This window comes from Schistocerca cancellata, chromosome 6 (genome assembly GCF_023864275.1).
Source record: "Schistocerca cancellata isolate TAMUIC-IGC-003103 chromosome 6, iqSchCanc2.1, whole genome shotgun sequence".
Classification (NCBI taxonomy): Eukaryota; Metazoa; Arthropoda; class Insecta; order Orthoptera; family Acrididae; genus Schistocerca; species Schistocerca cancellata.
Window position 1 is genome coordinate 181,023,143 of NC_064631.1, and position 121,764 is coordinate 181,144,906.

Sequence of the window (121,764 nt, forward strand, 5' to 3'; positions counted from 1 at the left end):
GTCTCATCCATCGTCACAACCTGAGAGGTGGCATGAGCCCCGTCTCATTTTCTATCTTACAATTTTCCTCTCTAATTGCATGCAGTGAAAAGTCGCTATTCCTTCACACGCGGACTTCCCACGCAGCGTCTCTCGTCACCCGGGTGGTCCGGTGACAGGCGGGCTCTGTTGATCTGGAAAGGGTTAAGCCGACAGGTGTGAGGAAGTCGAGTGAATGCTTTGCAGACGCCGACATTGTCAAAAGACACGCCCGGAAGAGTCTGAAGTAGCAGCTGGGCTAGAGGTTCCGTTACTTCGCAGAAACTTAGCGAAAACACTTTCTGGCGGGCTACCAGCGAGGCGTGGGAATGACTTGTGTACCCAGGCAGTTGTGGCGGGAAAACTGCCGCGCTTTCTGCAAAATAGTAACTGTGATTGGCTTGCTCAGGGCATAGCTCCGTGACGTAGCAAAATCAGCGCAGAAATTGGCGCCAAGAATCTCCATTGGTGGAATGGTAGTGCTCCGGCAATAGAGTGGAATTTTACGCTGGTTTTCGCGTTGCTGATTGGAACGTTTAACCACGGCCACTGTCGTGGGGGCGGGGATGTTGTGTGTTCGGCCTGTACGGGTGCTCGGGGTAGTCGGCTCTCGCCTTTCGGTCGAGGACGTCGAAGCAACCAGCCATCGCCTCCGGTACGCCAAATCGTGTTCTTGCAGTTAAGAAGACAGATTGGTAAGGTATGTCCGCACCACCGGCAGACAGGGATTTTCCTAGGTGATAATCAGAGCTCAGCAGAGCGCGCCTGTTCGTCTTTTTCTAACTTTCTTCTGTCTTGGGCTGCAGCAATTAATGTTGGGTTGGCTATGTGTTTTCTCTTAAGATTTGAGTTGCAAGGAATTGGCTCCACATACCACTTCGTCATAATCCTCACAATCTAGTTTAGGGACAACTTCACATTCACAGCGTTTGTTTGATTATCCAATTTGAGCCAGTTTGATGTATTGTAAATGTTTCATGTGTTTTTGTTTATTATTTTGTGTTTAGTCTTAATAAATCATATTGTTATTTTGGACAGAACTTTCATTCTGTTAATCGGTAAAGCAACCCTATCATTCCTCACTATGTTAATGAAACCTTCGTTTATTTAACTTATTTATCAAATTAAATTATTGCAGGTGCCAAACTCTCTTCTACTCCACTGGCAGGGTTGATTAGAGTCAGTTCGAGTATTTTTTTTTTAATCCTTGTGCAACAGCAAAAGTCGGAGTTGGAATAGGGGGGGCTTAGAGCATCATTTACATATGTAGATTCTAGAAGAATTTAGTGTTAAATACACTGCTAGCCCCGGCACCTCGCAAACCGACGAAAAGAAAGTCCCATTCATGCTGTCGTTGCCCATCAACATTGCTTGGCAACATGCCACACGGGCAGCCATGTGGTCGTCCGTCAGCATTCGTGGCACCCACCTGGATGACACTTTTCGCATATTCAGGTCGTCATGCAGAATTGTGTGCACAGAACCCACATAAATGCCAACTCTGGAGGCGATCTGTTCAACAGTCATTCAGCGATCCCCCAAAACAATTCTCTCCACTTTCTCGATCATGTCGTCAGACCGGCTTGTGCAAGCCCGAGGTTGTTTCGGTTTGTTGTCAGACGATGTTCTGCCTTCATTAAACTGTCACACCCACGAACACACTTTCGACATACCCATAACTCCATCACCACATGTCTCCTTCAACTGTCTATGAATTTCAATTGGTTTCACACCACGCAAATTCAGAAAACGAATGATTGCATGCTGTTCAAGTAAGGAAAACGTCGCCATTTTAAGTATTTAAAACAGTTCTCATTCTCGCCGCTGGCGGTAAAATTCCATCTACCGTACGGTGCTGCCATCTCTGGGATGTATTGACAATGAATGCGGCCTCATTTTAAAACAATGCGCATGCTTCTATCTCTTTCCAGTCTGGAGAAAAAAAATCAGAGGCCTTAGAACCTGAATGCACCTCATATTTTTCCTTTCAGTAATAGGAAACATTAAGTAAGTGCTTTCCCTGTAATCTAGAAGACAACCATCTACATAAAGAAAGCATACAAAGAACATTAAACATTTACAGACGTGACTTGTCATACTTTTCACTTGTTTGCAACAGAAAGAAAATTATAGTTATTGTTGATCAGCAGTAAATCACTAACGCATTCCGGATTTAATTGGCTGCGGCGATTGGTCAGTAATATACCACCTTTACTAAAGCATCATTCACGAGGTGCGCTTGTTGCTGGGGTACATAAAATACATCTTGCAACTGCAGCCAGGCTTGGCAGTTCTGTTTCATGTCTGCTCCACCACTTTAAGATGTCATCATCATCTCCGGGGTGCATTAAAATGTAGAGATCTACTTCATCTGCTGCGGATGATCTGCTGTTCCTCCATTCCTTGAAACGATCTCTCTTTCTGGGTGGTGATGCCACAGTACTTGAAGGACCTATGATAATAAACAAAAGAGACAAGTAATACAGAACTGATGTGTAAATCAACGAAACGTTTCCGTAAAAACGAGGTGTTTTACGTTAATGAAATATTATTCGAATTATTACATTCCTGTTTCTCTGTAATACACTATCCACTAACCATGCAAAAACGATTATGTTAATGATTGCATGTTGTACCTGCGTAAGTAGCACACATTTGTCGCACATTGCTAAGAATTTCCTGCTTTTCATTTATTTCAAGCATATTAAGATCACAGGACGACGGCCAAAGGAACATAGCAATTTTATGTCCAGAAGTGATCACAATCTTCTCATAAACGAAAGTCAAGGCTCGATTTTTAATCCTTTGTACCTCCTGTTAAAATATACGTATCTGTTAGTACACATCAGTTACACTAGTTAATTATAAATCTATCGCGTATCATAATGAAACAGTGCTTTTAACTGCAGTAATTGTTCAACTGACAGTCAGTGTCACTGACACTGCAGATTTGTTGCAGTTTGTGAAACCAAAGAAGAACTAACTGGATTGTCGGTTCTTTTTCGCCTTCAGTTTCATCTGCGGTCTCTTTAAATGGTCTCAGAAAATGCGCAATTTTTCCTGCAAGCACATTATCATATCCTTGCAATCTGTAAGCGGAGTCCTTTTTCGTCAGCAAAGCAGCAACTTCGTTATACTGAGTGTGTAAGGATTCCAGCATAGTGTACAAGCTGTTCCAGTGTGTGCAAACCTCTTGTTTCAACTATGATTTCAAAGACGAGCAGAGGCCACTTTTCTTAATGTACCTTACAATGCTTTTTGTAGTATTTATTGTTGATGCAATGTTCGGGGCATGATTTAACAACAAGTTATCTTTATCGAATATAGGTCTAAGTGCTGTGTTTATACAATGAGCAGCACAAGGAATCCTTTTGTGATTTTCCAAAGCCTTTATTGCATTGGCACCCTGGTCAGAGACAAAGACAAAACCGTGCAACATGTCTTGCGAAATGTCCCAATCAGCCATCCTCTCTTCAATTTCTTTCTTAATATTTACTCCTGTACTCTTAACGTTCGGGAATTTTGTTGTAAATAAAACATAGTTCACAAGAGACCAGTCTGTGTCAATTTAATGTGTTGTAAGCATCAAAAGTGCACCTGATTATGAGAATCAGTCCATATATCAATTGTTGAAGCTCATGTTTTATTAATAACTTCCGAATTAACAGAAGGCTTTATACTGTTCTGTGTTACATCAGCTTGTTCTTTGACATGTCTGCTTATAGTGGAGGGATGTGGCATGACATCTGCCACGTTAACTTCTCCATAATACGCATCTAGATGTATTAATTCTTGGCCTAGTTTAAAAGGTCTCATATCTTTAGCACACATTGCAACACACTTTTCTGTAATACTATTTTTTATTACTGCTGGTATCCCTGAAGGAGCTGTTATCTTTGTGAGGTTTCTTGCAACTGTGTTTCTTTAAATGAGTAGTGCTCGACTGGAAGCACAATAATGTGGAGCAGCTTATACACGATTCATACCCAGTAGACGTACTGTTTTCGTCTACAACCAACAGAAATGTACTCCACACTTGGCTTTTTAGACCTTCCCGTAAACATTCGTTTCAATCTTATGTCTTACTGCACTGGCTTCTTCGCGCTGCAGGATTACAGAGAGAGACACACCACAAATGAGAAGCCCGTACTGGCTGCAGTCTCACACGGATAATGACATGTGTAATGTGTTTGTAGTTACGTGCTATGTACTCGGTCATGGCATCTATGCTCGGTCACTAGAACTAGTGTGGGCAGCCTATCCAGTTAGGGTGTGCTCGCCCTATCCCATATTTTGTGCTCACTTACTCGGTTATGCAGGACTCTAATTTATACATACTCGTTCTCTAATTACCAAACGAATATTTTACACCACATCCAAGCCTGTTGATAAAATTTAACGTTTCTTCACTTAATTCACAAGTTACCTCTAGATTGTTTGTTAGTTGAAATATCATTAACGATTCTCTTAATAAATCATCACTCATTTGAGGTATTTCAGTTGTTGATAGGATATCCAAATAACGAAAATCAAATAAACATTTTAATGTATAATCTTTATCATAGTTAATTACTGTTTTCACAAACAACAATAGTAGAAGTAACTTCATTTATATACACATGAAATATTATAAAACATACGAAAATTAATCAATGAGATTAAAAAAACTAATAAAAAATTCGGTTAATTTGAATTTAATAATAGACATCATCCACAACACACTTACATGCAATAATAAACAAGGAGTAATGATTATTGATGAAAAAAATAATCTATGGTTGTATGGAAATGAAGCAGCTGATATTTCAGGATATGAACGTCCTTGAGATGCCATAAAACTTCAGGTTAATCAAAAATATTGTAAAAATACGGAAATTTCAGTAGTGGTAAAACGACACTACCTAAATATGTACAAAATTCAACAAAATCAACCAGGTCTATATTCTTTATTTATGAGGCCTATGATGCCTTTTGCAGAAGATTCTCTGGGTTTTTGAACAAGTTTTACCATGAATTCGAAAACATGGAGAATATCAATTAAAAAAGAAATAAAAGAGATATATAAATGTCAAATAACTCATTTAGAAAATTTAAACAGGATTCGAGAAGATCACATTCAAAATTTAAATGGAGTAGTTGATAGCGCTAGACAAATTTTACATGAAAAAATGAAGAAGGAGAGCTTCTGTAAAGTTTGGAAGGTAGGAGACGAGGTACTGGCAGAAGTAAAGCTGTGAGTACCGGACGTGAGTCGTGCTTCGGTAGCTCAGTTGGTAGAGCACTTGCCCGCGAAAGGCAAAGGTCCCGAGTTCGAGTCTCGGTCGGGCACACAGTTTTAATCTGCCAGGAAGTTTCAAGAAATAAATAGTTTGTTACCTCTTGTTCTGCCTCAAACAGTTAATGAAAAATTAAGAGCAACTTTCATTCTTTTAAAATTATTCGAGTGCAACTGTGAATATAATTATTGTCATTAGAACACAAAGGAATTAATATAGAATGAAGACAGAGATGCAAATTGTGAACAGATGTTAAGTCTTAATTATAATCCTAATTCAGTAAATTTATATCAGTGAATAAAAGAAACTTTAAGAATTATATGTTGGCATACTCAGTTTTATATTTTAAATGAATATACACAAGTGCAAATTTTTAATGATATAATTACTCTTCATCAAAAGTATGCAACTACAGCAGCAGTCTTTGGACAGTGTCTGCCTGTAGTTTATATTCTTTTAATAATTTATCTACACAAATACATTTATTTTTTTCCTTTAACTATTCATCAATACACTTTATGAAAAATGTGATCATAGTTTTTTTTAATTGACGAGTTTCATAACTTAAACATATAGAACAATCATTATCTTCAGATTGGTTGTTTTTAGACTGCGTATGTTCCAGTATTTGATAAGATTTAAATATTTTCTGTATGAATGATACTGATAAATTTTTATACATAAAAACTCAATCCCACATAATTTTATTTTGAAATTATATAATAAAATTTAAATAATAAAATTTTCTATCAAATACTGTTATTTAGATATTCTTCCCAATCCAATCTGTCCTGAAGCTCTGTAATAAAATCTTCAGACACTGTTTGCTTCCAAGCTATATTAGCCCAAACAAATATGTCCCGAAATTCTTTCATATCGAATTCAGATAATTTTTGAGTCATTGCTATACATATCCAATCTATTTTACCCTCAGATTCTCTCATAATGTATTCAGATTTGTTTTATTATCTTATTTCCACTTCAAGTTTCGTAGGACCAAATTGAGGAGCAGATCTCTAAGGTCATGGAACGTGTCAGCACGTGAAATTACAACACATAAGTAATAAAAAATAAAAATAAAAGTCTAGGAACCCCAAAATAGTCAAACCGTAAGTTTAAGTAAACGCAACCAACAATATAACATAAGAATCAGCTTAATTTTTCAATGAACTCCTCAACAGAATAGAAAGAGTGACCCATGAGGAAATTCTTCAGTTTCGATTTGAAAGGACGTGGATTATTGCTAAGATTTTTGAATTCTTGTGGTAGCATATTGAAAATGGATGCAGCAATACACTCCACATCCTTACTGCACAAGGAAGTCTGATCCCATTGCAAGTTTGATTTTTGCCGAGTATAAACTGAGTGAAAGCTGCTTATTCTTGGTAATAAACTGACATTGTTATTAAGAAACGACAGTACAGAATATATATATTGAGAGGCCAATGTCAAAATACCCAGACTAGTGAACAGGGGTCGACAAGAGGTTCTCGATCTAACATCACATATTGTCCAAACTGCCTGTTTCTGAGCCAAAAATATCCTTTAAGAATGGGAAGATATACCCCAAAGTATAATACCATAAGACATAACTGACTGAAAATAAGCAAAGTAGACTAATTTTCGTGTTGAAAGATCACTCACTTCAGATACTGTTCGAATAGTAAAAATCGCAGCATTAAGTCTTTGAACAAGATCCTGAACATGGGCTTTCCAGGACAGTTGATTATCTACATGAATACCTAGTAATTTGAACTGTTGGGTGTCACTATCATATGCCCATTCTGTGAAATTAAAACATCGGATTTTGTTGAATTGTATGTTAGAAACTGTAGTAACTGAGTCTTATGCTGATTTAGCATTAGTTTATTTTCTGCCACCTTAAACTTATCTCATGAAGTGCACTATTTGAAACCAAGCCATTGTTGCACACAACATCCTTTACCACCAAGCTAATGTCATCAGCAAACAGAAGTATTTTAGAGTTACCTGTAATACTAGAGAGCATATTATTTATACAAATGAGGACAGGAGTGGACACGACACTGATCGATGGACACTTCCCATTACACCATGGCCCACTCAGATCCCACATCCTCAACGCTGTGAATAATGATCCTGTTGTTAAAATACAAATCTTTACATACACAGCTTTTTCAATAACTTTAGCAAACACTGATTGCATATAAATTGGTCTAAAATTGTCTACATTATTCCTTTCTCCCTTTTTTATAAAGCAACTTTACTAGGAAACTGACCATTCGTAAAGGAAAATTACAAATATGACTAAATACAGGATTAACATGTGCAGCACAGTACTTCAATATTCTGCTAGACACTCCATCATAACCTTCAGAGTCCTTAGTCTTCAGTGATTTAACTGTTGACTCTATCTCTCCCATGTCAGTATCAAAGAGGTGTATTTCAGACTTCAATCTCGGAAGGCATTTTCAAAGAGAGTTATATGATACCCTGTAGAAACTAAATTTTTATTTAATTCACCAGCAGTGCTCAGAAAACGATGGTTAAACACTATCTGGTTTATCAGTAACAGAAATATTTTTATTACAAACTCACAATATATTGTCGACCTTGTGATACTGACCAGACACTTCCTTCACAACTGACAATATGGCTTTAATTTTATCCTGTGAAGTAGCTTTTCTTTTTGCACACTACATACTCTTTGCCATCCTAGTAATATTTTTAAGCCCCTTACAATACTATTTGTAAGACGCCACTGTAACTTGATTGTGACTACTTGTAACATTTTGATATAATTCCTGCTTTGTTCTTCATTATATCCTTATCTCACTAGTCAGTCACCCAGCCTGCATTTTAATGCTAGTACCTTGTGTAGAGCGTTCTAATGGAAAGCAACTCAAAGAGCACGAGAAATGGATTAAAAAATGCATTATATTTAATTCATCTTTGTTAATGGCACTATGAACATCCTGCCATTCTTGTTCATTGATGAGGTTTAAAAAACTCTCTATTGCCATTGAATTAGCCTTCCTACATAGTTTGCAGTTATATGTTACATTTGTTTGCGTACAATAGCCTTTTAATGTTAAAATTTGTGCATCTTGATCTGAAAGGCCATTTGCCCTTTTACTAACAGAATTCCCATCTAGTAATGAAGAATGTATCAAAATATTGTCTATGGCTGTGCTACTGTTCCCTTGCACCCTAGTTGGAAAAAACAGAATCTGCATCAGATCATATGAGTTTTGGATATCTACCACCATCCGTTTTCTTGAACAATCAGATACAAAATCAATATTGAACCCACCACATATAATTAATTTCTGGTACTTCCTATAAAGTGAATCAAGAAGCCCCTCTACATTGAGCAAAAATGCTCAATTAATATATATGTCCGATTTATTTTATCCTGAAATGCTCTTAAAAATTTTTCAGATACTTTTTTTGACTTGATACTCCATTCCAATTTAACTGACCTTTAAATTGTCTCATAAAGACAACAGGTAATGCATAATGTCCTGATATATATATTCATCCAGATTCACCATATGGGTCATGATTTCAATATGTTCAACAATTTCATTATTATATTTTCGATTGTTGTCGAATACAATTTATATACACTCCTGGAAATTGAAATAAGAATACCGTGAATTCATTGTCCTAGGAAGGGGAAACTTTATTGACACATTCCTGGGGTCAGATACATCACATGATCACACTGACAGAACCACAGGCACATAGACACAGGCAACAGAGCATGCACAATGTCGGCACTAGTACAGTGTATATCCACCTTTCGCAGCAATGCAGGCTGCTATTCTCCCATGGAGACGATCGTAGAGATGCTGGATGTAGTCCTGTGGAACGGCTTGCCATGCCATTTCCACCTGGCGCCTCAGTTGGACCAGCGTTCGTGCTGGACGTGCAGACCGCGTGAGACGACGCTTCATCCAGTCCCAAACATGCTCAATGGGGGACAGATCCGGAGATCTTGCTGGCCAGGGTAGTTGACTTACACCTTCTAGAGCACGTTGGGTGGCACGGGATACATGCGGACGTGCATTGTCCTGTTGGAACAGCAAGTTCCCTTGCCGGTCTAGGAATGGTAGAACGATGGGTTCGATGACGGTTTGGATGTACCGTGCACTATTCAGTGTCCCCTCGACGATCACCAGTGGTGTACGGCCAGTGTAGGAGATCGCTCCCCACACCATGATGCCGGGTGTTGGCCCTGTGTGCCTCGGTCGTATGCAGTCCTGATTGTGGCGCTCACCTGCAAGGCGCCAAACACGCATACGACCATCATTGGCACCAAGGCAGAAGCGACTCTCATCGCTGAAGACGACACATCTCCATTCGTCCCTCCATTCACGCCTGTCGCGACACCACTGGAGGCGGGCTGCACGATGTTGGGGCGTGAGCGCAAGACGGCCTAACGGTGTGCGGGACCGTAGCCCAGCTTCATGGAGACGGTTGCGAATGGTCCTCGCCGATACCCCAGGAGCAACAGTGTCCCTAATTTGCTGGGAAGTGGCGGTGCGGTCCCTACGGCACTGCGTAGGATCCTACGGTCTTGGCGTGCATCCGTGCGTCGCTGCGGTCCGGTCCCAGGTCGACGGGCACATGCACCTTCCGCCGACCACTGGCGACAACATCGATGTACTGTGGAGACCTCACGCCCCACGTGTTGAGCAATTCGGCGGTACGTCCACCCGGCCTCCCGCATGCCCACTATACGCCCTCGCTCAAAGTCCGTCAACTGCACATACGGTTCACGTCCATGCTGTCGCAGCATGCTACCAGTGTTAAAGACTGCGATGGAGCTCCGTATGCCACGGCAAACTGGCTGACACTGAAGGCGGCGGTGCACAAATGCTGCGCAGCTAGCGCCATTCGACGGCCAACACCGCGGTTCCTGGTGTGTCCGCTGTGCCGTGCGTGTGATCATTGCTTGTACAGCCCTCTCGCAGTGTCCGGAGCAAGTATGGTGGGTCTGACAAACCGGTGTTAATGTGTTCTTTTTTCCATTTCCAGGAGTGTATTTCCTTAAAATGTAAATTTTCAAAATTATAATTAATCAATGCAATAAGATTTTCCTTGTCCATTTAAAAATTGCCTTTGATTCCTATTTCTTTTGTTTTACCTTTTAATTCCTTTATAGTTTAATTTTTCATTTCATTGTTATTGTTATTTATTTCATTGTTAATAGTATTGTTGATAAGTTCAATAAGTTGTTGTTTTCTCAATTTTGAATAACCTTTAACTCCCAGCTCTTTTGCTCTAGTTTTTAATTTGTTGACTTGTGGAATATTTGACTTACCATTTATTAGACATAAAATTTATAGATTTATAAATAAACAGATATTCAGAAAAGTCATATTTTTTTTTAAATTTACTCCACCCCTTGAACAATGAAATACATTGATTACCAAAGAAATGTAAGCCTCTCTGTATGGGACTCCAGTGATTAAAAATTTTATCCCTCTAGATCTTAAACTAAAGATGATTAACTATGTTCAATTTGTTAACTACAATGATGTAATAGGACGTTTTCTAAAGTAAACAAATAGAATACAAATTTCTTCTTCATTTAGGTTGTGTGAATAGTTTACATTTTCGTCAGATTATTTATGAATCTAGATATACTTTCATTATCAAGATATTATAGAGATAGAAAATATGAAAGCCATAATTTTGTTAGTCATACTGTTTGATACATTAATACATAAAAACTATATTTGATGATTATAAAACAATTTTATTATCCAACTATTATGTGAATTATTGAAATCTAGCCATTTAACATAAGACTTATCTTCTTTCTTTTTCAAAACTTTTTTAGTGTGATGTACATAAGAAAATTTTTTCTGTAATTCATACTTATAAAAATTTACTTTTATTTTTTCTGCATCCAATGCCTTCAATATACATATGATTTATGTGGAATGAATAACAGTTTCAACTTCAAAAATTTCTGTTCAGCAATTGCTTAAATCTCCTGTCTCTGACATTCTGATAATTTACTACTTCTGTCTTTATATTCTTCTTTAAATTTCAGCTTGTAATTACTTTTCATTAACTTCTGTTGGTTTCGTTTTTATTGTTGAATGCTTTGTGTTATTGCATTGAACAACTAGTTCTGAAACCATATTAGTTGATTTGTACATTCCTTGTTAGTCAAATTTTTTTGCACAGCTTTTCTTTGCTTTGTATTAAATCTTTCAATAACGGATGCATTTAATTAAGTAAAAGTGGAATAATTAATAATATTATAGTTTTTCATTAATCCTTGAAATTCCTTATTATAAAATTGTTTACCATTATCTGTTTGTAAATTTCTTGGTTTTCTAGACTTGGATATTTTTTCAGTAGCATCAGCTACATTTTTACAAGTTTTATTTTCATCTGGAACAGCCGAAGCAAAATTTGAGGAAAAACATCGATACCAGTCAATAAATATTTATATCCATTATTAATTTTGTAAATTCCTTTCAAATCACCTGAATCCATTTGGACTAAATCAGCTTGCCATAAATCATCAGTACTAAGAAAAATTACAATTTTTCATTCAAAATTTTTTCTCATCAGTTGATTTAATTCATTAATATTTTACCAAGTGAGGTGCCATAGTAGTTAGCTCTCTGGACCTACATTTAAGAGGACGACAGTTCAAACCCATCTCCAGCCATCTTGTTGCAGGTTTTCAGTGATTTCCCTAAATAATTTCAGGCAAATGCCAGGATAGTTCCTTTGGAAGGGCACAGCGAATTTCCTTTCACATCCTTCACTAATCCGAGCTTGTGCTCCATCTGTAGTGACCTCATTGTTAGTGGGATGTTCAATACTAATCTCCTCATTCTCATTAATATTTTCTTCAGGTATATTAACAATCTTCGAACTATTCCTACAAAAATTTTTAACGAATTTACAATTTTTGGTTTTACATACTGCACAAAGGCCTTCAATTCTTTATCTTTCATTTTGTGGTTGTCACTCTGCGAGAATTATGTGGTACAGTAAATTTTTTACACTTCAAACAGTAAATATGGTTATACATTTATACTGATAAAAATTTAATAAGATTTAAAATATTGTTCCATTATATCATTATCATTTGAGTCTAAAATAAGTTCACCAAATATGAGTAACTCACCTGGAACAACTAGAGTGTGAACTGATTGATTTAGAGTTACAAATATTGTATCTTTCATCTTCATTTCAATTACTGGATTATTGAGCCGAGTTGGATATAAAGTTTACAATTCTTCAACATTATGTCTTTTAATCTCTATTTTAAAATCAGTAAGTGACAAATCACCATCTGTTTTGGAACAAATAAAATAATTCTCATGATTTTTACAACGTATTCAAATGTATAGTTTAATATTTCATCACCCTAACAAAATGAAATTTCATTTTTTGTTGGTCATGCGTTCTTTTCTCAAGATTACTTAATTCACTTAGGTACAGTGTTAAACCTGCCTTTGAAAAGTAACCTGCAAAAGCTTTCTCTACCTCCTTTTCCATAAACTAATTAGTTAGATTAGTTGAGTAGTCTCTTAAGTTGATTAATTTTTTCATTAAAATGTGATGCAGTGACACAGTTACTAAGATGCATATTCTTTTAAATCTACTAAACTTCTATCTTTAAAATCAATATAGCATTCCTTTACTTTAAAAATGTTGCGTATTTCCTGATGAAATTGTTTAATCAGACTTTCTACTGTTTGATCAGTTTTTATTCTAATTCATTTTTTATGTTTTCTAACTCTCGCTGGCAAATATGAAATAAGTTGGACTACAATGTAAATAATTTTACTTATGTTTCATTTTATGTTATGCTCATGCAAATTTGAAGTGGTTTACTTCCCTTGAATTTTATAAACGTAGTACATGTAGATGGCGCCATGTAACCAACAGACATGTTCTCTCTACAGCCTGCCTTCCATAAACAGTAGTATTCAATGAACTGTGGATGAAGCCCGATCAACAGAGACTTACATGCTTTGAGTGAAAATAACAGTGATATGTGTTATACAAACCATATGAATTTAGCCAATACTTTTAAATTTTTACGACATCATCTGACTATATACTTCTTGTATTCTTAGCACTGAGAATGGCTACCTTGTAGGCGAAATCTAGATCTGATAATAAAATTATTTGATAAAGTTGTACTACAGAATATATATACCTGGAAAAGGAAGAAACGAAAATTACCCACAGGAGATGTGGAATATTGATCCACCCAATAACTTTCTCAAAGAATATGATATATTTCTCCATTTTAAACGAGTTACACTACTGAAAGGAGATGTAGATATTAGTCCATGTAATTTATATCGAATTACCCTCTTTATGTCATCAATAGATAAATACAGAAAAAAAATATTGTAACTTCACAGAAAACGACTATGAAACTTTGTGCAACTTGTGATGATAAAGTTGTTAATGACACACTTGCTTATACAGTTACACCTGGTAAAAAAATTTAACTTACAATTTACAACACAGAATACTTAATAACACTTTTTAATTATATAAATGTGTAAAACATTAGAAAAGCTATAGAAGTGTTAACTTCATGTTCACATTTCCATTTGAAGATTAACAAAAAGACAGAAGAAATAAAAACTGAAGAATTTAGTATGTCAGCTAGAAGATGATATCTAATTTTTTCATTATATTTTTCCAGATACCGGTAGCACTTGTTATGTCTATTATGTTAGCATTTTGAATTTTCAAAATCGGTTAACATTTGACTGAAAAACCAACAAAAAAGATTTTGCTCCTTGCCCCTACCTGTTATGTAACCAAACTCACTTCCGTGTGTTGCAGGTAGCTGTTTTTCAGGAATAAAGGTCCTAACTAAAATGCAATAAGAATTCAATTATCTTTAAAAATAAAAATCTTTAACAAAAATCAGTACCATAGATGCATTTTACAAGTATTAACTGTACAACTGTTCCATATAATATCTGTCAAACTGTACAGTTAATTCATTTTACTTGTGTCAGACAGTTCATCACTTATAAACTCTGTCAACAGATGGCACTGAAGTTTGTGCCATTTAACTTAACAGAGGAATACTTTTGATTTTAAATTTGAATTATTTTTTCTAATGTTTATTTGAGTATTTTAATTATCATTTCATGTTAGTTACAGATCATCCCACCAAATAAAATACATTACTGCGAAAAAATAATTTATTTATATAAAAATAAACATATGAAAATGACTAAATTTGAATCAGCTTTGTCTATCGAATATCAGCTTCTTATACGAATGCTTCTACATCAGCCAGACTTCACACAAGGTTGGCTGAAGGTAGTGCCCATTATTGGGAGTCATTAAAACGCAAATGTGCGAAGAGAGCTAGCCATTTGGCTAAACCAGTCGACACACTCGTCGGTGTGACCCAAATATATGAAGAGGTTCTGTTAACTCAGAACTTACTCTTCGTATGTGCCATATCTGTAGGGTCAGAGGAGTCCGAAAAAACCCAAGCTATGTTGAGGACAATCAGTTGGTTGTTTTGCAGTATTTTTATAGAAAATAAAATTTTTATTTTCTTATGTTCACTTTTTATAATAAAATACACTGAACTAGTGAAGCAGTATATTTTATTAATTTTGTGTGAACTATAATCCATTTATTTTTTTCTTACATGCACTTTTTGTAGAAAAAATACTTTTTCTTATCTTTATCTTTTGTGAGGCAAAAAAAGTGAACACGATAAAAAATATTCAGTTTTCCTTAATTCTGTAAGTAATTTATAATAAACTAGACACTAATAAGTGAGTTAGATTTGAAACTCCGACTATGGTAGAAGATAAGTGCCGGTTCTGGGTAAGCTTTCCTAGCCTGGCAAAACTGAGCCAGAGCTTACACTTATCTTCTCACAATTTTTCGGACGCTATACAGCTATAAATGATAATCACGCTACTTTTCGGGAATTTACTATGGTTATTGTTCAGATATGTCACCAGATGTTTGTGGGAAGTGAACAGACATCTAATCCTGTAAAAAATTACGTATGTCTAGCCGTAAAGGAAGGATAGATTTGATGTGGGGAATTGCGATTTCTACTCATTGGCGAGTCTATCCGTCATTAAGGGGTGATATACAAGTGCAAGGGTTCAACTGCATCTGCTGTAGTGTACAAATATGGCAATATGGGTGTAACATCACCGATGCACAAAACGTCCTCCCATCGACTCCCCTTAGCAGATCCTCACATGTTCTTTGTCGCACTGTCGAGTGCGATGTGTATTACAGTACACCAACCGTTATCAGTGATGTCTTTCCAATCCTTTCGTCCGCGGTAATGGTGTTGATTATCACCTAGTGCCAGACACATGTACTTTGCAGCACTTGTTTGATAGAGTCTGGGTGTGAAGAAGCAACTTCTGGAAGTGCTGACTCAAAGTATCTGCGGTCTGTTTTCGAATCTTATTGGCTGCAAGACCTAAATGTGGTACGAATGTGCAGATGACCTAACTGTGGCGCCCTCTGGGCACGTGGATAGCGAACTAATACTCAGTGTGTGTTGGGCAGCCTTCGTGATCGCGTGTATTGTGAGCATTCTCTGATTTTTACATCGAAATTTGAGATGATTTGATATCACAACTGTCAGTCAGTAAGTCACTGCTTGGTGGTCAAGACGGCAATCTCTGCAGCATCTGGTATGACTGCCGTGTGGAAGCCGGGAAATGTGGCGAGCATTGACGACTGGCAGCGGTGGCCTACGGATGTTTTAGTGAATTCCAACATCTAAACACGGCAACTACTGTGGAATGGATGGTGGTTTAAGTGTATGTGTTGACGAAGTGTCCTGGCCATATGGTGACGGCTGCTGTGTGTGGCGCTGATTGTTTCTCAGTGCTTCTCTGTCTTGCAGCAGCAAGATGGAGTAGTATTTGTTTAAATAAAAGTGGATTTGTTGCTGTTATTATCTTATCACGTGGTAGCCCGTTGCAAATCCTCCTCCTTCCTGATGTAGATGAGAGGAAGATCTTGGGAATTTTATATCGCTTTAAAAAGAACACCTAGCAGGTCTGTAGGTGCTCGGGAATTACGCAAACATGGCGGCATAAATACCCGCCGAAATCTGAAATTACAATTATATTTTGTACAGCATCGCTTTCAATCACGACTCTAAATTCCCAATTGATCAGTTTATTGTTTCCGATAGTGGCGTTGCGAGCACACTCCAGTCAAACCAATGCCCTGTCCCTTGCAGATTGTTTAAGGGTATAGCACAACTGAGTTGAAATTTGAAATCCCCAGTAGCAATTTCAGCTATCTCCAACGTAACGGATTGTGCCATGTGGTTGATATCCAAAACAGTAGCGTAAATGGTCCGATATTCCGACATACCATGTGAAAATACATGAAATTCTGGATAATTTCAACACAAAAGTCTTAAACATTTCGTCGTTTTTTGGCTCGTAAAATCGTATATTGCAGCTGATATCGGTTTCGAGACCGGAAAATTAATTACCGATTGACAAAGCGTTTCTCATCGACAGAGCTCAGAAAGTAGATATTCTTGGAATGTGAAGATAGTAGCAACTCGTTGCAGAAACCACTCAGCAAGGAGACTCTACCAGAAACAGTGCTGTTAGCGGTCGCCCTTGTGCTAGAGGAACCAGCCCAGCCTTTCTACACCAGTTTGGACAGTGTCCACTGTCCACAGAAGGTGCCCCGATCATGCATCAGACCAGCGCGTGTGAGGGTAGTTCCCTCTTGACACCTGTCCATGGTGAATGACCAACCTTGTGGGCGATATCTAGCAGTGGAGATAGTAGCAACTCGTTGCAGAAACCACTCAGCAAGCAGACTCTACCAGAAACAGTGCTGTTAGCGGTCGCCTTTGTGCATGTGCTTCCGGTTTTTGGGATCTATGTGTCTTTGCAGCATACGTAGGAGTATCTGGCGGTCGATAGCTACATGCAGGATGTGGAAGTGATGATTTTGTATGAAGAAGAATACGAATTGTGTTTAGTACAGCGACGTAGCGAATTGGTATGGTGGTATCATCGTTTGTGGTAATACAGCCTGGTTTCACATCGAAAAATTATAGCTTTTCTCGACAGTAGCAGAACAGTGTAATTGACTAAGTTTTTTTGGCAATAGTTTCCATATTTCATGATCTGTAGATGATGATTACGATGATTTGAAGTGAGGACCCTTAACACCATGGTCATCAGCACCTTGACGAAAAGTCAGCATGCCAGTCTCATTGATGGTCCCACGTGCAGAGCGGTTGATAATACATCGGAGTGTGCCTCCTTTCCCCACCAATTTAGGGATGAGGGCTGACAGTTCACAAAATTTCACCACTCTTGTAACACTGGAATCAGTATCAGTGAGGTTGGTGGGCAGATCTCCATTGAGACTGAGAGCTGCCTGAACGTCAGTATATAGGACACACACCGGCAAAATATGCTTAATTGAAAGTGGCATACTGCAAACCTCACAGAGTGGTGTATCCTCCCACTGGAGGAGGAAACCATGTATTAAAGGGCTATGTCAACAGTGCAGCCTCGTAAGCAGAACCTCTTTCCAATGGTGAGGCTGACATGAAATCCGCCATGCCACTGTGGTCGATTTGAGCAACCACAGTTTGTTTTCTCTCACCTGCAACCGTTCAGTCTCTCACTGAGGCATGTTGCATCTGTCAGAAAATGAGACAATGGCGTGCAATGGCATAGGACATTGACAGACAACACCATCACGATATGCTTCCTTGGCTGCTTTGTCAGTCATGTTGTTTCCCTGTAACCCAATGTGGCCAGGTGCCATGGTGTTGAGGCTACTGTAAGGAGTCATGGATGAACTGAATCAGTTGGCCTATTGGATACATTTGATGAAGTGCTTGTAGTGCACTAAGCGAATGGGAACAGACAAGAAACCTTATACAGTGATGTCTGTGAATCCTCTCCAATGCCATCATAATGTCGTATAACTCCACAGCATTATTTTTAAATTAATCTGGAAACGCATTTTGAAAACCCTATCATGGAAAACAGCGGAACAGTCGAGGACATTCTCTTACTGGAATCCATCTGTATAATAAACGATAAAACTGTGGTACCCACTTAAAATGGAAGAAAACAAAGTTATAAAAACCTAATCTGGATTACAAGTTTTCTTGTACTGTGTCAAGCTTAAAATCACTTTGGACCTCTGAAGACACCAAGGTGGCAACGTGTTCCACCCCTAGCTGCGTATTTAGTGGTCTGCTAGATCCAGATGCTGGAGACAGTCAGTAGCATGTATCCCGAATGGCCTGGTCACATGAGGCCGATTTGTGAACAGACAGTCAAAGTTAGATTGGACCACAGCACTAAATGCCAAAAAGATATGTCGCCATATCCAGAGTGATGGTTCACCAACGAACAGAATCTGAACTGGTCTGGTCCAAAAATCTGCAGTCGATATCCAAATGCCCTCATGGTGGACAGCGTCTAACATCATGAGATAGGAAATGTGGGATGATCCATAGACCGTGCTGCCATTATCTAAACGTCATCGAACAAATGCCCTATAAAACTGCAGGAGGCGGCATATGTCAGCTCCCAAGGCTTAAACGCTAATGCATTTCAAAATATTCAGTGACTGGAAGCTCTTTGTTCATAGATCTTTCAAGTGTGGGAGCCAAGTTAATTTAGAGTCAAATAATAACCCCAAAAAGCGCACAGTTTCCTGAAAACGTTAAGTATTGACCCCCATTGTGAGCACTGGTTGGTTAAAACTTAGACGAGCGTGGTTCATGTTTTTCAGCTTCCTAATCGTCAGCTATAGCTGCCTCTTCGATACTGTAAGATTGGAGGAAGAGTAGAACAGTTCGAAGTCATCCACAAACAAAGAGTATTTGACAGGGCTCCTGACTGTGGAGGAAATGCCATTGATATCAGTGGCAAACAATGTGACACTGAGTACACTGCCTTGGAGGCCACATTATTTTGAACGCAGCAATCAGACAAGGCATCGCCAACGCGATGTCCAACAGCTGGTCCTCGAGAAAGGATTGGATAAGAAGTAGCAGGCATCCACATTGTCGTCATTCATGAAGTTAGTGAAGGATGTTGTACCTTCAAGTAGTGTCATACGCTTTTTTTGAGGTCAAAAAACACAGAAACCAAATGATTTCACAGTAACAAGGACTCCTGTTTCGTCGTCTCCAATGGAATTAAGCTGTCAAGAGTGGAACGGTAATACCTGAAACTGCACTGGGAGCAGCTCAGGTAATCTCAGAATTCGAGCAGCCAGGCGAGCTGGCAGTTGACCATGCATTCAAGACTCTTACCCATACAACTGGTAAGGGCTACGCTCTGGTAATTGTTAGGGGCGCTAGAGTCCTTACCTCGTTTCCAATATGGAATTAATGTCTCCTTCCAAGTCGTGGTGTAGTGTCCATCAAACCAGATCTGATTGAAATAAGAGAGGAACTATCCTTTCACTTCAGGGCACAGATGACGAAGCAAGGCGTAGTGAATCTCATCAGATTCTGGACCAGTGTTTCTAACCATAGACAGAGCTGATTCCACTTCACAGTTTTAGAGTGGAAGATTGTAGACCTCCTCATTATGCAAGAAGAAATGGAGCTTTTTCATCTCCGCAGTCCTATGGAACACCTGAGACACAGGAGCTTGTCTAGATGATACAGTGACTGCAAAAAAGTTTTCAGTTAAAACCTGAGCTACGTCTTCAGGCATGTCTTCCAAGACCCCATTTCTTGACAACGCAGTAAGGAGACGTTTACTGCCCTTGCCTGAAATCCGCCTTACTGATTCCCAAACTTACGCAGTGGAAATGGAACGATTAACAGAAGTCATGAATTCCTTCCAGGAATCCCTCTTCCTTTCTTTTATCACTTGCCTCTAATGTGCTCTCGCAGATCTGAAGGCATGAAGGTTTTTTGTAGTTGGATGGTGTTTGAAGTTCCACAGAGCTGCTCAGCTGGCTTTGATTGCCAGGCGACAGTCGTCATTCCACCAAGGAACAGGCTGTTATTTGAGGTTGTTACTAGACCAATAGACAGACTCTGCAGCAGCCCGTTGGATCTCACAGGCGATATGGGCCGCCATGTCCAATACACAGTCCTTTTCTTCAAAAATAGCCTGTCGACTGTACTGTAGCCATTTAGCCCTTTGAAGCATCCACCTTTGTGGTCTCCTATCAACCGCCATTCAAGTCGGCAGACAGATCCACACTGGGAAGCGGTCACTAGAATGTAAATCTGTAGTAAATTCCCACTGAACTGATTCTACAAGAGCTGGGAAGCAGAAACAAAGGTCAATGACTGGAAAAGACCCTGTAGCTGAGGAAAAATGTGTCATCTGACCTGAGGAGTTCAAAAGGCATATATTCTCAGAATGGATGAGTCGCTTGATCATTCGACGCCAGGAGCAAGTGGTAGCCAAGGCCCATGGCAGACTGTATGCATTGAAGTCTCCCACGAGGAGGAATGGGAGGGGAGGGCCTGGAAGAGTTCTGTCAGTGTGTCTGCATCCAAAGCATCATGAGGTGGAAGATATAAAGATCACACTGTGATGTTAAATGGTGCTAGAACATTAACGGTAATTGCTTGTATGGCCATGATAAGAGGAACAGGAGAGAAGTGGCGTCTGGCATCAATGAAAACAGCCACTCCACTTTTAGACCTGTCTCCAGTAATATCGTCCTTCCTGTAAGGGTGTAAAGCAGATGCAGAATGGTTTCTCCTAGACCAGGAGCTATAATTCTTCCAAATGTGATGGTATCCATTTAAATTACTCTGCAACATAGAAGTCCCTGTGGGGGCCATTGATTAGTGATGGTTGGTGTTGTATTTCTCCCTGGGAGTTCGTGATTTACCCATGAGGTCAGGGGGAAAATTAGCCAGTTCCTGGCTCTCTTGTTTCCCCTATTGGAAGTCAATATCCTCAACAACATAGTATCTATCTGAGAGGGAGAGAGCTTGCCAGTCTGAAGACTTAATCGACACTGTCTTCGACTTTGAATTACTTTTTGAAAGATATTGTTCCTTACTTATGGGAGGAGTTGGTTGCTTGGGTTGAATGGACGGTTTAGTAGGATTCTGATGGTGAGCATCAGTTTGTGGCTTAGGTGGGAATCCCATCGCCAACAGCTTCCGAATGATTTCGGATGCCTTGTTGTGCTATCTGTCAGATAGGGGGAAGCAAATTATTATTTGTGGGGACTTCAGTGTTGATTTACTGAAAGAGTGTAATACGAAGAATGTCCTGGAAGTCTTGCTCGGTTCTTTCAGTTTGACATCTGTCATTAATTTTCCAACTCGGGTAATAAAGTACAGTAGCACATTGATAGATGACACTTTTATAGACCAAGATAGGTTTAAAAACATAAATTCTTGTGCTGTTGAGAATGGCCTTTCTGATCATGATGCTCAGCTAGTTACAGTATATGACATAGCTCCATTCAGTAATTCAAAACTACCCACCAAAGTTGGGCGTTCAATTAATGACTCAACAAAGAGAAATTTCAGAGAAAATCTTCAGCCGTTAGACTGGGATGAGGTGTACAAGGAACCTGATGCTAATTTAAAATATAACTTATTTCATGATACACTTGTAAGAGAATTTGAAAACTGTTTCTCCAAGAAAGTGGTTAAATCTAATAGTAAGAAGACATGCAAAAAACCTTGGCTTACTAAAGGAATAAAAATATCTTCTAACCACAAAAGGGAACTGTATCTAACAACAAGAAAGAATAATGACCCAGAAACAGCCAAATATTATAAAAACCACTGTGCTACATTAAGAAAGGTTATTAAAAAGCCCAGAAGCATGTGCATCATGTCTGAGATTAATACCTCTGATAACAAAATCAAAACAATTTGGAATATTATTACTGGGGAGACAGGGCAACCAAGAGTACAGGATGATGGCATCACCATTAAAGCGAATGGAAACTTGATAAACAACAAGCCGGAACTCTAAAACATTTTGAATAATCATTTTTTTAAATGTTGTAGAGAAAATAGGATCTAAATGTTCATTAGAAGAAACAAGACAGTTAATGGAAGAGGCCTTACCCACACCATTTGATACAACTGAAGTTCCGCCCACCTCTCCTTCTGAAATTAGGAAGATAACAAACTCTCTGAAGAACAAAAGCTCACATGGAATTGATGGCATTTCCAGCAGGGTAATAAAAGTTTGTTCCCAAGAAATAAATGGGATTCTTAGTCACATATGTAATAGCTCTCTGAAGCAGGGTGTTTTCCCAGATAGACTGAAGTATGCCATTGTTAAACCACTGCATAAAAAAGGGGATACGTCTGATGTCAACCACTACTGCCCAATCTCTCTTCTGACTGCCTTATCCCAAATTCTTGAAAAATTAATGTATTGTAGAGTAGCTTCACACCTTTGTAAAAATATAGTTTTAACAAAATGTCAGTTTGGTTTCCAGAAGGGTTTCTCAACGGAAAATGTTATATATACTTTAACTAATGAAATATTATATGCTCTGAGTAACTGGAAGTCACCCGTTGGGATTTTTTGTGATTTATCAAAGGCTTTTGATTGTGTAAATCATGGAATACTTCTAGATAAGCTCAAGTACTGTGGTATGAATGGGACAGTGCTCAAATGGTTTAAATCATATCTAACTGGAAGAGTGCAGAAAGTTGAAATAAGCAGCTCACATAATATGCAAAAAACTGGTGATTTCTCAAACTGCGGAACAATCAAGAATGGGGTGCCGCAAGGTTCGGTCTTCATTCCTCTGCTGTTCTTAATATAGATTAATGACTTGCCATTCTATATTCACAAAGATGCAAAGCTGGTACTTTTTGCTGATGATACAAGTATAGCTATCACACCGAACAGACAAGAATTAACTGGTGAAATTGTAAACAATGTTTTTCAGAAAATCATTAAGTGGTTCTCTGCAAATGGGCTCTCATTAAACTTTGACAAAACACAGGATATACAGTTCCACACAGTAAATGGAATGACACCATTAATAAATATAGACTTCGATCAGAAATCGATAGCTAAGGTAGAATATTCAAAATTTCTAGGTGTATGCATTGATGAGGGGTTGAACTGGAAAAAACACACTGAGGATCTGCTGAAACGTTTGAGTTCAGCTACTTATGCTATTAGGGTCATTGCAAATTTTGGCGATGTACATCTCAGTAAATTAGCTTACCACGCCTATTTTCATTCTCTGCTTTCATATGGCATCATATTCTGGGGTAACTCATCATTGAGTAAAAGAGTGTTCATTGCACAAAAGCGTGTAATCAGAATAATTGCTGGAGCTCATCCAAGATCATCCTGCAGACACTTATTTAAAGAGCTAGAGATCTTCACTCTAGCCTCACAATTTATATATATTCACTTACGAAATTTGTTATTAACAATCCGAACGAATTCAAAAGTAATAGCAGTGTACATGGCTACAAGACTAGGAGAAAGGATGATCTTCAATACTCAAGGTTAAATCTAACTTTGGCTCAGAAGGGGGTAAATTATGCTGCCACAAAAGTCTTTGGTCACTTACCTAATAGCATCAAAAATCTGACAGATAGCCATATAGCATTTAAAAGGAAATTCAAAGAATTTCTTAATGGCAGCTCCTTCTACTCATTAGTGAATTTTTGGATGTACTAAGTGGGTAATTTCCACAACCCCCACAAAAAATTAAAAATATTAGGTGTCATGTAATATTTTGTGTAATGTAATATCTTGTATAGACACCTTTTATTAACTTGACTAATTCCACATCATTACGAAGTGACGTATTCATGATCCATGGAGCTAGTACTAATCTAATCTTGTTCAAGTGTAGTGTTTCCCCCACAGGTGCACCGAGATGTGCGTGTGCTTGAATCTATTGTCTGAGTTTGTGTGGAGGCATCACACTTGGTGATTGGCTTGTTAAGGGGCAATGCAAAAGAAGTAGCAAAAACTGTGACTTTCAACTCCCGATTTTCTTTTCCTCAGTGTAAACTTAAAGCTTTCTCCTCCATACTCGGTGATTCCTGGAGCAGTTTATACATTTTGGAGGAAGTGTATAAGAATTGCCAGGTTCGTGAGCTGAACCTCCACAATTGCCACATGTAACCTTCCCATTACATCCCAAAGTGGTATGGCCCAATCTTTGACATCTGAAGTATCACATTGGGTTAGGAACGAACAGATGAACCTTAATACGGATATAGCCAGCAAGGACGTATTCAGGTGATTCTGGAGTACCAAATGTAAGAAGAAATTTTGCAGATTTTTCTGTTGCGGCACTGACACTCCTCATAAGTTCTGCATTTCCATGACCCCCTTATTTTTCCATTCTTTGAAACAGCACATGTTGTCCTGTTCCATATTTTTCTCAATAAATTCCGGTACAGGAGAATTATTGCGAGAGTGTTTTTACTCTGCAGAAGTAAGTCTGTGAGTAACAAGCAGAAGAGAATGGACCAAGCGGTGTTTATTTATTTATTGATTTTTTATTTCGTGTGTGCCACGTTTCCTTGCATCCTTTCCCCTATGCGGCCTTGGACTGTATGAATGAGATACTACGACAAGTAACAGAAAGCTTTGGTCAGAGGTAGTAGCACTGCATGAGTAGAGTAGTTCTGTAGTAGGACAGTACCAACCCCTAAAAGCGAACAAGTATGGCAAAAATAGTGTGCAAGTCAGGTCAGAGAGGTCGCGAAGGCACGAGTATTGGCTCTGTCAGGTTTGCAAACCATCCCCTCCACCATGTTTTGAACGAACAACGGTTAGGTGAGGTGTTTGCAGGCCCACTTGTTCCTGGGTAGCGGCGCTGGAAAGATGTGGAGACGCAACTCTCGATTTTGGTAATGTTAACAAAGGTATCAGAATGTCACAAAACTGCTAATAATAAAGTCCAGATGTTGAAATCAGGTGTGAGATTACCACCAAACCCCCCATAAGGGAGTTTAATTTCATAATTTAGTCAAATTTCAGTAAGAGCTTTGCATTTGTGCCTTGGTCAGGCCATGTGCCATGGGCCTTAAGCTCATGGTCATATTAATACTCTGTGTTTAACGTAAGTGCACTCATTTAATGTATTTTAATGTGGTCTTTCTTTTACAGTAAAATTTTGAGGGATTTTTATTTATTTTTCATATGTTCTCTTTGTGAACTTGCTTTCCCGCCATGTGGTTGGTTGGAGCAACCGCCACATTGGTTAAGTGCAGTTTCGGTCTGAAAGTGTATAGTAGACGAGTGAATAACCAGAGGTAGTGGGCAAGTGTAAGATAGGGAAGGAATAATCTCGTGTGTCCCTATTGTTTTGCATTTCTGTTGGCTAGCGCAACTTGGCAAAGTGTGTGGAATAGTGTTAATGTGATAATTAGTTAATGTTTCTTGTGCTCCCATAACTATTTGATTTGCTGGAAATGTTGCATGTTACATAAAATATATGGGTTAAACTCTTGTATCCCTAATGCCTATCGATGGAATAAAGACTTGCAAAGTTTTCCCGCCATTTGATAGTAAATGTTCTCCCCCCCAAAGCTCAGTAACGTGGTGCTGTTTCTCATAGCAAGATTCATTCATAGTTAGATGCACCACTTGCTACCCATTCTTCAGCGTATGTTTTAACGAAAATTGAAATATGTAGGCAAATATTCTTCCGCCCTGACCGAGTTCGCTTGTAGTGTCTTTGCTGAACTTGTTCTGCGTGACCTTTAGTAATTGGTTGTAATAAGAATTGGTTTGGATACAACTGTGCACCCACATAAAATTACATTGAAGCCAGGTCTGCGTTCTCTTCTCGCTTTCCACAATTGCGAGGTGAAAGTAAATCACGTTAACTAGAGAGACCAATTGTGATTATGTATATTCCAACAAACACACAGCTAGTTATTCAAATGCCATCGGTATAAAATTAATATCAATTAACCTATACCCTGTGACTGATTATGTCCTCTCTTCATCATAAAGCATAGGTGAAAGTCAGTACCACAGTTCAACGCTGGGTCATGAAAGTAAACAATGGCTCTGTACTCCCTATTAAGCGCTGCATAGGTGCCTTCTGTAGTGGTTAAAAAAAAATTGCGTTAACCGTGGCATTGAAATTTTTACTGGTTGGTTAAACCCACCCCCTAGAAATTATTTATAAGCCAGCAGTAACTCGCAGGGGCATCGTGGACCACACGAATTTGTTTAACCATTACTACAGAGGGTAGCTTGCAGGAGCTGTAGGACATGACTAGCGATGGTAACCTTCATACCAGGTTGAGTTCTAACTTTAACTATACCACCACCAGTACATATGTTGCATTGCATCTTCACGTAACTCTGCGGGTTCCAGAAGCAGATAACCATTGTTGTTGTGGTCTTCAGTCCTGAGACTGGTTTGATGCAGCTCTCCATGCTACTCTATCCTGTGCAAGCTTCTTCATCTCCCAGTACCTAATGCAACCTACATCCTTCAGAATCTGCTTAGTGTATTCATCTCTTGGCCTCCCCCTACGATTTTTACCCTCCTCGCTGCCCTCCAATACTAAATTGGTGATCCCTTGATGCCTCAGAACATGTCCTACGAACCGATCCCTTCTTCTGGTCAAGTTGTGCCACAAATTTCTCTTCTCCCCAATCCTATTCAATACTTCCTCATTAGTTATGTGATCTACCCATCTAATCTTCAGCATTCTTCTGTAGCACCACATTTCAAAAGCTTCTATTCTCTTCTTGTCCAAACTATTTACCGTCCATGTTTCACTTCCATACATGACTACACTCCATATAAATACTTTCAGAAATGACTTCCTGACACTTAAATCTATAGTCGATGTTAACAAATTTCTCTTCTTCAGAAACGCTTTCCTTGCCATTGCCAGTGTACATTTTATATCCTCTCTACTTCGACCATCATCAGTTATTTTGCTCCCCAAATAGCAAAACTCGTTTACTACTTTAAGTGTCTCATTTCCTAATCTAAATCCCTCAGCATCAACCGACTTAATTCGACTACATTCCATTATCCTCGTTTTGCTTTTGTTGATGTTCATCTTATATTCTCCTTCAAGATACCATCCATTCCGTTCAACTGCTCTTCCAAGTCCTTTGCTGTCTCTGACAGAATTACAATGTCATCGGCGAACCTCAAAGTTTTTATTTCTTCTCCATGGATTTTAATATCTACTCCGAATTTTTCTTTTGTTTCCTTTACTGCTTGCTCAATATACAGATTGAATAACATCGGGGAGAGGCTACAACCCTGTCTTACTCCCTTCCCAACCGCTGCTTCCCTTTCATGTCCCTCGACTCTTATAACTGCCATCTGGTTTCTGTACAAATTGTAAATAGACTTTCGCTCCCTGTATTTTACCCCTGCCACCTTTAGAATTTGAAAGAGAGTATTCCAGTCAACATTCTCAAAAGCTTTCTCTAAGTCTACAAATGCTAGAAACGTAGGTTTGCCTTTCCTTAATCTTTCTTCTAAGATAAGTCGTAAGGTCAGTATTGCCTCACGTGTTCCTTTATTTCTACGGAATCCAAACTGATCTTCCCCGAGGTTGGCTTCTACTAGTTTTTCCATTCGTCTGTAAAGAATTCGTGTTAGTATTTTGCAGCAGTGGCTTATTAAACTGATTGTTCGGTAATTTTCACATCTGTCAGCACCTGCTTTCTTTGGGATTGGAATTATTATATTCTTCTTGAAGTCTGAGGGTATTACACCTGTTTCATACATCTTGCTCACCAGATGGTAGAGTTTTGTCAGGACTGGCTCTCCCAAGGCCGTCAGTAGTTCCAATGGAATGTTGTCTACTCCGGGGGCCTTGTTTCGACTCAGGTCTTTCAGTGCTCTGTCAAACTCTTCACGCAGTATCGTATCTCCCATTTCATCTTCATCTACATCCTCTTCCATTTCCATAATACTGTCCTCAAGTACATCGCCCTTGTATAGACCCTCTATATACTCCTTCCACCTTTCTGCTTTCCCTTCTTTGCTTAGAACTGGGTTTCCATCTGAGCTCTTGATGTTCATACAAGTGGTTCTCTTATCTCCAAAGGTCTCTTTAATTTTCCTGTAGGCAGTATCTATCTTACCCCTAGTGAGATAAGCCTCTACATCCTTACATTTGTCCTCTAGCCATCCCTGCTTAGCCATTTTGCACTTCCTGTCGATCTCATTTTTGAGACGTTTGTATTCCTTTTTGCCTGCTTCATTTACTGCATTTTTATATTTTCTCCTTTCATCAATTAAATTCAATATTTCTTCTGTTACCCAAGGATTTCTACTAGCCCTCGTCTTTTTACCTACTTGATCCTCTGCTGCCTTCACTACTTCATCCCTCAAAGCTACCCATTCCTCTTCTACTGTATTTCTTTGCCCCATTCCTGTCAATTGTTCCCTTATGCTCTCACTGAAACTCTGTACAACCTCTGGTTCTTTCAGTTTATCCAGGTCCCATCTCCTTAAATTCCCACCTTTTTGCAGTTTCTTCAGTTTTAATCTTCAGGTCATAACCAATAGATTGTGGTCAGAGTCCACATCTGCCCCTGGAAATGTCTTACAATTTAAAACCTGGTTCCTAAATCTCTGTCTTACCATTATATAATCTATCTGATACCTTTTAGTATCTCCAGGTTCTTCCATGTATACAACCCTCTACCATGTTTCTTAAACCAAGTGTTAGCTATGATTAAGTTGTGCTCTGTGCAAAATTCTACCAGACGGCTTCCTCTTTCATTTCTTAGCCCCAATCCATATTCACCTACTACGTTTCCGTCTCTCCCTTTTCCTACACTCGAATTCCAGTCACCCATGAGTATTAAATTTTCGTCTCCCTTCACTATCTGAATAATTTCTTTTATTTCATCATACATTTCTTCAATTTCTTCGTCATCTGCAGGGCTAGTTGGCATATAAACTTGTACTACTGTAGTAGGTGTGGGCTTCGTATCTATCTTGGCCACAATAATGCGTTCACTATGCTGTTTGTAGTAGCTTACCCGCATTCCTATTTTCCTATTCATTATTAAACCTATTCCTGCATTACCCCTATTTGACTTTGTGTTTATAACCCTGTAGTCACCTGACCAGAAGTCTTGTTCCTCCTGCCACCAAACTTCACTAATTCCCACTATATCTAACTTTAACCTATCCATTTCCCTTTTTAAATTTTCTAACCTACCTGCCCGATTCCCTGCCTTTACTAAAATTATGGGTGTATGCAACTCAGCCTCAACTGGGTAGTCACCTAAGGCATTACATCCCAGAAGTTTATATACTTGATTTCAATTAGCAGTTTCAACTAGAAATGTTCCTTTACCATGTCGTTTGACAAATTTTAGGGACTCAGCAACACTATCCAACGCCTTGTGAATATAGAAAGGGGAGACCTTCTCAAAGGTTCCCCCTGCTCTCTTAATTATAGTGAAAGTGTTATAGCACTGTTACTATGACTCTGAGACTTCTTCTCAAGAGGACTGACTAACGGAGCTATCTTAGATAAGTGGGTGTAGGTACCACCTGACAGTACACCCATCCCACCATGACTAGCAGTTTGATTAGACCGTTTCATGGAAATCCAACATGGCATTAGGGAAACAAGGGTCGAGTCCTGCAACTTGAACAAGCCTTATACAGCTGGGTGGGGAGAGGGGTGGCAGGTGCCCCAGAGCTTACCTGCTAGAGACTTTTTTACCTCAACCACAATTCACCTTACTTTGAAGTTGAGAGGTTCTTCATAGATGTATGTACCTTCTTGCAGTCCAGGCGGCAAAGCCAAGGCCCCTGTTCCCTACAACGCAGAATGTTTCACAGCTGTGTCACATGGTTGTCACTGAAGCTTGCCTGGGATTTACAGTAACATAGCACTGGTAGCAGTTACCAGCCCCCTGCTCAGGAACCCGGGGTCACCATGCACATACCAACATACCAGCGAACGAAGCTGAGCCCCTGCGGGGGGGGGGGGTGTGTGACCTGTAGACCACTTGCATGGTTTAAATGTCAGTGCAATATGATTTCTGCACGTTTTTCGATCTGATCTCTAAAAAATCGTCTTCCGCTGAAATCCTCGTAATTTGTCCGCCTCTACATAGTGGTGAATACTACTTCCACACCACTAGCAGCTCTTTGGCAGTTAACTTCAGTAAAAACAATCTGGATGCTCCATTTGCAGAAGGTTCCATGGCGTTGGAGAGTGACAAGACATCCTTTGTGTGTGTGGCAGGGGGGGGGGGGGCTAAGAGTTTCTACAGACTGTTTTGAACAAGACAGGGGCAGAACAAGGCATCTACAGAAAGTTTCGTGACGTCATAGAGCCAAGTGATGTCTTCTTTGTTCGAGTGTTCAGAGAAAAGTCCAGGAAGACCAACCTCCACTGGTTCGGACAAGTGGGATGCTGTCCCCCACCTGCCACTGTGGCTTTAGAGGATCTTCAGACCAGCAATTGTAGAATATCGAAAATTCACCGGAAATTCCACCCATTTCTGTAGGACGAATTGTAGGAGAATCTTTTAGACATCTGATATGATGTGTCTGTATTTTTTTTTTCGTGGTATGTTGTGGGGTTTCGAAATAAGTATGAACTTTTAGATACGTAATTGTTCAGATATTCCCATCTGTATTTAGACACCAGTATGAGTTTCCCGTTGTAGAACTGTGCTTCGAAAAGTGAGGAAAATAAATAAGTGTCTTAACATCTCTGATTCCAGCGGCGAAAATAGACTAAGGCACTCAGCATGTCAGAAAAGTATTGAACACCACAGTATTATCGTAGAACTCTGAAATTTTTCTCTCTCAGATGGTTCCTCCAAACAAACATCTGAAACTCGAAAAGTGCGGGGAAGGGGTGGCAGAAAGTGGAGGACGGGGGGGGGGGGGGGGCGATGGAGTAGACACAAAATAAATAAAGTACACTAATGTAGCCTTTTCCCCAGATTTGCCCTCCAACACACAATGACCTGAAACTCTGAGTGGATGTATCTCCCCCCCCCCCCACTACAACAACGAATGGCAGATGGTACATAACAACAGAAAAAGCCATTTCACTGGATGAAGACCAACCCCACACCTCCTTCAGAGACCCAGGACTAATAGCTCACAAATCTGCGACATCGGATCCCCCACTCCATAAATCAGACTACTTCCAACACCTCAGGTGCTCTACCAACCAAAGAACACCTGGAAGACAGAAGGACCATGACCCTCATGACCTACTTATTTAAAACCTTCCTGAAAGTGCCAGCTACAAGAGTCTGCCACTCCAAATCAGGGACCTCATTTGTAACGGCTCACTACATGGCTCACTAGTAGGACCACAAAATTCACCGCAGACGGATACTGAAACATCAACTGCCTCAACTACCTCCAAGCGCAGCCCCGTAGGTTTCTATCCACGAAAGCGGTTGTAAAACGAAAAATAAACAGGTTGGTCTCCTGTCCACCACAAAGACCCAAAAGATCGACATTCAGCACATTGCTCAAAGACGTTTAGAACGATGTTGGAAAAGACAAACTCATGGTAGAACTTAAAACCAAAGGTCTCACCATCATTAATGCATGACAGATTCAATCCTCCAAGACCGGCAGATTTGTCCCGATGTTCATATCAAACAACCAGCAGTACATAGGTCACATGCTGGAAAACAGTGTAGACATTTTCCTTGCACACAACAGCGATGAACCCTCAAAGCCCCCAATCCACAGCTGGTCTAATGCCAAAGGTGCCAGACATTCAACCAACATATGGATAAATGCACCACCATACCAAAATGTAGCTGCTGTGGACAAGACCATCACCTCACCCAATGCAAACTAGATGCACAATCCACTCACATCTGCGCTAATTGCAGAGGACTACACCTGGCCTTTCAAATGCAAGGACCGCTCACAATCAGCACAAAACAGCCTGCTACAAGACCCCCTACAGCTTGCAGACACTTCCACACTTCAAGATGAACATCTAAACATCAACGAATTCCTGACCTGACTACTACAATGACGCAAAACAGAGATAAAAAACAGAAACAAGCAGGCGTCCCAGCGCTTCTTCTACATTGATCTCATGTAGAATCAGACCAGTCAACAGGTGACGATAATCATCACTGAATGTTCCTACTGACAAGCACTAAGGATCAACCTCCGCCCCCCCCCCCCCACACACCACTCACAGACTATAACAGCACCCCCACAAACAGATACCACCAAACTCCTGTTTGTAAATGCAGGAGGTTTTAGATCAATAAAACCCCCACTGAAGGACATAATGAGTAGACATGACATATCATTGGAATAGCCAAGAACTGGACAAAGCCAACCAGTAACACGAACATCAACAGAGACAATGTAAGCTACGCTACTAGATTTGCAATATATGCCAAAAACTCCATATCAGCACAGGAAACTCCACTCCTCATTCAATTCCAAAACATAGAAGCAGTCATGATTATAATTCCAAGACCCAGCCCATGATAACTACTAATCGTCTGTTTATAAGGCACCCCCAACTCAGAAATACCTTGAGCATTTTTCAAGTATGTAGCCACATTCCATGAGTGTATGTTAATGGGCGATCTAAACAGATGGCATGCTCTGCTAGTGGACCTAAATGGAGAGGCTGTAATAAACTTTCTAACCATAGAAAACATGACAAGACTACCAACAGCAACTTATACCTTCCTAGAGCACATTGTCAACTCCCTACCCAACCACATCCTAATAAGTCCCAGCCTGCCTGCGCCAAGACTAAAGCGAGAGGAGACAGAATTACGAGGCAGCACCTCTCCCATCCTCCTCTGCACAACCTCATTAAACCCTCCATCACCTCCATAAAATCCGTGCACCGTCCAGCTATACACCAAAGCTGATTGGTACAAATACTAAGAGACGATCAACAACGAACACGAGGTCTCCTAACAATCACGAATTACATTGAGCTGAACAGGATTAATGACAAAATCGATAACATTCTAAAGACAGCCACCGACTACCCCATCCCAACCATAGCAGTCCAAAGCTGGAAACCACACCTACTACCAGACTACTAATCAGGCAAAAAAGACTGTTACACACGGAAAGAGCAATGACTAACAGTTGAGAACTTAAACCCATATGGAACAGACTGAACACAAAAATAAAATGACTAGTCTCAGAACACTGACAAAACCAATGGATCGAAACTCGTGAACAAATCGACTACAGACAAAGACGTAAATTCTGGACTAAATTCGCACTCACCGGCCAAAACAGCACAGAAAATACAAAATGATAATTGACAGCATCCCAACCTCCAACCCAAAAGAAATAGTAGAATCTTTCAGAGACGTACTTAGTGATGTACACAGCTTCCCACAAGACGTCTCTTTGTCGAGTACTTCTGGCAAACAATCTCTGACGAACTCCCCAACCTCCTCAAGATGGCTTTAATGTACACAAACATGACCAAGAGCTGACCAGGGAAATAACGGAAGATGATGCTGCAGACACTATCATGACAGGCAAAAACACAGCCCTAGGGCAGAACGGTATCCAAAGGCTTCATCTCAGAAAATGCCCCGCACAAATCATCTACCCCTCCTAACGCTACTGTTCAACTACTGCCTGATGAACAACACAATCCCTTTAGTGTGAACAAAAATAAAACAATTATCATATCCAAATTAGGCAAAACAAAGACTGATCCCAAATCCTACTGCCTCATTTCTGTAACACACGTACTCAGGAAAACCTTTGAAAGAATACTAACACACAGAGTAACTAACTCTGCAGACAAACTACAAATAATCCGTCATCTGTAGTCCGGCTTCTGTAAAAACCACTCTACTAATGGCCCACTCCTCAGACTCACCACTGACACAACCAAACATGTAAATCATAGACAATGTAGGCTCACTGTTTTCTGGACATGAGTGTGCATTCAATAATATATGACATGACAGACTACTCTATAAACTACTGATGATAAGGACTCCCTCCAAAAACAGTAAAACTTATAAAAGCACTATTTAATTATTTAAACATTCATTTATTTTTTATTTATTTATACATTACCATTACAAAATGCCTCATTCTAAACAATTCCTTGTATGCATCACTATAAAATGCAAGTTCAGATTATTCTTTTAGCATCATTATGTTACTTTATTATACATAAGTTATACAACAAGGAAACAAATCTCAAATGTCTTAATATATCCACATTGCGAAGAAATTAATGACATGAACAGCACATGTAATAATAAAACTAGACATCAGTTTGTCCTAAGAAATCTCATAATGTAATCAAGAGCCATAGTTAAAGTTGAATTTAAGGATTATAAGTAAGGGAATATCAAATAAAGTGAAAGAATAAAAATAACCCTGTTAATCTAAGGCCCTAATAGAACAAACACTCTCCATTGACCTGCCCATATCCCTCAGGCATGGGAATGAAAAGTATAAAAAAAATTAAAAAACCACATTTTGTGGCCTACCACAGAGACCACAAGTACCGTCATGAGTGGTGCAGATGAATGCAAATAGGGGCATCACAGTGGCTTCCCAGGTAGAAGGCTGCACTCTACAACATCAAGAGATGCAGACTCTCCTACCGGACAGCCGCCAGAGTCAGCCTGAGATGACAAAGAAGAAGATAACCAAGAATACGGTTGTCAATAGAGAGGCACAGACGACGCCAGTCGTCGAGCACAGTCAATGACCAGAGCAGTCTGACCAAGGTGTGAAGACCATAATAGCCATCTATGTAAGTAGGCTGATGATCATCCACGAGAGCTCCAAATATGAGGACAGTCTGAATGGACAGTGAGACAGCAAGGCCTACCACAGATGGTAAGAGACTGTCCAAAAGATGGAAACACCAACACTTCTGGTTAGGGTTTTTTGAGGTTTCCCTGCAGCTGTAAGTCAAATGACAGAACAGCCCCTTCCAATTCCTCTTACTGCTGCAATTGGGAGACACTAGTAACTATTCCCTCCCCCAAATACCCCTTCCAGACATGACTGCAATCACAATAAATATGCAAAACAGAACAACCTTAGCTTAAGACATTGGCTGATAAATTGCAAACATGCATGCATTAGTAGGAATGGGATATGCCAGAAAAAAACCACACATAGCGGAAAAGCGTGGGTTGTACACAGCTGGATGGTGAGCTGATCTTTAAAAGCAAATGTCATGTTGGAATATGAGACTTGGAAAAATACCAGCACATAACAGCTCACTGACAGCCTAACTGCACCCTGTGCAATGTCCATACTAATAGCAAACCCTGCTGCTGCCAGCTTAGGTTTGCACCACCGAGTGATCCAGCCCACTCCTGTTACATCCACTCCCATTGCCGGCCAGCCTCTGACTGCAGCCAGTGCTGAGAGCCAACTCTACCACCTGCAGTGCCATAGGACGATTACTCGCAGAGTCACAGCTGCCATCTGGGCGCACTGCTGTTAGATGCTGCACTTGACCCTACGAGGCGAAAGCCATGCATCTAGTGGAATATCATCATTGCCCACTGCAGCAGAGCTCCCTCCCTGCTCCCTCCAATCAAATTAGGCCCTATACTCCTTCAGGGCCATGTCTCTGGCTTCATACTTTTCGAAGATGCAATAGGGAAAACCAAGGTGCGGCACAGTAAAAACAGTACACAGAATGTTCTCGATGAGAGATAGTAAAATAGCAGACCAGAGAGACTATTACCAACTAAGACACACCAAAGATGAGGAAATGCACGACCCACAACGGATACAGTCCCAACAAACAAACTCCATAATTAATAGAGCTATGACATCAACACCCTCAGAGTCTTACTACATGAATCCTTCCCCCACCCCCTCGCCACAGATGAGAGGTAACCACCTAAACACACAGTCCCTTCTCATTCTCCCAGAAGGATGCCACTCAAAAAGCTAGCACTCAGCATCAGCAGTCAGACGAGAGATACAGACAGCAAAAGCATCAATGGGGAACGAATAGACAGCATTCCTAAAATGCCCAAATGCACATGATCCCATGGCTCTGCAGTCCCAGTTCATGAAGTGCATAAGCCCTAATGTAATAGCCGAGACATAATACCAACCAAAACCTCGACTAAACTTACATGAAAGACGACCACCACCACTCAATACAGTTATCTCAGAAGTCGAATTTGGCATCACCAAAGAAGATGTAATGGACACTGTAGAAAAGGAGGGGCAGAAGGCACACAAACCTTGGCGCACCTGGTCTAGGAAAACAAACGCTGAAGCCCCACTCTTCCAAGTGCTAACATCACATGACCAAAAAATCCTAGATTATATGTTCCAACATGGAGTTAAAATTTTCCTGCTTGCACGTAAAGCGAAGCCACGATACTCCCCTTCAGTCAATCCAATCAGTGCAGGAGATGCCAGTGTTTTAATCATCTTGAACACCACAATTCTAACCCCACTGTCAAATGCAGGAGATGTAGGGGTGATCACACATTAACAAATGCCCTGCAGAAACCAGTGGATTAAACTGCACCAACTGCAAAGGCTCCCACGTTGCCCCATCCTTCAAATGGAAGGAACAGCCGACAGAAGCATCAGATTAAACAGTCAAAGTCCGCCCTCCACCTAATTCATGACCCAACTCTTCCAATGAACACAACAGAAAATGTCACTGAAGAATCCTTCAAACTCAATGAGTTCCTCAAAGCACTAACCTTCTCCCTCATCAGCCTCTATCAGTCAAGCAAAAAGGGCAGTAGTGGAAAGCATCTGACAAACAGCTTGTCAGTTCTATAGTCAAGACATTGTACTCAATCGCATTGGCCAACAAACCCATTTAACAATTGTCAACAGCCAATGATCTCATGCACGAGCAGTTAGGGACCACACTCCAGAAGACCCCTGTGGAAGACGACCCCAAGACCCTGCAGCCCAAGACTCCACTCACCAAATTACCAAAGAAGACTGCATCATGAGTAAAGCTGGCACAAAGAGAGCTATGCACAACTACTCAAACCTAGAAAGTAAGGTGGCAGTATGTGCAGGGCTAAATACTACTAAAATAATGTTTGCTAACAAGCAAGGACTGGAAAACAGAGCCAGCCAGAGTGGATGAGTGGTTCTAGGCGCTTCAGTCTGGAATCGCGCGACAGCTACTGTCGCTGGTTCGAATCCTGCCTCGGGCATGGATGTATGTGATGTCCTTAGGTTAGTTAGGTTTAAGTAGTTCTAACTCTAGGGGAATGATGACCTCGGATGTTAAGTCCCATACTGCTCAGAGCCATTTGAACCATTTTTGAAAAACAGAAAGGCCACCCTACATTACACACTACATTGACAGAGCAGGCTTTGCAGAAACCTGGACAAAACCCGACAGTAACATCAACATTAGTCAATATGACTGCTCTTACAGACACAGACAAGACGACTGAGTGGGTGTGACAATCTACACCAAATCAACACTTGCATCCATGATAGCTCCTATCCTGCCCCAATTTGAACAAATAGAAACAGTTTTGATTTGCATCCCCCGACCAAGACAACGACAACTGCTCAGTGCTGCATCTATGACCCCCTCTTTAAGATAGATATAACAACAAACTTCCTCAGTTACATCACCTCATGGGAGACTTGAATACAAGACATCAACTGCAAGGATGCACAGATATCGACAGGCAAGCACACACATTATAGATTTTCTGACGACTGAAAGCATAACAAGCAATCCCATCTCCAAGCCCACTTTCATATGCCACCATGGTAAATGCCTACGTGGTCGTATCCTCCACAGTCCAAGCCCAGAACTTCTAGTAAAAACAGACGTAAGTGACATGATCGCCAGCAACCACCTTCTCATCCTATGCAAGACCATAATTATCAACCCAATTCCTCCAAAACCCAACAGTGGAACAATCAAAAATAACGCCGCAGCAGACTGGAAAAAAAACATACGACCACAATAAATGACGAACCCCGAGCCCCACTAATCATCACATACGGGCCGGCCGCTGCGGTCGAGCGATTCTAAGCGCTTCAGTCTGGAACCACGCAGCTTCTACAGACCCAGGTTCGAATTCTGCCTCAGGTACGGATGTGTGTGATGCCTTTACGTTAGTTACTTTTAAGCAGTTCTAAGTCTAAGGGACTGATGACCACAGATGTTAAGTCCCATAGTGCTTAGAGCCATTTGAGCCATCACATACGACACAGACATGGATCTAATGAACAACAAAATAGAAACAGGGCTACTCCCAGCCATTGACAAGCCAGTTCGCACAAGAACTATCAAGAACAGGAAACTGACCTTACCACAGGATGTATTATCCCTCATACAAGAAAAGAAACGAATGTACAACGCAGTAAGACGACATAAAAATCAACAACAGAAACAATTATGAAACAGATTCAACGCCTAAATGAAACGATGAGTATCAGAATACTGACAAGCCAAATGGGGCAGTGCCTGACAACAATTAGACTATAAAGATGGACGAAAATTTTGGGCCAAATTCAAGACTCTGATTGGACAAAACACCAAAACTGAACTAACTCCAAACCAATCACCGACAGCAAATCGCAACGAAATAGACGAGGTCTTCAAAATTGTCCTCATAGAAACTGACAGGTTCCCCCAAACGACATATTCGACGACCAATTCAGACAAAAGTTAGGAAACGAACTCTTACTTCTCTTTCACATGCACTCGGTGCTCACAGAAGATGAACATGAACTAACTAAGGAAATCACCAAGGAAGACATTTAGAAATCAATATCAGCTAGCAAGAATACAGCCCCCACACAAAATGGCATTAAAGAACTACATTTACGAAAGGCTCCACTGATGACAATAACCCAACTACTGGCACACCTTCTCAACTATTGCCTAAGAAATTACACTATCCTATCAGCGTGGAACCACACAAAAACCATCGTGATCCCCAAAGCAAACAAACCCAGGACAGACTCAAAAACCTATCGATATATATCCCTAACAGACGTAAGGAGAAAGACCTTTAAAAGGATACAGACATACAGACTGGTGTGCGAACTGTAAGACCTTCGGTACACACACCATCAGATTATTTGACTTGTCTCTCTAACGAAGTAGGCGAGTGTCAGCAATATGTCTCGTGGTCTTATTGTGGCGTGTTTATCTTCTGCCATTAGGTCAGACGACAGAAATGCCAATTGCATGCTTAGAGTAGCAGATTGATGGTGACCAGCTTTAAACAGAACTTGATTAATTTTCACACACATTTATTAATATAATAACCAGCCTAAACATTACTTAACTTAGTTTTGGATGCTATTTACAATTCATAATCTGAAGTTCCTTTGGTCTTGGTACATTAATCTTATTCTCACATAGTGTCTATACATTTATCTTCATGGCTATGTACAGGAATATGGTAATCTTATTAGGCGCAGACTGAAACTTGACTACAGACTAATGCAGACAACTGCAGACTAATGCAGACTAATTGGTGGTCTGTACACTCGTTATAATACCTCGAGCGTTCAGGTATCACTGCGCGAGTGTGATCCACGAGGAGAAAAGGTTCTACGTTAGCAGCAATCTCATTGGCTGCGTTACATATTAATACGCAGATCGGCGGAAGCAGAATTTGGCCCGTCTCTAAGACAGCGCCACCTCATAGTGCGGAGACGGGCGAGCGCTGCGCCTGCGCTGTTGTGCTTAGCGGGGCATGCTCTATTGGGAAAGTTGTGTATGCACTCACTACGCGGAACTATGTACACAACACAGACTAACAACATTCTTCAAACGGGGACAACTACTACCAGACAATCAATCCGGTTTTGGGAAATATCACTCGACCAACGATTCACTATTACGACTAACAAACTTAGTCCATCTTGAGACACAGAAAGCACCCAACACCTCCTATATCGACACTGTTTCCTTTTACAAAAATAATTGAGTGCTATAAGAGTGCTAACGTACATGTCATCCATCCTGTCACTCTCTTGCACAGAGCTCGATTGTAGTATTTCTGATGCGCCTGCCGCCTCCTCAACAAGGCCGCACATTTTCTTTACTGGACATCAGAAGCACCGATCTGGCGAAAATTCTTGTCATGGACAAGTGACCTAAGGGTTTTAATAGTATGCTAAAAAGGGTGTACTGAGACAGAAAACAAACTAACAATGTAGACAAGGAGTGTGAAACGTTTTTCACTGATCATAAATGTTGCTAAGATCTGCCATTCCCATGAATAAGAATTAAAAGTCAATGAGAAGTTGAACGCATGAGTAACACAAAGGATTAAAAAATCAGCGATCACCCTTAGAAACCCAAATAGGAATGCCAAAATGAATACAGCAATAAAACCGTATTATAGAAAATACAGAAAAGTCTATACTGAACTTTTACATGCAGCAAAAAGGCTAACCAATGATTCATATATCAACAGAGAAAGCTGCAAATCAGAATCGATTTGGAACGTCGTAAACAATAGTATAGCAAAATGTAAAACAGGAACCCTTACGTTCAAAATCAAAAGTGATGGTAAAGTGGTAGAAGATGCTCAGCAGATTGCAAATATATTCATGAACATTATGTGAACATAGCACCAAACCTCAATTAAAAGTATTTGCAATTTAAATGATAAAAACACAAAAGTACCAACTTGTGAAAAGACAGTGTTTCCCTACTGAGAATCAGAATCTGCAGTCAGAAATGTTATAAGTAACTTAAAAAATAAAATGTCTAATGGTATTGGCAGAATTCCAAACAAGGTAACCAAACATAGCTCCATCAGTACATATTCTCAGCTGACATTATTAATACTTCTTTCAGGCCAGTTGTGTTTCCATCGAAATCCATAATGAATCATAATCCATAATAAAGTCACTCTACAGAAACAAAAGTATAGCTGACATAAATAATTTTAGACCACTATCACTGCTGAAAGGCTTTTCTAAAGTAATTGAAAGTTTAGTGTGTGAAAGGCTAGCTGACTTCCTGAATAAAAATAAAATACCTTATGATGCTCAAAATAGGTTTAGGAAAAACAGATCAACTGAAACCTCGAGTATTGTTATGGGGTCCAGGGATGGGCCTACAAATGTTCAAGCCTTATCTCTCTGATAGACAGTAGAAAATACAAATATGTCATGTCTTTCAGATTTCATTAAAAGCTACATATGGAGCATCCCAGGGTTCCATTTCAGGCCCTCTGTTGTTTCTGGTCGTAATATAAGTGATTTACCAAACCATTCTTTTTAATTGGTTTTCAAACCTTGCCCATTCAGCCATCTCAACAGTTAAATGTCAATTATGAAGATACAAACATAAAGACAACACAACACTCAGTACCCAAATGGAGAAAATCTCAACCTGGCCAGCAATCGAACCCGGGGCCCTTCACTTTGCAATTTGTCGTGGCTACTGAGGCAGACATTGCCAAACAATCTAAGGATTGTGGAAACAGTGATGTTTGTTGGCAACACAAGTATTTTTATAAAAGCATGCACTGAGGATGATCTACAGTAAAGTGTGTCTAAGGCAGTAAATGAGACAGAAAAATGGTTTGGGGATAATGCTTTGGTCATAAATAAAGATAAAATGGTAAGTATGAAATTCAGTTATACTGGAAGTAAAGCTAGGAGTAGCATAATAGCTGAGTTATCGAACAATGCTATTGCACAAGATTCATAAACAAAAGTCCTAGGCATAATGGTGGCTGAGCACTCGAGATGGGAGAAGCATCTAATAAAAAATTAAGTAAATGCTAAAAATGCTTTGGGGTTGTTGCAGCATTGAGTCATTGTTGTGTGCTTATGATGCTTATTTGAACTTAGATATGGTGTGAGCTTCTGGAGAAATACAGGTATGACAATGAAAGAGTAGGGAGCAATGCAGGGAAATATTTAAATAATTTAAAATAATGACATTTCCTAGCTTATACAGTTATGAATGTGTCTGCTTTCTGAAAGCTCACTAGGAATTTTAAACATTGAATATTCAGGCTCATAACTGCAAACAAGAAACAGAGATGATTATCACAGAGTCACCTGCAAAAAACCATTTATCGAAAAAGTATACATTATTGGCCTGAAATACTTTTAGTGCATTGCCTGCTACATTAACCCTTTCAGACTGTAGACACACAGTTGTGTGGGTACAGTTTTTGGCAGATTGCAGCGACATGGTTAAAGCATTGTCATTGAGACCTGGCCATAGGGTTGCCAGATTTAAGTGAGGAAAAGTAGGAACACATTTATCGACACTGACATTTTTGAAATAATGATATTTACTGCACATTTTCTGCATAATACACTCAACATAATAGAGAGGACTACTTTTTGGTTGAACGTGCAATTCTCTACATTTTTTCGTTAGACAATACTGTCTTCTAAAAATTACAGTAGCTTTCATGATAATTGAAATAAGTGAACACTTCATTTTTCATTAGATATTAGATCAACTGAACATTTCCTTCACTCATCACTCCATTTAACGTCCATAATGGAGAAAACTCTCTCCATGAATGCATTTGAAGGAAATATACTGAAAACAAATGTAACTAAAACTAAAACACTGCACAATTTTGATGCACCAATCATTTCTATAACGTAGACCTATCTATATGGTATTGTCGTAGTAGCTAACTTTGCTTTGCTTTGTTTCCCTTCTCCCCAAAACAAATCAGAAAGCATAGCGACCTCTGAATACATATTATCTACACCAGATAAATCAACGATACAAAGTGATGCAGCTAATTTTAAAACTCAGGTTTTTTCAAGTTATATGCAATCCATGAAAGACAAAGCATTATTCTCATCAAAATCAAACCAGTTATTTAAAAATTTCAGACAAACTTTGTATATATGTCTGCATTCTCCCAGTTGTGTTTCTTTTTCTTCTGGGATCAGGTCCTCCAATTTATCTAGCAACTCTTACACCTTATAACCAAAAAATAGATCAGTTATCATATGTTCTAACTCAATTTTTATTTCCTCCATCACATGGTATATTGCACAAATTGTCTGTTCATTTTTTTCTAAGTTGAGTACACCTTTCGAAAAAATGTCAGTTAAGTGCAAGGAAAATTGTACTTATAAGTACACTAAAATAAGCTGTTTTCCTGAAACAGATTCGCCTGTCAAGTTGTTTTTAATGTAGCTGGTGCAATCATCTACACTACAAAAGTATGATATAATGCAGGAAGATTTTTCAAAAATCTTTCTATGGCAGGCTTTAGGCTTAACCACCTTGTATGTACATGTCTCAACAAAGCATTGTATTCTATATCAACAAATTGAAAGAAACCTTTCGACTGAGATACCCTTTTATCTAAATTTGAGAAATAGTTGAAAGTCATAACTACTAACTCTTCAATAGCTATTGACATAACGTTCAAACCAGATTTATAGCAATTATGGACTCTATGTGCACAGCAATTTGACTTCACTATACCACGATTTTCCTTTTTTAAGTGAAAATAAACTGAGTTTTTCTTCCTATAGTTTGTATTTGTATTGTCTGCAGTAAAACTTGAAATCTGAGACAAATTCAACTCGTGTTTTGGAATCCTTTTTCAAGATATGCTCAGACATTGCAAATGCAGATTCGCCAGAGTGCTCATAGAAATCTAGAATTCTGTAGGACACGCCTGCTTGCACATCAAAGTACCTTATACAAATAGGACATCGCTTTTGACTACCTATGTTGGATGCATCAAACCCCACAGCAAAAAACTTGGCATCCTTCAACTTCTGAGAAAATTATTGATGCTATTTGCATTAAACATTTGTCATAATTCGCGCCACCAGAGTCGCATGATCGACATCGAGTCGCACTTTCGATATACATCGTTTGAGGCCTGCGCGTTCTATAGGCAGTTATTTACATTTACATTTACATTTACATTTACATTTATACTCCGCAAGCCACCCAACGGTGTGTGGCGGAGGGCACTTTACGTGCCACTGTCATTATCTCCCTTTCCTGTTCCAGTCGCGTATGGTTCGCGGGAAGAACGACTGTCTGAAAGCCTCTGTGCGCGCTCTAATCTCTCTAATTTTACATTCGTTATCTCCTCGGGAGGTATAAGTAGGGGGAAGCAATATATTCGATACCTCATCCAGAAACGCACCCTCTCGAAACCTGGCGAGCAAGCTACACCGCGATGCAGAGCGCCTCTCTTGCAGAGTCTGCCACTTGAGTTTGTTAAACATCTCCGTAACGCTATCACGGTTACCAAATAACCCTGTGACGAAACGCGCCGCTCTTCTTTGGATCTTCTCTATCTCCTCCGTCAACCCGATCTGGTACGGATTCTTGGACATTACCCGCATGGAACTATTTCAATTGGAACGACCACATAAAACTAAGTGCGAGTAGGTCAGATACCAGACTGAGCTCCATTGGGATAATCCTCAGGAAATATAGTCCATCAACGAAGCAAGTGGCATTTAAAACTTTTGTCTGACCAATATTTGAAGATTGCTCTTCAGTCTGTGATCAACACCAGATAGGATTGATCAAGGACATAGAAAAGATACAAATAATAGCAGCATGTTTCGTTACATGTTCATTTAGTAAACATGCAACTGCCAAGTCAGTGGCAGGCAGTGCAAGAGAGATGTTCTGCATCATGATATGGTCTCCTGTTGAAGTTTCAAGAGTGTAAGTTCTTAGAAGAGTCAACCCACCTTCACATATCTCACAAAAAGACCACGAAGATAGAAGTAAAGAAACTGGAGCCCACATGGAGGCCTACCAGCAATAGTTCTCCCTGCGAACCATTTGCAAACAGGAGAAGAGAAGTTACGCTGGTACACAAAGACTGCCACACAGTGTAAGGTGGCTTGTGGAGAGTAGATGTTGTAGTATTCAACACCCTGCCACATTAAATGCTATGTAGATAATGTAGTGGAGTTGAAGGCTGAATAAAATAAATTTATATTGGGCAACTCCATTTACTCTACTAAAATGAGTTTTTGTAGAAATTTAATGACCTCTTTGTGGAATAAGACTAATGTAATATAAAAGTGTCTTTTGTAACTTTTTTTAAAGAGCCTTCTGAGCGTGAAGTAGTAAAAGGGCCCGTATGATAGTCTGTAGAGGAGGGGCTAGACCTTGGGGGTAACGAGTATTTTTAATATTCTGGAAGACGAATTTTCACTGAAACTAGCAGTAAAATGTTCCACTTCTTACTGTGTTAAAAACCCACATTATATCGATTTTTAAATAATTTCCTTGAAATCAAAAACACCTGACTACATTATCGGTATATTTTTCGTTTCCCTAAGGCCGTCCGCACGCGGTTCAATTCGCAATCGTCATGGACGCGACTCGTTCCCGACACGATTCCGTGTCAATTCGACCGCCCACGTAGGTGAATAGGAGGTCGCCAACGGGTCGATTTGCAGTCGTCTCGTAGGCGCCTCAAAAAGTCGTTAGGAGAGACGCTCATCTCTTGTGTCCTGCATTCCACGGGGAAGGTCGAGCGTGACGAGCGGATCATACGTCAAGGAAATAATTTACCGTGTATTTGCCGATAATTTTTAGATATTTCGAGTGCATAGAACACTTCAGAGTCCACCATCGTGCCAACCCACACCTGATACACCACCTGAGTCATCTCTGGCCTTGATTCAGGACTACCTTCGGCAATTCGTGAGGACAGGTTTAGACTGTCATCTGATCCTGTGGGTAGGTACAGGAAGACGAGTCACAAAGAGAAAATGTTCAAATTTTCAAAGCGATGCAGACAAAGCCTTTGCTGAATATTTCCTCCACTGAAAAAGATTAGAAAGGCCAGTATACACAGTTCTGTGGCAGTCTCGCAACACACCACAAGCAGATGAGCGATGTTTAGTTGAGGTGTTACAAAAGAAAGGCATTGCTCGTCATCGACGAGGTTACATGGACCTCTCTGGAAATGTTCTACCATCTCAGGAGAAGAATAGTGCCATCCTACCAGACCACGGCAGGATGTGGCATCAACCACAACCAGGTTCAATGAACTCGCCGCATTGAAGAACGTCCACTGTCAAGTGCTTTTTCATGTTGGCACAGCCAGTGAATCAGCCTGAACACTCTACATCTACATCTATGGCTATAATCTGCAAACTACCGTGAGGTGCATAGGAGAGGGTATGTCCCATTGTACCTGTTATTTGGGTTTCTTCCTGTCCCATTCCTATATGGAGCTCGGGAACAACGATTGTTTGGATGTCTCTGTGTATGCAGTAATTATTCTAATCTTATCCTCATGATACCTGTGTGAGTGCTACATAGGTGATGTAATAAATCCCTAGAGCAATCATTACAGCCAGTTCTTGAAACTGTGTTAATAGGCTTTCTCGGGATAGTTTACATCTGTCTTCAAGAGTCTGACATTTCAGTTTCTTCAGTATCTCTGTGACATTCTCCCATGGGTTAAACAAACTTGTGACAATTCCTGCTGCCCTTCTCTGTATACTTTCAGTATCCTCTGTCATTCCTATATGGTATAGGTCCCACACACTTGAGCAATATTGTAGGATGGATTGTATAAGTGACTTGTAAGCGATCTCTTTTGTAGGCTGATTGCATTTCCCCAGTATTCTACCACTAAACTGAAGTCTGCCACCTGCTATACGCATAACTGAACCTATGTGATCATACCATTTCATATCCCTACAAAGTGTTGTACCCAGATATTTGTATGAGTTGGCCGATTCCAACAGTGACTCATTGATGTTATAGACATAGTATATTATGTTTTTTCGTTTTATGAAGTGCTCAGTTTTACATTTCTGGACATTAGAGCAAGTTGTCACACTCTGCACCATCTTATCAAGATCTGACTCAATATTTATGCAGTTTCTCTCAGATAGTACTTCATTAGAGATAACTGTATCATCTGCAGAAAGCCTGATTTTACTGTTAATATTGTCTGCAAAGTCATTAATACACAACATGATCAGCAAGGGTCCCAACACACTTCCATGGAGCACACCCAAAGTTACTTCTACATCTGACGATGGCTCTCCATCGGAGTTAACATGCTGTGTCCTCCCTACTAAAATGTCCTCAATCCAGTCACAAATTTCACTTGATACCTCATATGTTTGTGCTTTTGACAATAAGCGTAGATGTGGTACTGAGTCAAAGGCTTTTCAGAAATGAAGAAACGCTAAATCTACCTGGTTGCCTTAACCCATAACTTTCAGTATGTCGTGAGAAAAGAGGTAGTTGGGTTTCACTTGATTGCGTTTTCGAGATACATGCTGGTTGGCATTGATGAAGTCATTCTGTTCAACATACCTCATATCTTTGAGTTGACAATATGTTCTAAGATTCTACAACAAATCGATATGAAGGATATTGGACGGTAGTTTTGTGTATCACTTCTACTACCCTTCTTGTAAACTGGTGTGACCAGCGCCCTTTTTTAAGAACTGGGCATGTTTTTTTGTTCAAAGGATCTACGATAGAATATTGTGAGAAGAGGGGCTAACTCAGCCTTAAATTCAGTGTAGAATCTGACAGGTATTTCATCGGGGCCTGGTGCTTTGTTCAGTTATAACGATTTAAGCTGTTTCTCAACACCACTGACACGAATAATTATTTAATTCATCCCTTCTCCTCATCAATGAGCGAAGCAATTTTCCACAATTTATGAAATGTTTCTTGTATTTTCACATTCTTTAGCTTTATAGTATAATAATAACCTCCACTAAAATTTAATGTCTTTATAATAGTGATGTAAACAAACATAATCTTTTTCATGCCTTTGTAAGTGTTTCAAATGTAGATTAAAACGATTACCTTAATGTATTCATTCTTCTGCACCCACACATTCCCTCATATCGGTATTCATGTGCCAAAAAGCTGGAGCCAGAATTTTCATTAGGGCGGTGTAAGAATCCTCTGACTTTCTGTAGAATGCTAAAAATATTGTAACATCCTCTTGTAGTTCTCTAGCACCAACAAACAACTGACGATGAAAATTCTATTCTATGTATGGATGCACCCATAACTCCTTCTATGTCTTTCTTTTCTTCTTCCAGTACCAAAATATCGCAGCATCCCCCTCATCACTAGAACTGTTGTTTCCCAGGCGTTTGTTGAAGGAGATAACTTACGAAGTTTTGTTTCTCCCTGTTGGAAGTCGCTAGGTGACTGAAGGACTACCGTGCCCACGACAAGTGCCAATCGATCCGTGTGCGGACGGCATTCGCTTGCATCGCATAGTTCCTACATCACGTTCGCGATGGATAAGAAGCCAGTCGCGTCCACGACGAGTGTGAATCGACCCGTGTGCGGACTGCGAAATAGCTATGCGGAAGGGAAGACCACCTCTTTCCCCCTGGTCTGGGCGCCCTAGTGATAGATTCATCTAGAAATAATATCCATAATAATCATTGTAGGTGTCTTAGTTCCAGTCTTAAGGGGAGACGGAAGGCAAATGGGCTTAAAAAATTCGATTTTTAGATTTTAGCGTACTTGAAATGCCTGGTCTTTCCTGCGTGAAACAGTTTTTGTTTTATATAAATACGACAATTTTTCATGAGATATGGTGGCTTTCCTGACGCTCTGTGCAATCTGGCATTTAAATGCCACACCTTCCTCTTTGCGCCATACAGAGATAATGCACAGCATTCTTTTACTCTTTGTATATTATTTCATGCTTCTACCGTTTTATCGCTTCAGTGTTTCCTACCCTGTATCTACTATCGATGCTCGTTTTTCCGATCGTGTTTGTTATTGTTTTCGAGCGTTAATCATTAATGGTTGTTGTGAGTGAAGTAGGTGTGGTTTGTATTTTCTTTGGTTCCTGTGTTCGCATAAAAATGCCACGAATAAAGAAATTTTCGCCTAAATTAAAATTCAGAGGAAATAAATACGTAAAGTTAAAATTAGCGGGTTAAAGGACCCAAAAATCTTAGACATAAAGAAAATCAGCACATCAAGAAAGAATTTGCAGGGTCTTCAAGTCACTTTCTCCCAGTCAGCTTGTGGAGATGGATATTCGTTTGGAAATATTATGGTGAACCTTAGCATGCTCTGTGATATTGTATTCAAAAATACTGTGTGCAGCATATATGGTGGCGACGTCTCTTTGGGTGAGAATCAGCGTCTTCGCTTAGGGATTGTGTTAAACCTGACTGAGTTGTACAAAAATGTGGGACAGTTGCTACAACAATGACATCAAAAATGGCAAATAATAATTTATATGAGAACAAGGCTATTTTATGGTCTCAGATCTAGTGGTAAAGGGATGGAGGCAGGCAAACTCTTATGTGCATTACTTGAAATTCCAAATCCTCCTCCAAAATTTATGCCTTATAATAATGTTACTGGTACTGCTGATGCTGAAGTTTGTAACATTTGAATGAAGGAAGCAGCTGAAGAACAACTCGAGGAAAGTGATGCCAGTGAAAGTGGTGAAATTTGAGCACGTGTTTATGCCAGCTGGCAGAAACGAGGACACACTTCACTAAATGCTGTCGTGACAGCTACATCATTGATACCAGTAAGGCAACTGATGTAGAGATTCTAAGCAAGTACTGTAAAACTTTTGGCAGTGGAACTGAGAAAGAGCATGAACATAACTGTCAGATGAATTATACGGGTCCAAGTGGTGGGATGGAAGTAGCAGGAGTTCTCAGGATTTTGAATTGTTCAGTGGCAAACAGAGGTGTCAGATACACACAGTATTTAGGGGACAGTGACAGCAAGGCCTATGACCGGGTATGTGCAGGACAACACTATGGTCCAAATGTCACAATCTCTAAATTAGAGTGCATTGGGCATGTCCAGAAAAGAATGGGGTCCAGGTTGAGAAGATTATTGAAAGAAAAGTCAAAAATAGTATTGGAAGATAGTAAGAAGAAAGGTGGTAAAAGTTGCTTGACAAATGTTCAAATAGATTAGTGAATTATTATGGCTTGGCCATAAGAAAAAAGCTATATGGGCTGTCTTTTTCCATATGCTTTCTACAAATGAAAATCCAGTGCACGGTCTTTGCCCGAATGATCCTGACACTTGGTGCAAGTACAGGAGAAGTGCCAGTTATGACCACATATATTCTTTACCTGCATCAGTAATGAATGAAATTAAATCCATATTTAGAGACCTTTGTAAAGATATGTTGTTGAAGAAATGTCTTCATGAGAAAACCCAAAATTTAAATGAATGAGCAAGTTCTGTCATTTGGAACCAGTTACTGAAAACTCTATTTGTTCAGCTTACAACCCTCAAATTTGGTGTTCGTGGTGCTATTTTATGCTTCAATGATAGTGTAATTAGAAAACTTCATGTTTTGGAATTATTGGGCATAAAATCTAGTGGAAATACTGCAAAATCCTTGGTGCAAATTGATAAAGAGAGAATCTGCAAAGCAGATATTGCTAGTTTATAATGCACAAAAGCAGCCAGACAGAAAGAAGTGGGACCAAGAGAAGAAAAGCAGATAAATATGCTTCAGATGATGCTCAGTACGGTATTGGAAAATATTAGTGGTAAGTAATTCTCATCATTAACTATACTAGATTTGCAATATTAATCTTTAAATGGATTTTTCTCAGAACTACATTTTTTGACTTTCAGGTACCATTATTTGGTAAACTAATGGGGTTAGAAACATGAAATTTGGTCAATTTGTACTGCAGATGGTAATAAGTTTTAGAAGTAAATTGAGAACCATCAAACAATCATCAGCTGTTTTATAATAATTAATGTACAAAAAAAGTTAAATTTTACTAGTGAAGGAATAACATTTTTTCTTTCGAAACCATAAGAGGTAATGTGTTTATGTTACTTGTAAATTGAGGTATATATATAATATGCAGTAAAAAGTTCATTGTTTTGTCACATATAGTTCTTTTGAAAAGTGTATCTATTCTAAGGGTAAAATAGCTTTGGCAGAATAGGGATAAAAATTGCCTTCTGTCACCCTTCAAGGGACGTAAAATTTGTAAACTTTGTAGGAATATTGTGACCGCTTCAGAAAATGTGTAATCTGCCTTGTTCTAAATCCCTCTCCTTCATGATGTAATTTTATGGATGTGATAAGTGAGTGGATGCGACTGCGGTACACCTGCTCTTAAAATGACGAGTCAGTATTGAAGTTTGCATTACGGTATCGTCTTGCTCCACTATATTGCCTTCTTCCATTACATTCTTTGTATTTTTTGCGCAGCGCCTTCGAAACGTACGAATTCCCCATTCCCTCTGATGTTCATAGTTATATAACTTTTTTCCCAACCTGCGTTCTGGTCTTACACAACATAATATTTCAACTTCAGCATTTTGTGAGCGCGTATACTTCGTTGTATATAAATTTGTAAATCAATGTGACGTTAAGATTCTTTGCTTTCGTCACAGCCGTAATTAAAATGCACGTATTTTACCTGGTTGTTTTTCTCCAATGACGCTGAATTACTGAGAAATCTATTTTATTTCGATAGTTTCCGAAATAGATATTTTTACGTTGCTACAGAGTCACTGCATAGTTAATCCTCATATGCTTAATAGTTTCTTTATTTTACCTGTGCAAGATATTTGGTTTGGTTTGGCGCCATCTCGTTTATTTTGTCTACGACGGTGACTTCAGACTTGTATTTCGTATGACAGGATTGGACGTTGTACGTGAAAGAGCTCTTCACTTGGTTTTTACACGTATCCCTTGGCGGGTGTGTTGTGTCATCAAACTTTCGGCATAGTCGTGATCTGCCATATGTAAGTTTAATAAATACGCGACATAACGGTTTATTCTATCCTCGCATTCCATAGTTTTAATTTTCAGATTAGTCAGCTGGTATAAAAAGCAACGAGAAAAACTTATAACCTCAATCTCGTAATGGATTGTAGGGCTGCAGCCCTGATACATCAAACTACAGTATTAAAACTTCACAAGATGATGAAAGTTCTTCCCTTAAATTAAGCATGTATTGGGGGAACTGCGTTACGGATAAGCTCTTTAGTGTTTGCAAATTTACTTTATAACGTCACAGTGAAATCTAGTTGCTACATTACCCACCTCGAAATGTTGTTTCTAGAGGAAAGTATTCAAAAGGGAAAGTAAATTAAATTTGTTTTGTAATAAATACGTTTACTGTACAGTCAGCGTATCCCATGAGACTTTGTCAAGTAAATTAAAATTGTCTAATCTTAACACAAATGAGAATTAGTGTATTGTTATACAAATATTCGGTTTTTCTATCCCAAATCTGAATCTTTTATTCAGGCACAGTACTTTTTTTTCATTTCCTGTACACTAAATGCCATATGCACTAAAAGGCAGTCACAGGTATTGAGTGCAAAAATAATGCAACAGACCCTATGTTAATGGATTTTGATTTAAACAAGAATGATCAGTGTTTCATTCATAACTAATTAAGAAATAAGGCTGAAATAAAATGCAATCATAATGTTTTAAGACAATTGAAGGGTTACAGTGTCTTGAGGTCTAGCTATGAATGTGAGAGAAAAAAAGGAAAAGAATTTAAGCCACTGCATTGTCTGAGTGGGTGTCCCTTTGATGTAAGCCGTGTCCAAAAAAGGGCTTTAAGCATGGTGTAAAATTCAAAACTTAGTGCTGTGTAGATTGTTCTATTAAATTTCTGGTGAACTCCCAGATTTCAGTTACTTGCTTCCATGATAGAATGGTCCAGAGTCTCCTGGTCACCTTCAGGTGTGTACTAGTGAAAGCACACTGTTTTGGGAGCTTTGTGGCAGCAAGTTGCTGACATCCACCACTCCTGCCCAAATTTTATGGAACAACTTGTAGCTTGTATGCATAATAAATTAACATTTAAATTTTTTCCCAACATTTTGTTGACAGGGAACCACCAGCTTTATTAAATTTCTTAAAGTGTTTATTAACAGTTCTGTCAACAGTTGCACTACTTACATTAGGCTAAAACAAATACTACAACTGTTGATAGAATCATTGATAAACATTTCAAGAAATTTAAAAAGTGTTGTGTTATTGTCATTAAAGTGAATTATTTGTAAAGAAATATTGGTAGTAACTGGTATGGACATCATCTCTGTGGACCGATGGTACACTAGGTTACATTAAAAACACCTTGTCATGTGGACTCATAGTGAGGAGATTGTTGAAGATGTAGAGAATGGCAGAAAAGTTTGAAATATTATTTCCTTGTAGTAGAGGCTCAAGTTGTGTCATTATTCGTCTTCCTACTTTTTATTTCTGGGTCATTCCATGCCAAACTGAGCCTGAGGCATATTTCTTGAAAAAATTCCAAATTTAACAATGTTATAGTTTTTCGAATCAACAAAAGTAGAATTATACTGTCCTGAAAAAAATATAAAAATTACATAATTAGCTGAGGAAATATAGTTAAACAAAATTGGTGATTCTACAGAGAGGATGGAAAACAAAAGGTTTGCTTTTTGTGTTGGCAGCTGTTTAAATTTGGGTTGCAGCGATAGTTGATGTTTTAATTGTTAAATTTCAAGAGCAGGATCTTATCTTTCTGACAAACTTCAGTTTTTAAAGAAAGGTAAGTTATTGAGTATGCAGCTAATTCACAAAAGTTACTAGGCTATGTATTTAGTGTCCCACCCGTGACAAAAAACATGAAAAAGTTTACCTTCTAACCCAGAAATTATTATAATTCTATATATTTTAGGTTAGGAGTAAGAAAAACAAATAAAAACATCCAATGAACCATAAGGCACCTTCTAAGTTGTAAATGATCATTTATTATTATGTTAAAAGAAATTGTGTCCCACCCGTGACAGTTTTTTGGATGTTACTCAAATCTAAACGATTTAGCACTTCCTGTTATTGTTAAGTTAAATTGGTTCATATAACAAGTGCTTTGATGGTTTACGCTAAATAAAAACTTACTATTTATTCAGAAAATGGGGAAAACAACATCAGCAGAGCATATGAGAAAACTTCGAGAAAAACTGAAGAAAGATACCAGCAAGTACAATGTCCATAAAGAAAAAGAAAGAGAGTGGAATAAAAGAAGAAGGGAAAATATGACACTGAAGGTATCCTTCAGTGAAAAATCTTTATTGGAATATTGAAAGAAGGAAGCTGAAAGAAAAAGGAAGTACAGACTTAAACTAAAATCCGTATTAATTGAAGATCAGTTAAAGACCTGTATTTCCCAGTTTGGATCATATAAATGTCCTCAGTCCCTTGGAAAAGCGGTTTCTCCGGTAAAGAAGGTGCTTCCTTCAAGCCCCTCAAAAAATCAGCACTAATAAAAAAGCTTGTAAGTGAAAGCTTACCTAAAAAGGTAGTAAAGCAGATTTTCCCAGTAGTGAAGAAAACGTCTTGTAAACTTACAGGTGATAATCTGCTCAAAATACAAAAATTTTTCACAAATGATGAAATCAGCAGGCAGACACCTGGTATAAAGGATGTAAAGTCTATTGTAGACCATGAAACTGGGAAAAGAGTTAGCTTGCAGAAACGTCACATGAATATGGCAGTTAAGGAAGCATTTTTTCTTTTTAAGCTAGATAATCCAGATATTGATGTCAAGATTTTGAAATTCTACAAGTTGCGGCCTAAAAATGTTGTTCTAACGTCTCAAATGCCTCACAATGTATGCGTGTGCTTATATCATGCTAACTTCAACTTCATCATTGAAGCCATTCACAAAAAAAAAAAAAAAAAAAACACTAGCTAGTTTCCCTGCTACTCATACTCACCTTATGAATCTTATTTGCTGTGATGTAGAAAGTGAAATATGCATGAGAAGTCAATGCAAGAAATGCATAATGAATTTGCACACATTAATAGATGGAAAGTTTGATTTGCGTGATATAATATCTTGGAGAAAATGGACCGAACATCAGTGTCACCCTAAACAGACTACTACCAGTGGAACACTTTGTGAAGCTCTCTCTGAACTTCAGTCTCAACTAAAAACATTCAAGGAGCACTTCTTTGTCAAAAGGATGCGATCTGGAGCTTTCAAGACTGTGAAAGCATCAGTTAGTGATGGTGAAGTGATATTGGAAATAGATTTTGCAGAAAACTATGTAGCACTGGCACTAGATGAGATACAAAGTGCCCACTAGAGTCATTCACAGATTACAGTGGTCACTATTTGTGTTTGGATGAAAACAGGGCTACAGTCATTTGCAATTGTGAGCGATGAACTGTGCCATGACAAATACTCAGTTTATGCATGTTTGAAGATTATAATAAGTTAGCTGAAACAAGAGCTTCCCAATTTGACCTCGATACGAATTTTTTCTGATGGTTGCGCAGGTCAATTTAAGAACAAATTCACCATTTCTAACCTCTGCTACATGATGCAAGACTTTGGAGTGTCTGGAGAATGGTTTTTCTTTGCAACATCACATGGGAAAGTTGCAGTGGATGGCATTGGAGCTGTAACAAAAAGGGCTGTTTGGAATAAAGTTAAGCAAAGAAAAGTCATCATCAGCAATGCACAGGAATTTTTAGACTGTGCCAAATCATCTGCTTCTGGAATAAACTTTCTTCTTCTGACAAAAGATCATATTGATGAAAACAGAGACCTTCTGGATGGACGCTGGAAATCTGTTAAAAAAAATAAAAGATATTAGCAGCAAGCATTACTTCAACAGTTACAATGCCTGTAACCTAGTATGTGATAGAACTTTCCTAAAATCAGATTTAGAGAAAGTGGAGGTTTTTCCACTTTCAGCCAACATATATTCACTAATCTACACAGATTCTGAGATGAGCGATGAGAAATCATATCCTGATGTCCTGCTGACACCCAATTCCCAAGAAGTTACAGGTTCGGAACCAGCTGTGGAACAAATCATGCCAGGAACATTTGTTTTAGTTGAGTTCCAAACTGCAAGAAAGAAATAGATATGCTGCAATTGCACAGAGAAGTGTAGAAGACAATGGTGAAATACAGATTATGTGTATGCGATCTGTTGGGGACTCAGCAAAGGTATTCAAAGCTGATGAGCAGGATGTATCCCACATAGAGTTTAAACAAGTTCTTGCTATTCTCCCGAATCCAAATGTCAAACATGTTAGGGACACGTTATATTATGAGTTTCCCGGCAATTTAGACATTTTTGAAAGTGGGTGAGAGGTCAAGTGTATATTTTTTCAAAGTGGTACATTCTTCAAGTGAAATAATTAAGTACTGAGAACTGTAAACTAATACTATACCAAAATTTATATTATTTATAGGCAACAAAAATGTTCTACAAAGTTATTAAAACTTAAAGTGCCCTCTAAATATATGTTACCTACTGATTCATAGCTAACTGACATAATAAAATCAGTTAAAAAAAAAAGATTGTACTTCACATGAGTCCCACCCCATGACAATTCCTTGTCCCACCCGTGACAGTCTATGATTGCAATTATTGTAAGTAAGTATTCATAATCTAATATTTATTGATATTATGTCATGTAGAGAATTTTTTTATTAATGTGAATTCAATATTTTCTAAAGAAAATAAGTGCACAAATCACAGATTTCTTCTAAAATGTTGGTGGTTATTCAGTGCTACGTCTGTTTGCTGTCCCACCCGTGACAAAGTTTTAAAGATGAATAATAGCTCAATTTGTAAACTTCTGACATTCAGATTTAAAGGGAAGGTAAAACAATTATTTGTATGGTAACCAGTCAATCTTTACTTTATTTCTATTTATACTTTATGTTATATCAGCTACTGACTGTTGAAAAACGTAGTGCAACTGTCCCACCCGTGACAATGGAATTTCCCTTCTGTCATTTTGACTTTTCCTTTCTTCCAGGAAAACACCTGTTTTCATGGAGGCAAGTGAAGTTCTTGTGCAGTTGACATTCATTAGGGAGTTGCAGCAAAAAAAGGGATGTAGCAATTGTTGTTGCTTCAGTTATGTAAATAAATGATCACTTTTGTTATCTTAAAAATTTTCAGATCATTTCTATATGCAACCAAATAAATGCCATTTTCATTTAGCCAGATGAATTTCTTCTTAATTTATTGAAGCTGCATCAGTGGTAAAATGTGCATTGAAGATGCCTTGATAAATGTATGCGTTTAGTTGCACATAGACATAATTACTAGTATAATATGGATAGCAACAAATGTAGACAGACCAACAATGTTAAAGAGATCTGTTTTACCTTTGTCTTCTTAAGGACAGCCATCAACCTAAAATTATGACATTCCCCACCCCTCCAACTTTATCACATATTCTTTCTGCTTTGGTAGGTGTTGTGTCTTGTCAGGAATCATCATCTTTGCCTCTCAGCACTGTCACAAAGTGTGCATCTTCTGCATTTATGTGGTTCATGTATGATACACATATGCAATGTTTATATTGCTAAGAACATGAATGAGAAGTAATGTATTAGAGAGCTTCTTAAATGTCTAATCCCTGCAACATTTGAAGTTTCTGATTCTGAAATTGTAAAGGTCAGAAAGTTGACTTACTTTTCATTCACAAATGTCAGGCACTATAATATTCTAGGGTAACTTGACATTGGGCCAAAAGGATGTCTGTTGAGCAGAAGCATGTAATGTGTGGTGTGCACTCTAGAACCCCTTGTAGACAGCTATTTATAAACAGTTATCAGCAACTGACCCCTATAAACAAGACTAACATTCATAAGTGCAATCTACATCTACATGGATACTCTGCAAATCACGTTTAAGTGCCTGGCAGAGGGTTCATCGAACCGCCTTCACAATTCTCTGTTATTCCACTCTCGTATAGTGCGCGGAAAAAATGAACACCTATATCTTTCCATAGAAGCTCTGATTTCCCTTTTTTATTGTGGTGATCGTTCATCGCTTTGTGGGTTGGTGTCAACAAAATATTTTCGCATTTGGAGGACAAAGTTGGTAATTGGAATTTCGTGAGAAGATTCCGTCGCAACGAAAAACACCTTTCTTTTAATGATTTCCAGCCCAAATCCTGTATCATTTCTGTGCCACTCCCATATTTCGTGATAGTACAAAACGTGCTGCATTTCTTTGAACGATGTCACAGCTTGTTTCTTTGAATTTTTTCAATGTACTCCATCAGTCCTATCTGGTAAGGATCCCACACCTCGCAGCAGTATTCTAAAAGAGGATGGACAAGCATAGCCTAGGCAGTCTCTTTAGTAGGTCAGTTAAATTTTCTAAGTGTCCTGCCAATAAAACGCAGTCATCAGTTAGCCTTCCCCACGTCATTTTCTATGTGTCCCTTCCAATTTAAGTTGTTCGTAATTGTAATACCTAGATATTTAGTTGAATTTACGGCTTTTAGATTAGACTGATTTTTTGTGTAATTGAAGTGTAGTGAGTTCCTTTTAGCACTCATGTGGATGACCTCACACTTTTAGTTATTTAGGGTCGACGCCACTTTTCGCACCATTCAGATATCTTTTCTAAATCGTTTTGCAGTTTGTTTTGATCTTCTGATCACTTTATTAGTCAATAAACAATAGTCTCATCTACAAACAACCAAAGATGGCTGCTCAGATTGTCTCCCAAATCGTTTATATAGATAAGGAACAGCAAAGGGCCTATAACACTACCTTGGGGAATGCCAGAAATAACTTCTGTTTTACTCGATGACTTTCTGTCCATTACTACAAACTGTGACTTCTCTGACAGGAAATCACAAATCCAGTCACATAACTGAGACGATATTCCATAAGCACGCAATTTCACTACAAGCTGCTTGTGTGGTACAGTGTCAAAAACCTTCTGGAAATCCAGAAATCAGAATCGATGTGAAATCCCTTGTCAATAGCATTCAACTCTTCATGTGAATAAAGAGCTAGTTGTGTTTCACAGGAACGATGTTTTCTAAACCCGTGTTGACTGTGTGTCAATAGATCGTTTTCTTCGAGGTAATTCATAATGTTCGAACACAATATATGTTCCAAAATCCTGCTGCATATTGACGTTAACGATATAGGTCTGTAGATTAGTGGATTACTCCTACTACCTTTCTTGAATATTGGTGTGACCTGTGCAACTTTCCAGTCTTTGGGTACGGATCTTTCGTCGAGCGAATGGTTGTATATGATTGTCAAGTATGAGCTAATGCATCAGCATACTCCGAAAGGAATGTAATTGGTATACTGTCTGGACCAGAAGACTTGCTTTTATTAAGTGATTTAAGTTGCTTCACTACTCCGAGGATATTTACTACCACGTTACTCATGTTGACAGCTGCTCTCGATTCGAATTCTGGAATATTTACTTCATCTTCTTTTGTGAAGGCATTTCAGAAGGCTGTGTTTAGTAACTCTGCTTTGGCAGCACTGTCTTCTATAGTATCTCAATCGCTATCGCATGGAGGAGGCATTGATTGTTTCTTGCCACTAACATACTTCACATATGACCAGAATCTCCTTGGATTTTCTGCCGGGTTTCGAGACAAAGTTTCGTTGTGGAAACTATTATAAGCATCTCGCATTGAAGTCCGCGCTAAATTTCGAGCTTTTGTAAAAGATCGCCAATCTTGGTGATTTTGCGTCTGTTAAAATTTGGCATGTTTGTTTCATTGTTTCTGCAACAGTGTTCTAACCTGTTTTGTGTACCAAGGAAGATCAGCTCCGTCATTGGTTAATTTATTTGGTATATTAGAAGGTGATCCAGGATGGAATGTAACAATATTATGAGAAGTATAGGCTACTCACCATATAGTTGAGATGCTGAGTCACAGATAGGCACAACAAAAAACTGTCGAAAAGTGAGCTATCAGCCAACAAGGCACTTGTCGAAAACGGACAACATGCACGCATGCAAGCACCTGCAAGACCACAGTCTCTAGTGGCTGAAGCCAGACGGCAAGCAGGGGCACAGAATGGGAAAGGCAAATGGTTGGAGGTAAGGAAGAGAACTGGGGTGGTGAGGGTGAGGGATAGCAGGTTAGTAATGGGGGATGGTAAAATGCTGCTTGTTGGAGCATGCAGGGACGAGGTAGAAAGAGGGTAGGGCAGCTAGGTACAGTTGGGAGGTTAGGCAGAGGGCAAGGGGGAGAGAGGGAGGGGGGGGGGTACTGGAAAAAGAGAGAAGCAAAAAGACTGGGTGCATTGGTGGAATAGAGGGGTGCGTAGTGCTGGAATGGGAACAGAGAAGCAGCTGGACAGGTGAGGACAATGGATAAAGAAGGTTGAGGCAGGAAGGTTATGGGAACATAGGATGTATGCAGGAAGAGTTCCCACTTGTGCAGTTCAGTAAAGCTGGTGTTGGTGGGAAGGATCCAGATGACACACGCTGTAAGCAGTCATTGAACTGAAGAATGTCGTGTTGGGTGACGTGCTCAGCAACAGGGTGGTCCAGTTCTCTCTCGGCTACTGTTGGTGGCCATTAATGGGGGCACACAGTTTATTAATTGTCATGTCATGTAGAATGCAGGACAGTGGTTGCACCTTAGCTTGTAGATCAAATGACTGGTTCACAGGTAGCCCTGTCTTTGATGGGATAGATGATGATTGTGATTGGACTGGAGTAGGTGGTGGTGGGAGGATGTAAGGGACAGGACAGACCTAGATGCAAGACCTGTCTCATACATCCTCCAACTACCACTTACTCCTGTTTGGATGGGAGATGAGACTGGGGAGTAGATGATAGGATAGAGGGAGTGGAAACTGTTGGGTGGAGGCTGTGGGGACAATATGTTACTGTAGGTTGAAGCCAGGATAATCATGGGAGTAGAGATGTTTTGTAAGGATAACTCCCATCAGTGCAGTTCAGAAAAGCTGGTGGTGGAGGGAAGGATCCAGATGGCTCCGGTAGTGAACCAGCCTTTGAAATCAAATTGAGCCATCTGGATCTTTCCCTCCACCACCTCCTTTTCTGAACTGTGCAGATGCGAGTTATCCTTACAACACATTCTCTGCTCCCGTCATTATCCCAGCCTCGATCTACGGTAAAATACTGTCCCCACACCCAACAGTTTCCACCCTCTCTGCCCTGTCATCTCCTCCGCATTTTCGTCTCCAAACCTGTTAATTTGCAGCCTTCTGTTAATGCATCCACCCATCTTTCCTCACTCCTCTCCTTTTTTGTTCCTTTTTTCACCACATCCTTGCCCCACTGCCTCCTGGTGCTGTGCCAGTTGGCAGTCTAGTCCCTGCACACTCCACCAGACAGTGGTAATCTCTCTCCCAACCAAACACTATTATCCCTACCCATCCCCCTCCACATAGATGCTTGCATCCACTGTGATTTTGCAGTCTGGCTCGAGATGCTGGAGTTGGCGGTCGTGTGTGCGTGAAGTGTGCTTGCTTGTGTATGTTCATGTGTGTCTTTACTTATGAAGGCTGTGTCCGAAAGCTATATGTGAATATCTTTTAATCGTGCCTGTCTACAATTTGGCGTATCTTCTTTACAATAAGTAGCAATTCGTCTTTTCCTACATTGTTGATATTCCTACCTGGTGTTTCCTAGTTAGTAGTTCTTTAATTAAAATAAAGTTACCGCAGCATTTTCTCTTCCGTTCTCTAAGTAGTAAAAATTGCTTTTTTTGTTTCAGTGATAGTGCCTGCTCCATTAGTGTAACCAGCAGGAAATAACGATGAATGAGATACACCTGACTAATGGCACTGTTAACTTCACATTCATTCATGCTATGTAATGAGTATGTGAACTTTGTCATCAATCGATGACACTTATTTCAACAATTGTGAGTATCAAGACCTTCAGGCTGGCTTTTCTTGTTATTAACGGTTCAAGGTTATTACAGACTTCAGAATCTTAGAGCACAATGGGGAAATAGAGCGTCTCCTGCCCCCTCTGTCTTCATCTCCCATTGTCCTCGCAAGAGGTGTTTCCCTCCCTCTCAAACTGGGTCTGAGTGAGCTGCCTTGTCCCATTCTTTTATCCTTGGGAGTGAACTAGCTCTCCCAAAAGCTAGCTAATGGTTTTTTACGGCTTAAAAATCAACCAAAGACCGTGTTTGGCTAGTTAGGTGGTACCATTTACACAGCGTTATGGTCGTTTCACACTTGAAGTAGGTGTTACTGCCAAATGGTGGTGTGTTCTACACTAGACATGTTGACTTCGATTACTCCAGTATCAAATGTTGAATATGAAGTCACAATAAGTTGGAGTCTAGCATCGGAATTAATGAACTACCAGTGATAAAGCTTGTTAATAGTCAAAACAATATTCGAGATGGGATTTTCTTGACAAAGTTTGTATGGTAAATTTTCTGCAATGTTGAGAACTGAAAGAATAGCAAGTTTCAAAACATCAACACTTACTTGTTAGAGTAAATACTGAGATAACAAAAGTCGTGGAATAACGATAGGCACATATACAGATGGTGGTAACATTGCGTGCACTAGGTATAAAGTGGCAGTGCATTGTTGGAGCTGTCATGTGTACTCAATTGATTCATGTGAAAAGGTTTCCAATGTGATTATATTGGCGTACAATGGGAATTAACAGACTTTGAACATGGAGTGGTAGTTGTAGCTAGACACATGGGACATTTTACTTTGGAAATTGTTAGGGAATTCAATACTACAGGATCCACAGTGTCACTAGTGTGTTGAGAACATCAAATTTCAGGGATTTCCACTCACCATGGATAACGTGGTGGCCAACAGACTTCACTTAACGACAGAGAGCAGTAGTATTTGCATAAAGTTGTCAGTGCTAACAGATAAGCAACACTGCATGAAGTTACTGCAGAAATCAATGTGGGATGTTCAGTGAATTAGGATAGTGTGACAAAATTTTGTGTTAATGGGCTCTAAAGGTAGAGGATCAGTGAAAGTGCCTTTACCAACTGCACGACATCACCTGTAACATCTTTCCTGGGCTTGTGACCATGGTTGGATCCTAGATGACTGTAAAAGGGTGGCCTGGTCAGGTGAGTCCCGATTTCAGTTGGTAAGAACTGATGGTAGGTGTGGCGCAAACCCCACAAAGCCATGGAGGGTCATTCCTCGTCAAATCACCCAGGTTATGTTACCCATCCTCTCATATTTTCGTGAAGCTTTGCACAGTTGCTTATACTGACAACATAAAAACTTGCACAAAATCTTTTTCCTCTCAGATCAAAAGATTTTTTTATATTGAATTTTAATTTTAGTTATTCTGATAACTGGGCCCTGCAAGAATGTAAATGCAAAATGGTGCTTATCTACATAAATGCCCATAACTTAGGTGTTTATGAAGCTTTTGGTTTGGAATTTTTTTCATAAGTTAAGAGAAGCACGTACTTAACAGGCATGTAATTATTTAAGCAATAAAGTTACAAAGAACTATACAAAAAATTCAATATGTGTCACTTTGCAATTTCTGAAAAAAGTACAGACACATTGGAAAAATGCTTATCACATTTGACCAACCTGGTGGGAACTTATAATTGGTATTAAATAATTCCCAAGACGACACACATTGGAATAAAATAAAATTATTAATGGGTTTTCTATGAATGGACACACAAATAAATCTGAAATCACAATACTGAGTGTTGTGGTGGGAAAAAAACATCTGAGTAAGATCATCACTACCTGACACCCACTGCTTGAGATTTTCATGAAACTTTATCTGCTTGTTACTTTCTGCATGGCAATAGTCAGTGCAAAATTTCTGCACATACTATATGTAGTTTGAGGGGAAAAAAATGGATTTTTTACAAATGTAAATACCACAACTTCTTTTGTCATTTGGATTGCACTACTTCAGACAAAAATAACAATAACAGAAAGTATCTTATTTTCAACACATCACTGTCATATTTTCCCAGATGTCACATGAGGGATATATTTTTATTGGAAAATTATTAATAACTATTCTTGACTTACGGGAATATAGAAAATCAACTTAAGCTGTTGTGGTTCAAAGAATGATTTTTAACCATGTGAAACACTTTGACAGCTGATAAAAGATTTATTTTTATTGAAACTCAGATCTATTTTTTTTAAAAAAAAAGGAAAACAGGCAAAGTAACCTGAGTTTTGTTAATATATTGGATGTTCGTTTAACATATATCACATTATTGTTCAGAAGATCATTCATATCAGATTATGTAAACTGACAACATATGGTAAGGCTGCCTCATGAAGTACACAGCCAGAAGTTATAAATTTAATTTAATCATTTTCATTACACGGGTTAGCTTTATTTAGTGTGTCAAATTATTCTAGCCACACTAATGTTACTTTAAAAATGTACGTGTTCAGCAGTGGAACTTCTTAAGAGCATCTCTGTTTTTAATCCACTGTGACAAATTATATTCTGTTAACTTCATATCTTTTTCATTAAAGTAATACATTCTGCCTAATGATGTTGATTTAGGTATGGCAACAGCACATACAATGTTTTGCAAAGGCATAAAACAAGTCTTCCTTCTCAGGTCAAAAGAAGACACTGCTGGTCCAGGTGGGTGGAGAAGCAGGAGTAAAATGTCTCCTTCATCACAGACTTTTCTGACAAAGGCAAAGTACCACCTGTCACCATACACAGCTGCTACAAAAGAATTTTGTCGAGGATGAGTACATATCCATTGTGGAGCATTTTCACTGAATGAAAAAAAATATTAAGGAAGGCTTTTCAGGAGAAGTTACTCTTCTAATCTCTAAAGAATCACAAGAAAGTGCTTTGTAATGGTGAAAATTCCTAGTCCCAGGTATTAATTATGCGGGTTGTCGAAAATCTCTTCTCGAGGTTCTTGTGTAGGAAACCTACATTGACTTTCTCTAAGAAGTGAAAAAAACGTTTGTCAATATTAGCTTTGCAGAAATCATAAACACCAGATTCAGTAGTTAATTGTGCATCATCCGCTAGTTGAATACTAGCTCTTCTCAGTATATGTTTTATAGTTCCTCCAAAACCATCGCACACAGATTTATTGCAAAAAAAGGAATGCTCAGCGTCAATAGAAAAAATATTTTTGTGCTCACACAAATTTTTAAAGCTTTTTCTATTCATATATTGAGCAGCACATCAATCAGTGAAACAATGCACATTCTTCACTTGTGGGTAATGCTCTGCCAGCCATTTCCCCTCTGGACAGCATTTACAAATCCCATGTAATGTTCCATATCATCACACACACAGCCTCTTACCAATTTACGGTCCTCATTTACCACATAAAAACACACAGGATGGATTGTACAGATGCTTCTTATCCAGTGGTAACTCAGAATTTCATTGTGAATTACAAAACTGTAGTTTTCATCAGAGTCCATTAACGGAATTGCTTTTTACAGGATTAGATTTTCTTTCAATTTTTCAGTGATTTTGACTGACACTTAGATATAAATAAGTGTGGCTTAAGAGCTTGTAATTTTCTTACCAACAAGTCCATCTATTCACCAACAGTTGCAGACTGCTCTATCAATTCTGCCTGATGATCTGTGTTTATCCCTGGCTGAACTCAATTTCATCATCAGCACCTTTGTAAGATAATTTGTGTTTTAATAATTCTGACAGTTTGTCGTCATTGGGACAATTATCACAGCGATTAAGCATGCAGTCGTAGTTTTCAGAGTCACATACAAAAAAATTTATAAGCTCTTCGTATGTTTCTTCAGTGTGTTCTGCATGCAAAAGCAGTTTTACATTTTGGTGGCTAAAACACACACACACACACACACACACACACACACACACACACACACACACACACACAGCCTCTGGCGATTTCCAGCGACTAGAGGAAGCAATGTGGTGCTGGTGTGCAAGACTCACACGTCCCCTTCATCATTGGACTTACTTGGAGGTGCTTTGCCGATCCTCTTCTCAGGATAGCCGGCTGCGACGATCTACCCCATTTCTTCTCCGAAAATATGATGCTGTTTGGAGGAATTTTCTCTACTCTTAAAATGATTGCATGCACTCAGGATACTTTTAAATCAACCCTCCTATATTTCACTTCCACCATATAGAACACCACATAACAGTTTCACATCAATGAATCATATTTCATAAATCCAATGGCTTCCGGTCTGTCAGAAACTATTGATTACTTTTACAATAAATACAGTTCCAAAAATCTCTCAAGGCTCTTACCAGTCCACCATCTGCAACTATAGAGTGTCAGTAAGTAAGTAAAGGTAATTGTCTTTTCTTTTCTTGATCACAATTCAACTGTTCCTAATAATGACTGACGTAGCACTGTTACGGACTAAGGCACGCTTGCTCCTAGTGCTGGTCATGTAACTTCTGTGATGAGCAAGGTAACCACTTGCCCACGCCGATCTTCACCTTGTGGCATTCTCTTGACACACGTCCACCCTGCACACACAAAAAAAAAAAAAAAAACAGTGTGAGGTAGACACTCTCTCGTTTCTCACGTTCATATGTAAAATATCGGGTGTTCGAGACGGTGTAAAACAGAGGGTCTCTAGAATTTGCGTCGAAATTCTCTGGGCACTACATATACCTCCCTTTAGGTTGAACACGCTATATTTTGTACATATTCATTATGTACAATTACACTGGATAATAATTCTTTATATTTTAACAGTACCATGCATATTTTACCACAATTGCAAACTGTGAACCTTTCAATCCATGTTGGTGTTATCTCTGTTTACTTTTCCTGTTCCAATGACAAATTCCATGTGCACATAACTCATATGAATATTCTGCTGCTTTGTTCTTACTTCCCATACTACTTTTTCTAAGTATGTACTTAATCATTACCATTACTTATTGTAATCTGGACGAACTCTGGGTAGAATAAAAGTGTTCCCTTCTTGGACATTTGTAAACTAGTGAGGCTATTTATGCATACAATTCAAACTTACCAGACTCATTCCTTTTAACGTGTGACTTCTGTCATGATACTGCCCTTTTCCCCTTCAGGAACAGTACTTATATCCTACATGGGTTGATCCTAGGAGTACCCTTTCATCTTCCATTTTGGTAGGTACATCCCTTTTAACTTGCTAATCTGTGGTACAGGTTGATCCCCTTCTTGATGCCCCTGTCCGCACAGTATAGGCAGCCTCTCTTGGGTCTGCCTATCTGCCCTTCTCATCCAATAAATGCTGGGGGCACCCTCCTTCTCCTTCCTGAGTAGGCCTCCTGGTTCATTGCCCGAGCATGCATCTTTACAAATACTATTCTTAAATATTATCCAGTAAAAGTAATAATCTACTTCAATCTCTAATATTGCTCATTAATACTTCACTTCATATCCTAGAGTCCTTTACTTTTCAGCCTCTCTACCATACCTCTATATACCATTCGGTACTTATCATATATACTTAGGTTATACCATCTTTACTTCGGTTATCAGACGGCCACACTATTCAACAATTTGTCAAGTCATTGTTATTTATAGTCGTATATATTTTTGGAATTAGTCAAGGTAGAACCATCACCTATAATACCATGTGTTCATGCTTTCCCATGTGCCAAGTCATTCTTTACTTAGGTTATCAGAGAGCCCCACTATTCAACAAGTTGTCAAGTCATTGTTATTAATATACATATATATTTTTAGAATCAGTCAATGTAGAACCATCACCTATAATACCACGTGCTCATGCTTTCCCATGTGCACGCACTTCCCCCTACAGCACTTGATAGTTCTTACAAGCTCTCAAACTGTACTTTTCCTGTTTATGTATTTGTGTTTCTTTGTGTGTATGTCGATGTGTGCTCTTTCAGCCTGATTCTTCGGCCTACTTATTTGAAATAAGTTGAAGGAAACCAAGGAGAATGAGAAGGACTTCAACGATAGAAGTATATGCATATGGAAGGAGGGTTAGATAGACCGGTACTCAATAGAGAAGTAAGAAAGGAAAAAATAGAAATGGTTGCTAAGATCAAAGGAGCGAAAGAAGATAGCCCCAAAGATAGGAAACCCTCCTTCCCCAGGATCGCTACTTCACCGGTACTTCTGTGAGAAGCCGGAGGAAGTATGATGATAAACATCTCATACAGAACAGGCATTCTCACCTTCACCTTTGAAGTCCCTGAAGAAAGATCTTGGCAACTTCTATGGAATGGCAAATGGTGAAGAATCATTCATACTTGTCTGTGAGGGTTGTCTGAAAAGTGTGGTGTATGTGTAGTGTTAGTCATGTTTGTGCCTACACTACCCACCCCATTCAAAATTTACGTCACATCTCATCAAAATGTATAAAATATTCTAAAAAATTAGAAACTTATACACTATTGTATAAAAAATCATCAAGTAAGTCACTTCATATTATCTTTTATACCCACATAAAATTCTATGTTCAGTCTATGTCGTCTAGATATTACTTTGCTTGAATAGTTCCATGATATTACCTTTGTGCTAGTACTATTTTTGATTCGTTTCATTCAATGTTTAGATATCACTGCTTATTTGTGATTCTCTTAAATTAGTCACTGTCTTGTAGTCATATTCGGTCACTTAAATACTAACATGGTAGGATAGTTTAAGAGGTTATGAATAGATTACAGAATAGTTGAACATTTGAAGGGAATTCGGTGTAGGAAAGCTAATCTCGGAATGAACACCGAAAAAAACTCAGGAACTGGAGGTCGTCACTCTGCTCGTTAACACAGAATGTTAATGTCCCTGGGGGATATAGAACTTGGGGTCCTTTATGTTGTATTTTCCCTTTTCCAATCCAGTTATAGAATCTATTAAAAATAGTGTCTTGAGATGGATTACTGTTTGTACCTGGAAAAGTACATCATGTTTCTGAAAAAAATTATGTCTCTCTTTCTTCAGGGCCAAGTTCTGAAGATGCTGCTTTACAAGAACTAGATCATCAACTTAATATTGTGCTTTGATAGCCTTCTTGTTATATTTGCTCACTTGTTGTTGTGCTTTGTTAAGTATGTTCTTACAGACTATTTCCTGTTTAAGTTGGAAGTTGTCTATAGGTTGCTCAGGCCATACGAAACATTTAATAAGAGGTTCTCTGACAAAGGGTTTATCTATTATCTCCAAAGGTGTTAATCCTGTTGATAAATGTGGTGGTGGTGGTGGTGGTGGTGGTGGTGGTGGTGGTGGTGGTGAGTCTCATACTTCTTTACAGAGCGTAGGGGAACGACGCGGGAGACCCATGCCGCTTTTACGAGGCAAGGTCCTAGTGGAGGTGGTTTGCCATTGCCTTCCTCTGACCGTAGTGGGGACGAATGATGATGATGAAGACGACACAACAACACGCAGTCATCTCGAGGCAGGAAAAATCACTGATCCCGCCGGGAATCGGACCTGGGACCCTGCAGTCGGGAAGCGAGAACGCTACCGCGAGACCACGAGCTATGTGGTAACTCATTCAAAGCAAGCTCAAAGTCTTTCGTTTTCATTGCCCAAGATGTATGTTTTTCATGGTAGTATGTGTGGCATAACTTCGCAATTTCTTTCTTAACCCTTTCACATGGGTTAGAAGATGGATTATAGTTGGAGATTAATATTTGACGAATGTCTTCCCACGCTAGAAATTCCTTAAAATCGTTACTAGTAAACTGTGGTCCATTGTCGGAAAGGAACCATTTCAGTTTTCCTACCTCGAGAAAGTACTGGTGCAGACAGTGTATTACTGTTGGTGTGTTTGCTTTCTTAATAGGGTATAACTTAACATACTTCGACCAACACTGTATGAGGACAAAATTATAGGCCACTCTGCCTTTTCTTTTTGGAATTGGTGCAAAGAAATCTGCAGCTGTTAGATCGTGTAAAGCTTTAGGAATAATTGGATACATTATGTATTTAATGTATGTGTTACCCTCTTTTACCTTCTGACAAATTTCACAAGTTTTAATGACCAATGCTATTCTATGTCCTAGCTTTTAAAAGTAGTAGAACTTATTCATATGTGCAGTACGTTTCTTTATACCGAAATTCCCATACCCCTGATGAATGTACCACATTAACTCCTCTTCTACTAATTCGGTATACATAAATGCCAATGTTGTGTTGTCTTACTGTCTCTCCAGAACAAATTATGTCCTATAATCTTGCACCTTCCATCTTGATTAGGCGGTAATGACTTCCTAACACACATAACAAATATATCTGTAAAATGGGGATGATGATGTTGTTGTGGTCTTCAGTCCAGAGACTGGTTTGATGCAACTCTCCATGCTACTCTATCCTGTGTAAGCCTCTTCATCTCCCAGTACCTACTGCAACCTAAATCCTTCTGAATCTGTTTAGTACATTCGTCTCTTGGTCTCCCTCTATGATTTTTACCCTCCACGCTGTCCTCCAATACTACATTGGTGATCCCTTGATGCCCCAAAACATGTCCTATCAACCGATCCCCTCTTCTAGTCAAGTTGTGCCACAAATTTCTCTTCTCTCCAATTCTATTCAATACCTCCTCATTAGTTATGTGATCTACCCATCTAATCTTCAGCATTCTTCTATAGCACCACGTTTCGAAAGCTTCTATTCTCTTCTTGTCAAAACTATTTATCGTCCATGTTTCACTTCCATACATGGCTACACTCCATACAAATACTTTCAGAAACGACTTCCTGACACTTAAATCTATACTCGATGTTAACAAATTTCTCTTCTTCAGAAAGGCTTTCCTTGCCATTGCCAATCTACATTTTATATCCTCTCTACTTCGACCATCATCAATTATTTAGCTCTCTAAATAGCAACACTCCTTTACTACTTTGAGTGTCTCATTTCCTAATCTAATTCCCTCAGCATCACCCGACTTAATTCGACTACATTCCATTATCCTCGTTTTGCTTTTGTTGATGTTCGTCTTATATCTTCCTTTCAAGACACTGTCCATTCTGTTCAACTGCTCTTCCAGGTCCTTTGCTGTCTCTGACAGAATTACAATTTCATTGTTTTTATTTCTTCTCCATGGATTTTAATACCTACTCCGAATTTTTCTTTTGTTTCCTTTACTGTTTGCTCAATATACAAATTGAATAACATCGGGGAGAGGCTACAGCCCTGTCTCACTCCCTTCCCCACCACTGCTTCCCTTTCATGCCCCTCGACTCTTATAACTGCCATCTGGTTTCTGTACAAATTGTAAATAGCCTTTCACCCCCTGTATTTTACCCCTGCCCCTTCAGAATTTAAAAGAGATTATTCCACTCAACATTGTCAAAAGCTTTCTCTAAGCCTACAAATGCTAGAAACATAGGTTTGCCTTTCCTTAATCTATTTTCTAAGATAAGTCGTAGGGTCAGCGTTGCCTCACGTGTTCCAACATTTCTGCGGAATCCAAACTGATCATCCCCGTGGTCGGCTACTGCCAGTTTTTCCATTCGTCTGTAAAGAATTAGTGTTAGTATTTTGCAGCCGTGGCTTATTAAACTGATAGTTCAGTAATTTTCACATCTGTCAACACCTGCTTTCTTTGGGATTGGAATTATTATATTCTTCTTGAAATCTGAGGGTATTTCGCCTGTCTCATACATCTTGCTCACTAGATGGTAGAGTTTTGTTAGGCCTGGCTCTCCTAAGGCTGTCATTAGTTCTAATGGGATGTTGGTTACTCCTGGGACCTTGTTTCGACTTAGGTCTTTCAGTGCTCTGTCAAACTCTTCACGTAGTATCATTTCTCCCATTTCATCTTCATCTACATTCTCTTCCATTTCTATAATATTTTCCTCAAGAACATCGCCCTTGTATAGACCCTCTATGTACTCCTTCCACCTTTCTGCTTTCCCTTCTTTGCTTAGAACTGGGTTTTCATCTCAGCTCTTAATATTCATACAAGTGGTTCTCTTTTCTCCAAAGGTCTCTTTAATTTTCCTGTAGGCAGTAGCTATCTTACCCCTAGTGAGATAAGCCTCTACATCCTTACATTTGTCCTCTAGCCATGCCTGCTTAGCCATTTTGCACTTCCTGTCGATCTCATTTTTGAGACGTTTGTATTCCTTTTTGCCTGCTTCATTTACTGCATTTTTGTATTTTCTCCTTTCATCAATTAAATTCAATATCTCTTCTGTTACCCAAGGATTTCTATTAGCTCTCATCTTTGTACCTACTTGATCATCTGCTACCTTCACTATTTCATCTCTCAAAGCTACCCATTCTTCTTCTACTGTATTTCTTTTCTTTCCCCCATTCTAGTCAGTCGTTCCCTAATGCTCTCCCTGAAGCTCTCTACAATCTCTGGTTCTTTGTTTATCCAGGTCCCATCTCCTCAATTTCCCACCTTTTTGCAGTTTCCTCAGTTTTAATCTACAGTTCATAACCAATAGATTGTGGGACCTTCCAGTATCTCCAGGCTTCTTCCATGTATGCAACCTTCTTTCATGATTCTTGAACCAAGTGTTAGCTGTAATTAAGCTATGCTCTGTGCAAAATTCTACCAGGCGGCTTCCTCTTTTATTCCTTACTCCCATTCCATATTCACTACTACGTTTCCTTCTCTTCCTTTCCCTTCACTATCTGAATAATTTCTTTTATCTCATCATACATTTCATCAATCTCTTTGTCATCTGTGAAGCTAGTTGGCATATAAACTTGTACTACTGTGGTAGGCATGGGCTTCGTATCTATCTTGGCCACAATAATGCGTTCACTATGCTGTTTGTAGTAGCTTACCCGCATTCCTATTTTCCTATTCATTATTAAACCTACTCCTGCATTACCTCTATTTGATTTTGTATTTATAACCCTGTATTCGCCTGACCAGAAGTCTTGTTCCTCCTGCCACCGAACTTCACTAATTCTAACTTTAACCTAACTATCTAACTTTGACCTATCCATTTCCCTTTTTAAATTTTCTAACCTACCTGCCTGATTAAGGGATCTGATATTCCACCCTCCGATCCGTAGAACGCCAGTTTTCTTTCTCCTGATAACAACGTCCTCCTGAATAGTCCCCGCCCAGAGATCCGAATGGGGGACTATTTTACCTCCGGAATATTTTACCCAAGAGGACGCCATAATCATTTATCCATACAGTAAAGCTGCATGCCCTTTGGAAAAATTACGGCCATAGTTTCCCCTTGCTTTCAGCCGTTCTCAGTACCAGCACAGCAAGGCTGTTTTGGTTAGTGTTACAAGGCCAGATAAGTCAATCATCCAGACTGTTGCCCCTGCAACTACTGAAAAGGCTGCTGCCCCTCTTCAGGAACCACACGTTTGCCTGGCCTCTCAACAGATACCCCTCTGTTGTGGTTGCACCTATGGTACGGCTATCTGTATCGCTGAGGCAAGCAAGCCTCCCCACCAACGGCAAGGTCCATGGTTCATGGGGGGGGGGGGGGGGGGGTATTGGATGCTATCTGTTATTTTCTGAGCCATTTCTTGCACCTTGTTAATTGGATATTCTAATGTTAAAAATTAATCGCAAAATGACGCCGGGTCCTTTTGTACACTTTAGTTGTTTCATGCCTATTGGTAGCTGAGACAAAGCGTCAGGTACAATATTCTCCGAACCCTTTATATACCGGATTCTAATGTCATATTCTTGAACAAACAACATCCACCACATCAATCTACCAAGTAGTAATGGACTATTCATTAAAAATGACAGAGCTTAGCGATTCGTATAGACATATATTTCAGACCCCGATATTAGTGTTTGGAATTTTTGTATACTCCATACTATGGCCAATAATTCTTTTTCTGTGGCTGTATAATTCAATTCATGTTTGTTGAGACTCTGGCTAGCAAAAGCTATTGACCTATGGTCTATACTCTTGAAACCCCATTCGCCCTGGAAAAGCTCTGCAGCTATAGTCTGATGCATCGGTTGAAATCTTAAATGGTTCACCCATCACTGGATGGTGCAATATCAGTGATTTTGATAATGCCCACTTTACACTTTCAAAAGCATGATGTGCCTCTTGATCCCAACTCCATGGTATTCCCTTCTGTAATAAACGCAAAAGTCGAGGGTCGCTTAACTTTGACTTTGTATGTAGTGTCTGTAATACCCTGCCATTCCAAGAAATCTCTTCAATTGTCTTATGTTTCTAGGTAGTGGACACACCTTACTGGCCTCTGTATGCTCTGGATCGGGCTTCATTCCTTGTTTCTAGGTGGTGGACACCCCTTAATGACCTCTATACGTTCTGGATCGGGCTTCATTCCTTTACACCTACGGTTATGTCTCAAAAATTTTAGCTTTTGCCTTGCAAAGTGTGATTTAATTTTATTGTAATACCTTTTTGCTTAAATCTTTTTACGGTTTTCCTCAAAGTCAGGCAATGCTTTTCCCAGGTGGGTGATATTACCAGTATATAATCTACATATATGATTAAATCCTTTAAGAACTCTCTTCCTAATGCTTCGTCTAATGTGCGTATGAAAACTGTTACCAAGATTTTTGGTCCAAATGGTAACACATTAAAATGGTAGGATTTCCCATTAAATAGAAAAGCTGTATATTTCCTTGAATCGGGATGTAACCGGATTTGCCAATACCCAGCAGTCAGGTCCATCGAGCTAAAATACTGTGCCCTCTCAAATTTGGATATTAACTCTTTGATGTTAACCGGTCTAGCTCTCTATATGTTTGTTTAGGGTGTGCACATCCAGTACTAGCCACACACCTCTAGCCTTTTTCACTACTACCAAAGGACTGTTTATAACACTCGTACTGCGTTTTATTATTTTACTGTCTATCGTTTTACCTATCGCCTCCTTAACTGCTTCCTTTAAGCTTACCGGTATCGGGTAAGGTTTACAAAAAAAAACATGGAGTATCATCTTTGATCTTAAACTTACATATGTAGTCTGGACTATCAAAAAATACCATTTCATATTTTAATAGAATTTTGGTTAAATCGGATTTTTAGTCGTTGGTTATTGGGGATTCATTTACTTTATTTTGTATGTCAGCTTGATGTGGTGCATGACTTAAGTTTTCCATCTCTGGTGACAGTTGCGCTGTTGCTGTTAATTGTAAACACTGGTGTTCAGTTGTTTCTTTATCAGTATGACTGGTCTGTTATAAACTTAACACTATATTTATCCTCACTTAATCCAAAATAAAGACAGCTCTCTTTAAAATTTAATATGACATTAAATTCTGACAGCCAATCTAGGCCAAATAACACATCCCCGTTAATATTTTCTACTACCAGAAATGTTTGATGGAATGAAATATCACCGATGTTACAAGTTACTTGGGTTTCATATTTGACAACCATACTTATAGTTCCAGTTATACCAACTATACCTGTATATACTCCTGTTACTGGTAGTATAGGTAAGTTATGGTTAGTTCTTAATGTATTAAAGAAACCCCAAGAAATAAGTGATACTTCACTACCAGAATCAGTAAAGATGTCGACTTCAAAATCTTCTACTCTTCCAATTATAATTGGTTGTAGATTAATGTTGTTATCAGTATGTTCTTCCAAGAACAACCGCTCTTTGGTGGGTACTTTATGTGTAAAAGTAACATATTTCTTATAATTTAGGCCTGCTACTGTATTTCTACAACCTGGGCCCTGGCCCTGGGTCCAGATTGCACTAAGTTTTCATCACTGTTTGTAAGCACAGGCTGGTTACCAAATCGCGGTATGACGTTACTACTTTGGACTCTATTATTACTTGGTACAAATTCCTGCGATGTTGCTGGGCCTATAGTTAAAGATTGATGTTTCTTTTGGAAATTTTCGTTACCATAATTCCGCCTATGCTGTTGTACTCCCGCTAAATTTGTCTCGTGTCTCTTAAATTTACCACTACTATTATTATTTCTTCAGTGATTTTGACTTTCATTTTGATGTATGCTCTCATTTTGGTCCCTATTTATGGCATCAAGTGCATCTACAAAGGATAATAATTCTTCTACTGTTTTCCATCCACTACACAATATATCCTTTTTAGCATAAATGGTTAAATGTCTTATAAGAATCCTAACCAACACTTCTTCTTCCATGGTCTTATTTAAGTACTTCACCCTCATTAAATACCAATAAAAATATCTTCTCATTGTACCTCAGGAACTATTGTAATATTGTGGGTCCCACAAATCCGATAGTAGTTTCTCCTGTGCACTGGCTGACCAATACTTCTCTTTGAACTTCTTCTGCAAGTCTGCCCAAGAAGCAAAGTTTTCAATGTTTACGGTATCCCACTCTGAGGCTTCTCCCAAAAGATACCCCACCACAAATTCAATCTTTTTTGTGTCTTCCCAAGACTTGGGTAATGCCTGATTAAATCTCTTCAGGAAGTGAGTTGGGTGCACGTCCCCATCTGGTTAAAATTTTGGAAACTGCGTGGATAGTCCTGAACCTGCTCCCCATTGTAGGTCGCTTATTGCCTCACTGGTTAACACGACGTTAGAAGAAGCCCCTCTGTTCTCCACTCGGTCCTGCATAAGTTTGAATTCTTTCTATAACTCATCAATGTTTCTCTTAGTGTCGTAAAGTTCATAGGATAGGTTCTTAGACACATTGTCATAGTTTACTTTCGCGGAAACTTTTCTGTCTATTATCTCCGCTACCTGTTCCTCCAGACTGCTTATATTTATAGTGTCTGAAGTTGCTAGGTTTTCCTTAAAATTTCTTTCCACATCATCAACTCGAGTGTTGCCACCTTCAATTTGCGATTGTACAAAAGGAATTATCTTATCTTGTTTCTCAATACTATCCTTCAGGGTGCGCAACCGCTGATTTACCACATCAAAGGTAACATTGCATACGCTTTGAAATGATTATAATTTTTCAACAAGTTCCTTTTCTATGTTATTACATTTATCCTCAATTTTAAATTCTAATTTTTTAGTTAAATCTTGAAGTTGCACATCCTGTCTGTGGTTAAATTGATTCAGACAGCATCCCCAGCCCAATCCCAAGTGTTACCCGCCTGTGACAAACTGGGTGATATTCCTGTTTGTTACTCCCCATAAAAGCCTCAACATGGTCCAGGGGAATATTTGCCATTGTGACATCCTGTTGCAGTCTGACGACGAGCTCCGCACTCATTTAGAATTGCAGGGTGTCCATTTCATTTGGCTCATTTACAGGAGACCCAAAGACAACAGGGTTGTTACCGGTGCCTTCATCTTGGCCCTTGAGGCTGATTCATTGCCTGAAAAGGTCAAGGTGATGGTTTACCACTGTGATGTTAAGCCATACGTCCCTCTCTCTAAGCGGTGCTTTAAGTGCTGGAAGTTGGGGCACATCTTCCTGTTGCACTTCCAGCGCCACATGTCAAGAATGTGGATGTCCACTGCACCCAGGTACTCCATGTCCGCCACCTTCCACTTACATCAACTGCAGAGAGCACCAATCCCCCTGCTCGCCAGACAGCCCAGTACTCCGAAAGGAGTGGAAAATTAGGGAGTATAATACCCTGGACCGGTTGACTAACACAGAGGCTAAATGTAAATTCGAAAGATTACACCCCATTCGGTTGATGTTGACATACGCTACAGCTACTTCACCATCACCGTCCCAAGTGCCAGTGGTTCCTCACTCTGTGCTACAAACAGTGGCTCCTCTGGGCCACTAGAATACATCTGCCCCTTTGGTGGTAGGGGGCAAATTGCTCCGTTGATCCCAAAGCAGGTGCTTTGGGGGCAAGGACCCCCCCCCCCCTCCCAAACTCAGGGGACATTGGTTCCCCCCCCCCCCCCCTCCCCTGCCAGAGAAGCAAAAGCCTCCTCTGGCTCCTCTCGTGCAGAAGGGGTCCCTTGGGGCCCTCTCTCCCAAAGTCTCCACTAATGCCACGGCCAAGGAGCCAAAAATGCTGTAAGAAGAGCTTCACAATCTTCCTAAGATCTCTACTGCATCCTCAGATGCAGTGGAGATCTTAGCGTCCCTTGTGGACCTGAATCTCAATGTTGCCTCATCCACCATAGAAATGGCCACAAATACTCAGTCGGAGGCAGTAAGTGACCCTGAGGCATAACCTGCCCCCTTGCGTGCTTCATGCCCTCTCAGCCTCACAATAATGTCACCCTCCAATGGAATTGCGGCAGTTTTTACCGCCACCTGGCTGAGCTACAGCAACTGTTAAGCTTTACATCTGCTTTCTGCATTGCCCTCCAGGAAACCTGGTTCCCGGCAATGGAGGCCCCTGCCCTCCATGGCTATAAGGGATATTACAGGAACCATAGCAACTATAATAGTGTCAGGTGGAGTTTGCGTCTATGTCCTGAACTCAGTATGCAGTGAACATGTGCCCCTTCAAACCCCTCTTGAAGCTGTAGCAGTCTGGATAAGGACGAGGCAGGAAATAACTGTCTGCGACATGTATCTTCCTCCAGATGGTGCAGTATCCCTGAACATATTGGCTGCACTGATTGATCAACTCTCTAAACCTTTCCTGCTTTTGGGAGATTTTAACGCTCATATCTCTTGTAGGATTGTACAGTTCTTACTTCCTGAGGCAGAGATGTCAAAAATTTACTGTCAAAACTCTACCTCTGCCTCTTTAATACTGGGGCTGTCACACATTTCAGTGTGGCACATAGCATATATTCGGCCATTGATCTCTCAATTTGCAGTCCTGGCCATCTCCCATCTATCCACTGGAGAGCACATGACGACCTGTGTCATAGTGACCACTTCCCCATCTTCCTGTCACTGCCCTGGCATAACACCCATGGACGCCTATCCAGATGGGCTTTAAACAAGGCAGACTGGAAACCTTCACCTCTGCTGTCACCGTTGAATTTCCCCCACATGGTAACATCGATGTGGTGGTTGAGCAGTTAACTACAACGATCATTTCTGCCATGGAAAACACGATCCTTGTTCTTTAGGGTGCCCCCAACAAAAGACGGTCCCTTGGTGGTCGCTGGAAGTCGCAGAGGCAATTAAGGAACGTCGGTGAGCTCTACAGTGGCATAAGCGGCACCCTTCCCTGGAGCACCTCATAGCTTTTAAACAGCTTCGTGCCTGCATTCGCCAGCTTATCAAAAGGCGGAAACAGGAGTGTTGGGAGAGGTATGTGTTGACCATTGGGTGCCATATGTCACCTTCCCAAGTCTGGGCAAAGGTCAAACGAGTTTTTGGGTACCAGACCCCAATAGGTGTTCCCGGTGTTGACATAAATGGTGTATTCTCTACCAACCCAAACGTGATTGCCGAGCACTGTGCTCGTGCTTCTGTGGCAGAGAATTATCCCCAGCCTTTCGCACTCTCAAACGGCGGATGGAAGGGAAAGTCGTCTCGTTCACTACACGCCACAGTGAACCCTATAATGCCCCATTTACAGAATGGGAGCTCCTCAGTGCCCTTGCACATTGCCCCGATACAGCTCCTGGGCCCTATCGGATCCACAGTCAGATGATTAAACATCTCTCATCTGACTACAACCGACATCTCCTCGTGATCTTCAACCGGATCTGGTGTGATGGCATCTTTATATCCCACTGGCGGGAGAGCACAATCGTACCAGTGCTTAAACCTGGCAAAAACTCACTTGATGTGGGTAGCTATCAGCCCATCAGCCTCACCAATGTTCTGTGTAAGCTGCTGGAATGTATGTTGTGTCGGTGGTTGGGTTGCATCGTAGAGTCACATGACCTACTGGCTCCGTGCCAGGATGGCTTCCGTCTGGGTTGCTCTGCCGCTGATAATCTTGTGTCCTTCGAGTCTGCCATCTGAACAGCCTTTTCCAGACACCAACACTTTGTTGCTGTCTTTTTTGATTTAAGAAAAGAGTATGACATGACCTGGCGACATCATATCCTTGCCACATTACACGAGTGGGGTATCCGAGGCCTGCTCCCGATTTTTATCCAGAATTTATTGTCAATTCATACTTTGTGTGTCCAAGTTGGTGCTTCTCATAGTTCCCCCAATATCCAGGAGAATGGGGTCCCGCAGGGCTCTGTATTGAGTGTCTCTATTTTTAGTGGTCATTAACGGTCTAGCAGCAGCTGTAGGGCCGTCCGTCTCACCCTCTCTTTATGCAGATGACTTGTGCATTTTGTACTGCTCCACCAGTACTGGTGTTGCTGAGTGGCACCTACAGGAAGCCATCTGCAAGGCAGTCATGGGGTCTAGTCCACGGCTTTCAGTTTTTGGTTTTTATGCACTTCTGTCAGCATCACACTGTTCATTTGGAACCAGAACTTTACCATACTGATGATCCCCTCACTGTAGTGGAGATGTATCAATTTTTAGGACTGGTTTTTGACGCCCAATTGACTTGGCTTCCTCACCTTTGTCAGCTTAAGCGGAAGTGCTGGCAGCACCTCAATGCCCTCAGGTGCCTGAGCAACACCAACTGGGATGCAGATCGCTCTAAGCTGCCGCAGCTATATGGGGCCCTTGTTCAATCCTGCCTTGACTGTGGGAATCTGGTTTATGGTTTGGCGGCACCCTCAGCGCTGTGTTTACTCAATCCAGTGCACCATTGCGGCATTCGACCAACAACTGGAGATTTTAGGACGAGTCCGGTGACCAGCGTCTTACGGAGGCTGGAGTCGCTCCATTGCAGGTCAGGCGTGCACAACTACTCACCAGTTATGTTGCACACGTTCATAGTTCTCCTGCGCGTCCGAATTACTGTCTCCTTTTCTCACCCATGCCGGTTCATCTCCTGCATCGGAGGCTCAGGTCAGGGCTTAACAATTGCAGTACATGTCCGATCCTTTCTGTCTGAACTGGAGTCCTTGCCTTTACCACCTATACCCAAGGTCCAGTTGTGTACACCTCCATGGGTTACACCTAGGCCGCAGCTTTGCCTGGACCTTTCGCATGGGCCAAAGGAGTCAGTTCACCCCGCAGCCCTTCGGTGTCAATTCATCTCGATTCTTGACATGTACCGAGGCCATGAAGTGGTTAACACTGACAGCTTGGCGGCTGATGGTAATGTTGGCTTCACTTATGTCCATGGAGGACATATTTAACAACATTCTTTGCCCGATGGTTGAAGTGTTTTCACTGCAGAGCTGGTGGGCCACATCTAGTGCACTTCAGTATATCCGTTCATGCCCTGAGGAATCATTTCTTCTGTGTACTGATTCCTTGAGTAGCCTACAAGCTATTGACCAGTGCTACCCACGTCATCCTTTGGTAGCGACCATCCAGGAGTCAGTCTATGCCCTGCAATGGTCCGGTTGTTCAGTGGTGTTTGTGTGGACCCCAGGACACGTCGGAATCCCAGCCAACAAACTTGCTGACAGGCTGGCCAAACACGGAAACCGCTTATGGAGATCGGCATTCCAGTAACTGACCAGTGTTCATTTTTACATCACCAGGTTTTTCAGCTTTGAGAGACGAAATGGCATAGTCTCAGTACGCTCAACAGACTGCGTGCCATTAAGGAGACTATGAACGTGTGGCAGTCCTCCATGCGAGCCTCTTGCAGGGATTCTGTGGTTCTCTGCCAGCTCCGCATTGGCCACACTTGGGCGACCTACAGCAACCTCCTGCTCCATAAAGTCCTGCCCCAGCGTCGATGTGGCACCCGGTTGACGGTGGCCCATATTCTGTTGCACTGCCCCACTTTGACTGCCCTGTGAAGAAATCTTCGGTTGCCAGACTCATTGCCGCTAATTTTACCTGACAATGCCTCATCAGCTGATTTAGTTTTATGTTTTATTCGTGAGTATGGGCTTTATTATTTGAACAAAATTTTAGCGTATGTCCTTGTCCCTCTGTGTCCTCCACCCTAGTGCTTTTAGGGTGGAGGTTTTAATGTGTTGCAGACTGGCTGGCTTCTCCTTTTTATTCTCATGATCAACCAGCCATGGTAATCTCTTCTACCTGTTTCTTGCGTTTCTGTGGTTTTCTTCTCCCCTTTTTTCCATTTAAGTGTTTGTTGCCCTTCCGTCGTTCTTGTGGTTTTTCCTTTCTTTCCATTTTGTGTTTTCAGTCTTGATTGCTTTATTCTCACCCTTGTGGCATTGTTTTATTTGGAACAAGGGACCTATGACCTAGCAGTTTGGTCCCTTTCCCCTCTTTAAACCAACCAACCAACCAACCAACAGGCACACTTCACATAACACATGGCCGCTATCTCTGCCCACTCTGATCATGTGTGTCATGTGCATGGATTGTCAAGATAAATGCTTTCTTCCCAAGAAATGTTCACGTTCCGTTCAGTTGACGGTATGTGTAAATGCTTCCAATTTAAATACATTGTGAATTCTTTTGACAAGAGTTTGTTCTGCCTGAATCTACAACTAGAATTGAGGTTGATGGTTGTGGTGTCACCGCCAGACAACACACTTGCTATGTGGTAGCATTTAAATTGGCCGCGGTCCGTTTGTATACGTCGGACCCGCGTGTCGCCACTATCAGTGATTGCAGACCGAGCACCGCCACACGGAAGGTCTAGTCTAGAGAGACTCCCTAGCAATCGCCCCAGTTGTACAGCCGACTTTGCTAGCGATGGTTCACTGCCTACATACACTCTCATTTGCAGAGACGACAGTTTAGCATAACCTTCAGCTACGTCATTTGCTTCGACCTAGCAAGGCGCCATATTCAGTTACTAGAATGTATTCTGAACAGATAATATTGTGAATCATGTACCATCAAGAGCGTGGTTCATCATTAATGGATTAAAGTTAAGTATCAAACTAATTATGTCCGCTTTCTGAATTCTCATTCCTTGTCATGTTCCAGACCTCACGTCAGTATGGTTCTTCCCTCCTCACGCCAGCCTGCATGAGCTAAAATGCGTGCGTTTCGGCCTCCACTTGTAACACGGTGTTGGCTCTTCTGCTAACACAAAAATGGTGGTACCTGCTTGAGTATACATGGAGATTGCATGATGAATCTGGAGCATTTTCCTACCTGACTTGTCCATCTTTATTACCAGTTCATCAGTGCATCACTCTAATTACTCGGGTAGTGAAACTCCCATTTCTCCCTAATCCATTCTTTGGACAATGCATTTTCGGTGACAGAACAATATTTACTCTCAGACTTCATAGTAAGCAGTGTTATGAAAGCACAAATAGCTGTGCAAATAGGAAAACTGTTCATAATGTCAGGTTAATGGAGCCACACTTAATAAGTGATTCACAGTACCAGTTCAGAATTTGCAGTGCAACTGACTGTTTCTGTCTGAAGTTTTGATATGATGTGTTACGCCTTTGATAGGCAGTCACAGTATTTACATTACTAATCCGATACACGATGTTGCATGAATGATTACACAAACTTTGTTATAAAAACTTAATACATAGTGTGACTCAAATGATTACTGAGTGCAGACAGTCATAATCACGTTTTATAAAGAGTGGGTAGCAGTGCCATGGCTTGGTGCAAACTGTCGCAGATAGGTTGCACAGTGATTTTGCATAGTTAGTAGTGCACCTGGGATTGACTGTTGGGTGTCGTCTGACTATTTTAAGACTGGTGTATGAACAAACTGTTATTTTGGAAAATACGTGATTATTTGAAAAATGCCTGTTTTAAATTTTGCAACAGTGAATCAGCTGTAATTTTTTGTGAAGTATTTTGCAGGTTAACAATTTAGAGGCTGTCATAGGGCCACATTATGCACCTATGCCGGGAAGATCATACTTACAAGTACGGTTGGCATTTGGGAGTTTCTTTACACTATGATGATTTATGCAAAATTGTAGTGTGTTAATTATTTAATGAGGTATATAATCTTGTGCATAAAATTTATAGCAACAAAAGGACAGAGGCAAGTCATAATTTAAGAAACACAGAAGTGACAGGTTGAACTTCTGTTGTCACTTATATAGTAACTTGATTAGTTTTTATGAAAATAGGAGTACGTTACTGGGAGTACTTCAGATGAGTGGTGTTAATCTATTCAGTTATGCAGATTAACTCAATAGAAATTTATTAATTGTTGCCATAAAAATTTCAGTTAGGTACATCTTTCAGTTAACAATACTCTAGTGAACACTGTGTACATTAATGAAATCAGCATACCCAAATTTATCATTTAAACAATGAATGTAAGTGAAACTCAGTGTAATTACTGACTTGGCATATTTAAGGACGTTACATATTACATATGTGACTGTGAAAAGTGGGTGGTAAGTGAAAAGAAAAAGTTCAAATATTAACAGGAATGCAATCATAGTAGTTGGCACAGTTCCAGCTTGCCACGTTAGAAACCTTATCACGTTTTGCTGTGTTAACTCCCCCTCCCCCCAATTTTTTTACCATTGGGCCCTGCTGTGGACCAAATAAATAACTGCTTCTTATTTTCCAGTAATTTTTTATTCTTTCAGAGTGTTATTGCTTCCAAACTTCTGACCATTTTGCTTCAATATTTTCTTTTCTCTGGAGATGGAAGCCCAAAATCTTCTTTCAGTATGTATTTTTCCAAAATTTTGTAACAATGAAAACAATTTTTGACAAAATAATTTTATTGGATAGACAAAAAATCTACTCACTAAGGGGTGGCAGAACACACACATGATGGTTGTAATTAGGCAAGCTTTTGGAGCCAGTGGCTTCTTCAAGTTGAAGGGGAAGAAAGAGGGGTGAAGGATAAGGACTGGAGGGGTCTAGGAAAAAGCTTAGATTTCGGGAAAGTCGCCCAGAACTGCGTTTCAGGTTAGACTTACCGCAGAGGATGAGAAGGAAAGACCTTTTTCTCATCCCGTGTGGTAAGTCTAGCCTGATCTGCAGTTCTGGGCAACTTTATCAAAATCTCTACCCCTTTTCCTAGACTTATTCAGTCCTTTCCCTTTACCCCTTTCTTTTCCCTTCAACACTTCTGCCTGAAGAAGGAGACACTGGCTCCGGAAGCTTGCTAATTACAACCCTCCCATGTGTGTTCTACCACCACTTGGTGAGTCGATTTTTTATCTGTCCAATTAAATTATTTTCCATAATTTTATTTCCTACATTAAGATCACATCAGATTTCTAGGAGCCACTTGCATGACCAGAAATTTTTTCTGGTTGACATGGTCAAAAATCCTCGCATATCTGTTTTTCCATTCTGCATTCTCTCATTTTGGGAATTTGCAACATCCAATTGTTCAATTTACTTGTACATATTATTCATCCTGTTCCACTATTCACCACAGTATTTTATCAGGTCCAATATTTTTCCTCTTTTCCATGTTTCCTGTTTCTCCTGCCTTAATTAAATCCATGCCTTGGCTATGTATAGACATTACCATATTACAATTGTAGTCTTCCAGTCCAGATTGTACACCAGTTACATTCCTCTTTGAGTATGCCTATTAAAAAAAAACCCATATTACGAATTGTGTATAATCACTTGCTTGATCAAAGATCTAGACCTAAAGACTGGAAAGTTGTGCAGGTGACACCAATACTTAACACCGAAAAAAGAAGTAATCTGCTAAGTTTCAAAGTAATGATGCAGTCTCGCTTCAGGGGAGATAGATTTCTCATTGTAAACATCTGTTCTCAGCTGGGAATCATTCCCACCTTCTATAACTTGATGGGCCCCCATCATGACCCATGCTTTTGTATTGCCTCAACATGATACATAAATTTATTCATGCTCTTAAACTTACGATACTTTGTGTTCTTGAAACTTTCTGTGTACTGAATGGCATCACTTGTTACAGGTGGTGAGATCTAGTGTCTCCTAGACTGAGACATTTTTCTGCTGAGGGACATCTCAAGGTACTGTACAAACAATACAAGTGCTTGCCAGACACTCAGTGAATCCGCTGGAGTTGTGAGTAGCCGTCCAGTTCATAACTGTCATCTAGCGCACCTTCTCAGTTGCCCGCATACGGAAACTGACAGAATTTACTGGAAGAGATGGTAAATTAACTTTAATTTGTTGATGGGCACAGCTGTGCATGACCGTAAAATTTTTAATTGAATGATAATTCATTGTGGTCGTATATGAAGTAAGAATATGCCTAAAATACAACAAAACTTTTTGTGTCTGTCTTGATTCTCCGAACATTTCATGTTTTTTCAACGCAAAGCTGGAATGGCTATAGGCTATTGATTATTAACCCCATTACAGGTTATGGGCGTAAAACTGACACTGGTTGGGATACGCCTTTTCGTGCAATGCTGGCCACCTTACAACTTTGATGCATCTTCGTGCATTGTATTAAAGAAAGTGCAGAGTTTAAAGAGAAAAATCATTGACTGGAAAGTCTCTTTGGGTTTGCTACCAGATACTAAAATCAGCTCTATTCAATATTTCAGCACTCCAACTGTTCACCATCTTCAGGAGAACGCTGCTTTTGAGTCCTGCTGAGAACTGTTCTCAGCATCTCCCGAAGATGGCAAACAATTGGATCAAGTTGGTTTTAGTATCTGGCAGCAAACTGAAAGAGACTTATTACACCAGGGAAGCCTACAAAGTCACAAAACTCAGAGGCATTTGTTAAAGTGACACATTGAATTCGAAGTGTGTGGGGGGGGGGGGGGGGGGGTGGCACTGTTCATACTGTCCTGTCGTGTACTCCATTTGATGGAATTTCAGTGAAATTGTGAGCAAATGCTATATGCTCCTGTTCTATGCAACTGTGTCCCCCCCCCCCCTCCCCCCCTTCCCAACACCCTTGTGTGCACACAGTTATTCATGAACCGAGATAGTAAATATCTTTCTCCCACTAAGAAGGAGAGGTCCCCATTGGTGGGATTGTTGCAAAAACAATCTATACAGCAATGTAGGTCAGGTGCCAAGAAATCTTACCCTGCAGTTGTTCACCTTGGTGGGCCTTGTTTGCCAATAACCAACAAAGAAAAACATTCAGTGTTTCACATGATGCTCTATAGCTTCAAAAATTATAACAAGTTACAAACTGGTTGCGTTGTGTAATGTTAAGGTACTAACCTCATATGCTAAAAGATATAGGTTCAAATCGTGTTAGGAGCTTTCAAATTTTTTATTTTTCAGTCATTATTGAAATGATGTTAATGATTATTTTTATTCAATTAATTGGGTTAAATGTAATTTCTTTTTCACACCATATTAACCATCGTACAAAATGCATCTTTTGCTCTCAATTTTCTTCATGTCAGTCTGTTTCCACTTGGAATCTTTGTCCGTGTGATTTTGAGTATTGTTATGTATTGATTTCAGTTTAATTGCTTCCATTTTGTCATCTTACATTTTTGTCCACGTTACTGCTTTCATTATTTCTATTTCTCATTTTGCTTGAATTTCATTTCACTTATTTCTGCTTTCATTCAAATCGTCATCCACTTTATTTTGTCCATAGTACAATAAGAATTTGTTATAAATGCCTGTATGACGATTGCCATCCAAAAAGATGTACACCTTGTAAAAAAAAATACATTCTTGATGCTATTGTGTAGTCAGTATGCAGTGTGGGTCAAAAAGGACTTTACAACTTTGCAATGATATAGAAATTTATTGAGGTAATTTACGGAATCAGTAGATGTCATTTTGTAGTAAATGCACTTCAAATTTCACATAAAAGTGTAAAGTGTCATTTTGGTTGGATGTGACTACCATTTATGATGCGCCAAACATCCCACCGTTAATCAGTTTCTTCCCACACTAGTTGCAGCAAATTGGGTATAACTTGTTGAATGGCAGTGTAGATTTGATTTTTCAGTACATCTAAATTGTTTGCCACAGGAGGAACACACACCCAGTCTTTAATGAAACCTGAGAGAGAGAAATCCAGTGGTGTCAAGTCTGGGGAGTGGGGTGGCCATGTGATTGCCCCTTCATGGTCAATCCACTTACCTAGGAATTATTATCAAGGAAACCTCAAACTTCACTGAGGAAATGGTGGTGCACTGTCTTGCTGGTAGTAAACCCAGGGTGTATATGACCCGGGACAACTGGAAGATCGGGGAATTTTTTCATCCGGGAGAAAACCGGGAAAAACCCAGGAATTTTTTAGGATTCCAGGAATTTTTCCTTGTTCTAGTTTTCAGTTAAATTTTTGTAATTTTGAGCTGTAAAAATCGATACTCTAACAAAGGATATTACTGTATCCCGCTGCTGCAGAATAATACTGCAGCATTAAAATATGAACGAGAGAGAAAAAACGAAAATAAAACTTAAATTGCAAAGTAAATGTGCCATATAAAATAACACAGTGCACGTACAATCGTCTGTCAACAGCAAAATGTATCAAAGGCTTTAGGAAGATTATGCAAGCTTCATAACAACAAATTGCCTCCAATGAGTGTGACGTCACAACTGTTTACATTAGATTCATGTAAGCAGTTACGAGCAGGCTTATGCACACGCGCCATTGAGTCGCGTATGAGTAATACCTTCTCCCGCTTCTGGCTACAGAAATGTGGCTGTTAGCTGTGTAGGCAGCAGTAGCAGCAACCAGCCACATGATACCCGGAAAAATTTTACTGGCGCGCCCAGGCTGCCAGATTCACACGTGTGCAGCAGGCCCGGATGTATTTGGGGGGGGGGGGGGGGGGCAGGTGGCAAACTGGGGTATCTGAACCGGGTGGCAGTTTCAGGGGGAGGGGGCAAATTCATATGTATGGCTAGTGTACTACTTGTGGAGGTGTGCATCAGACATTGTGAGTTGAACAAAACACTTGCAGCCTTATTTTTCACATTGCTGGGATGAACTAGCCTGGTTGATTGTAAGGCCTAATTGTTCTGCATTACATGCGGAAGACAGTTGAATGACAAAACAGAAAATGTGGAGGAATAGAAATCGTGTAACATATCTATGATGAAGACGCCATATAGGGTACCGTCTGTAAGCTTCTTAGTGACCCATTCCAACCTAGCTTCGACTGGTCGATTTCATGGACATTGAGGGTACCGACGACCTTTGCCATTGAAAGAAATTGCATTTTAGCTCCCTTAATTTAATCTCATGCTCTTTACTACAGACCGGTACTACATTTGATAATAGCGTGTTTATAAATGTGCTCTCACGAAAGCTTGTAACTTTAGTGACACATTTGCACTACAGGAGATGACTGATAGGGAAGGGTATGTTGACAGCAGTGGACAACATCTCTCCTCTCCTCCCCTCCACACCCCTCCCCTCCTTAAACGTCATTTCAGTGCTTCACTCCCCAGAGGAGATTTTGCTTCTTTCCCTCTTCCCATAATTCCTGGGAAATGACACTAAAAGGCTTGCAGGCTGTCTGAAGTCTAGGCTGTGGTGCAATTTGTGTTTTCGGCTCGGATATTCAGGGGCCAAAATCGCACTTTGTAGTGTCATTTAATGAATTTACATTTTAAAAAGATCAGTTTTATATAACATAATGTCGAAATTTATGCAATTTTGATGTCAAAATATGGACTAAACTTTGAAATAAGGACAAATATTGACTAAACTTTGAAATACGGACAAATATTGATTAACCTTCGAAATAAGGAAAATGAAAGTTACATTTTCAACCTCCAAATGTCACGATTTATGTAGAAAACTACAAATACAATGAAAATTATTTAAAATGAAAATATGTATTTACATATTAATCCAGGTCCTGATTATCAGCATCATGTAACATAATTTTCACATTGTATGAAATGATGCATAAGAAATCTTGCCACTTTCAGAAATGAACTTTATTTTCTTTTTTTTCCATTTCAAAAAAACAACAGGTATATTATTTACACTATTAATGAATTGACACAATAGAAGCAAACTCAGTTTCTGCAACAATTTTGCACACATTGTTTGCATAATTACATATTATTTGAGAACACAGAAACAAATGCAATGCCTACTGCTTATATTTCGGTTTCGTACAAATATTCAGGCATAATATTTAGACACACGATGTTTACTTATGTGTAAGCACCAGGGAATATGTTTTTCACTTCATGTTACATAGCAAAACACAGAAATTCACATAATGTCTGCTTGCAGACTTTCCAGAAAATTCCTGTTTGCTTTCATTTGTTGTATTTCTTTTTACTAATAATGCATGCTGCATACTTCGGCAGTTGACCTGGAAGCTGAAGTCCAGCAGTCAGCCTTTGCAGCACATCAATTCGGCTGCCATCCCCACTTGGTCTCCTTTTGTTGAGCTTGTATTTTTCCAATGTTTCCTGAATCAAGCCCAGCTGAAAAATCGCGTACTGCAGCTTACCAGGTGACAGTTTGTACAGACAAAATGCATTGAACAACTTCATGCATGTTAGCCGGAAGAAAATTTTTCAGTACTATTTGGTGTTCTTCCTGACACTTTCCAAAGTTTTCATGATCATATCGCTCCGATTCATGCTTCCCACTGACTTGTTATAATCAGTTAGAACATAAGGTTTCATACGTTTCACACCTGTTTTGTAGTCCCTTTTAGATGTCTCTGGCGTGTCTGCTGAATGAAAAGTTGGCAGCATGTGGGCATCCCTTCTGTCACGTCATTTCATTGGCAACATTAGCCCTGAAACAGACCTGAGTTTGCAATTTCTCTGTCATTTTGGGCATGTCTTTTATGCTGGGCCGTACAGTACCACATGCATTAGTTGCCATACAGCCAGCAGAACAATCTGGGCACATGTACTAATTACCACCAAACAATGTATGTCCGTTCTGCAAAAATGGCTCAGTTAGAGTTGCGATGATGTCTCCAGAGACCCCAAGATTGTTTTTTGTGACAGCTGTCAGTTCTGCAGTAGGTATCCAATAATTTGTTTGAACATCACAAATCAAAACATTGTTATTCCAAAACTATTTCGCTTTGCTGGGATATACTGTTTTGTTCATAGTCTCCCTTTGAACAGAGATTCATCCACACAAAGCATTCCAAATGGGTGTAAATGCTTTTTGAAAACATTATGAAAGTTGCCCAAAATAGGACATAGTTTGAACAAGTTGTCTGCTGTATTCACAGTATTACAATTGAAGTGTAAAAATTATATGACAGACAAATTGTAATATATTGATTACTCCTTGCTACTGTAATGTTATCTTGGAGCTGTGAGAAAGGAGGACAGGCACTCCAAGGTGCGGAAGCAGAGATGATGCTGAGGGCAGATGAAACTAGGAGAGATATTGTTACATGAAGTAAACCGTAAGGGGAGAGCGTTGTGAAAATTTAGATGCCCCCAGACGCGGTCCGAGGGCACTAGTTACTCTTCGAGGCATTAACATGTAACTTCATGTTGTCTAGACGTTGTGGTAGGTTGCCACCATAGAACTTTGTAACCAACAGGCATATATTAGCGATAAAGCCAGCTTGATACCAGCCCCGAGAACAACAACGTCAGTAGGCTCACAAGGGTTAGAAAGAGAGCGAAAATGCCAAAAGACTGTTGACCTAGCAGTCCCTACTCCGGGGATCCCGGGGGGCGGGGCTAAATGACGTACAACAATAATGTTGCAAGCCTTATTTGACAGAGCAGTTACGTTTAGCTTTCAGCTGAACAATGTTGATACCAAATGTGGACTTAGTGCAATTGCATTAACATCGCCACCTTAGGAGCAGTGGAGGGGACCTAACTAAACTGTGATTGGCAGGTGCCTGCAAGAGACCTGCGGGATTGGCTGGATGGCTTTAAGTGGGAAAAACAGTGCCCCCACGCGACTCTTTAAAACCCCTACATTCCGAATTTTGGCGGAGTTCTCAGTCAAATGATCTGGGCGCCGAATCCGCGTCCCCCGACTCCAGCCTTAGTCCAGCTTCGCATAAGTTTGCTCTTTCACTTGGAGTGCCTCAGTGAACAGTGTCATATTCAGTATATTTTGTTTTGCAACTAAGTTGTTGCCTTAAGATGCTGCTAGTGTTTGCTACTGTGGTTAGCATCCACTCCTGGAACTTCTGCACTGGTTTCTGTTGTAACAATGTTATCCATGTTTTTTCTAACCCTAGAACTAGCCTCCAGTGTATTAGTTAATCCTGTCTGGAATACACAACTATTTCAAAACCCTGTTTGTCCAAGAGTCTCCACAACGAGTTCCCTACCAAGTCTCACCACCTGCATTTCTAGTAAATGCGTGTACCAGTGTAGGCTCAGATACAATCAAATGCCTTCACTGTGAATTGTCCTTCTGTCTTCTGCTCTGTACTTCTCGGGAGTGCAGACTGACCAGTAACCCCTTTTCTCCCTCTCCCACCTATGTCAGGACACGACAAAATATCTATCTCGTGAATGTAGTAGTGGAAAAAATTGGAGTTTCCAGAAGTGGATGTTTTGACCAGTAATCCGATGAAGACAACTTTTTTATTATTTTCATAATTTGAGACATAGCTAAAAGATAAAGAATTCATTTGGCTTCATGTGTGTCCACTCATTCTTCGTTCTATCTGTCAGGAGTTCAGAACTTGGGTTAAAGACCTGTTTGTTTCGTTACAAATATGAGTCACAGTTTTTTCAACAAATTAAGGAAACCAAGTTGAGGACATTTGTTGTATCAACTACACAGTCTATAATCTGTGGATGAAAAGTGATTTTTTCGTGGTCGTAGATTGTTCTTCTTTCATGTCACCGTCTTTGCGGTATGTTGGATTAATCATTTTTTTTGTGTGTTGTTCTTTTTCTTAGTGTCTGGTATTTTTTCATTCTTTCTGATCTTCCTTTCCTCTCTTCTTTTGAGATGAAATGTTTAGGTTTTTGTGTGGTTCATCTGTAAAGGAGAGACGGTATTGGACACTTGTGAGCTATTCCTGGTAACTGCTTGAGAGTTTGACATCCACACAAGACTGGATTAAAGAAAGAAAATGAAGCATTTCAAAGGTATGCTGCTGTATTTGTTACCATTAAGTTCGAGTAGCACATATTATGGATTTGCTTGGTGAAGTCAAATGGGAATACCTGGAGGGAAAAAGAGGTTCGTTTGATGGAATGCTGTTCAGAAAATTCAGAGAACCAGTGTTTGAAACCAACTACATAACAACTTTACTGCCACCAATGTGCATTTTGTGTAAGGATCACAAAGATAAAAGAAATTAGGGCTTGTACAGAGGCATATGGATAGTTGTTTCTCCATCACTCTGTTTGCCAGTGTAAGAGAAAAACAAGCGACTAGTAGTGCTACAAGGCACCCTCCGCTGTGCACCATATGGTGGCTTGTGGAGTATACATATATAGATGCTGACCATGTGGGGACAAGTCTTGCACATTGCACAGACACGCACAGCATCTAATAGGCCATGCCCTGTGTCAACAGGTAGATTGTTTCTGCAGTGCGGTAGATTCTTACGACATGTTTTTGGTTTCTAACTGTAAGCATTGTTATTAAAACAGTGCTGACTACTTTTCCCAGTTTCTATAATAATGCAATATTTCAAAGCAAAGGTAATTTTACAAATAAACACTATCCATTATTAAAAGAGTTTTATTCAAAAACCAGAAATTTTAGCACTGATGTCGGGAGAAAGTAATATGCCAGTTTTTTTACCCAGTTATTAGTAAGAAAGAAGAAGAAAACCTGTTATAACAAACAGCAAGCAAATACCAACACATACTGGTTATTCAGAATTAAAATACCAGCTTCGTTTTTAAGCAGTCGGCTTTTCCCATCCCTGCATTCAGCTGCCCACTTACCACAGACCAGCACATTTTTGGACCACTATAAGAACACGATAGGGACTCGGAGATGACATTACACAGACGCAGCCTTGGCTGTGGAAGTGAGTGGTGAGGTGAATCGCCATCCAGCAGAGCCTGCTCTGTTTGACCCCATCCTGTCCTACACCTATGACCAGTCAACTATTGACAGAGGAAGATGAAACGAGAAAATCGTGCACCAGAATAGTGGATGCTGCCTCGGCTGTGCACGCTTGACCTGCAGGGTCAGCAGATGTGTACATTACTTCCCACTGCTTTGCCACCATTGACTGGCTCTATCGCCATGAGATATACAAGAAAGTCTTTCCCTTCCCAACACCAGGAAGAAGCAGCCGGCTGCTGCTCTGCCAGTCGTAGCTACTCAAGAAGCCACAGACTGCCAAACGTTGCTATGCCAGTCGTGGCTACTCAAGAAGCCACAGCACTGCCAGATGCCGCTATGCCAGTCGTGGCTACTCAAGAAGCCACAGCACTGCCAGACGCCGCTAAGCCAGTCGTGGCTACTCAAGAAGCCACAGAACTGCCAGACACCGCTAAGCCAGTCGTGGCTACTCAAGAAGCCACAGCACTGCCAGACACCGCTATGCCAGTCGTGGCTACTCAAGAAGCCACAGCACTGCCAGACGCCGCAATGCCAGTCGTGGCTACTCAAGAAGCCACAGCACTGCCATACGCCACTATGCCAGTCGTGGTTACTCAAGAAGCCACAGCACTGCAAGACGCCGCTATGCCAGTCGTGGCTACTCAAGAAGCCACAGCACTGCCAGATGCCACTATGCCAGTCGTGGCTACTCAAGAAGCCACAGCACTGCGGAGGCAGCACTGCCAGTTGTCACTTGCCAATGAGCAAGAAGCAGCCCCACCAGTCGTGGCCAAAGGTCTCCCATTTTTCTTACATGGCTCATTGCTAAGGGTGTAATACCAGACAAACCAATGGGGACATAGGAGGCTCCGTGGAAGTCCCCTCCTTTGACAGACAAAGAAGATTTCTCACCTCAGTTGCATAGCTCCAAGCAGTGGACAAAGTAAAAGGTACCCACTGTTATGCCATCGCAGTTCTGACGTCAGTTTTCAGCAGACACAAGAGGACACTACATCTACAAATTCTGCAAGTCACTGTGCAGTGAGTGGCAGAGGATACCCTGTACCACTACTAGTCATTTGCTTCCTTGTTCCACTTGCAAATTCTGTGAGGGAAAACAAACACACACACACACACACACACACACACTATATGCCTCCTTACAAGTCCTTAATTTCTCTTATTTTCTTGTTCTTTATTTTGGTGGCAGCAGAACTGTTCTGCAGTCAGTTTCAAATTCCAGTTCTTCAAATGTTCTCAATAGTGTTCCTCAAATAGAATGTTGCCTTCACTCCAGGGATTCCTATTTGAGTTTCCAAAGCATCTCTTTAATACTTGCATGTTGTTCAAAGCGACCGATAACAAATCTAGCACCCAGCCTCTGAATTTCTTCGAAGCCTTTCTTTAATCTTATGTGCTGCAGATCCTAGATGCTGGAGCATTACTCAAGAATAGGACATACTAGCATCCAATACACGGTCTCCTTTACAGATGCACCACACTTTCCTAAAATTCTCGAAATGAACCAAAATCAACCATTCACTTTCCCGACCTCAATCCTCTCATGCTTGTACCATTTCATATTGCTTAGCAATGTTACGCCCAGATAAGAAACATGTCCTGCACTAGGATGTACGGCAAGGACAGGTGCTGCATAAGGTTGAACAGGAGTCCACACCAGTCGTGCCTGGCAGCTAATTGACTGCACTTCCGTAGCTCTTCGTAGAACTTGTGGCCTCTTCATTTGTGAATGTCCAGTTCACCCTGTGCTGCCTGTTTGACTGACAGGTGAGGTGATTTCAGTTTGGTGAGCAGCTCTTCACACGTGCTGCAGATTCCCAATTTGTGGTCTCCCAAACTTAATTTAAAACTGTTATTGAAGTGTGATAAATAAAATCTATATTTAACTGTTGTTTCAGGTTGAGACATTTTAAAGAAGTTGTACATTTCTTCACATTTAATTCAGAGTCCAGATATTTTATTTCTTTTTCTCAGTAGATTGATGTTTTACTGGGAACGAACTGATCACAAATAATGTCACGTAGCTAGTGAGAATCAGGTGTTCTTAGATGTAGTTAGGTGAGTAACTAACATTAGTTTTAACTTGATGAAGATTTGTTAAGAGTTGAAGTCGCACAAGAGCATAGAGTGAACTGCCTTCGGGTGGAAGATCATATAGTATATGTACACGCACATACAAATCATTGCAGGACATTGTTTCTTGACACACACATACAGAGTACTAGAACTAGATACAGAAATTAAAATTTACACACGTGATGGGGTCTCGAACTCATGACCCTTTGCATCGGAATCCAATGCCATATCCACTGCACCACACTAATACTCAGTTCCTTATCTTCTTTGGTGACATTGCTCCCTCCATAACAGAGGGAGCCACGGTAATCTCATATGCATTTGACACACAAACAATAGGTCCTTCAAACTTAATAGATCTCTGATCTTGAAATTTGACATTCACTGTGAATGACTTGCGTTCAAACAATCGCTTAAGTTCAGAAGAATACTCAGGCCAGCGTTTCCAATCAAATTCCTCAAACAGAATAACCTTATGATAATCAAACAAATTCTGAAATGCATAATCACCAGGAGTAGGATAATACACATACTCGGCAATATTGTCAATCAATCTTGATCTTTTCAATCAAGGTACTCTTACCAACACCTGGTAAGCCATAAAGGTAGAGCACTTTCTTAAAGCCGTTCCTCAGTCCACCATTCCACCATTCAATAACTTGTTGAGCCCATCCATCATAAATAAACATGTAGGGCTTTAAAATAATACGCTGTTTGTCAGCCTTAGCCGCTGGCGCGCTGCCACCATGACGTCAGCGGCCTTATCGGCCGGGGTCAAAGGTCAAGCACTCGGAGACATGACGTAACATGCTGTTCTCGCTCTATGCCGACAGATTCTAGATGTACCCTTGTCCGTTTTTAAGCTACGCTACAGATCAATTTATTTATGAAAATACAATGTACAGTCACCAACAAATTTTACATATTCACAAGTACCTTTGCCTTTGATCCAAATAAATACAGTTTCATTACATGATAGCTTACGTCTATTACGAGTATATAAAGTAAAGGGAGAGGGTGACATATAGGTAGATTTACCAAAATCTTTATTAGCGTTCTTAGTAACATGGTAAGTTCTATATGCGATGACATCACGGTCCACAAAGCTCTCCAGGCCGGATACATTTGGTACTCCAGATCCACCTCGTACTATTGCAACAGTTAACCACCCGTTGCCATGTGTGAATGAATCGTTGATGTCAATGCTGAAGTTGAGTCGGCATCCACAGAAGACTGCTGGTCCATCCAGTAGAGAGTGTGCTGCGACAGACTTTATAGTATTCTTTTTCTTGTCTGCAGCAGAAGTTGTACATGCAAACGTCTATCAAACGCAGTGTCGGTAATCTCATATGCATTTGACACACAAACAATAGGTCCTTCAAACTTAATAGATCTCTGATCTTGAAATTTGACATTCACTGTGAATGACTTGCGTTCAAACAATCGCTTAAGTTCAGAAGAATACTCACGCCAGCGTTTCCAATCAAATTCTTCAAACAGAATAACCTTATGATAATCAAACAAATTCTGAAATGCATAATCACCAGGAGTAGGATAATACACATACTCGGCAATATTGTCAAAATCAATAATCTTTTCAATCAAGGTACTCTTACCAACACCTGGTAAGCCATAAAGGTAGAGCACTTTCTTAAAGCCGTTCCTCAGTCCACCATTCAATAACTTGTTGAGCCCATCCATCATAAATAAACATGTAGGGCTTTAAAATAATAGAAGCCTTCCTACTAGCCCAAAACTCTTTATGATAGGCCTGAATGAATCTATACTGATTATAATGACTGACAATAAAAGCATGCGTCAGTCGAAACACAGGATTATTCTTACAGTAATAATACAATTGCAAATGAAATGAGAGCTTAGAGACACTAACATTCACAGTCACCAACAAATTTTACATATTCACAAGTACCTTTGCCTTTGATCCAAATAAATACAGTTTCATTACATGATAGCTTACGTCTATTACGAGTATATAAAGTAAAGGGAGAGGGTGACATATAGGTAGATTTACCAAAATCTTTATTAGCGTTCTCAGTAACATGGTAAGTTCTATATGCGATGACATCACGGTCCACAAAGCTCTCCAGGCCGGATACATTTGGGACGGCGGCGCGCAAGCCGACGCATGCTTATCAGCGGGGTCAGAGTCTGACCTCCGCTTATCTATCAGCTCATTAGTAATGTCTCTCAACCGTAGTGTGCCCATGACCTTATGTTTAACTTTGAACATTACGTCTGATATACTTTATTTCCACAATCAACGTAAAACCTCCAACGCCAAGTATTTGAATTACCGCTTCTCCTATTTTCAACGTGAGTCTGTATGTTATTTAAATTAAAAACTGCTTCTTCTCTCACGTTACAATATGATCTACCAAAATTATTATACCACCTACGAACAACTTCATACCTTGAATTAACAAATTTTGGATTCAATGTATGATCCAAATAAATACAGTTTCATTACATGATAGCTTACGTCTATTACGAGTATATAAAGTAAAGGGAGAGGGTGACATATAGGTAGATTTACCAAAATCTTTATTAGCGTTCTCAGTAACATGGTAAGTTCTATATGCGATGACATCACGGTCCACAAAGCTCTCCAGGCCGGATACATTTGGGAGTCCAGATCCACCTCGTACTATTGCAACAGTTAACCGCCCGTTGCCATGTGTGAATGAATCGTTGATGTCAATGCTGAAGTTGAGTCGGCATCCACAGAAGACTGCTGGTCCATCCAGTAGAGAGTGTGCTGCGACAGACTTTATAGTATTCTTTTTCTTGTCTGCAGCAGAAGTTGTCATTTCCACGTCTTCAATTGTTTTATATATTGTCTGTCTTGAACGGCGTTGATATCTTGTGTAATAAGGCATGGTGGCAGTGTTCAATGCAGTTGCCTGTGCAGCAGCAGCGCGAATGAGCCGCTGCGCGCCGATCGCTCGCTCTTAAAGACGAGAATGAGCACGTGACCGTGATAAGGACTTAGACTTTTTAAGAGTGCCAGCGGAGCGTTATCCTGGACGCGAGCACTAGGCGTGTTAGGTGCTCGCGTACGCTGTTTGTCCAGCAAATTTCCATACAAAGTTTACAGAATACTTAAATCTAATTTCAAATTCATCAAGACGAGAAGTGTCAGCACTACCAGTAATATCAGAAAAAGGTATAGGTCCAGCAATAATACGCCACTGCTGTATTGAATCATTACAATCACAATTTTTGAATACATCTGTCAACTGATTAGTAACAATAAACTTTTCAATAGACCAATAATTCTTAGCATAGGTATACAGCTTATACTTCCGAACAAGACCAGGCCTCATTTGAATTTTAGGAAACAGTTCATGTTCATTAAGTTTCAAACCAGCAGGTTGAGAATATATACCACGCCAAGGACCAAAATATATTTGAGGCCGAGCACCATACCTCTGTGCTTCAGCAGACTGATAAAACAAATAATCACTAAACCCGGCAGCATACGTTTTCAATGATTTCTTGCCTTGCAGTTTTTCATTATAAAACTTAATAGCCCTCTCAGCATTACCATCAACAGCTATTTCAATTTGGCCTTGGCGTTTAGCAGAGGCCGTCTTAAGAAGAACAGTAGTTTGCTCAAAATCGATACCCCAAATCTTAACAATCACACGAGAGAGAATAACACGATTATAAACTTTGGCAAGATCTTTCAAATCATCGTTAGGTCCAGTCCACATGTTAGCAAGTGTGGGTCCCGTCTATATGCGATGACATCACGGTCCACAAAGCTCTCCAGGCCGGATACATTTGGGACTCCAGATCCACCTCGTACTATTGCAACAGTTAACCACCCGTTGCCATGTGTGAATGAATCGTTGATGTCAATGCTGAAGTTGAGTCGGCATCCACAGAAGACTGCTGGTCCATCCAGTAGAGAGTGTGCTGCGACAGACTTTATAGTATTCTTTTTCTTGTCTGCAGCAGAAGTTGTCATTTCCACGTCTTCAATTGTTTTATATATTGTCTTGTCTTGAACGGCATCGATATCTTGTGTAATAAAAATCTTTATTAGCGTTCTCAGTAACATGGTAAGTTCTATATGCGATGACATCACGGTCCACAAAGCTCTCCAGGCCGGATACATTTGGGACTCCAGATCCACCTCGTACTATTGCAACAGTTAACCACCCGTTGCCATGTGTGAATGAATCGTTGATGTCAATGCTGAAGTTGAGTCGGCATCCACAGAAGACTGCTGGTCCATCCAGTAGAGAGTGTGCTGCGACAGACTATATAGTATTCTTTTTCTTGTCTGCAGCAGAAGTTGTCATTTCCACGTCTTCAATTGTTTTATATATTGTCTGTCTTGAACGGCGTCGATATCTTGTGTATATGTGCTGCTGCTGCACAGGCAACTGCATTGAACGCTGCCACCATGCCTTATTACACAAGATATCGACGCCGTTCAAAGAGTTCATAAAGAGTTTTGGGCTAGTAGGAAGGCTTCTATTATTTTAAAGCCCTACATGTTTGTTTATGATGGATGGGCTCAACAAGTTATTGAATGGTGGAATGGTGGACTGAGGAACGGCTTTAAGAAAGTGCTCTACCTTTATGGCTTACCAGGTGTTGGTAAGAGTACCTTGATTGAAAAGATTATTGATTTTGACAATATTGCCAAGTATGTGTATTATCCTACTCCTGGTGATTATGCATTTCAGAATTTGTTTGATTATCATAAGGTTATTCTGTTTGAGGAATCTGATTGGAAACGCTGGCGTGAGTATTCTTCTGAACTTAAGCGATTGTTTGAACGCAAGTCATTCACAGTGAATGTCAAATGGTCCTGCACACTCCAACTCCTGATGGCTGATTCTCACCAAACTCATATTATTGAGGAAGAAGACTTTGTTTCGCATAGCTCCTTAGCATCCAGCCCACATTGGTCTATCGATCACTCATATGATTTTGAACGCATCCCTGTTGGTTTTTGAACATTTTTGGTCAAGTTCTAAGTTGATTTCTGAATGAACCGTAAGTTGATTTTTGAATGCGTGCATAGCGTACGTGATGTCAGGGGAATCACTGTCATATCTAGAAATAAACTTTCCTGCAGAGAAAAGGGGACGTGTCTATATGAGCTGAGCGAATGAAGCTGAAAGAGTGAATGACAATCCCTGTTAATGTGGTTGACTGGGTTTGCAAATGATCAGCATTGTTATAATTAGTAGCGAATTCTATAGATTCAGACTATCAGAGTGGAAATAACAACTAACAGGAATAACAGGCAGGCCTATTTCGTTTTATCTAGCAGACAGTGACAAAATACACGTAATCAGATCGAGAAACCACACCAGTCTTGGGTACTATTTGTATTAACAGCTTTTCTAGTATTAGACGACATTTCATTTTTTCATGTAGCAAAACGTCGCCGAACTTTGATGAGGTAATAGATTCTTTTCCAGAAAGGAAAGTACGTCATATAAAGCTGTTGCAAGTTCAGAGAGAGAAAAAAAAGCTAGGACTTAAGGATTGAAGAAATGTGTACTGTCTTGCTTGTCTCTTGTCTTTACTCATTTTATATATCTTATATTTAATTTTTTGTCACACAAAACAGCAAGTTATTACCTAATAGGCAGTAAAGACTGCAAATTTTCTGAAGAGTACTTGTTCTGCCGGTTACAAATAATCCTATCCAGTATTAATTGTGAGATTTTTTTAAAGAGGGGCAAGGTGTCAAACCGGCCGACTGGGAGCGGGAGAGGCACCATAGGACATTTTAATTTCCACTGGCCTGAATATATTTTGATGGTACCCATTACAAAATATTACACGTTTCAATTCCACAGAGCGAAATACAGAGATGTGCGATGGAAGAATGCTGTGTGAAGAGGCGTGGCACTGCACTTTGGCACACAGACCAAATAGCATGTCTTACATTCCCTCGAACGTATAAGTTTTATGTATCAGACTCTTCAGAAATATGTATGCTACAAAATGAAGATATTTTTGGAAAGTTGATATTTTTTTTAAATTTTTGGTGTCCTACCTCAAATGCTTGATGGATGGGGAGCACCACTATCTAATATTGCCCCAGTTCGGAAATGTCGTAGATCCGGACCTGATGCACAGAGCAGTCTGAGTTGTAGTGGGGAGGTTGTAGTCTCCACGTGACTCGTGTTTACGTTAAGTGATTTTTCCTGTTCGTTTATTGCTCTCCCGTCAAATGAAAACAAAACGGATTTCTTTGGCCAGGAGCTATCAAGTGAATTAAAATACGTTCACATAATTACAGAAGGCTAAAATATGTTATTAGTTTCAGATTTTATTTTGTTTCAACCTTTCTGACAGTCAAGTGTTAATTGCCTTGCAAAACAATGAAGTTATTTTTGTCGGTTTGTTAAAGAAATTTGACTTTCATTGATCTTTTCTGCTGAGGCAGTCAATTTATTTGAAACGAAGTGTTTAAGTCCACACTATTGGCTAGTTTCAACTGTTCACTGCATTTCAAGTTCACGTTTTCATCATCTAGCACGTATGGCATTATGCCATAATAAAGAACCAAACATGAGATAATACGGTACTGGTACTCCAAGAAAATTTACATCTGAATCTGGACATACGAATGTGCACTTTAAGCCGAATTATACATTTAGTATGATTCACAAAATTCCCATGCTCTTGAGTATCCTCTAATGCCTTGTTTCTTGTATGACCTAATGTAAAATGTTTTAATGTTTTATAACGTACGAATGTATGGGCTTCCTGTGTCATCATAGCTGCGCAACCGCGGTGACACCTGTCATCTGGCGCTACTGCTGAAATGAATCTATTTCTAACAGGTTGCAGGAAAATATTCCGAATGGTTGTTTGAAAAGCATTTCTTTCAAGTAAAGTATATTTCCTTTTACACAAGATGAACTCTGTGTGCAAATGTCCAATGAATTTCTTAAATCACAGTGCATTTGACTCTCGTTCAAAAATCAAATCTTTGAGGACGACCATTTAGAATATTTTCGAGCCCAGAAAATCAGACATTTATGTCGTTGTTAAAAATTTTACTGGCACATTTGTGTGATGTATCTTAAAGTGTAACATGTGCAAAAAAAGATCAACATTATGTGTGAAAGTTTTACCACACATTGAATTGTTTTTAATTGGGATTAAACACTTTCACTTGCACTGACACACTTTCATGGATATGTAGAACTTTTTGCACACGTCACTGTAGCAACGTTTCTTGATGTGCTGGAGGGTGGAGTGTCATGGGGGCAGCAGGCGGGGAGTGGTCCACGGCCACAGTGGCGACTGCAGGGACGGCCACCATCTGCAGAAGCGAACAACTCACGTTGGCGGAACAGCTTTCTAGGAAGTTCACAAAATCTGCCCTGTATCGTCTGGAAAGCATGGCGTTTCTTTGTTCCTCCAGGAGGTGGGAGAGGTATTTATTGTGTCTGTGTACTTTAGTTCTATGTCTGACTGCACAGTTTTTCCTAGGATGCGTGTAGCGCAGACCATGCCAACTCAGGTGCTTCGCGAGCACTAGCTGACGTGGACAAATCCATTGGTGCTCTGCTGTAGAGCCTGTGGGAGGGAAGATGAGAGAGGCAGACACAGCACGGTTATGGCAGTGGTAGGAGGGGAATGTGTTTTGGCAGTGCTTAGCGAGCCGTGAGACGTGTTGTTGTTTGGTGAATGGGACTGGGCAAATCGGTGTGTGTCAGGTGGCGCACTGGTATTAAAATGAACAATTAATAATATGAGGGTTGTACCATAAGTAAGGTTCCCATGTTTTTTACAAATAGAAAACATTGTTTATTGTTATTAATTTCTACATCATTGAAAAGCTTACACTTTTGTCTATTTTCCGACATAGTCACATGTTTTTTTTTTTTTAAGACGGTGCTCCAGATTTTGTATACCTAAGTCGTAAAAGTCTCTCGCCAACCTGTTGAGGAAGCGTGTTACCTATGCTCGCACTTCATTGTCGCTCTTGAAGATTTGCCACATTAGTGTTCCTTTCGCTTGGGGAAGAGGTGATTATCGCTGGGGGGCTAAGTCTGGGCTGTACGGGGAATGGGGCATAACAGTCCACCCAAATTTCTTCAAAAGCTCTGTGTTTGAAGAGCAATGTGGGTTCGAACGTTGTTGTGAAGGAGCACTACTCCCTTCTTCAGTCATTCTCTCTAACGATTCTGGATTGCTCACTGGAGTTTGGTCAATATTTCAAAATAGCTGTCTGAGTTTATTGTTGTTCGAGGTGCATGAAATCGATGAGGAGTACCACCTTCTGATCCCAAAACCTGGTGGCTGCGTTTATTTCAATTTCTTTGGTGGCGGTGAACTGGAGTGACGCCACTGACGAGATTGTTGTTTTGTTTCAGGGGTGTAATGAAACACCCACATTCGATTTCCTGTGACAGTAGAGTCCAACAACTTCTCCTTGTTGCCTGCCCCTCACAATGTTGAAGAAACTTGCGAGGGCACTCAAGGCGTTGCTCTTTGTGTCCATCAGTCATCATCCAGGGGACCCAGCGAGCACATACCTTGCGATAACACAACGTTTCTGTTAAAGTTGTTCCAGTTGTGTTGTGGGAAGCTTCAGGAATGTGTTCAACAATTTTACGGACAGTGACCCTCTGATCTTTGAGCAGCTTACTGTTGATCTTCTGGACAATCACGTCGTAAACTGACAGTGTTCCACTCCGTTCTTCATTGTGAACTTCCATGCGACCCTCGGCAAAAGCCCTGCACCATTTGCGGACGTGCTGAACGGACATGCACTCTTCACCATAAACCTCAGTCAGTTGCCGATGGGCGGTAACTTCCTTGAGTGGAGAAACCAGATTACTCCTTGAACCTCACACTTAGCGGGGGCGGTGATCAACACTTGCAACTCTGATGGCTGCCAAGCCAACACCGAGTGATGTAGTGAATCACGGACAGGCGGACTCGAGAGTGGGGGAACAACTGTGCACGGCACTGTTGTTGGATTTAGCCTAGCACCTTCCCTCGAGGCTGTAGCTAATCGGGAGTCTTACTTTTGGTATAACCCTCGTAATATTAATAATAATCCCAATTTTGTGTGCAGACAGAAATAATTGTTTTATTGCACTCCTTATTTTACACAAATTTACATTCTTTATCGTTAGCATCACTTTGAAGCCACAAATTTTCTGATATTTGGAACAATTGTTTAGGCAGTTGGAATTCAAAGTATAGCTTCCAGTAAAGCATCAGATAAACTTGACCTCGTTTTTGTCATATTAATATTCATAATTCAAAACATTTGCTCACAAACGAATGTTGTTCTGAAAATAGCAACACATTTCAGGGCAAGTGCATGAATCCTCGGGAATTCTTGTTGATAACCACCTTTATGAAATGAAATCCAATCACCATTGTAACGGTAATATAGGTCTGTCAAAACTGAATCACACTGTAGTTGTATCAGTTCAATTTGGAGACTTGGTGGGCATCTTCTGGGTGCACCTAAAAAGGCATCACAAAAACTTTGAATACAGGTTGCACTTCTTTTATTTCCTGAAACCTATCTTCAGATTCTTTTTGCAATGAAATTTATTTTTACTTTGCAACGACACATTGAAATCGTGTAAATAGCCTGTGATGTCGTTCATGACAGCAGTCAGAAACCCATTGCTTATCATCCAATTCTGATTGTGGAGAACCTTTCATGTCAGTGAACAGAGCTACTTCTTGTCTTAAATTGAAAGAAATTGAGAGTACTCTTGAGCAATTTAACCATGGTAACTTTATCCATGATGGGCCAAAACTTATGGAAAACTTTCACGCATAGCTATTCTTGATGTAAAAGGTAGCGTACTTTCAGAATTTATGGAAGCCCAGCTTCGCACACTTTTCTCATAGGCCCTACAAAACCTACTCCTTCTGACAACATTGCAGGGGCTCCATTAGTTGCAGTGTCATATAGGTGCTGGCGTAACAGTTTCGTATTGTTCAAAACCACCTCTACAGCCATGAAAATATCTTCCCAGGTGTCTGGTACTTATCAAAGAAATAACACTGAATAGTTCTCAGTAACAGTGAAATCTTTTTTATAACCCCTTTCGAAAATTGCAGGTTGAGCTACGCTGTGATTGTCAGTGCTCTCATCGAGGGCAGTCAAGAACTCTTCGAGAAATTGTATATTCAGACAAGCTTAACACCTCAAATTGGGCCACCACAGATGGGCATATTACCTTGGAACACTCTACAAAACACTCTTTTAGAAATTGGCCGTCTATAAAAGGTCTTACACTTTTCATAATTTTCACTGCAACAATGTAGCTTGCTCGAACTGCACTTTCCGATATGCAATTCAGCTCAAATATTTGTGGGACAACAGCAGCAATAATTAACTTTAAAATCTTACCACACACGACAGTCTCGTAATTTAGTTTAACAATATCTGAAAGAGAAATAGTGCAAGTTTCTATAGATAAGAGTACAATTACAAAGAGGTATTTTTAAATAAAAAATGCCTACTCTTGCTGCTCTGTATTTTATTCTCCCAGAAGCGTTTTGCCTTTTTCTTTAAGGCATCATCAGTGGGATCTATAATGATAGTTATGATACACTTTTGTTTTAATATGCATTATTCTTACATTATACAATAGTTCACTTCTTGCCTTTTATGTAAATAAGTGATTACTTACGGTTCTTCATCTTTTTAGTTGGCATCGGTGTTTCCTCTCATCTGGTCACATGGATGTTGCACTACCCCTGTATTTACGAAACATAAGCATGTTTATGTGTTTCAGACATTTTTCTTCCAACTTCTCAGTTTGTTTGCCCTTGTTGTTGTGATGCACTATTTCATCCTGTTTGGTTTGTTTATGTGCACATACCTGTTGCCAACGTAACAAAGTATATGCTGAAAACTAACATCTATTCATTTGTCACACACACATACCCACACACCTGAGAGAGAGAGAGAGAGAGAGAGAGAGAGAGAACATACATGCACGGATTTTTTTTCTTTTTCTTCCATTTGATTTGAGTTTTGAATTAAATGTTTTGTGGAGAGGTTGGGTGGTATTTTACTATTACTATTACTATTATTATTATTATTATTATTATTATTATTATTATAGTCCTCTGTTGTTGTGTTACTGTTATTTTATCTATCAGTGTAAACAGTGAGTTGTTTGGTTTATATACTTAATCATTCAATAGGATTTTCCTTCATGCTTTGGTTTTCTGTATGTGGTAATTTTCTTGCAGGGTTAAGAGGTGTTTTTTATTGTTGATTCTAATTATTTTCAAGTCTTCTTCTTTAGTGGTTGGTTTGTGATAGTTCTCTTAGATGTTCTGCAAATGTGGACGTTCTCATGTACCCTTTGTATCTTACATCAAATGTTCTGCCTGTTTGTCCTATGTATCTGCCATCACAAGTGTTACACTGTAATTGATAAATACCTGCTTTCTGGTATATATCTCTGTTTTTGGTCAGTTTTTGGGTGAATTTTTGGATAGAATAGTCTGTTGTGTATGCTGTGTTTATTCCCTGTCTCTTGAAAATGTTACTGATTTTATGTGACAGTTTGTGTGTGTATGCTATAGTGTCCCATGTTATGTTTTCTCTTACGTTTCCCTGACTATTTTGTGTAGTTGTTATGGTACTGAATGATTGCATTTGGTTCTGTTATGATGTTGGCTGTGGTTTAGTGCTTTCTGCTTTTATTTTAATAAAGGTTTCTCGGCCTTCCAGCCGCGTCAAGTGGTTTCAAATCCACAAGCTTTCAGCCAATTACTTCTCGGCCATTGTCAACTGGTGACTGTCTTCTGGTTTCTGCTGCTGTCCTTATATAGGCGCACTGCCTTCCATGATGTCACTGGTACCCACTCCGGCACCGTATATGGTAATGTTCACATTGTGCGGCTGCCACGCCCACTTCAACCTTCTGATGGCCAGGTCCCACTCTGTGCTTAGCTGCAGGCTGCTGTCTTTATTGAGCATGTTGTCATAAATTTTTATTTTGATCGCTTCTTTTATTATGCTATCCCAAAAACTGTTAGTCCGTGTGATAATAAAAGTCTTGTTGAATGCAATACAATGACTGTTTTCTAATGCATGCTCTGCTACTGCTGATATCTCTGGGTACTGGAGGCAAAAACATCTCTCATGTTCTACATAGCGCTGTTCAGTGGTACGCACAGTCTGTCAAATACAGAACCGTCCACACCCATGTGGTATTTTGTATACTCCTGGCATTCTGAGGCCTACTTCGTCTTTCACAGGCCTCAAGAGTTGTCAAATCTTTGCTGGAGCCTGAAGGCCAAATCAGTTTTATGCCTCTTATCTTTCCTGTTATTGAGCCCACAGAACAGCAAGAACTCAAACTTCTTAGAGTCCTCCTTGGAGTCTTTCTGCTTACATATTTTCAGAGAGATAGCTTGCGAAATCTGGTGGTTGTTGTAGCCGTTTTCCTTGAATACTTCCTGTAAGTGGCTCAGTTCCTTCAGCAAGTTTCCAGTCTCTGAGACGGTTTCAGCTCGATGCACTAAGGTCCTCAGAACAGAACTTTTCTGCAGCGGTTGGTGATAGCTGTTAGCGTGCAGATATCGGTCTGTGTGGGTGGGTTTCCGGTAAATGCTGTGGCTGAGACACCCATTTGCTTTGCAGCGGACGAGGACGGCAAGGCACCATCTGTCTTTATCTCCATCGTGAACTTAATGTTGTCATCGATGTTACTGATGTGGTCCAAGAATTCTCCCAGCTTTTCATGTCATGAGACCAGACATCAAATATGTCGTCGTCGTAACGATAAAGCCAACTAGGCTTTTCAGGAGCTATGTCCATGATGTTTACAAAGTCAGGGTGTATATGACCTTGGACAACCAGGAGATCCAGGAAAAACCCGGAAATTCTTTCATCTGGGAGAAAACCGGGGTAAACCCAGGAATTTTTTAGAATTCCGGGAATTTTTCGTTGTTTTAGTTTTCAGTTAAATTTTTGTAATTTTGACTGGAAAGAACCGATACTCCAACAAAGGATATTACTTTATACTGCTACTGCAGAATAATACTGCAGCATTAAAAAAAAAACGAATGAGAGAAAAAAACAAAAATAAAACTTAAATTGCAAAGGAAATGCACCATATAAAATAACACAGTACAAGCGTCTGCCAACGACAGCAAAATGTGTCAAAGGCTTTAGGAAGACTATGCAATTCTTCATAACTTTCTTTCTTTTCCAATCTACACGTTGAAGTCCCCCTAACAAAATTTTAATGTTCTTCAATGGAATAATAATAATAATAATAATAATAATAATAATGTTTATTTATCTATGTTAACTTTACAGTCTTGGACATCGTCATTTTTTGTACAGTTACATCATTGCATGCAATAATGTTATAAACACATTAGCACATTATATATCACTCCATACTATAATGATTACATACATCAATTAGCCAATTATAACAATACCACCACTAATATACTGCAGTATGTAAAAGAATAAACTAACAGTACTGCAGCTCAGAATTCTTTTAATGAGTATAAACATCTTTCTATTAACAAATTTTTCAACTTGCCCTTGAAAAGATTACCTTGGAGATGCTTTATATTTTTTGGCAACTTATTGTAGAATTGTCTCCCAGTTACATATGGACTGTGGTCTGTAGCTTTCTTGTTAGTCTGTATCCTATGATAGTCACTTTTGGCTCATTTTAGTAAGTAAATATTACTAGAAACCTTTTTACAGGTGGAGCCGATATGCTCTTTCCAAGTGAGATGTTCATCAATCAGTATGCCTAAAAATTTATGTTCGTCAGATGTTTCAACTGTAGAAAGTGATTGAGTATTAGTATTATTAAAATGTAGCAAGAACTTTATTACTACAGTCTTGTCCTTATTCAGTGTAAGCTTATTCACTGTTAGATATGGACCCTTAGATAGTTCATGTTCCAGTGACTCCCAGCAGCTTTCAAATTTATCTGGATTCCTTTTATTGTCCACATTTATTGGAGCATGTCAGTGTATTAAGCTGTAATCCTTATTTGCGCATTGCAGAGTAAGAACTGAGAGCCTCTCGCTTAGGGCATAAAAATCCATGACCAAATTTACTACTGTTGTGTTTATATTGAACCCTGTTCCTAGATGTGGAAAGCCTTTTCCCATTGGATTCCAGCCTTTCTTTCCTTTGAGAATGCTATGTCCCTCTGATTCTGTGATGATATCTTCATCAGTGAATCTAGTTTCCTGACGAGCCAAGATTTGTATATGATACTCGTCTAATACTTTAATTAGTTCTTTTAGTTTCCCTACTTTACAAAGTGAATTCATGTTTAGGATGTGAAAGAAATATTTTCTTTTGTTCTTAATTTACATGTAGTGCTTTGAGAATATTGACTCCTTCACTTTGCATGCTGTTCTGGGCTCCCCAGAATCAGATGGTTGTGCTGCTTTCTGCGACACAAGATTTCCTTTTAAGGTTACCTCCTGGGGTAGTTGCATTTGGAGAAATTTCCATCATGCGTAAGCTACTTGATATTCCTGTTGGGGAATTGGTGGGTGCCAATTGACATTTAAAACTGAAATTGAATTCCTCACTTCGGGGTACAGACGCTGACCAAACACTGCCCAACATGAGAACACACACATTTGGATTTTAATCTGTAGCTTTTATATTATCTGTAAAAGCAGGATTGCCTTTTCTGCAAGTTCCGCCATACCAGCGATCTTCATCTCCGTCTTTACTGTAGTTGAGGTCTTTGCCGTTTCCGTGGCAAGTACTATCACCTGGGCCAGGTGAGCTAAGGTTTATTTCGACAGGTGTTACTCCTCCCCCTCCCCCTTTCTCAACCAGGCTTGGGACCTGCTGTGGCGGAGTTTCTGTGACTATAATGGTAACTTCCTTTTCTCTTTGGGTTTGGGAACTCCTTGAGACCTACAAAGTGTTGACAAAACAGATAATGGGAAGATCTTACTCAGGCTTGAATGTGAAAACTAATTCTTGTTTCCCGGTGTGCCATGCTAGGTTAGGATTAGGTCTCCATGTCCGGCGTCATAGCAATATAGGCGTGGATCCTCTGCCAGGCTTGCGTGTTCTACAAATGATGTCATAGGAACTTTTTAAAATCTGTTTCTGTTGTTTCCGTTACAAGTGCTTTCTTTTCAGATACAATATAGAGAAGGGCTATAGTGAAGGCACGGAACAAGTTTTCCATTTGATTGCTTTCCTGATGTTCAGGGTCAAAAACCGTGATTGAAAATGTTAGGTGTATTGACAAAATTGTTTTGTTGGCTGAGATAGGCCCTTTTTTCTCATCATTATCAAAGTTACCAGTGTTGCAGTTGTTCATTTTGGTGCTTCTTTTTTCGAATATATTTACAATTAAAAAATTCATTGTTGTCAACTTCGTTTTCCACATTTCGGTCTATTAAGGCAGTTCTTCATGGCATGTTGGAAAGTGTTGCAACTTCAACACTGCAGCTATTAAGGAGGTAGTGTTTTAGATGTTTCAGCCATGTGAGGTACACAGTGCTTTCTAAAATGGTGAGCAACTACCTTGTTAATTGGTTGTTGGTGATTGTAGATAACTTGAATTTTTTTCAACGGGTCTTGGGATGATGATGGAAATGATGAGCACAAAACTTTGATTTGATATCCCTGTACTTTTAGGTCCTCCTCAGTTTTTTCATTTGTTATATCACTGTCAGCCTTGGTTATCACAATGGTGAGAGTGAGTCTATGTGGTTTCTTTCTTGCTTGCAGTTTGGCATGCAGTGTGATTGCTGTTAAGGTTATTTCAGACCGGTAAGTAACACAGACTGTTTTCTCAAGTTTTGAAATCTGATTGGTGTGTTGTGATGTTGACAAAGTTTATTGGAACTTTTGGTGAATGACTTGGTGTACCAGGCAATTGTTTTAGCACCAGTTACAGCAATTTGGGGGTTTCTTTGCCACCTTATTAATTTTTTGTATATTGTAAGGTTTGTTAAAGTGCCATAAGGTTTGTTAGGTGCGCTGGAATTGCAACTGTGTGTAACCAGATGTAAACCTAGCTCTTTGTGTGAGAGTTGGGGGTTTCTGTAGTGGAAAGTTGTTTGTTTAAAAGTTCTTGACAAGATGTAGATGACGAATGTGAACTTTCTGTATTTTGGGTATCATGTTCGTGGCTGCTTTGCCTGTTTACTCTGGATTTCTTGTCTGGGTTTTTGGCTAGTTTGTATAGTTTAGTGTTGTTGGACATCTGGTGCAGATGGAGTTCTTCACTTCAGTTGCGCGTGTTGCAAGTCATTGTTGCATATCGAGAACAGAACGATCCAGATTCCCACGCCCTCCTTTGGAAACCCTTGCACTCAGCATGGAGTTCTGCACCTTTAGCCTCAGGAGATGCAGGTTGGTCGTCCCTCACTATCTGTTGCTAAGTGTGACTATGCAGAGACAACTGATGTCAAATCTTCAGTGCTCTGACAATGCACATGATGGTGCTGCATTTGACGCCAGTGGTGCAAGTTAGACACGATGTAGTTGGCAGCAATTTTTGTCTAGTGCACATGTTACTCAATTACATGTAACAACTGTTCAAATAATTTAATGAGAATGCTTCTAAAATAGATTGTTTCAGTATACAGGGTGAATGTTAATAAAACTAAATGGACAATGTGCATGCAGTGACAACAAATCTTCCCAGAACACACTACAGAGCTGCATCATATCCAAATCACAACAGATGTTCAAAGTTGCCTCCATGGGATGCAATGCACATATTCGCACATCGCATCATGGATTGCTGCACTCTTTCGCATGTTCCAGCCTCTCTCTCAATAGCGGACCAATTGTATGAAGCTTGTACAATAGTTCATCTCAATATATTGTAGTACTTGTTCCTACAAATCTGATGTATGCACACTCTGCGGCATCCCTGCATGTTTGTCTGTCTGAAAGGACCCGTGATCACACAAACACCTGAAAAGGGCTTGAAATGTTGTTGCTGTCTGTGAGAGTACTTGTTTTGGTATATCTGTCTACCTGTCCATCGTTCCTATCTGTTTGATCATACACAATCATCATCTCTGCTTCTTCCTGACATGAATACCTGACCATATACTGCTTACAGTATGCTGCGTCAATCTCACAGCCTGCAACACGGGGAGTGCATCGCACATAGTCAGAGGAACTGTCATTCATCATTACCATGACAATGATATCTTTTTGGACACATGTTGATAGGACCTCTCTTCCTCCATTTGCAGTCACGAATCTGTCCCTGCAGTTTGTCAGTTTTATTAATGTTCACCCTGTGTGTGTGTGTGTGTGTGTGTGTGTGTGTGTGTGTGTGTGTGTGTGTGTGTAATATGTACGAGAGTTGAATGAAAAGTAATCCTCCGCCTTCATTAATTGTTTGGATGGGAATGTTTTAACCCTCTATGGACAGAATTATGACATAATACAAACAACAAACTCTAAATGCTATATTTGTATTACTTAGGGGTCACTTTAATCATATTTTGATTAAAAATGCAAAAAGTCGTGTTTAAACAATATATATTTTTAACGTTACAAATTTGTTATGGTAGGCATTTAAAGACACCGGGTAATTAAATGTTGGAGAGTGAATACAAACATATATACTTTTCATACCATTGAAAATATTTATGAATTTAAAACATTTTACTTGCATACTTCCCATTCCCTATGAAATTCCAGAAAACAGTTTCTTTTTCTCGCGATACACAAATGAACACCACACTTCCGGCACACAATTGATGGACTTCCTTTGCAGTTTGGCATTTTGCATCTACCTCTCTTGTCAGACACAACTGGCCAATGTCCAACATTGTCCTGACGAACAACCCTTTGGGGAATTGGCTTAGATGCATGTCCTAGGTTGTTCTTCTTTACATATTTGACATCACTACTGAAGAAGGTCTACCCCTCTTTCTCCCACACAAGTCCTTGTTCATTTTGCACAATGCTTCAGCTATTTCAGCCTTGAATGGACAAAGTTGCCTTTGATTCTTTTGGTGTAAACAAAAATAAACACAGTCTCTTCTGTACTGAAACCATGCATTCACTACCACCATATCAAGGAAGTGGAAAAAAAAAAAAAAAGAACGAAGGTAGTACTTTATTGATCTGACGTTTATCCGGTATAGTGCAATCAGTGAGTCTAAAAGATCTACTCCTCCCATAAATTGGTTGTAAAGAAGAATTATTGACGGGCAGTCGACTTCAACCTTGGCTTTGCCCTTTTTATCCCATCGTTTCACCTTACTTTATCGGTTCTGCAGCAGAAAAAGTAGAGGCAAATACTATAGATCTGTTTTCAAACTATTTGACAACTCTCACACATATCAATATCTGCCTCTCGTTCATCATATGCACCTCTCCCCCCCCCCCCCACCTCTCACCCCCCCCCACCTCCCCCCCCCCCCCCCCCGCCCCCCAAATTTTTATAAGTTGTCAACACACATCCAGGTAATCTATTGGCTCTAACTGTGCCCAGACAAAAAATTTTCATGCGTGCGAGCTCTGTAAGCAGTGGTATTATCGTGAACCAATTGTCAAAATATAACAAATGGTTTCTTTGTTGTGGAATAACCTTACAAAGATGCATAACAACATTGGCGTTAGCCCCTAAATCTTCCATTCCTTCCAGTGGATCATGTTTCCCACAATACACTTCGAAATTGTACACAATTCCTTTGTTGTCGCATAAAATATATATTTTAGAACCCCACTTGTGAGGCTTTTTTGGCATATGTTGTTTCAAACTAGACATTCCTTTGAAGGGTACCATCTGCTCATCGACACACAGCATCCTATCAGTAGGCAGTTTGTTGAATTTTTCGAGCAGACGACTTATCAATGGCCTAATCTTGAAAAATTTGTCTTTGCAAGTACCTTCTGAATCAGTCATTCTGGTGTTGTCATTGAGATGGAGACTGGATTTTATGTCTTCTCACCGGTCTTGACTCATCACGTCCGATACACAAGAGAAGCCAAATGAGCTGGACGAATACATTCATGTACGTGGTACAGTGTATAATGGTCGCCCATTCAGTGATACTCCTATATTCGCACTATATCACTCCAATATACGAAGCTTGTTAGCACTTGATGTAGAGAATTGGGTTGGCGCCATTAAATTGTATTGTAGTAGTTGCTGCTGCTGCTGGCTGGTTCACTGCTGTATCTTGATGTTAATGTTGCCTCTATATGTATTCGTCTAGGGGTAAAAATATGAGGTCCTGTGCTGTTGATGTGCTTGTTGATAAGTAATGAATGACAGCATAAGTGAACTTTATTGGCATGGTAGCCATCTTAACTCCGCTGACCACCCAAAAATGTTGTAAAAGAAGTGTTACTCTGTACTGTGACAACATCTTTGCATTGTTTTTCCACATAAGACAATATCATACACACTTTAGAAAAGTTTTAACGAGACTGAACTGACGAGGCTTCTTGCTGCTTGTATTTATAAACCACATCTCTTCTTAGTAGTTTTTTGACGTGGTTAGAAGTCAGGCATCCATCAGTTATCGTAATTTGTGCAAAAAGTTATTAATTTACATTGAGTGACATAATTTAACAGGTCATTAAAATGACAGACAAATTTGTCAACTTGTCAGAAAATGGATGTTTTTCAAAGGTACATCTATTGACTTCTCTCATTTGCATACATAAGTAAATAACGTGAATTATTAAAAATTACAGTGGTTCTCATTTAAAATAGATGTGTTTACATGAATAGTGAGTGAAAACGGTCCTAGTGAATAGATAGGTTTCACTGGGTAATTTTTATTTAAGGAAATCCAAAATACATAAGTTGACCAATATTATTCGTATTTCATATTAATAATTTCAGTTGAATATAGTCATCTGCTGTATCAGTGTTCAAGTGATGTTAACTTTTGTGTGGGTCAGTTATTAATTATATTTTAATGGGTTGACTGTGTATGTCAGCAATGATTGCATAGCATGTCTACATAAACAATTACTTTTCTATTATCATAATTGCTAGTTAAACTGGTTGAATTAGGAGGGTATCGCATACTTCGTTATAATAAAGCCTTTAATAGGTTCTGTTACAAGTGACAAGTGACTTATGAAACACCGTTCCGATAAATTGTTCCAGTTCAGTGACAGTTGGAGATCTTTACTTGGATTCTTCTGAACAGAATACAAGTTTGATTGTTGCGTTATATGTTCCAGTAGTTGACTGTCAAAGAAGTGTTTGAAATAATCCACTGGTTCCTTGATTGCAGTAGATTCAGGGATGGAGCCTAGCCACTGTGGTATGTCATGAGCACTATTGTCTTTGCTAATGTTTCTCCAAACTGGTCTTCGTTTATTGGATGCACATGATGAAGAAAGAGCCAAAATGTTGTCTGCGCCAGGAACATTGGTATCATCCTCTCACTGATGCCTGGAAGTTACAAATATAATACATAGTTTAGTGTCCTAAAGCTGTACATATTGCTATAGTGCAACCAAGTGATAAAAGCAAAGACCATACCATTTTCAGAACTGCTGGACACAGATTCCCTACTTGTTGGCACCTAATCCTCGTCATTATCGCTACAGGAGACACTTGGGCAACTGTCCTCACTCTCTCCACCAGCTACACGCTGAAATATGCTCACTTTTTTTATATACTTGAATGTAGCATATTTCGTGACAGTACTCACTTTTCCGTGGATGTTTATAAGATGATATTTGACCTTTTTGTGTAGGCTTCAGCCTTCTAGTGAAAGTATGATTCCATAATGCTGTTTCGTCGGCTGCGGAAATGTCCTGGTTCAATGCGTTTACTTCATTTTGGTACTTCAAATACCATTTTTCCGAATGTGCTTCCTTCTTGATGTTTATGTAAAAAAGTTGTAGAATAACTCATTTTTGCTGGTCACTTGCAAGTTATTGTATTGGGAACCTGTACATTGTTCCACCGTCACACATCAAGTGTTCACTGCCGACTGACTACGGTCAAAGACGACTCCAGTGTCAAAGACATTTCACACAATACACAAGCTTCCACTTGTAACCAGTCTCTCTGATATTATTCGTCACATCTAATAATATTAATTAATATGCTGTCACTCTCGAACATAATTGTTTTTTATCCAGATATACCTCAAAGTAATCTCTATCATATAATATTTACATATAGTTGATAAACTGCATTTTTCAACACAAATTGTAATAAACATAGACAGCTGAAATGCACATGACCACGCTTCACTCAACTCCCAAGATGCAGCTGTTGACGTAGTTGAAAAAATTTGCTGAGCGCGGCGCCACTTCCAATACTTGTAGTCTGAAGCGCTACAAATCTGCTACGCTTGTGACCTGCGAGAAAAAGCTTCGCGCTGTGCAGATACAACAGTATATTTTAAGCGTTACAAATTTGTCGAGGTCGTCCATAGAGGGTTAATAAATCAAATGCAGAAATAATCCTTAGAAAGTGATCTTTAATTACCAATATTCTTTTTTCCCACATAAGCATCAGCCAATTGGATACATTTCTGCCAACTATGAACAAGCTCTCTGAAGCCATCACGGAAGAAGTCACCATGCTGTTTCCGCAACCACAGTCTCACAGTTCTCTCGGCGTCTTCATCAGAAGCTTAATGATGTTCCCGCAGACCATCTTTCATTATCTGGAACAGATGGAAGTCAGACGGTGCTAAATCTGGACTACATGGAGGATGATGTATGGTGGTGAGATTCTGTCTCTGAAGTTTTGCTGTGGTAGCACATGAAGTGTGTGGTTTGGCATTGTCATGCTGCAAGAACACATTTCCCTTTTCCTTTCGGATCATTTCAGAGTTCGCAGCATTGTGATGCAACACTCTAAATTTATTGTTGTTCCATGATCAAGGAAATCAACATGGATAACACCATCTGAGTCCCAGAACACAGTGGCCATGATTTTTCCAGCTGAGGACCGCGTCTTGAATTTCTTTTTCTGGGGCGAATCTTTGTGTTGATATTCCATAGACTGACGTTTTGTCTCCGGGTCATCATGGTGTAACCACATTTCGTCTCCTGTCACAATTGAATGAAGAAAGGCGTTGGCTTCATTCTCATATGCAAGAGGAGTTCTTGGCAAACTTCAGGTCTGTGCACTTTCATTTCTGGAGTCAGCATCCAGGGTTCCCATCATGCACAGATCTTCTGATAGCCAAACAAAGCAATAATGTGACCCACACCTTCTTGTGAAATGCCGATTGTGCTTGCAATGTCTCTCCGAGTGATAGGACGATCGTCCTGAATCAATCTGTCAACATTTTGCTTGTGACTCTCGATGGTTGCTGTCACAGGGCGTCCATCTCTTTGTTTGTCAAGCAGGTCGGATGTTCCCACGCCAACATCTTTAAACTTACTCACCCAATGACCTACAGTACTCACATCAACACAATCACCATCAACTGCTTTCATTCTCTGACGAATCTCATTTGAATTCTTGACAGCATATGGTGTCACCTCAATGACCTCAATGACAGCACATTGCTTCAATCACATTCTGCGCAAGGTTTCATACTTTACACTGTAACAACACAACCCTTCAAAGCTAAGGCTTCCTGGCAACTGGAGCTGTAGAGAAGAGGCTATGGAACAAGCCAGCCAGTACCTGCCACATACCAATGCTACCAACTGTTGAAGAGTTACGAAGGTGGAGGCATTACTTTTCAGTCAACCCGTGTATATAAAGATTGAAAAATTGTCTCACAAACTGAAATTTAATGTCCTACAATATCAAAATGTTTGTGTTCACAAAGCATTTCCCGCCAATTTTAATAAGTAATCTCAGTGCATTAAAATAGTCTGACAGAGGCTACAATTTACAAATAAACACGCACTTATAAATAAAGAAGAAATAAAACAAAGGTGTTGGTTGTACAATATCAGTCGCATTTAATTTTGTCATAGCAGGTAGATTCTATATCTACACCTCACTGCTGGGCTTAGTTCAGTCTACAGTGAAGACCGTCATTTGAGAAAAAAATTCAAGCGGACTATAGTGAGGATTCTGCAGCCAGGAGAGAGTTCATTGTTTCTCCTTGCCAGATTCCTCTCAGCAGCTGAACACAACTCTTGCTCTGGATGCAAGATAGTTGGATTCCACCACTGTTGTAGCCTGTTTTTCAATATAGGGAGTGTTGTTCCATTACAAACGAAACAGACAAACAGCACTGGTCCTTGCACCATCGTAACTATATGTATGTAGTACACGAACTGTGCTATTCCCTGTACCTGGTGGAACCAAAGCCTAGTTACAATACCTATCCCACTTATGATAATAGCCTTAAATGACATAAAAAATAAACACGCACTTATAAATAAAGAAGAAATAAAACACAGGTGTTGGTTGTACAATATCAGTCGCATTTAATTTTGTCATAGCAGGTAGATTCTACATCTACACCTCACTGCTGGGCTTAGTTCAGTCTACAGTGAAGACCGTCATTTGAGAAAAAAATTCAAGCGGACTACAGTGAGGATTCTGCAGCCAGAGAGAGTTCATTGTTTCTCCTTGCCAGATTCCTCTCAGCAGCTGAACACAGCTCTTGCTCTGGATGCAAGATAGTTGGATTCCACCACTGTTGTAGCCTGTTTTTCAATATAGGGAGTGTTGTTCCATTACAAACGAAACAGACAAACAGCACTGGTCCTTGCACCATCGTAACTATATGTATGTAGTACACGAACTGTGCTATTCCCTGTACCTGGTGGAACCAAAGCCTAGTTACAATACCTATCCCACTTATGATAATAGCCTTAAATGACATAAAAAATAAACACGCACTTATAAATAAAGAAGAAATAAAACACAGGTGTTGGTTGTACAATATCAGTCGCATTTAATTTTGTCATAGCAGGTAGATTCTACATCTACACCTCACTGCTGGGCTTAGTTCAGTCTACAGTGAAGACCGTCATTTGAGAAAAAAATTCAAGCGGACTACAGTGAGGATTCTGCAGCCAGAGAGAGTTCATTGTTTCTCCTTGCCAGATTCCTCTCAGCAGCTGAACACAGCTCTTGCTCTGGATGCAAGATAGTTGGATTCCACCACTGTTGTAGCCTGTTTTTCAATATAGGGAGTGTTGTTCCATAACAAACGAAACAGACAAACAGCACTGGTCCTTGCACCATCATAACTATATGTATGTAGTACACGAACTGTGCTATTCCCTGTACCTGGTGGAACCAAAGCCTAGTTACAATACCTATCCCACTTATGATAATAGCCTTAAATGACATAAAAAATAAACACACACTTATAAATAAAGAAGAAATAAAACACAGGTGTTGGTTGTACAATATCAGCCGCATTTAATTTTGTCATAGCAGGTAGATTCTACATCTACACCTCACTGCTGGGCTTAGTTCAGTCTACAGTGAAGACCGTCATTTGAGAAAAAAATTCAAGCGGACTACAGTGAGGATTCTGCAGCCAGAGAGAGTTCATTGTTTCTCGTTGCCAGATTCCTCTCAGCAGCTGAACACAGCTCTTGCTCTGGATGCAAGATAGTTGGATTCCACCACTGTTGTAGCCTGTTTTTCAATATAGGGAGTGTTGTTCCATAACAAACGAAACAGACAAACAGCACTGGTCCTTGCACCATCGTAACTATATGTATGTAGTACACGAACTGTGCTATTCCCTGTACCTGGTGGAACCCAAGCCTAGTTACAATACCTATCCCACTTATGATAATAGTCTTAAATGACATAAAAAGAGTTTGTTTCTTTGTGGCAAATTTACTGTTACCAATTATTCTGAGTTGCCGCATGGAATACCAAGTACGTAGGTACATGTAATCCACCAGTCCAAGACAAACTAAATTGAAAGCCACTGACACTGAAATCACCACAAGGAATATTATACGACTATGGATCAGATAATATTTGCTCGTTGTTTCAAAAGCAATATTTGCCACACATACTACACTCCATGGTATTAACACATACAGCACCTGACGACGGAGTAACTTGCTTGCTTCGTCTGGTAGTAGGTCATTAGGAAGCCTGAGATGACGAACACAAGCATACATTTGGTAGCAGAATGAGTTTAGCCAGATACAGCTGAGAAGTGTGAGGGCGCTATCTATCAGCACTGCTGTAGATAAGTTAGGGACACCTGCCATACGATACAATATCTCGGAGCACAGGATCTGGATTATACACGTGATCTGAAAGGACAGGAATATCTTTCCGGGAAAATTACGTAGGTGGGGAAAGTACATGTATATTCCGGCAGTTGAAAAGCGGAAAATAATATTTACCAGTATAAATGTGATTTCTAAAGACTTTAAGCTGACAATTTTGAAATCCTTGTATTTCAATGTGGCGCTGTTTAAACTGTTTTTATAGTTCAGTGTTTTTTCTGTTTGCTTGTGATACTTAGTGTGGTTGAATAAGTTTGTTGTTTTAAACGTTTGTGAGTATGATCCATCTGGGTAAAGATAGAAGCTACTAGTCTTGGAAGGCTTAAAGGAGGAAAAGTCGTGACACTTCAGCAAAAGAACAGCTCTAGAAATAGAACAGATGGAATCTGTAGCATTGGATTCTAAACACGATTGGTCATCAGGACTATCAAAATAACAGCAAGCATCGTGCACGGACTGTATAATACTAAATGGGGTGTCCTGACAAATGCTGAACGAGTTGACTGCCATCCAGGCCAGTAGACAGAGATTGACATTTGCCCTCTGCGTGTAGGCCAGGTAGCTGGTCACAGGTATGTGGGGTGACCTCTGCACCATGTCGTGCCATAGCTGCACATGGCACTGCTCACGCTGCTTAACGGCTTTGAATGGTAGGTCTTCCAGTGGACAAGTGGGGTGGTCCAGGCTGTTTGCCAGCAGCTGCAGGCAGTCAGTGTCCACAGAGAGTGTAGTGTTGCTTCTATCCTCCAACTACCAGTCCTTATCTGAAAAGGAAGAAAGATGGCAAGTAGGTGGTGCCCATACACTACAGGTAGCTGAACCCAGAGTCTCCTCTGGATAATAAGATTGGGCATTGTCTACCTAAATCATCAAAGATCGGTGCTTAAAACTGGTCACAATCAACAAACATCCAGTAGTAATTACCCAGAATTATGTAAGGTGGCATGTCCACAAAAGTTAAGAGCACTGAGAAAGATAGATATCGGAGTTTCATTGAGTGAATTAGTCTATCTCATCTACAGGATGTCCAAGAAATACCTACCGTATTTCACTCTTGACTTACGATTAGTATAGTTGACAAAATAAATAGATTTTATTG

General features: G+C 39.9%; 1 long non-coding RNA gene across 1 annotated transcript; it reads left to right on the forward strand.

Moving 5' to 3' along the window:
* The first annotated feature begins 51,775 nt into the window (after positions 1–51,775).
* LOC126088517 (uncharacterized) lies at positions 51,776–111,304 on the forward strand. The gene is made up of 4 exons (XR_007519949.1): positions 51,776–51,906; positions 61,640–61,789; positions 85,460–85,661; positions 111,261–111,304. It is a non-coding gene; the product is annotated as an uncharacterized LOC126088517 (long non-coding RNA).
* Positions 111,305–121,764: the final 10,460 nt, after the last annotated feature.